We start from the raw sequence: 140522 nt of genomic DNA on the forward strand, positions 1-140522 counted from the left end.
TTGGCCTTATCTCCAGTCATTTTATCACTGAACATGCTGCTTTAAAAAAAAATAATTGTTCTTACTGATGGAAATTAGAGATAATCCTCTATCAGAGAGGTGAAGAAGATGGCCCTGAAGGCATCCAACACACAGGATCAAGTCCTGTTGGGTACCTGGGGAGCACATTCTAGCTTCAGTTATTTCTTTTTATTTAGGAACCTGAAGTTCATGTCAGTTGTGTTGGGACTAAGTCCAGACAGCACTAAGACAGTGCTGTCAGGATGCTCAGGATCAAGAGTGTTATATTTGCAGCAGTAGTCAGCATGGCAAAATGTGTAAAGAGAAATGTGGTCAGATATGTTCAGAAATTCTTTGCTCTCTATTTAGTGGTACTGAGGTAGAATTGTGACACTGCCACTTACTTGAAGAAAAAGGCTTAATGATACTAAAAGAATTGGAATGGTCATATTTTCCAAAAGGACAGCCATCTCTGAGCTAAGCTTCAATTCAGTTGCAACCTACCTTCCTACATGTGCTTTCCTTGAGCGCCAGCTCAAGGAGCAGATTTATTTATTTATTTAGCAAAAAAATTAAAGCATCTATATTTACAGTGTTTACAGTATTCAGTGCATTGTATATTTTTTTCTGTGATTTTACAATTGTCAGCAACAACAGCTGTTACCCTCATTTTGCTCTGTGTGCACACATGTGGACTTAAATGCCAGTGTAGCCGAAATCCAACTGCTAGTTTTGTGTCTGGAGCAAAACCTAACTGTGTAGAAAGTAAAGTCATAAACTGAGTACTAGCGGTCAGTGCATTCCAACCAGTGTGTAACTTCATACTTGTGCACGTATAAGAACTGACAAAAACAAAATCCTGTTTTGGTATGTGTAGAAAATATTCACTGTAAGGGGAAATGAAAATTATTTAGATTAAAGTCAAAACAACAATTTAACATCCCTTTGTGTACACAAACACTCTTCTCAAAGTCACAAATCATAGATGCTTGATGTTCAGAGTCATTTTAAATGCTACTTACCTAAAGCCAGGAGATGAGAAACATGTGGCAGACCTTTTTTGCAAAAGTTCAGGGAGGGGTGGGGGAAGCAAGAGGATGTTTGCATCTGCAGGAGGAGGGCCTAAAAATACTCTAAAAGCCGACAGTTCACTTAAATCATTAATCCTACATTGAAGACATTTCCACATTTTAATGGACTGCAATTAAACCCAATATTTCTTAATACGAGTGTCAGGTGTTTTCAGCAGTGATGCAAATGACTGCTTAGTGCTATAATTCTGAAGGGGAAGGCATTTAGACCAGGCTCATTTGAACAGCCAAATATAAACAAGAGCACATAATTCCATCTGCTTTTTGGCAATTTGTTGTTCCTTTTAGGTTCTCTTTCCCCGTTTGTCTTGTGGACACAGTTTGCAGGAAATGTCAGCCTGTGTGATTGATAGCATGAGATTGGATGTACTGACTTCATGCTTTCATAAAGCAAGACAGCTGTTGGGAGAAACTTTCCTTCAGGAGCTGGAAAGGTTTAAATTTTCCATCTCTTTGACTATTTGGCCTGATGAAGGATTGGGTTTTACCAGACAAGTAAATAAAAAGATGGCTAAGATGTACTAGAAGGTCATTCAAATGATCTTTAAATAGCAATTACTGGAGGGGGGGGGGCGGAGGGAAAGCCCTCTACATTCTGAGTTTGCTTAAGTGAGCCCTAAAAAATTATGCTTGTGTTCTCTCTCTCTCTCTCTGTCTCTCTTTTTAACCACTCTGTAAAACAGACAATTTCTAATAATGTGATTTTACAATGGAAGCTTGTCACAAGGCAGTAGAGAATGAAAGCGGTTCAGGTAATTCAGTGATTGTCAGCTGATTTGCCATGGTGCTGAGATGCTGGCTCTCTTCCAAAGTTTCTATATACTGTAGCACACAAGTCTGCAGTCCTTTTTCTTGCTAAACTTAAATGTGTTGGTTTAATTTTAATTAATTCTGGTTTTGGATATATTAGTTGTAGCAAAATAAGCGTGCTTTCCTTCCAAAGTGGACAGGAAAAAACCAGAGAGTTCATTTCTGCATTTATAAATATGTCTGGGTGATATTATTTGTTTTTGAGGAACATGTATTTTGGGGATGTTATGAACATACTCTTGAGGAAGATCCGGTTATTCAGAGATGTACCATGTGGTGCTCTTTTACTTTAATTTACTTTTTCTTATTATTCATCTGGGGGGTGCATTAGCTGGTAGATGGGACAATACCTAGGTTCCTGGCCACACTCTGAAAATTGTAGTCAGACTTTGGACTACAGGAATTGTAAACTGTGGTTCAAAATTTTGGTGAAGACTACGTTTAGATTTTTTTTTTTTTTTTAATAGTTTGAGTTAGATTCCAAATTTCTCTTTAGTCTAGTTTTTTATATTTAGACAGTCACTGCTCAAGACCTATTAATAAATAATGTTTTCTTTAAAAACAGAAAATGGTGTGTAGGTCTGATTGTTAAAGAAACTTGAGCAGCTAAATAGTTTCCTGCCAAGGAGTATATTGCAAAGATCCTGAGCAGTCCTGTTCATGTACTGGGAAGCTTTAATCCAGACTGTTCAAAAGTAAGGCTTGTCCCACATCTTCAAGATAGGCTCTAGATTTCTGTAAAGGTAAGCAGAGTGCTGGATTAGAAGGGGACAGTATCAACACTTCTGATGTAATAACGAGAGATAGAGACTGGACTGGAGAGTCTACAGCATTTCTGTGCCCAACCACCATTGGCCAGTGCTGTTGTGTGGTGTGGGCTGCTCCAAACCCTCTGCCCCATCCTCATCTGAATTCTAAGTGCAAGGCAAAATACATAAGGAAGAGGACAACGTTTATAGAAGCAGCCATGATTGTAAGGAAATTTGCTATTGCAGCAAATCCTAAGAAGCCTCAAAAAAAACTTTTAAAATGGTTTAGGAACCTGACTGAAATAGAAACAGTTACTTTGGGCAGACAAATGGTGACATTAGCTGCTGTGTGGATATGTTTTGCAATACTCTGAGGTAAAAGGATACCAAGGAGCTATGTGGGTCACTTCATTTAGATCCAGTAAACATTTCCGTAATCAGTAATCATCTGCACTTTTTCTTAACTCTGTATGGATCCCTGTAACAATCTAATCACTTACAAAAATACACAGTTTCAACACCACTAATTAGGACTTTGTAGAACTGGAAAAAAGCCAGTCTATATTCTGCATGTACATGTACAATCAATTTATTGTTGAATGTTCAAAGAGCTAACCATTTGTTTACAACTAAATGAGAATCTTTTATTTTATTTATTTATTTATGTTTGTTTCTTTATATGCTTACAAATTAATCTTGAGTATCTTTCTATACAGGGTGCTGTATTCACTCTTCCAGTAACCCCATTTAAACAGGTAGTGTTTCATCAGGGAGGAATTTAATGCTTTGCATTGCTTTGGCAGATTGTGGCTGAACTATGATAAATAAGGTTCTGGCAGGTCACTACTTATTTTTGAACCATTGCTCCACTAAGTTCTCAAAATTCAGTGCGATCAAAGAACTGCTTTACTGTTGTTAGTAATACTTTTATAGCATTAGTGCCTTAAGGTCCCAGCTGAGATGAGGCCCTACAGCCCTAGACATTGTACAGACATAGAATAAAAGACAATCCATGCCCCAAGAAATTCATAATCTAACTAGCAAGAGCAGACAGCAGTATGAATCTCCAAAAATAAAATAAAATACTAGTGAAAGAGTCTCTAAACCATCTCTTAATATTTTCTACCATAAATGTTGGAATGTGCTACCTTTGGAGAAGTTACTTCCATTCATTCTGGTGCCTCAATGTAAGTTTTTTTTAAGTGTGAATAATTAAATGTATTTTACGTTTGAAACCGAAGTGCTGATAATTTACAAAACATTTGGAAACAATTGCCCATGCTTATAACTGTGGTATGTGTTTCCTAATGATCATTTGATATTGTATTTAATACTCATCTGGGAAATCTGTGAAAGTTAAAATTATCTAAGATAAATAGGCATGTATACAGCCTTGCCACACTACTGAATGCTTGTAGGGTATGAATGTTGTTTGGAACAATAATCAGCAAAACTAATATCCTTACCAATACAACTGTGTGAATGAAAACATTTCTTTATGCAGAGTGACAGTGATGTGCTCAGTTCATACAAGAAGAACCCAGGAAAAGATGCCTAGCATTTATGATGCCTCTTGAGTGTTTTGGGTTCTTTCCTTGTTTCCCCAGCAAAGTAGCTACCTGCCTTATAGGAAATTGGAAGGCTTTGTTGGTAGTCGCAACTCCCTCATCCCCGCAAAACAAGATTTTATATATCCTGTACAACAAACCTTGCTTCTCCCAATAGGTTCTGCATATCAGGACACTGAAACTTATAAATAGGTACCATTAAATTGTTGTTTGAAGTTTCTTGTGTGTAATTGCTTGATATCTTAATTCTGCAAGAATATACCAAATTTTCAATTTTGTTTGTAGGCCTCTAATTAAGAGGTGTCAGTGTAAAATTGCCTAACCACTGTTTTCATATGGTATATACAACAAGCAGCTATGGTTAAAGTTAAGAGTGTGATATGAAACGTGTAAGGCCAGGCTAGATGTATCCCATATTTTGGATTCGTTGATAACTTACTGAAACGGGTATGAATCACAGAACCATCTAGGTCGGAAGAGACCTCCAAGATCATCTAGTCCAACCTCTGACCTAACACTAATGAGTCCTCCACTAAACCATATCACTAAGCTTTACATCTAAACATCTTTTAAAGACCTCCAGGGATGGTGACTCCACCACTTCCCTGGGCAGCCTGTTCCAGTGTCTAACAACCCTTTCGGTAAAGAAGTTCTTCCTAATATCCAACCTAAACCTCCCCTGGTGCAACTTTCAACTATTCCCCCTCGTCCTGTCACCAGGCACGTGGGAGAATAGACCAACCCCCACCTCGCTACAGCCTCTTTAAGGTACCTGTAGAGTGTGATAAGGTCACCCCTGAGCATCCTTTTCTCCAGGCTGAACAATCCGAGCTCCCTCAGCTGCTCCTTGTAGATCTTGATCTCTCGTTACACCAGTGAAAATAAATTTGGACTGAGAAAGAATGGTCAATTGACGAATATTTTGTCAGAGTAGAGAATATGACAAAAGAGAGTAAAGTTTTTTACTGACACATGGTAAGACCTAGTTACTGTTCATAGAGTAAATGTGGGGAAAGGCTGACTATAACAGGTGATGAAATACTGTACGTCTTTCTTCAGAGTAATGAAGCATCTGTAGTCATGTTAGCCTTTACAAAAAGTTCAGAGGGAAAGATCAAACATAAAATTAGTGTAATTTATTTCAGGTACAGAACAACTGTGATTTGTCAATACTGAGCAGTACTTACTGAAATCTACAGTTAAGGAAAATGCTAAGTGTACTTTTTTTTTTTTTTTTTTTTTTTGGTGGTGGTATATTTAACAGTCCGTTTTTCAAATAAGGAAAAAAAAAAGCTTTCTTGGATTGCTTCATCATACTATTAAGTTATATCTTTCCTTTCCCAGCTAATCTGTGCTTTTTTTCTAGCCATGAAGGACTCATAAGATTGTTCAAAAATGCTAGAATTTTCAACAGAAGCAGCATGTCATTTGGAAAAATCTACAAGAATGTTCACTTCATCAGAAGGTTAGCAAATATATTTCAAATTGACAGGATATTTAAGTTGATTGTGAGTTTTATTCTTGCACTGTTCTCTGCATTGAGCTGCGAAAATTGCAGATTTCCAGTATTCATATTTGTTAGTTCTATTGAAATAATGGAAATTGGCTGATTGTGCAGAAGGTTTTGACTCCCATCACTGACAAAACCTTCACAGGCAGTTATGTAACAAAATATATGATTTGATAGAAAACTCTATACAACAGTTGTGTTTGGAGGAGTTCACATGCCTTGGGAAGTGTTTGGTTTATTTGGACTTTCAGAAAGTCCAAATAAAAGTCCCTCCTGCTTAAGCACAGTTTGAGTCACTGGTGTCCTTTGACAAAACATCTTGACTTCAGTCAGAACTTTGCCTAGGCAAGGATTACCTGATTAGGTAAGTTCTATGTTGAATTCAATTTCCTACCAAGAGATAGCTTTTCATATTCAGTTTTATTTAAATATGAGCATTTAAGAAGACCAAGTTTCTAGGGGGATTCCAGAAAAGCTTTGAATGGACAGCTGCTTTGGGACTGGTCGTCTGAAGAAACATTGCATTTTGTACACAAAATTTGCCTTCTGTACCATTGGATTGTATTTAGCTGTGCTTGAATGCTGATGTATATTGCTGAGCTCTTCTAATATTTCATCTGCTTTTCAATTCACTAATGTGTGGATAATGTTGTCCTGTCTGTATCACTGACCAGCTATTAGCCTGTACAGAGCTGCAATGAGGTAGAATGCTACTGTTCTTTTTCACGTAGGTGAGTCATAGAACAAGAGGTTTGGTTAAAATAAATAAATTAGCACTTTCTAATTGCACAAAATTAATGATGGATGATTTTAGTCAGAAAAATAAAGGATTATGTATTTTGAGCGATATGTGATATCTTTATTGAAGGTGTAATCAAAGAGCTCATAAATGCATCTGTTTTAGCAAAATATCCTTATTATTCTTGTTACCATTAAATAAATTGCAGGGGTCATGCACTATGTAACTAGGAAATCTTGTTTATGTCATTAATAGTCTTACTGTTGTAGAAAGTTGTTGCAGGAAGCTTATCCTGGAACATTAATATTGATTATTATTGGAAAATTTTAACTAGGTATTAGTTATTATATTGAGATAGTATGAAATTAATTCAAGATCTCTATAAATGTTGTGACACAAGCTGATTTTTCAGGTGGTAGCTTAATGTATTTGTCTTCCTTTGTGTGCAACATCAAGTAAACATAACAACCAAATATTTGTGCAAACACATTTACAAATGGGTGAAAAAAAAATGAGAAGAATATAGTATAGCAAGCATGGTTAGGAACTTTGCAAGATTCTGTACCCAACAATGAGGTGCAAGTCTATGTTAAAGTGGTATCTGAGAAGAAATTCAGTTGTTCCATAACAGTAGTGCTGCTTTCGCATCAGCATTAATAGAAGTCTTTAGGAATTTCCCCAGGTAGTTACTGGAAGTGAACAAAAGAAGAATTTTAGAAATCCATTGGTTGAAGTGCATACTTAATTTTTATAGAACACACAAGCTTTCCAATCTATACAGGTTTCTACCTGTTGAAGCACTAAAAGGCTAGTACTCTCTCATTCTTATGTGACTTCCCTATGAATCAGTGCTTACGCAAAGGAACAAAACAAGTAGCAGTTTTGTGGTTTTTTTGTCTTGTGTATTTGTAGAGCACTTACTACAGGCTCTGGTCCTGATCAGTATCTTTTGTCTGTTACTGTAAGTAAATAATAACATTGATAGTAATTCTTTGTCATTAGCAGGGGATGGAGGCAAATAGTTTGTAGTACTCTGCGGCCTTTTCATTGGAACCACAATATTTGTATAATAGTTGGAGATTTTGATAACTTACTAGCGCTAATTCCTTATGTTTAGATAGGTGAATGGAATGCAACACATCACTTTTTATTGAAGTTTTTATTAAGGAATTTATATAAAAACATAGCAAATTCTACTAGTGAAGACAGAGTCAACAAATCCCATATTCATACTGGCTTGCTACTACAGAGTGATTAGTTAACTTTGATGCATTCTACATTGTATAAGAATAAATAGGCTGGGTAGGAACTTACCAGGATCATTTATTTCCTTATAAACTCAGTTCCTCCATTTTCTTTGGAGGGCTAATGTCTTGCATTCTTTTTCCTGTGTGCATCCATTACTTTTCATTCATGGGTTGACATGACACTCAAGCAAAGAGAACTGATAGAAAAGCAATGCATTCAGCTATGCTCTACCTTTATTGTGTGATTAAACAAGAATTTGAAAGCTTAGTAGAGGTTTTATTTTTTTTTCTCCCAAACAAGTTAATACCACAAAAATGTTGTTTATTTTCAGTAATGCTAATCTACTCCTTTCTCTGAAAAGTCACCCATACTGTTTTCAGCTGTAAAATTACTTTCCTATGATAACAATAATATATTTTAGGATTTTAAGATGGGCAAGTGATATTTAAAACAAAATGTTTCATATAATGCTGCAGGCTATCAGGGTAGCTCCAGGAAATTTATGTGGATTGGATTCTGCAGCATTTCATAAGGCCACGTGGAAGACTAACAGAGTGCACGTGCTTGCTGGTGCTCTCTTCCTTCCTCCCCTGCTCTCAGCATGGTTCTGCTTCCAGGGGTGAATACCTTATGCTCTTTTGTGCAAATGCGTAGGGAGAAGACTTCATTCCCCTCAGCTGCACCTTGGCTACAAAATAAGCCTGTTGAAATGGCAAATGTGGTAGGGGAATGCTGGTGAAGCAACTGATACTTGTGGGCCCAGGTTGTATTCAGGTCAGCTTTTGTAGCTTTATAACTTCGTTGGTGTGATTTAAGTTGTGATTTTTTTAAAGTTGTGTTGTTGTGATTTTAGAAGAAACTTGCCGTATTCATGTGAACCATCACTGAGGCTGTAATGCATGTGTGCAAATATTTGAATACCTTGTTTTTGATTTTGAATGTTTTATGTGGTAACTCCACTATAGCTGCTCGCTCACACCAGCGTTGAACAAAAATCAGATTGTAAAACTACTTCTATAAAGGTCTTTGGAAAAAAACTTCTCCTAAAATGGTTTGTTGTATTGTATCTTAATCAAAATGTATTATGTCTAAACTTTTGGGCAGACCTTTGTGGTGCCAGGAGTTGGATTTGATGATCCTTACGGGTCCCTTCCAACTTGGGATATTCTATGGTTCTATGTCATCCTCAGACAGCTCCCTAAGGAGGCTTTCTTATAATGTTAAATGGAAAGCAACTAGAAAACTTTTCACTAACATTTTATATATTTTCAGACTGTTATGCAGTTTTTATTGCAGTCTTAAATCAGTATAAACTGATAGCTATCCCCACAAGTAACTCTGACGTATACATTTTATGTATGAATCAAGGCACAGAACATAAAGAACAGGTGATAAAATATTACACCAACATAGGGAACATTAAAATGCTGATATTTTGAACAGCTGGCTTAGCCCGTTTTTCTTAGCTGGAATAAATAGTAATATTAAAGGATTAGCATAACCAACAACAAGTGTTAAGTGACTTGATTTCATTCCAGGCAGTAGGAAGACTTAGGAATCTGCATTTTGAGCATCATAGGGTGGAAGAATTTGTTTCTCCCAAATATATTTTTAAACAATACTGTCTAGATATGTATCTATTGTATTTACTGTATTTTTTGAAACCTTTGGAGTATGAGTCTGTGGGGCATACTTTTTTTAGATGTTTTGATATGTTACCTTTAAGAGAGTATATCCTCCTTTTTTCTGTTGTTGTTTTGTTTTTTAAATAATCACATTTTTCATTGGCTTATTAATTGAAAAAAAAAATATAGAAATGGAAGAGCAACAGTTATCTCATGGAGCACTGAGATCAGTCAAGGAGTAAAAACAGATCAAATCTTTTGTGTATCAACTTGACATCTCAACATAGATTTCAGAGTAGTAAAACATGATAAAGCAGTTGTATAAAATTAAAACTGTTGTGGTGCCATTTCAAAGATCAGAGAGAGACCACAGAGCAGCTGGAAGGTCAGAAAATGAAAGCATAAATATCAAATATATGAAGTGAAGAAGACGAAGAGAATAAAAGGTCTCCTTGGACTTGAAATTGGTGCTATTTGATTTTATGTTTGCTTGAGCTAAAAGCCAAGTGGTAGGAGTGAGAACTAATTGTGCATGGTGGAATATCAGAAGAGATTTTTTATGAGCAGAAGTAGACGTGTGATATCTGAAGGATAGTTTCCTGTCAACGGCAGATTCAAATGTGGAACTACTTGTGCAGCTTCAGGTCACACCGAACAAGATATGATAAGGTTGTACTTTAGGGTTTACGAGATAGGCATGAACAGTGTTTGTATAGTTGCCGTATATACGGGTCCCACACATGCTTTCTGTGACACCAGCTTCCCTGGCTTCTCAGTTTTGTTTTTACAAGTCTATAATCATTTCTCTTCATGTAGACATTTGCTTCAAAGGCTTTCATTCCATTTCCAGTCACTTAAATCAGTATCTGCGTGTTAGAGGGAGCGCTCTTTCTCTTGCAAGAGTGACAATGCAGATTTATGAGTGTTAGGATTTTTCTCACCACACTAGAGAACATTCTAGAGCTTTCTAGTAGTGAAACTGGAGCAGGGGAGCAGCCTTTGGTGGTTTTTTCATTTGTTTATTTGTGTGTGGATGTGCTAAAGTTGACAGAAAGGGAAAAAATCAAAGAGCGTGGCTCTGAGGAAGCATCTGAAGGATGCATATGAAGGGTCAGAAGGAGTAGTGAGACGTTATTCAGCTTTGTCTTGTAGTTCACTAAGATAATTTTGGAAAATAAAATACTGATACTTAGGACTTCAGCACATCTGAGTTTGATTTCTCACTGAAGTGCGGACAATTCATGAAATTCTGTACAGTGTTTGTAATTGCAAAGCAACAGACTGATTTTAATGTTTCTGATGTTTTTGAATAATAAACTTCCAGCATTCAAGTAAGAGAGTGAGGACTGCTGTTTGCCATTTTTGTAGTATTTTGATTTTCTTTCCTAATTGTTAGTGTCTATATGTCAGCTTTTCCTTTATTTATTTATTTATTTATTTATTTATTTATTTATTTATTTTAATGACACTCTGAAGTTAAACATGAGGAGACGTGCCACTCATCAAAACATACATTTGTTTTGTCTTTCTTTGAAGTTTTCAGCAACTTCCTTTGAAGTTTTCAGTTTCTGCAGCCATCCCTGCAGCCACACTCTTGACTATGGATGTCTTCCATTGCAGCCATGAAGAATATATTGAACTATTTTCCTAAAATACAAGAAACTTAATTCCACAGATACACTGCAGGTAACAGACTACAATGTAGCAGTTGTGTCAGGACTGTACATTCAGAAGTTGGTGCCAGCAGAAAGTGGTTCTCATCTTCCAGTTTTATCTCTGGGTAAATGAGTTTTGTTCAGCTAGCCAAGAAGGGTGTCTCTCCCACAGCTTTCGATATTTAGAACATGCTCTCACCAATTTCAGGTCTGTTAAAAATGAATACACTGAAAACAGTTGCTAAACTCAGAAAAGGTCGTTCCCCCTGAGAGAGCTCCAGGTTATCTGTGGACACAAAGACACAAACGAATAAAATCATTTGGCAAATAAATGTTCAAAGTGAGAGGAAAAGTTCTGATGTAATCATTGGCACTACAATTTCTTGGTCGTATTCCTTAATCTCTTTAAAGCAGCATCTCCTAGGTAGTAGCAGTATTGCTGGTACAGAAGTGGTGGTGGAATTGATCAGGAATTCAGTCCAGTAGCTGCATAATGTTTTGCTAGCTTGCAACCAGAGTAAGACTCTAGTTTTATGACATTTTTTTTTTTCAGATTTCCACTCTTTATTATTTCTTGGTTTCAGCTTCTATTACAGACAGAGGAAATGATCCATACAACATGTGAGCCCTTCTTCCCTGGGAAAGAAAGTTGCCTTCCACGGCAACTTTTCTTACACTGCTTTAGGTACATATTTTCTTATTTCTTATATACTTAAAAGGACATTTACAACCCTGATACACCAAATCATCTTCTGTGTCTTTCTTTCAAAATCAAGTTCCTTTCACTTTGGGGATAAAGGGAGGATGTCCATTTTGTCCCATCATACCAATTTCCTTTAGAGTATCTTTAATGTGGTACTTGTTTTGTTCGCCCTCCTTTTATCCAAAAGGATGTCAATAGCCTGCACAATTTGATTGTCTTCCAGCCACTGAAATGAGGCTCAAAAGACATTTGTTTCCTTGCAATGGATCTGTATTCCACAACTCTCAGATGATTATCGTGATGACTGATGTATGACCTAAAAATCCCTGTTGCCAAATTTTGATACCTTGGGTCTTTCGCTCTTGATATGCTCTTTTGATACCTTGGGTCTTTAAGCTCTTTCACTGATGTTCGTACTGAAAAACAGTAAAACTGTTACAGTAATTAGGTTCTTAAATAATTTATTTTTAATTACTTTAATACTTTGATTGACATTACAAAGAAGCTCTGGAGAGGTTAAGATGGTCTTTGCAGATAGCACCATGCCTGTAAAGTCTGTATTAATTCTTGACAATGTTTGTGGTGTGTGAGAATATTGATAGGAGCCTGTCTAGTTTTTACAAATTGCTATTAGAAAATATATTGAATACCAATATTTCATTGAATTTTAGAATTCTATTGTTATGGAGTATGAAAAATATTTTTTTTTTAATGAAACACAAAGCATCTAAGATACAAAAATATTTCTTTCTTGCTTTTTCTTCAAAATTTCAGAAAATAAATGTTGTGGATTATCTTGTTTGCTGCATAAATCTTTCAGGAAAAAATGATTTGTTATGATCTACATTGTTGTATGCTTTCTTATGAGATTTCTATTTCTCTCTCAACATTTAAAAGTTATTAGAAGAAATTAAAGTGAAATTTGAGAAAATATAAAATTACTAATTAAAAATGGGTAACGTTCACTTCATAATGGACAAACCTGTGAAGTTCATTAAATACCACCATTGCCACAGTCACAGTGACCTAAAAGAGATTTTGCAGCATTTTGTGTATGCGTGGGCTGCATTTTATCAAAGGTGTCCTGTCCCCTAGCAGTTACCCTAGTAGGGACACCAATGTTAAAATAACTGTTGACCTATTCAAGTTATTTCTTCTTAAAAAAGAAAGTAGTGATAATGAAAAAAATCTGCCTGCGAATTTTTTATTGGAATCTCAGTGTATCCCATTTTTTGAGCATGTGTGTATTTACCCTTACAGTATGTAATCTGAAAGGGCATAGAGTGTGTAGCTGTTGAGACATATGTCTTGTTTCCGCTAAATGTAATGCCTTTATTGTTTGTGCATCAAGATTATAAAGACTTCTTGTTCACATAATGGATACAGCTGGGTGAATGGGGGGGCAGGGGGTTCTTACAATAAAAAGGCATTTGATTGCTGCTGGGATCCTTGTCAGTAAAATACTCAAAGATGGTTAATTGGACATTAATGTGTCAGGTTTTCAACAAAAAAACAAGAAATTTGCCAAAAATAAAACCCGAAGGAAACACGCCTCCAAATTTTACAACAAAGCTTTGTTTAAAATAGAAGTTAAAGCAGCTAAGATTTATGACATGTTGACATAACTGATGGTAAAGGAGTTGGCTGAAGCTACGGGTGTGAAGGTCCAAATGAGAACATCTGCATTAAGAAGCTAATTCTCTTAAACATACTGATCAAAATATTAATGCTACATGTAAACACAAGTGCTTTATCTGACAGTGATTTACATTTGGAACGACCTAATCCAACTATGCACTGCATCTTTATTCATTACCAGCAGCCTTTACTTAACACTTCATGCCCGCTTGCACAGGTGGACAATCTACTCAGAGTGACTATTGTGTTTATGTTATTTTTTCATAAGCAGGGTTTGAAATTTGTCAAACTGCATCATTGTTTAACTATGTGCCAGTCAAAGGGAAATTGCCAGATGGAGCGGCTTTCCCCTAACCTTGCTCCAGGCAATGAAATTACACATAGGCCACAGTCTTATGTCAAGTCTTTAAAAAAAAAAAAAAAGGAAAAAAAAGTCAGGCAATGAATAGGTATGACTATGTGCATTCACAAAACCTGGCTTTCTTATGCCACTAATTTTATATGAAGGCTCATGCCAATGGTAAATAAAACTTCATGTCCGTCATGTCACTCATTAACTAGGTGCTCATAATTTATGTATTTAAGGCTTGCTTGTCCGCCAAGCAATCAAACAGTAAACCATGTTTTATAGGTGTTAGTGTTTATAGAAACTGTAAATAAATGTCAAACAAAAAAAATCAGCTTTCAGAAAAATGATCAGGGTTAAGTCATTTATCATTGTTCCAACTGGAAAAATCTGAGAACCTGCCAGTGCCAAAGCAAATGTTTCCCTGGCTTTTTCTAACTTGCAGTTTAAACTACCAGATTGTAGAATTCTATTAGCAGGATTTGATGAAATGGAAAATTTGCAGATCATATGTTTAACTGAGCCTCTCGCTCAAAGAACAGGACAAGCTAGTTCTTTAAGATGGCCGCCTTTTATTGTAACGATTTGTTGCTTTTTTATTTTTTTTTATTATTTTTTTATGTTTATACTCAAATCAATGATTAATTGAGATGAATTAGGCAGAAGTTAGGCTGCTTCAGAATGGGGACGGGCAGGTCCTTTGCTAGTGAAGGAAAAGCAAGTGTAAACCTCAGCTTCCACGCTATAGCTGTGGTGGGCACTGTCCGTTCTGGTGTACCTACTGTAGGCCTGGTCCAGCTGAAACATGCACAAGGTAGAAAGGACATACAGGCACCTACTGCTCAGCGTTGTCACGGGGTTGCTTTCCATCCAGACAAGTGCTTCAGGAAATCAGAGTGAAGTGCTGCGTTTCTGGTTTGAATGTGTATACATTAGCTTTGGGCCTACACTTATGCACTGCCGGGTAACAACAGCATCCTATTGCTGACTGTAGCTGTATCTGTATCTCTGAAGTGGCATGCTGTACATGATAGTAACATGTAGGGGATTTGTAAACAAGGAGATCTGTATTTTCAGATGCTATTGCTCACTTACGGCAATACTGTAGGCTGATATATGGTACAGAGGCTGCCTGCTAGGTCCACATCAAAGTATGAGATCCATTTCACAACAAAAGCATGTCTGTGCAGCTCAGTGCTAACTAGGTATCCATTTGGTGTTGTTATTTATTTATTTATTAAGAATATAATTCTAACATTTTTTTAGATTGGTGTGCCTCTAGAATTGCACTTAAACAAAGCTCCTTGACTAAGTAGAAGAGAGCTACCTAATAACATGTAGCAGCCATAATTTCTGTTTTCCAGTGGAGGGCAAGTGAACAGAGATCATAAAGGGAAATTAATTAAAGTGCAAAAACCAGTAAGGTGATCTATCCTACAGAAAAGAAGAAACAAATAAACAAAGTGTAAGTCAAGATAGTGGCATTCCTGTTTCTGGTGTTTTGTTTGTGAGTTTTTTGTTTGTTTGTGGTTTTGTTTGTTTGTTTGTTTTTGTTTGTATATTTGTTTTGTTTTGTTTTTAATCACTAGAGGAATGATAGTGACCACAAACATGGGGGAGGTGATTTGTACATTGAGAGTGATTGTCAAATAGCCTACACGTGCCAATGTTGAGTGTTTAATGGATTTTTTAATTATTTTTTTAAGCTTATTTGTATCCGTATATGCCTCTATTAACATGTTCTTCCATAGTAAAACTAAAAATGTGTCAAATAGCCTAGCGGCTTGTTGAAGAGCTACTGATGTTTGGAAAGTATAGCTCTGTCGGGTTTCTGAAGATGTCCAGGGAAATGATCCTGATGTGCTGTGATCTGAATTGGCAATTGATCCCTGTGTGGGAGTTTCTGTACCTCATAGTGCCACAAAATGATATGCTTCCTTGTGGTAACTTAGAAAGAAAGAACTTTCAAACATATTTATAACATACAGTTTGTATATTTTCAGTAGCCAAGGAAGTATTCAGCAGGTAATAAGTAAAAAAAAAAAAAAAAAGTATTCATAAGGTAATTCAGCATTGCCTTAGCCTTGAGTCAGATTCTCACATGATATATTTTTTTTTAGCTCTGTTCATACTGGCAGGGCGGAACATGTTGATGAAATCTGAGGGTACTGAGGAGCTCTTTGATGTATGATGGGCTAAGAATTTTGCTACAAGATGATGATTATGAAAAGTATAAATAATCTGGAATTGTTAACATGACCAACATCTTGACTTCAGTTTCTATTTGGAAAATAAAACTAGAATTTTTAGCATTGTAATCAATCTGTCTTATACTTGAGCTCAAACTTGCCTGGAGTTTTAGATTAATAATAAATAACAATTGTACTTTTTAATATCCTTTCTATTTTTCTGTCTTCTCGCTGTATAGTAAAAATACATTTATTTTTAAACCCAAATTAATTTTTAAGTTGTCACTTTATTATTGGGTTTGCACAAACTTTGAAAAATGTTCACTGAAGAAATGTGGCACAGGTCCCTCAGATGCATTTATGAGTTCTGTCTCGACAGCTACAGAGAAGGGTATGTGACACCTTCAGCTTCAGTATTGGGTACCTGACAGCTTCAGCATTTCCTGCCTGTTGTTGTGCCTACCATAGCTTACTTTAGTTCTCAGTTATTTGAAAAACTCATCCAAATTAAACAAAAAGGCTCTCAACTTTCTGAGTAAGGTAATGCATGGTATTCAATTTCATGGTATTTCTAGTGACTTTTTTTAAAGTTATATTTCCACTTATTTGGCCAACTCCCTAGGTCTTCATTGAGGGCTCAGTTGAAAGCAATTTCTTAGTGGTACAGTGCACCTGTATCAGACAAACAAGCCCTGAGGTTTTTATTTGATTCTTACTCAGCAAAACTCCCATCAACTGGTCAGGCTCATTGAAACCTGTAGAAAAGTTCCCATCGTTGTTAGGACTTCTGTATGATAAACAGTTTTCAATCACTGTGTAAATGGGGCAATTTAAATACTGTGCTGTTGCATAAATTGATTTACTAATTTATGAATGACATTTAAAAATATATAGTCAAGTATATCTATTCTGTGTTTTCTTGCTTTCTGAAGACAGACTTTGATTCTATAAGTTTTTTAAAAAATATAGGCAATAAATACTTTCAAATAGCTAAGGACATAATTCATGCCTTGTAATGCATGTTTTAAAAATCAGGCCTTTTTCTGGCTCATTACCCAGCCTGAAGACTTGATTTTTTTTTTAATTAATGTAAGAACACCTTCTTTATGGCATGTTCATGTTTACCCAAAAGTCACATCATTTTTCAAATTATACAGGGTGTCAGTACTAAGTGTAATGATCTTTACTGCTAGCATTCCAAAATGAGCACTACTTCCCCTCTACCTCCCTAATCAGGCTAGGAAAAAGAAGAACCAGAAATCTTTTTACCTTGTAGTGTTTTGTGCTAATGAGCGCTATACATAAAAATTGCACAGAGAAGCAATCAGGTTTGCTTTTATATGAGTTGTTTGTAACAGTTGAGCTCTACCACCCAATGCACAGCAGATATCCATGCATTACTGTCTAGAGTCAGACTCCAACCCACGGTGGTGCAATGTTTATATTTCTTACAACAGAGCATGCTGGATAACTAGGATTCTTATTTGGTAGTAGTGGAGCTCACATAATGGACTAAAGACAGTCTAAGCATAAGCAGACACAGTTCCTGTTGACTTTCATGTGTCTGAAAACCTGATTGCTTCCATTACATGTTTCTAATTCTCATTTTATTAGGTGAGATCATACCATGCTGAAGAGTGGTGTACAGAGCTAGTTCAGGATTCAGCTCTTTAATTTCTGCTGCTGATTACGAGAAACTGAGTAGTCCTGATTATCTTGTGGAAGTTAGAAACATTTGGTCTTTCTTCATTTTTTTCTTCCTAAAATAGTCCTTGGGGCTTTGGGTTGTCTTTTAAATAAATGCTATTAGAGAGACCTGTACTTCTGTGTCTGTGAGTTGCGTGATCTAGGACTGGGATTCATCAGTACTGCATTAACAGAAACACAACAGCTTTGTGAGGTGGATAGTGCAAGTAATATGCAGAAAAAAATAGAAGAAAGGAACTCAATTTTTTCCTTGGGAAAAAAAAAAAAAAATCTGATTATATTTTATTTATTGTATTATTTTAACTATTTATTTATTTAAGAGTGATGCCTTTTAGATTAACAATGCTGTTTACTGGTACATCCTGAACACCTAACAGGGTTCATCAGTTCATGATTTTGTCTTAGCCTATATAATATTTGCTGCTGTGATCAAGTCTGAAAGTATCAGAGCTCCTCCTTGCGCTATATTGATAAGATACAGTTACCAAAATCAAACAGGCTGTCATTCTGTACAAGAAAGTAGGGAAGCTGAATGTTTTGGCAATCTTCTATTGGTGCTCGTGTAAGTTTTCCTTTGATGTTGTCAGTATTTCCACAGTGTATCTGAATGGTCATCAGTGTCAGGAACATGCAAGCTTGTTGGTGAATAATTCAATCCATGGTTGTGTTTTGCAGCTGTTTTAGAATAAATTTTCATTTTATTTGGTTCTTCTCAGCAATGTTAAAGCTGCACTGAGATGGAAACATTTGGCTTTACCTCATGTGGTATGATCTTTTGCTGGCACGCAGCTCGAGCAGATCCTCCTGACAACCTTTACATCACCAATTGTCCTGCTTCCTCTCTCAGCCCTGTTCCTCAAGCAGACTCCAGCCAATGCAATAGCCCATGCTGAAAAGGATGTATGGCCAAAGCCTTCTCTGTATGTCAGTAATGCCCATTTGCCTTTGTCCATCATTAAGCCAGGTATCATCAGAACTTACCAGCCCAAAGTATGGAGAAGTGCAAAAGGCTTCCAAACAGTATTTATGTCAGACAGGATTATTGACCCTGTGTTATAGTGGGGAACTTCTTTGTAGATGTGCTGCACTTGTGAAGGCTTAGTGAACTTCTAAGTCTATTACTCATTTTTCTTGATGATTTATTTACTTATTCAGTAATAAGTCAGCTTGGTAAAGCACAGCTCTTTGTGTGGTTACACAAAGATAAGCCTGAGTTTCAGGTATCCATCATGTTCCATTTTCTGTCCCAGATGTCTTTATTTATCTATTTATTTATTTATTTATTTATTTATTTTTATTTTTATTTATTTTTATACTGCTTGCTTACACAACAAAACTTCCCTGATATGCCACATTTTGCCTTCTATGAGCTGGATGTGCTTTTCTTCCATCGTCTCTCATCTTTTTTGGAACTTATGCAGACTTTCACACCTGTGTAACATGTAAAACAATAGGTTGGGAACAACCTTTGTATCCTGAACAACAGTCATAATCTGTTAACTGTTACAGAAAGGTGAAGTCCATTCCACAGCAATGAATTCACATGTAATTAAAATATGAAAAAGTATCTTTTTTTTGGCCAAAGGATATGAGTACCTGTGTTTCTTGTGTTCTAAGAATTAGTGAATAATCATGCTGTTTTGAGGCATACAGAGCAACAGTGATAAATAAGTTGGCATTTGGTTGGGATTCTGTTTAAACTTCTACTTTCCTGCTTATTTCTAGTTGCTGAGTACTTTGCTGTGCTTGTCAACTTGTTCATTTTAATTCTTTTTAATTGCTGTGATTTTGTATTCCCATTAGACATTTTGATTTGGTCTATGGTCTATGACATTGGTTTCAACAACCAGAGAACCTCATAATTATGAGGATGTTTATAATGAGAAGGTACTGATAGTGAAATGAGCAATTCAGGTCTTTAGGGTTGGTTGTGATTTTTTTTTTTCCCCCAGTAAATATTCTCTAAAGTTCTTCTGTCCAGCTAACCTAGCATTATTGTGTCGGGGCTGAAGCCCAAGCATTTTGCTTTATTTTTTTCCCTCAAAAAAGTCATATTTCTGGCTGTCTTGCTAAATTTGTCTCTCTGCTCACTGATGAACTGATTCACAATTAACTGTGAACCATTAACAGCTTCAGAGTTTTCTTTTGGGCATCCTGGGCATATATTTTGTGGGTGTGCACTGTTTGGAAAAAAAAATCTTCATGTCCTCCAAAAGTAATTGCATGTTATAATATTGGCTGAGGAAAAAAAAAAAAAAAAAAAAAAAGGTGTTACAAATGAGCCCTTTCTAAGTAGAGGAGATCATAATGAGGTTTGTTTTGTACGAGGTGCTTTTTGGCCGTAAGTCCAGGTGCTACACTGGGTTTTGCTGTGAGTTATCTAGGGTAATACAGGATACATAATCAGGTGTGGATTTAACTGTGGTTTCTGTGGGGTCCTGCACAGTCATGATTACGTGACAGGATGTATGCATGTGTGTTGTATGTGTTGTAAATTGACTGAGGCACAGGAAGGGCAGAATGGGAAGGGGATAGCATACTCTTTTCTCTTTTTGAGAAAACTCCCTAAGCAAGGAATGAAGAGACCCAGTTACCTGGGAAGAAAAATAAAGTATTTCCTTTTATTAAAAGAGTTCATTTGGGGACTGATTTGCTTTGCTTACAGGTTTTCATCAGGGGAAGAGAGTTGAGAGAATTCTTTCTTACACTCCTGTGATTCACAAAAATGTACTGCTGTAAATGATTGGCAGACTAATAATAGGTACTTTTATTTACCATAGTTAGTATGTGAATGAAAGTGCTATTTCTTATGCAGCCCTACATATGATCAAGCTCTATTTAAATGAATGAAAGGCAAGCTTGGACTTCAGAATTTTGTGTAATCTTGGCCAAAATCCTATAATGAGATACCTTCTGTTTCCTATTGTCTCTTGTTTCCTCTTGAAAGAAAGGCCTGTTCTCAAAGACATACATATTTTTAAATTGAATGTGTAGGTTATGATTATGCTTAAACTTTTAAATAAAAGAATTCATATACAACAAGGACTGCAAGTAAGCATACAATTATGCATCTAATTATTGTGCTGCTGATAATTACAGATTTTTCTCAGTGACTCAGTTTAGCGTAAAAAGAGACTTGATTAATTTAGTTGCAATGCACTGAATCTGATGAAAATCCACAGTGAATGCTCACAATGTTAGAATTCTGAAACTGTATTGCATTTTCAGTAGACAGATTTCTGTAAGCCATCTCTTTGACTCTTGCTTTATAATCACATATAGAAAATTTATGAATTCAGCTGGGTTGCTTAAAACTCTAAGGCAAATGATTGTGAGATCATAAAATAAACTTTTTTTGTTACTGTATTTTAAATATTTTATGGATACAAAACAAAAATAGTATAGGATTGAATCTCCTATCCTGTGTTTCATAAATCAAATCCACAAGTTGTACAATAAGTGTGGATACTATTTTAACTCAGAAAATATTATTAACCCTAATCTTATTACTTGGATTTACATAGTGCTTTCAAGTTATAAATCTTCGTAATTAGAGTTATCAACTTCTTAATTCTACTTTCATTCAAAATATCTCCATTTGCCCTCATGCTGATGTATTTGTTGTCTAAGGTAGTTGTGTTTAAAGAAGTTTCTCTTAAGTTCATTTACTCCAGTTTCCTAAAACACTTTGTACAGTGATGATAATCAGCCTGTGTGGTTTAGGTTTTATAGCATGAGCCTGTGGATGTGTTAGCTCTGAATTCACCTGATCACAAGTTGAGAAAACAATGAAATTCTTTTCCCAAATTATTTAGCTAAGTAGGAAATGAATTGAATAATCATCTTCCCAGAAGGAATTTTACACCATTGTTTTGTCTAAAATTCCTTCTATTTATTTATTTATTTATTTTTAATAATAAAACTTACAGAAATACCAGCACTGGAGTACTTCATGGGTAGACAAAAGCAACACATGACAGGCCTCCGTGTCAAGATGGACAGTGTGTCTCCAAATGTGAGAAGGAGCTACTGGAGAGGGAGCTAGCATCTAGTGTTATTTCATAGGAGACTGTGTGTTTCCAATAAATGCATCTGACAGCATCCAAGTCCAATTGATAGTGCACTGAATATTGATACTGTCATTGGTAACAATGCAACTTTTGAAAAATGGGATGTTTTTTTTTTAAGAAATTAGCCTTATTTTGGCATTCTTCTCTCTCTAGAGAATATTATGAAGAGTAATCAAAGTAAGTACTGTTAAGACATCAGTCTTTTTTTTGTTGTTTTTTGTTTGTTTGTTTGTTTTGTTTTTACTGGAGCTTGTAGTTGCTTGTTGAACATCCCAGATGCCAGGTAAATAGCCAAATACTAACTTATTTTAAATTGTACAGAGAATTGTATCTAAACATCAGCATGAACTTCAGCTGCTCAGAGCTTAAGACAGATTTTTTTATGACAACTTTTTAGAGCTATTGACCTAGAGAGCATTCCACTGTTTCAGTGGATAACATTCCATTTTTCTCTTCACACATAATGAGCAGTGAGCTCCTTGATTATTGTTGTCTGTTCCCTCTACTGAGAGACCACTGTAGCCAACAAATCCAGTGTTTCATGCTGCAATCTAAACAGAGTGATGCATTGCAGGTGCTTTCCTCATCTCCTCACACCTCTCAAAAACATTAGAGGGGATTTTCAACTTCCTATTCAACTTTTAAATGGAGAGTCAGGTCAGTCTTTGGATTAGAAAACTAATAAATCTTCCAACTTCACTTATTGTACAAGTATCCAGCTAATATCTGCTGTTACTCCGGCTTGCAGTACTATGCCACGCTGACCTCTCTTTGAATTGGTAGAATGATAGCCTAATGAATATATCTAAAGACCCACCATAAATTGCAAGCGGAGAAAAGGTCACTTCTCTGATGTTTGTGTATAAAAATTGGACCTTAAATTGCTTTCTCTCTTAATCACTCTTTGTTTGAGTTACCCTGTAGGTGGCCGTTTCCAAAGATGGGAGCTTCAGTGCTGTAAATAAAGTCCAGCAGGATGCAAGGTGCTGAAAAGAGTGACTTCACTAGCTCTGCTGCTCCACTGCTGCAGTGAAATGAATGATTGTTGATTTGTATTTAATGCTCAATTTCCTCTCCATTACTACAAACCATGCAAGACAGACCTTGTTTCAGGCTATTCATACGAGAGCTCAATCTATCCGGTTTCACATCTGCTAAAAGCCCCCATGTCATACTAATTACAGTCTTCTCCTGGAAAGAATTCAGGTTTTAAGACCAAAGAAAGATATACTTATTTATAGCTAATGTTCTGATCTATAAAATTTGCTGTCTGCAAGCTAGAATCATACTTTTGCAGTTGTAGATATATTCAAATGGAAGAGAGATGTAAGTACAGAAAACAAATGCAATGATTGTGCCTTTTCCAAACGTTTTACAACATTTGTTCAAAATAGAAAAATTACATTGCCTCTGCTTTAATTTCTGTGCCACAGCAATTTCTCCTCTTTGGCCCTTGGTCTAGACATCCATGGACCATAAGGTAATATTTTTACTCTCAACAAATCAAAGAGATGAAAGGTTAGCTCTGGACAAATAAGACAAATTCATACTATAAAAGAAGAATGTTTCTAGGACCTTGTTTGCTTTTGTCTCACCTCTGTCTCGTCTGTCTCTTTGTGTCCCATTCCCCCCATTATTTTTTTAATGTTGCCTTTAGTATTTTGATTTGTAGGAGCTGATGCTTTATTTTCCCCTATTTATTCTGTCAGCTGTTATTTTGTTGAACTGCTGATTTTTAGTTCTATGTTTGCTGATAGGTGTCTCAGATCCTCCAGCTTCCTTGGGCAAGAATGAAACAAAGCAAACAGATTGGATTCCTTCTTCTGGAGCTTAATTTGTCAAGGTCCTAGTTGAAATCAAGGGCTTCATTAGCAGTGTAAGACTTGAAAGGGTCTTTTGCCTTGCTGTGTCCAATCTGCTGCTTTTGTGGGAAATTATGGCATGTAATTTCTTTTATGATCAACCTCAATCTTAAAAATAGTCATTTGTTTCACTGTTTCTGCTGAAAGCTTATTCCAGTCATTGAAGGTATTAGAAAATTTTTTTGAAACTTTAAACTAACTGTATTAATCATCAGTTTTTATCCACTTAGTATTCTGCATTTTTATACTGTTCTTCACAGTTTTCTTCCTTGGCATTTGCCTTTTTTTTTTTTTTTTCTTTTTACAGTGGTCAATAGCAGATGTTTAAGAGAAGCACAGGAACTTGTCAGGCCTGAAATTATACTCACAGGCTGCAGCAGTTTGCAGTCTAGGGATTTTATAAGCCAGAGGTGGTTTCTTGTTGCTTAATAGCCCCTGATAGATTTTTGCTCCAAGAATTTGAACAGACACTTTTGAATGCAGGCAAGCTTTCAGCACTCATCTTGACTGGGTCAACTCTTCTGCAACTTAATGCAAATTACATAAAGACCTGCCTTCTTCTGTTTGTGTTGAACCTGCTTCTTATTAATTTTATAGATACCTTGCATTTTTTCCCACTATAGGAGTTAAGGAATAGTACTTTGCAGTTCTGTGTCATGATTTCCTAAGTTTCTATGCCATCGTTGTGTCTTGCAGTGTTCTCAGGGATGATGGGTATCTGTTATACTTTTCTTGTCTTAAAACAAAACAAAACAAAAAACTTTATCAAGATCAACTTTTTTTTATGTTGCATTTTGTTTTCCCCCCATTTACTTCTATAACTTGTTCTGGAATCATGAATAGTGTTGAAGCCAGTAATGCATTGCCATCTGCTGCGTATCTGTTATCACTGTCAATATGACAATAAAATAAAAAGACGACTACTGTTAAATAGTGTTCCTTTAGTCTGGGCTGGGAATGGTTTGGTTTCCCCCAGGCTTCTGGGCTTTGCATCCCTTTGATGGAATTCTGTTTTTTCATAGCCTTACACCAATTAAGCATCCTGCTTCATGTTCAGCATCATTATCCTGACTGATAGGAGAGAGAAAGCTTTCCTGTACTTACTGTGTTAGTAATATTAGATTGCTTGCAGTACTTTTTTTTTTGTCCATTACAAATTGGCTTTGTTTTATCTTTCAATGTAACTGTCACTTGTGATAGAAATTTAAGTCTTTTGTCTTAATATCACTTGCACACTCACACTCCACTTTGGGCAATTCTTATTGCCTTTCTATGATTCTTGATCTCTTAACTCAAAGTATTCTTTGCTGGTCACTCATCTACTGATTACATTTTACCTTTGCTTACTTGTAAGAGCCTTTTGCAGTGACTCTTTGTCTCTATAGTTTTTATTTATCCATGCTGTGCAAGTTCCTACTAGTCAAGCACCTCTGAGCATTAAGAAGTTCCAAGCTTTCTCTGTATTCAGGACAGAGAAGTCTTCAACTGTTTTATGTTGTCCAAATATTATCCATTTTCATTATGTTCATCAGGATTTCAGGTTCCACCATTTCATCAACTGGACTCTGTGTCACATATTGAAACTAGCACTTATTTCCAATATATATATCTTTTGAAACCGAAAAGCCATTTAGAAAAGTAGGTGAAGTCATTTATACTATGTAAAAAAGCAACTTTTCCCCCTCGTTGTGGGGAATTTTGTGCTTCTTCAAAGTGTTGTTCTATACTGTAGTGACAATTTTCCTTTTAAAAATTGGTAAGGAAATCATCCAGCTTTTTGGTTTGTAAATCAGAAGGATGCAGTCAAGAATATGCTCCTTCAGGGTTTGTTCTCACATTGTTTGACAGGTAGTGTTGGTAAAGTGTTTCTGCTAAGTAGCTGTCGAAGTATAAAAAAACATATCTGCTTCAGTTGGTACATATAGATATTATAAATGAAAATTCTTATATTAACTAAAACATGTAGATTGGAGTGGAAGTTTCAGTTTATCTAATTTTGCACTTGACTGTAATGTACAGCCAAGTCTGTATTTCCTCTGTATAGTTAGTCATTTCTCTCTCCCCCCCCCCCCCCCCCCCACACACACACACTTTTTGGCTGGATTTTCTTTTGAAATTGGGGAGAAAAAAAAATATTTTAACACTTGGAAAAAAAATAATCAAGAACTACCAGGAACATATTTATTTATTTATTTATCGAGTTCCTTCTATATTAGAAAAATATTGCAACGTATCCTGAACTGTGTGCAACAAATCTGAGATTTTTCTGTTATAGATAAAGTGTAACCTCTTGGAATTTAGGGGCTTTCAAAAACACTTGTATGGCAGGTGGTTTAGGCCAACTTTTAAGTGCCCAAAAGAATCCAATTTTAAATTTCATATGACGTTATGTGATGCATCATTTCCTTGTGCATGCTTCAACTGCAGCAAATTATTCAATATATAAAAGCCTTTATTTTATTTTTTTTTTTTACTCCCACATGGTCATTTGCCTGTGAAACACACATTACGTTTAGTGCTTGTTTATATTATAGTGAAGTGATCCCTGTAGATGGCCCAAACTAACAGCCTCGTACCACTGGAGGGGAAAAAAAAAAAAAAAAAAAAAAAAAGTTTAACTCCTTCACAGGCTTTGCAGATTAGTTGTGAAGTGCGGAGGGAAATAAGTCAAAATGAGGGAAAACCAGCAAAAGCCAGAGTTGAACTAAACCAGAAAGTACATGATATTTAATCTTCTAGATAAGATAAATGGGATGGTGTGTCTGGTTCTTTTACATTGTTGTTTTGGTTACCTTAAGATGTACTTTGTGTCACATAGACACACAGTTCTACTATAAGTGTCATATAGATTTTATGCTTCTGGGGAGGATATTACTTAGGGTTACCTAACCTATGTCTGTAGGATTATGTGCATTGCAATTCTCTAAAATATTTCTACACATTCTACATGAGGTGTTGAGGTGTCATTAAGTGTTTTGGTTGGTTGGTTTGTTGTTTAACCAGGCAATAACTCTCTAGTCTGTAAAACTGTGGATTTAGGCATATCATACAGTGATGATGGGAAACAATATCTGAAGTGATCCAAGAAACATTGATATAAGCTATTAAAAATGGTTTGCTTTGTTTTGGGGGGAAATGTGGAATACTGTTGACAGAGAATATATGCTTTAGCTTAAAAAGATTCCAATAAGAGAACAATTCTTAAATATAATGTGATCAGACACATGCCACAAACTAGGAATGTTGTGGCTCATGGTAGAAAGGAAGTGTATACTGTTGAAATCAAAGCCTTTGTCCATGAGAAAATTTGAGCAGTTCAGTATCATTCAAATTCAGTATTTAAAAAATCAGTTTGTATGCTAAAGAGAACCTGCCAGTGTCAACTGAAGTTCATAGTCAGGTGTCTTAGTTGCATCCCTGATTTCCTTTCATATATGAACCACATTTTCTGTGTATAGCATATTGAACCTATATGTAAAGAAAGAACATTTTTATATGGAGAGATACAAACACATCATAAATCATCTGTCATTTATAATTTCTTAGTACTAAGTGTTTATGGTTTATGAGTCACAGCTGTTGAAAAGCTTATGATGAAAAAATGATACCTTGGAAATGGTTGCACAACCATGAGCTGCAGTTTATTATTATTATTACTGTTATTTTAAAATATGGCAGAGTTTTGATCCTCAGATTAATTTTGTTCATTCAGTTACAGCAGTTGTATAAACCCAGCAGGAAAGTATATGCATAAATAAATAGATTTCCTCTGAATAGTATTTACAGACATTTTGCATATGTAGTTACATGGATGGGCTTTATGAATGCTATTTCAAAGGCATTTTCCCTTAAATAGAATGAGATTTTTGCCTCTTCTTTACTTGTTCTTTGATGATAAAATCCAGTGAAATTATCAGTCTTAAAATTTAAAATTTGTCAATATTCTGTCATTTGTTGGTTTGAAGAAAGTTGTTTACATTTGTTAGGAACTCTCTGCTTCACCTTTAAGGAACTATGCCTCATTACATTAAGAACACCTGAATTCCATTTGTTGACAAAACCTCTAACAAAAGTCAGTATAAAACAGTTAAAGTGTAATTTACCATAAAGATAAAAAGCATTGCATCCAAGCAATGTGTCACAAGTCAAACGTTGCCAGAACTGCTTTGGATTTCTTTCAGATAAGGAAAAAAGTGATGCTAGCTGATGTGCTGTCTGCCATCTGCTCTCCCTGGTGTCTGGATTGATGGCTCTTACAGCAATGTAAAGAAACACTGAATTGTTGAGGTCTAAAGATTTTCTTCTGAAGAGCATTGGGAGCAGCTGCTTCTTGTATTCTGGAAAATGTTTAAATTTTGAGGTCTGTTTGTCAGTCAAAAGAAGGCCCTTGACTTCTTTTTCTGTTTCATTCCTTTCTGCCTAGCAATCATTGGTATTTTTGTGATTCACAGTTAGGAAATATCCAGGTACTTCACATTCTTCAATGCATCTATCTGACAACAAGCCTGGGAAGTATAGAGGTGTTGCTGTTCTTATTCTTATTTCTGGATGAGAAATGTAAGCAAAGAAATAGTGCAGAGAACTTTCTTATGTCTGCGTAAGATATTTGTGAGAAACTCAACGCTGGGAAACCAGTTCTAGTCCAGTGCTTCTGTAGCGAATTATTCAGGTATCTGGAAGTACAAGTAACTTCATGCTCTGTCGTGAGGATGAACATATTTCCAAGAACTTCACAGGGAGTTATGGAATTAGACTAGCTTTTTGAAACCCCCCTAAAAGGCTTGGGTTGAAAGAAAAGATCACGTATATCATTTCTTAAATTCAATCATGAGCATATAAAATCGGTTTAGTTCTGTAAAAGTACGTGGAAAAACTTGCCAAAGATTTTCTGACCTCTTGCAAAGAGGGGATACATTTCTTCTTGCTGTGTTAAAGAGGTCCTCCTGTGATTCCACCTCCCGAAAATATGGTCTGCCTTAGCTCTGCGGTTTTGTTGTAGAAAGTAATTGTGGAATTGCTGTCTGAAAAAAGTGAAAGGGCCTTTCTTATTCTTTTCTCCTCTCTAGATACAAGTTTCTACATTTTCCCTTGATGGATCCTAATGCTGGTTCTCTTATGTGGCTCCAGCATGGCTATGTGAGCAATAGTTCTCTCAAACAAAGGCACAGAAACTCATAGCTGGGGAGAAAAGCATAAAGAGAACTGGTAGTAGGCCTTAAAAGGATAATGGCAGTACAACTTCATCGTGATCCTGGTGACAGCAAAATGTCTCGAGCCACAGTGAGTTGTGGCCTTGGTGGTCCTCGTAACCAGCAAATGTTTGTGATGACAGGACGACCTTTCAAAGCATGGCAGTTTTTATCTGTGTGCAGTATTTTATGATCTTAGGTTAGAATCAGAGCTGCAAAGAATAAAGCTGTAAATACTGTCTCTGTCATATAAAATCATGAAAATGGCCAGCAGAGTCCTTATGGTAACACAGTGTACTTCATTTTGAGTGAAAGTAATAAGAGAGTTTTGTTCTTTTTTTATCCGATTTCCTTTGGCATGTCTGTTGACATGACTGTCCAGTGCTTTGTCTTGCATCATGTTACTCTAGTCATACATCAACATTTGCATTCGTATTGCATATGAATAGTCTGTATGAACAATAACTGTTTTCTTCTCCTGATCAAAGATTAGTCCCATCCATTCTAGAGCCTCTGTATATAACAGTAGGTACGGAACTGTGCTATACTTTTAAGAATAATAGTACACTGAATTTTACATGCTCCAAACAGTAACCCTTAGGGTTTGGGATTTAAAGTTATGGTTCAAGGCTGCTGCCCTATATTAGGTTTATCACTGCATTCTGAAAATAGAGTTTTTCTCTTTTCTAAAGTTGCACTTTTTTTTTTTTTTTTTGTCACTTCACTGGAAAGCCATCTAGTCTTGTGGAACATGTCTGTTTGTGGAAATGAAATTTAACAAGACTGGATAGTATAGCAGTGGTCAAGATCAATTAGAACATGTGCAAAAAGTTTAAGATAGTCTCATGCAAAGCGACTGTCCCATGCAGCACCATCACAGAGCATTTGTAGGGCATTGGTCTGTTTCCAGGCATCAAAGCTTGCTCCATTTTTTTTTAGCAAAAAACAATAGACAACTGTTACTAATTGATGAAGACATAATTGATTTATAGTACTGACAGAGCAAGAAGGACTACAAGTTCCCTAAGTTCCCTCTCCTGAAAGGTAGTTGCTGACTATGTTCCACATCGAGGAGAGTTTTCATCTTGGTTCGTTAAAGGATTGAAGAAAGGTAAAGGATTTCTTTTAATTGTTGTGCTGGCTTTCCCTACTCCTTTTGTTAATTTACAGGCTGGAGTGTGAAAGAGAGACTTGCACTGAAGAGGCTTTGTTGTCCCTAACCGACAAAAGGAAGTAGACGTTTTCATTTTTAAAATCTTTAAAATGGTTATGAGCCACTAGGTAAAGACATATAGTGTGTAGGAAGAGGAGACCTACATCTTTCCATTAATCCACGTACATCTAAAGCTAGATCTGAGCTTGCTAACAACTGTTATCTTAGGAGTACCATTGTGGAGGGTTTTTTCTTTTTTTTGTCTGTCTTCTGATCATCCCTGTAATAACAGTTGAGCTGACAGAATGTAGTGATCTCACATGTTGTGATGGTACAAGCTGCAGAATAACACAAGAAAGCAGTTTTTAAATTTTATTTCAGTAAAAATTCCATTTGATGTACAACTTACATTTGACCTCCCTTTTCTCCAAGTATTTTAAATACCTCAGGCTTTTTCCTTTTTTAAGCTTAAGAATGGTCACCAAACCCTGTAGATCAGACATGTTTATAGTGTGAGACTTGCTGAGTTTTATGATGGAAGTTGCCTCCAGTAGACCACTAGCCCAGAAGCCATCTGTAGAAAGTTTCTTAAGTTTTCAAAAAAAAAAAAAAAAAATCAAATAGGAAAGCTAATTGGATTACAGGTTTATTTTGACTGGTCCAGACAGTTTAGCTGAGAGTTTTGTTGGTGGCTTATTGATCTAAATGTATTGAAATAAAGGTTTCAAGTAACAATTTCTAGTTTCTTTTTCTTGTAGAATGCCACTTTTTAGTATTCTTTTCAGCAGCCTCTTGACATTTTTCCTTCAGATTTGTTTTGAAATACAGATCTAACCTTGTTTGTAGTAAGCTCTGAAAAAGAATTAAATAAAATGAATGCTTAAATTTTGCTTCACAGCATAAGTAAGTGCTAGAGTTGCACAGCACAGTTGCACTTCATCCAGGGCCAAAAGGAAATGAAATCCTCACAAACATGGTGGTAGCTTGACGAAGCCTCTTGGTTAGATGTTTTCATAAAAGGAAATAATTCTTCTTCTTTCTTTAGTTACCATCCCACATGACACTGTGTTTCAGTGAACTGTCAGCTTGCTGTAGTTTATTTCTTCTCAAGACAGATGGAAGAAAAGAAATGTTGAAATTGAAAACAGTCATGTCACATGCATCTCTGTTTTTTTTTTTTTTTTTTTTTTCTGGAGCCGGTGAATGCCCAGTGGGCATTACAACAGATGAGTGTCACCTTACAAAAAAGTCTTCAGCTGCCTTATACGTTTGAGTGTTTTAGTGTTCCACAGGATTTTGAATCCACCTTGTACTCAGGCAAAACCTGATCTTGGAAATGCTGGCTTTGGGAGGGGGGGAGTGAAGACCAGACCACGCAGAATATTTTTGTGTACATGCATGTGTCTCTGTATGTATACATTGTGAATGAGATGCTGGCCTAGGCACTGATTCTAAAGGGTTGGTGCTACTTAGACTTACCCTGCTGTTATCCTATGTCAGCAAAATAACACATGGCTTTTAGAAGTGACTGTTGGAACTGATTTTTTTCTCCATTACTTTTTATAAATAATTCGATGCCTTCATCTTACTCGGGTTAGTCTGGAGAATTGTAAGAAGTAATTCTCTTGCCTTGCCTGAAAAAAGCAGCACAGAACCACTCATTTTGCAAACTGTTTCTCTGACTGCCCCAAGTAAAGAACGCAAAATAGAGTTCATTTCCTTTGGTAAAAATAAGACAAAACAACCTCTGGCAATTGTGCCTGCACATGAAAAAATTCAGGCAGTCCTGGAAACTGAGCAGGAGTTTGTCCAGGGAGATCAGCTGGAATGGACATAGCCAGCTGGAGAGAAGGAGACATTTGCCACCTGCTTGCCTTCCAGATAGCAAATAAATAAAATGTATGTTTTTTACAGCACCACCATTAATTTGTACTGAACACAGAAAACAGGTGATTTTGGGGAAAGTATACTCATTGTATTTGATGTGGGTAGTAATGGGAATAACTGTGGTCCCTAATGAAATTTACTTATAGCACATGGTTTCAGTCTTGTTCTTGGCAGTAATCAACCTCTTTATCTCCTGGTGACTAACAGGATAGCCAAAGACTGCAGTTCTTCAATGGAGGTAGACTAGGCATCAGGACTCTCACTGACTCTTCAAAAGGCTAAACTGAATCCTAAACTTAACTTAATTTTGGCTCCTACACTGACTGTAAACACCAATCCTTGTGTGCTCACGGAGGTAACTAAGGAAACCCTGTCACCCCTTTTACATCTTATACATAATGTGTAATCACTTTGTTTTATATACTTTGTCTGAATTTTATATTGGGCCATCCCACTGTGGCAATGAGCATGTTCTGAGACCATCTTTGGTCTTGGGGACTGAATAGTTGTGGCTTTAGAAAGTAAAAGGAACAAACTAACACTAAGAAAGATGATTATTGAACTCTCATGTTTGTTCCAATGTCAAAGTCCCTCCTATAGCCTCCTTATGGCCCCAAATACAGATATTGTTGGTGGAGGTTATGAATTCCATTACTTTTTACTGTGTATATCTACTTTTCTATCTGTATATGTTGCAATAAAACAACATGAACAAGGTTATAAAAATAGCCTGGAAGTGATTGACATGCTAATAATGCTCCATCAAGTCAATAATGCTCATGTAACAAGCTCCTGAGAAAATAATATTTTTGGTCAATAATACACATTTTAAAAATGAACTGTTTGTTTTTAATTAACCTCATATTTAGCCATTTAGTCATGCCATGTCCATCAACTTGAGCAGAGAGAAACACGTGCTGTCTTGAAACACTGTGTTGTTGCCTTAAACTTTCATCTCTTCTTTCTTGGCTTTCTCTTCTGCATTCCACCTTAGCATGTTTTAGAGGATTGAGGCAAATCATGGCTTGTCATGTTACTTCGAATTCTGCCCTTGCCCTTTGTGTGAGTGGTGTTAGGTGATTCATCTGTGACAGAACATCCCATTATATTGTGACAGATTGTCAAGGTGAACCTGCTGTAAGTACTTAGCAACAATATAGTGCTTCTAATGTGTCATTTGGCACTTTTTTATTTCTTTTTCTTTTCTTTCCCTTTTTGGCTAAGGCCTGACAGGTTTTAATCCATTAAGTGATCCAAAAAAACAATGTTTGGGGTTGTGTAATGCTTGGTAACATTGAGCAGGACAGACAGTGCCCGCAGATTCCTGACAGGGAGGAAATAGGTCCTGTGGTCTTAAGATGACTCTTGTCACACGATGCTAAGTAGTACATTGTGGGGTTTTGTTTGGTTTTACTGTTGTTTTTATCTTTTAAGAGAAAAATTGCATGCTATTAGAAAAAACAAAACAAAACAAAAAAAAACTTTTAAAAAGTAAATGGATTCGTAGCCCAGTTATGAAGGAGACACGAAATAAATTCTAACGGTTGCAAGATGGCTTTCAGATACATATTTCCTTGGGTTGTATTGTTTCTGCACTTACCTATATACCCATATGGGCTTTTTATTTCATTCATTTAAAAAATAAAAAATATGCCTGTCCATAAATCCTTAAAACCAGATTGTGCTAGGGAGAGAGTTTGTGTCTAATCTTTGGTACTTTTTGTTAGTGCTTTGTGTTGGACTGAATGGCATATCGATATGTGGCAACTGTTCACATCTTTGCGTGTGTTCCACTTCAGCACAGGGTTTGGCAAAGATAAATTTTCATGGAAGTGAAACAGAAGTGGGGTTTGGCTGGAGAACTGGCTCCTCTCTAGACCGCACCTAGCAGCAGTGCTGCCATGCTGGGCACTGGAGTTCATGTTCCACAAGCTCAGGACTTCTCCCATTCCCTTGCCATCGTTTTGCCTCCTGGCTGCTGCTGGGATTTCACAGTAGATCCTTGTCTCTAGCACAAGGCTTGTGATTACAGTATGCTTCCATCCCTCTCATTAAAAATAATTTTGTACCTCTCAGTGCAATCAGATTGTGTTTCACTCATATGAAAAATAGGATTGTGGAGTTGAGCTTCAGAAACAGCTTTTACAACTCCCTTGGAGACTGCTGGCTGGTGAGTGCTTTGGTAAATAAGGTGTCCTAATTAGCTGCCTAAATGTTATGTTGTGAGCCTGTCATTAAGTAACCATTGTTTGGACAGCTTTTATGTGCATGTGTATTTATATATACTCACATAAAAATCATAGTGCATATTGGAACCCTTACTTTTTGTTCATGCAAAATTCACCTATCTTCCTGAAGGCAGTAGTAAATTGATGGCTTACAGTTTTGAACAAAACTACAGTAGATGACATCCATCAATATGTGGTTACTGAGCAACATGTTTAAAATAAGGCAAATACTAAAGGGAAAGGAAGACAGAGATTGGGAATCCAATGCATTTTTAGTGTGGAAATGAATCCTTCTTTGCCCTTCGATACTTCTCAGCATTGCATTCTTTTTCTTTGCCCTAATGATGAGAATTGAAATGTGCATGGGATAAGGGTTGCACTGATTTGAACTCCATGTAATCTTGATTTTGGTTGTGAAATTAAGAAATTCAAACCTTTTGGCTCTCTCCATCTACATGCATTTGCTTACTTTAGTCTGCATGATCTTGATTTTGAATTCTTTACAGGATTTTCAGCATTTTTTAAAATTTGACTCTAATATTGTTGTTGAAAACTATTGAATATTTCTTTTTAAACAGAGGTGAAAATATCTTTCTTTTTAAAATGGTCAATATGTATTAATGAAGAGAATCGAACTTAAAAAACGTTTTTTTTTCACATGCTGTTTCATGCTGATATTTTTGTAAGCACAGAATTAAGTGTGTTTGTCAAGTTTTTAAGGAAGACATCTATGGTTGCTTTATTTGTATTATACTTAGTTTTCAGAGTCAAGAAGAGTATCTTTGCTATCTTTTTTTTTTTTTTTTTTTTCCAGAAACAATGGAATTATTGTGTAATTTTATCCTCTCATCACAAACTATTTGTTGTAGCTTCAATGTCATCTCATTTTTTTCTTTTTTGTTTTGCTTTGTTATGTTTTGTTTTGTTTGAGGAGGAATCTCTGACAGTGTCGTGGTGTGTGTGGTTTGTTTTTTTTTTTTTTTTTACTTGCTTCACTGGTTTGTAAATCTGAATACCTCCATGTAAAGTGTAAGCACAAGTCATACATAATAACTTTTCCAGAACAGACTGTGGGTAGAGCATAGCAATCCTGGAAGAGTACAGTTCTGCTTGGTTTTTGGAAGACTCTCAGCTGAAGACCCAGATGATGCTGTTTGTGAGACTTGACTATAGTCAAGTTCTAGAAAAGAGTTGTTGTGTTGTTGTTGTTTACCTGAAACGTCCTGTGTAGTACGAGCCTGACCTTTTAGAACATGGTGACTACTGAACAGGAGAATAAAAAATAAATTGTATTGCTTAGGTGTATGGTTCTCTTTCAGTCCTTTTTCTAAAAGCAGAGAATATAGCTGTTGGTAAATTGTTCTTACATTTGATGTAAAGTCAGCCTTTTTAAAGCAGAGCTTCAGTTTGCATTCTTAAATCAGAATTTCTATACATACAATTTTGATGCCCTACAGTGTTTCTCCAATCTTTGTTGCAAATTATACCAATCCTTAGCCGTCTGTGCGCTGTCTTCTTTGGAAAACTGCTTCTCATGTGGTGGCTTCACATGAAACACAGCCCTGTTAGTAGTATTAGCTGAGTGTGCTGTCCAGATTGCCAGTGTGGCAGAGTTGCACCCTTCAGTGTGACTGCATTCTCTTGATTCATAGAAGGATGGAGAGCCTCTGTGTGCCTGGGAGCATGTGTATATGTTAAGGATGCGTGCAACATCCTTCATGTATTGTCAAGTGAAATAGAGGGGAACTATGACTAAGCAAAGCTAAGGATTGACAGCTTGATGTTTTTTCTTTTCCGTTCTCTTATTTTTAGCTTTTTTTTTTTTTTTGTAATTATTTTTATTTTGTTTGCAACTGCAATAAGCTCACATCTTTAAAAAATATGAGATGCAGACAGAAGGACTAAAGCTCAGCATCTTGTACTGTGGATTGACTAAAAATAGTAATAACATGAAATCTACAAATTATCCATGACACTTCTGTAAATTTAGAAAAGTACTTGCCATACTCAGACAATTCTTAGAAATGTTGTATTTTAGTAAACCCAGTTTTAGTGCTTTGTTCTTTATCTGAATTTGCTTCCCATCACTGCTAGTTATTCAGAATTTTGGGTCTAAACCAGTGCATTCTAATAGATTTGCTACTTCTACCCAACTACTCATTTTGCTGTATCTCGTACAACAGTCCATAGAATCTTGAGCTGTTCTCACCTGTGCACAACAGATTTTCTGTTGAAGTTGCTGGAATACTAATATTGAATTAAGCAGGTTAATTATAGGGTGGAACCAGCAGACAGAAAAGGAAATACAGTAGAAGCACATGGCAATCATTTGAAGAGACTGCTGAAATGCATCTCTGTGAATGATGGGAGGGAAGTTCTGCCAAGCTATGAATAAATTGTCCTAGCACAGGCTAATGATTGTTTATTTTTGCATATAGTATTTTTGTGTTAGTGCTGAAGTATCATATATTTTTCACATGTCTGTGAAGTTCAAGGAGTAAGGTTTTCTTCCTGGAAATATAATGCCTTACACAAATTATAAAAAATATTTCCTCATGGAGCATTAAAACTTCAGTGTGTTTAGTTCTTGATGATATTTCATTTTAATCTGTGTAAAAAAGGGCCATGGACCATGCTGCAGCAAGAGTCTATAAATGATTCCTGGTCTGAACACAGCAGCATGGTAAGTGTGTTTGAAATCTTGTCCAAAACCTTTGTTTTAAGGAAAGAAAAAGCTTCCTTTGAGTTCAGAGAGTTTCAATCAAACTATAAGGACGACTATATAATGAAATATTTGTGTGTTTATGTAGCATTCAATGTCTTTGATTGTCGTTAATGTTGGCAGGTGTTCTGCAATGATCATGTTTTCAGAGTACAATGGAAATGTCTATGCTAGCAAAGCATCCAATTCTCAACTTGAGATGGGGCAACACTATTTTAAAATAATAGCAAACTTAAAGTAAATGGAAATGCATATGCTTATATGTTATTGGACAGATTAAATGCATGGGCAAGTACTTTGTTTTTAGCATTTCATGATTTTTTTTCACATCACAAATTGCAAAATCTCATAATTCTTTATCCTTATGTAACCCAAGATGTATATTTACTTAAATCTTATTTTAAGGGGTTTTCATCATTTTGAGTTAAGCTGCTTCATTCAGATTTAATGCTACAAATTTCAAAATTTCCAGTATGAACAAGCCATTTGATTCCTGTATAATTCCAAGGATTTTATATATAACCATATGTCTTATTAACAGCAGATCTCAGTGACAACCAAAACAAGGAATTTTTTTAATTTGGTGCTTGTTGTAGGAATTCACATTACATAATGGCTCCATTATTGAATGAAACAACTGGGGTAAACATCATTTAGCTTTCATGCAGAACATGTTTCATATGACACTTCTCAGTCTGCATTCAGGGATCTGCTTTCCATTTTCTAAGTGTATACCAAAACAAATATAAGAGCAAATATACCTTAGTTTCCTCTGTAGAACAAGTTTTAAAGCTGAGGAAATGTTTGGACAAACAACTTAGGTCCCGGTTCAGTAAGGTATTTATGCTGCTCTCTACCTGCTATGCAGGTAACAGTTGGTTTTAGAGCAGTATGTGGGACTGATGGTGTAAAGCTCAGCTACACTTAGGTTCCTGTTACAAAGATACCCCATACTAAATCAAATTATTTCTATGACAGTGACTTTACTTTAAAGATTTAGTTCTGTGGCATCTTATAGTTGTGGAAGCTGAAATAACATCAATGTGCATTTTTAATACACATTAACTACGTTTCAGCCGCATCACTTTTTTAGCAACTATGCTTTACAGCTCTTTCCTCTACCTTGGACTGAGAGTTTTTGCACAGGGAACAAATTCATGGTATAGGAATAAATAAATAAAAGAAAAACTACATTAGTTTTGACTGAATTGTGTTATCTAACCCTGAAATTACTTTCCAGAGTCCTTGGGAACTTGCCAGTAGGGTGGAAATCAGTTTTGTTTAATGGTACAGTATTTGCACTGTTAATTGTTAGTGCACCCAGAGATAAGATCACAGCCTTTCTGGGCTGCAACCTCAGCATTACGGTTACAATAGGCTCACATTTCAGTGAATCAAAATGACATAGCAGAGTGTTTGGTGGGAATAGAAGAGAGTCAGGGTCCTCCTTTCTATGCTCATAGAATTCTGCAAGCAGAAATCTAATTGCTCCATGGTATGCACGTAGACACCTGACATGGTAGTGTTGTCAGCTGACTAATGAAAATGAACTTTGCAGTTCACCATGGTTTACAGTGGCTTGTAATACAAGAACAGCAGGAGTGGAAAAAGCTGTAGAAAGGGTCACAGAAATTTCTTTAGAGCCTGTCTACTCGATTATCTGTGGAGTTTTCTTGTTACAGTGTCTTAATGGTAGTTGAAGCTCAGGGAATTTTACTCTTTTTAACTGCTGCATTTGTGAAATCTGGAGCTGTGGAACTGTTCAAATCATGGGCAGTTTGGTTAATTTTGGCTACTACACTACGTAACTGAGCTTTCCTTATATTGAAATACTAATTTAATGTTGTAAACTGGGTTAACTGAACCTGAAAGTAGCTTTCCAGCTCCTATGACAAGAGGTACCAATTGCAGTGTCAAATGCACAGTATTAAGGTGTCACCCCATCTTGCTTACTAGGTGTTGGGCAATGCAGTCATGTCCTGCCTGTGTGGTCAAAGGTAATGGTGGACTATTACCCCTGATACAGAAAAGGGTGACTAAAAAAGGATGTCTGAATGGCCAACCATGCCAGAAAAGAACAGAAATTCTTCATTTAAAAGAGTAGTTGTCACAGTCTTTTGGCATGGTGAGGTGTCTCATAGAATGGACTGAATCCCACTGCTTTTAGGGTCACAAGACCTAACACTGAACGTTGAATGAGCAGCAACCCAAACTACAGAGGCTGTCCTCCATACTAGGTCCTCCATGTGTGCTACAAACCTCTTTAGTTCTTTTCTTTCATACTAAGAAAGCATTGAGTGTTTCTTAGGAGCCCTCTAGAAGCACTTCTGGACTGAGTCTTAGCCACTACCACCCCAAAGGCCTTCCTGTTTATTCACCCTATTCTTTTCTAGACCCTTTTTGATTAGTTTGCTCCCAAATCTATATTCAGGAGATTAATAAACAAGGCTAAATCTCTGAGGTCTTGTGTATTTTCTATGATCTAGCAAAAGAGCTTGATCACTTCTCATCTCTTTTTCACATCAGGGTATCTGTTTGCATTTTTTCCAATGGTAGTAGTATATTGACCTGTGCCTAAATGCAAGGGAAGTGGTTAGATTTCTTTTCTGTCATCCTTCACTAGACTCTGAATAAATGCAGAAGTTGGTCTGTTTTCAAGTTTTTGAAACTTCCCTTGTATACAGTTTTCCACTGTACGCAAAGCACACAAATTATTCAGTGCTTTGGGGATTTGCATTTTACTACAATTCATTCATATCCCATATAGGGCTATAAAAGGAACAAAGACTTAAGTTTTTATGCTTCTTTTATTGGATAAAATTTCTCAGAAAATATTATTGAAAATGCCCATGTATGTTTCAATACAAGAGTAAATTTATTGGGGACATTGAAGAGGCACTGCTATGAAGCAGGAGTGAAAGGCAAACCAGCTTTCTCAATAGCATCCTGAGAGCTTTCCTTTTTGCCTATGTGCTACAAAAGGCTGATACTATTGTGCTGCCAAATTAGAACATTGGTAGATGTTGTTTTTTTGATACTGTAACACCTTGTGATGGATGAGGAGACATTCCACATGTTATTTGGCTCTGTATGATTATAGAGATTTCTTACAGTGCCTAAATGAATACGCGTGACTTTTGATGGGAACTAAGGAGGCTAATTGAGGCTTGAAATTTCTGAAAATGTTTAACTTTGAATCTGAGGGACCAACAACTTTTCTCAGTGATTTTTCTTTCATGGTTGTCACTGAATGCCAAGAGCTGGATGACAAAATATGTGATTTGCCAACCACAAAATATAGCATCCTTTTACTAATGAACTCTAAAGTAATATATTTCAACAAATACATAAGGAAGCAATATATTTCTCTTTAGCCCTATAATGTTTGTACCATAGCAAAATGTTTCTCCTTTTTCTAAAAGTGGATGCATAGTCCAGTTTTGAGGGATTTTCTCCAAAGAGATACTCAATTTTGGCAAGTTCTAAAATAAAATGTTATTTTAAGAAAATAAGTCTTAAATTTTTACCTATATGTACACATAAGAAGTCTGTATTTAGCAGCTTCTGCAAGTTGAGTATTTAATACCCAGACTTAAACTTTTTATGTCTTCTAGTGGAGAATTTTACTAAAATATTTAAATCTTAGCTAGCATGCTGAGCAAAAAAAGTGAATAAACTAAAAAAATAAAACCACTTTCATCTGTGGGAAGGAAAACCTGAAAATATGGGTTTTCTTCTATATTTCCTATTTGATTGCTAGTGGTGTACTTTTTTGGCTCATCTCTGAATTGCTTATAATCCACTTTTCTAACTGCTTCCTTTTAAGAAAATGGAACTTTCCTCTCTTGGATTTCCTTTAAAAATTCTCTCCTCATTGCAATGCTAACTTACTTTACCTTATACACACTTTGGCAGGAATGTTATTCAGAGAACTGCTAAATTGGTCTCTGTTTTATGCAACAGTTTGATTAGTAAGTTTAGTAAACGATGTGGAAAGGCATAGAGCAGTGTTAATTTCTTACCAAAGGTAAGCATTGTCTGGAAAGGGAGAATCGCGTGATTGTTTTTGCATGACTTTGGGACCTGAGAACAAAACAGAATGCACTAACATGATCTCAGTGATGCAAGTTAGATTTAATATGGCTTAGAATGTTGTAATGCTGTTATCCTCCAATGTGGGATCCTAGGGATAGGCTACAGAGTCATAAAAGTCCCTCAGTCTCTCTTGGTCAGAAGGAAAAATGCAAGCCAAATAAAATGGGAATGATTCAAGAGTTCTGGACCTTGTACTGGAGCTGAGGCTGGTGCCAAACAGAGAGGAGCTGTGGTGGTATCTTTTAGTAAATGAAAATATATTTTGGGGAAAAAAGAATACACTAGCTTTGGGGAACACAAGCTTCCCTTCATATCAGAACTAGACAAAGCAAACCTCAAGCCAAATACAGTTTTGGAGTTTAGCTTCACATCCAACTCAGTTGAGTAGTTTTCAGTCCTTGCCTAGCTGGTGTCTTTATTGCAGAGCTGAAAATTTTAACTGAAAGTTTTTGAACTTATGGTGGATGTCATGAATCCTGACTTTAGGCTTTTCACATTATTTCACATGCTATCTTCACAAGCCATTATATGCAAGTATATTGGAGGACATATTTATAATTGCAAATGACTTTGACAAATAGGATACGGGTTTTGGTTGCTTGTTTTGTCTCTACTGAAGACCATTTTTTGACCATGTCTTTAATGGATACAGTGAACTAGAGCAGTCTTATATTGTCACAGAGAAAAAGGTTTGTGTTCAGTAAATAGTGTTGCTGTTGAAATAAGGATTGTTTCTATGTCTTGGGGTTCTCTGCCATTGGAGGTATTTGACAGCAAGCTAGATAAGCATCTTTTGGGAATGATGCGGGAGAGGTGATCCTATTCTTAAGACCAGTGATAGAGTATGCAATATTTTGCTATATGATTTTGTGTTTTTTAAACTATTGTAACATTTGGAGATCTTTTAAAGACATATTAAAACTTGCTCATGCACCTTCATTGTCTTTGACAGGGTTCCATTTGGTACAATTCATTATGAGAAAATTACCACTGAACAATATCATGCAGCAGACATCACATATACAGCATGCATCGTTACAGTGCTGCTGTTATTACCTAGTTTCACATAAAGCAAAACTTAAGTCTTCATATGCATATGTTCCTTTCCCCTTCAGTAAGTGCTAGAATACAATTGGTTTGCTTAATATTATTTCTCTCTTAAAAAAAGCACTGTAATGTGTTTACTGTCTGGTTAGCCACAGAGAACCCAGACAAGAAAGAGCTGATCTACAGATGTTACTTCCAATGTTTGTGAAACAACTGCTTGTTTCCTTTATAAATCTTTAATGTAGATGAGTCTTTTTCTATAGCAAAATATGAGTGTTATTAGTGAATTTATTCAGTGCTTTTATCTCACTAATAATGAGTTTAATCTTCTGTCCTGATACATGCACAATTTCCAAGAAAGAGAGTAAATTTAACTGAAGTCAGGCCTGAAATTTTTCAATAAATAGAGAATGTGTAGATATCCCTGAAGTGTACTCAGTCTCTTTAACCTTTATTTTGGAAAACTGACTAGCTATCAAATGTGTTTCACTTAGTTAAAATCTCCCTCTTCTGCCATTTGCTCTTACTGTTTCTTGAATATTTAAGTAATAACTCATTAGGAATTTCACGTCTTTGTTACTTAATGTATATGTAGGTAACGATGCGGTTTAAACTGACATGGGAAAGTTTTCCTTTACTCAGATTCCAGTTCAGTGAGGTGAATGCATCTCAGGTGGAATTAAACATCTAATCTATGTCTGCAGCAAGGCAGTCAGTCAGCTGTGTAAGCTATATGTTATTGTAGGCATTCTGTAATGCCCATCACTGTGGGTTCTGAAGGCTCTAATAAACATGAGTGATATGGAATTGGTAATGCTGTTTTATAAGAAGGGAGACTGAGGCCAAGTACGTATAAATGATCTGTCCAAGTGCTTCAGAGTGAGGAACCCAAATGCGTTCTTTAACCCAAAAGAGAGACTGGTGAAGCTGCCTTGCATTTAAAGCATAGAGACTCTTGCATGTGCAAAACGGTGTTCATTAAGTTCATGAAAACATTTAGAAAGCCACTGGCAGCTCTTCTGTTGACAACAAAGAATGCTTATGGGATGAAACGACTTAACTGCTTCATCATGAAGGCAACTGCTTATTTAGGTCATGGTCAGAGTTATCTTCTCCATGAAGTGGATTGGTGTTACAGGGCTATGAGTAGGAAAATCTTGTCAAGTCTGTGACATGACACCTATGCTAATTGCCCCAGTTCTGTGGCATTTGTTCACAATTTAGGCAATGGATTGCAAGACCCAGAAGTCCATCTGTGGTACACTCTACGTGTCAATAGCTTGTCTCTGTGTGTATATCTCTGCTCTCTGAAGTTTGCAATGTTTATTTTGATTTGAATGTACTTTTTTATATTGATATAAGCAGGGAATTAGAAATGCTAAGAACTGTAATTTAGAATGTGGGTGTTTAAAATGCATAAGGAGTTGGAGCATTAAGTCTCCATTTTCATCTCCAAAGCATATATGGTATGTAAGGTGCACACAGGTAATGTTTACCTCTTTACTTCTGATATATGTTAAATACGTACTGTGTATTTCAACTCAGCTATACTTTCAGCATACAGCAGACTCTACAAATGTGTTGGGGTTGTATTTTCCAGTTGAAACGATGTTTTGCAGACCGTTATCAAGAAGGTTCTTGTTTTTATCTGACAACTTCTCTGTTTCTCCAAGGTGCAATTTAAGAGTGAGCTGCTGGAGTCTTCAGAATCAGTTCCAACCTGATGCCCATATGAGCTAGTACTCAATCTCTGACCCGTTCCTTCTGAATAAGGGATGGGAAAGTAGTCACCATGATTGCTGACAGAATTGCCATGTTTCTGAGTGAGCTCACCATCCTTTGTTCCAAAGTAAACACTGTTTTTGAAGAGATGAGGCTTCTCAGAGTGATGTTCCTTTTGGCTCACCAAAGAGGCATGTACTTGAGCTCCAAGTAGGCGGCGGATGCAGATACAGCACTGACTGGTTATTCTCAATGTAGCCCTGCTGCTGTGAGAGCTCCTCCAGAAGCATTGTTTTCTTCTCACCCCTACAGGAAGAGAGGCAGAAGGGCTTTGTTTAGCATTGTATCCATAATGGCTGCAAGTTTAATATCTTTTTAGGTGGGACAAACTGCAAAGCGGAGTTGATTCAGAAAGACAGATTTTGTTATGGGAACCCCTTCGCACTCACATTGCTTTCTGAGAATATTTGATCCAATGAGGGTTATTGCAAGAATGATCATCCAATCAGAAAATTTTAAGCAAATATTTCAGCTTTTTGTTTCTGTGAAAATTTTGATTTTTTTTTAGCGTGGCATGAGAATCCTGCTGCCAAGAAATATACACGTATGACTAACGTAATTTAAATGAGAAAGCTTTCAGGCAACTGTTCCAGAAATTATTTGATGTGTTCATAGACAGTTTTGAAATGGAAAGAGTCCTAAATGGATGGAATAGATTATTCATTAGCCATTACTCACCTACCCTACTTCTATTAGGCAATTGCTGGTCATTCCAATTTAAGCTCTGGTTTACTTAGAAAGACCTGGCAAGCTGCCTTGCTGTATATGGTAAATGAAACTAATTGCATTGCCTGTTCTCTGGTTTGTTTTGCAGAGTACAAATACCTTTGGTTTTAAAGGCAATATTGAGGTAAACATTTGTGCTGCTGTTAAACACAATTGTGGCACCAGAGAAATACTTCACACTTTAGCACTGGCCATCTGTGGACTTGAGGTTTCATCTATTATTATAATTTTATTTTATTTTTTTTAGTTGATTATGCTTTAGAACACAGACTGGCTGCATGGTAACTCTTGAAATATGTACAGCTGCATATTTAAGTTTAATCTACTCTCCATATGCACAACCCTGATGGTCGTGGGGATTTTTTGTTGTTCTGATACTTTTTTTTTTTTTTTTTTTTTCCAAATAAATATGCATTATCTGGGCAGATATATACAGTGGAGCTGGGCTTTGTATATCCAGTGCTTTTTGTTAGTGCAGCTACTGAAAGCCAGAGTGTTTAGGAAGTTATGGAGGTAGGGGTTGGACTCAAGCTGGTATGGTTCATACAAGCCAACATCATTATGCAACAGCTGCAGTCAGTGTTGAGAGAATACTGCTGCCCTGGCAGCCAGTAAGACAAAAAGAGGAGGAAGATGATGAAATCAGGTAACACCTGTGGATGAACTTTTCTTGGAACAGCTTCATTATGACTATTTTTGTCTTGCAAGACTACCACTAGTACAATTAGCAACTTAGTGTAGGCAACTCAGCCTGCAACTCCAACAGCAGCATTTTAGCAAGCAATTGTCTTGGTTCTCAGCAGCTATCAGAAGCCCAACAGTATGGTACTGTCAGGTTAGTATTCAGGTTTTTGTCTCACAAATGTTCAGTGCTACATCCTATAAAGCTTAGCAATTACATCACAAACCATAGGGATCCAGAGCAGGGTACTTTTTTTTGTGATTCTTAAATAGTACTGGTGTTCTTCTTGGAAACATAGATGTGCATCTTCTCATTTTGCTCCAAGACTTGGTTGATCATTGCAGATTCAGTCATATTGGCTTGGAAGAGCCTGAAGTCTTAAGAGACTTTAAAGTTGATCTGCTTTAGGAGCTAGACCTTGAGCTTGTATGGCTGCTCAGCATGTTAGTAATGTGATTCCCATTGACATTTTTGTGATCTTTTCTAACTGAACTTTTTAAAGGACTCTTGGATTTGGAGAATAGAGTTATGAATAGCTGCTCAGTAACAGGGATATGTGCATGTCTAGAGCTTTAAAGTGGAAAATTTTCTAGTGAAGATGCTGAAGAGTGTGGGGCAATCTAATAGGGAGTAGGTTGTTCTTTGAGGCTATAAGCTACAGTGTTAAAGAGTGATTTTTAGAGTGAGTATTGTTATTAATTTCATACATGTTTAGATTTCATGTGGTGGCTTTTTGAAATGAAATCTTACTGTATTTATGAGATGGATGTAATTAAAAAAATCTGTTTTCTTGTGTTAAAATTGTCAGTGAATATCCCTGAATGAAAGCTAAGTGTTTCTGCTGTTACAGGAGTTCATGTACAAACCTTTTTTTTCTTTTCTTTTTTTTTTTTTTTTCTTTCTTCCTTTACAATACCTAATGGTAAGGGGGGAAGAGCTATAAATTGATGGTACATGTTCAATCTCTGTTCTGGATTCTCCTGTCTCTCATCTTCTACATCTGGCTTCTGCAGAGGCTCATTTTGTGTTTACTGAAGTACTGGAGACTCTGATGTTATGGTTTCTTTAGCTCCTTAGGCATAGTCAGCAAATCCAAACAAAAACAAAGCAAAACAAACACACAAACTCTGCATGTTCTGAGTCAAGTAGAGGGCTCATAAGTAAATAGGTGATTTAACCTGATGAGAAACATTTAAGTTTTAGGTAACAACGAGAAGCCTTCAGTGAAAGAGCAATAATTGTGTTGTGGTGACACAACCATGTGAAGCTGTCTCTAATTGAAGGAGCTTAATCCACCTGGAGTCTATGTGCACTTATTTGCTAAACACTTGCCTTCTTTTTCCATTACAAAACTTCAGGAAAAAAAAAAGTTAATCTTTTAGCACCTGAATGTGATCACATTTTACAGGCAAAGCAGCCTAGGTACTTTGTCTTATCGATGGTTACACAGCAAGGTAGTTTTCACAGGCTTTCATAAAACAAGGACTATCATGTGTTTATAGTATGCATATCCATGGGAATTGAATGTGTAATCACCTCTGTTTTGTGTCGTGGTATACCTTGTATTGAATTAATTGCAGTATTACATTTCTTCTCTTGCTGGACATGCTTCTCTTACCTGACCATTTTAGGTAACCTGAGTGAATAGCACAGTAGCTGTGAAATTGAGAATGGTCTAAAATAACTCAATACCTGAAGGTACTGGGAGTCTTCAAGTCCCACTGAAGTAATTCCATGACTTCATCTCATCATACAGGCAGGCATGTTTACTCGTTAGCATTAAAAAAGAAAAACCTCTCTCCATTTCTGGTTAATGTTTTTTTTTTTTTTTCTTTTTTTTTTTTTTTCTGTTGTAGCTTTCGTTGGCTTTGTTTCGTTTTTCCTAGTTAAATCCACACAGACATCACATTAAGGCAGCAAAAAGACCTGTAATAGCTGTACCTTGATTAAAACTCCTGGCATCAATAATGGCATGAGCCTGTGGGATTTATTACTGACTGTGTGGATCCTGTTTGTTTTTTCCTATGGAAATCCAAGTTTATAGAAGGGCCATCAGATGGAACCTGCACGCCATTATTATTACTAATAGTGGTTAGAAGTGCAGCTCCAAATGGTGCATAACATTTTTTAAAAGTAAACCATAAGCCAAGTTAAATGAACTTTAAAAGTGAACATGATTCATAACAGATACAATTTTAAAACTGACCAGACACAGCAAATGTAAATTTTGTCCTTTTAACTGTAAAATGTTTAAGCTTATTTGCAAAGGAGTTTGAAAAATTAAAACCATACCTTCTCTGCATTTCTCCAGCCATGAAGAAACATCAGAGTTTGCATTTGAAAGGATGGCAATACTAACTGTATAGACAGACTAGATGTCTACTTGAATTATCTTGCTTGTTGAGGGGAAGTCTTAAACTGATGATCACATATAATCTGTAATGTATTAAAAGCATATTCTTTATTGGAGTCCCCATATTACATTTCAAATACATTTACATGGAATGTTTCAAAATGTCATTTGAAATTATTACTTTTTTCATTGAAATGGCATGTGTCCCCTCAACACTCATCTAGAACTTTATTATTATGATTCTTTGGACAGTTTAAAGACATGAGATCACTTTTTGTGGTTTTCTGTGCCTCACACTACCTCTGTTCCTTCTTCAGTGCTAATGCCAGCTTCACATTCCCCCTAACAGTTTAGCTTCTTGGCCTGTGTAGGTTTTGTTTCAGTTGATCAGAGGTTTGGCTAACTTAAATATTTAGGCAGTATATAATAACTGTATCTCAAACAAACACTTATTAGAATGATCACTTGCAGTGTTTGCTGTTGTTAAGAAATACAGTTCTGGCTTCCATACTAGCCTCACTTTTTTTTTTTTTTTTTTTTTTCAATTGCTTCCCCCCCTCCTCCCAATGGGATTTGTCTTACCTGGAGGGTGATTTTGCAATACAAGGTGTTTGGTAGAAATTACATCTTGAAAAGCTGGAAGTCAAGCATGGATTAAGTACTTGTGTGAGCACAACTAAATGAGAACTTTAAATATGTGTAGAATTATGCTATGTTTATAGCCTAGTGGGAAAACTGAGCCAGCTGGAGCTCTGTGTGTATATGTGTGTATATATATACACAAATGCACATATCAGTAACAAACAGATACACACATACATACCAGTAACAACCCATGAGAAAAATTGATGGCAGTATCAGTAATGAAGATAGGAGCTGGACCAGTGCTTCCTGAAGTCGTTAGGCTTATAAAACATCATTAAAACACTTAAAATCTGAAGGCTACTGCACTCAAATAGGAGACTTCAAGAGAGTAACACCTCAAATGATTTAAATCACTTTATACTGTTAAGCACTTAATCTAACCTGAGCCTTACTTGTGTTGACTTACATGTATTGTGTCTAGTGAAAGCACCTCAGTTCGGGGCATGCTTCAGCTCGTAACAGAGGTTAGCCACCAAAAAGCACGTGCTCCAAGGCCACAGTGCAATTGTCAATGCATATTTTCTTCTTCCACTACTGTTTCACTTAGGGCAGTGGAATCCAGTGGAAATATTCCAAATATTTAAATCCAAAAAAAAAAAAAAAAAATTGGTTGTGTACTTTAATAGAACTCTAACTACTAATAGATTTTAAACAATTCCATCTTTTGAATGATGACTTCTTCTGGCCTTTCCTGGAGACTGACTTGACACATTCACTTGAATTAATCTCTATCAACTTTTGTTAAGTAATAGAATTGATGCAGTAGCTTGTAGAGATGTGTGTTTAAACATTGTATTTTCTCTACAATTGATGGCTTGAGGAAGACTATTAAGGCTGTGGTCCAATAGTTGGTGGATCCTCAGCTGCTTCTACAGTGTAAGGAGTGGAAAAAGAAATAATACAGAACAGCTCGTTAAAACAATGAATTTTCTGGTCCTTAAAGTGTTAAAAATAACAACAGGTATATGGATCTTGCTGTCTATTGGCTCCTAAAAAAACATCTGTAACTTGAGATACCATCGTGTGTGTGCTGAACTCTAAGCATGTAAGTTGACCTGATTTCAAACTGGGAAATAAGAGTTCCTTTTCATTCTATAACAGTAAACCTTACTGTGTGGCTTTTCCCTAAGCTTCTGGCCTTGTCATCTGGTGCAATTATCTGCTGCATATTCTTCTGCAATTATTCTTCTGCATTTCTTACTCAGACCTTGATACCTATTATTCCTCCATATTCATCTTCCCTGATGATATTCTAAAGTGGACAGCAGTTTGGGATTAGAAAAATATACTTTTTAAATTAGATTACAAGCTAATGAGGGTAGAGATTGTCTTCCATGCTGTTTGTACAGCACTGACTCAGTGTGCTGCTCTCACGTGACTCCTCTAGGCTGTACTGTGGTACACCCAGGCCTTGCTGCCCCAGGATCTAGAATCACAGAATCATTAAAGTTGTAAAAGACCTTCAAGATCATCTGGTCCAACCACCCCCCTACCACCAATGTCACCCACTAAACCGTCCCTAAGCACCAGGGATGGTGACTCCACCACCTCCCTGGGCAACCCGTCCCAATGCCTGACTGCTCTTTCTGAGCAGAAATGGCTCCTCATTTCCAACCTGAACCTCCCCTGGTGCAACTTGAAGCCATTCCTTCTACTCTTATCAGTAGTTACCTGTGAGAAGAGGCCACCCTCCCACAGGTGTGTGAGCTTCCCACACCTTCCTTACAGGCAGTTGTAAAGAGCAATCTGGCTGCGGTCTGTATTCTCATTACTCACTTGTACAGTTTATTAAATTTCTGGTAGAGTATAGACTCTTTCTGTTTGCCTGGCTAATTGTTGGAGCAAAATGCTGATCTTAATATGTACAAATTACCACAAAGGCTTAATTTGGAAATTTCCCAGATGAATAAAAGCATGGTCTTCCTTAATAATATCCAGGTTACCTTTATTTTTGTATATTTATTTATGAAATATAATATTTTAACATTGTTAGTTACATCTAATACATCTAATCTTTCAGTGGTAGAACATCCATCTAAGGTGACAAAGCTGCAAACAGTTCAGACTTACTGAAATTTATGTACATTTAAAATACTCAATACATCTAGGGCTTATGAGACTTTCTACTTTCCGTTAAGCTAGCCTGTACTTCTTGTATTTCAGCATGCCATCTCAGGTGTTTTTTCCCAAGAAACTGTTGTTCCAGATCATCTGACTGTTTCAGGAGCACTTGAACAAGAAGAAAAACACGACAGCCAATTAAAAAACAATTTTTTTCCTCTGGTATCATTAATCAAATGCACAAGCAGTCCAAGCACTGACACCTGGCAGGGTTAATGTTTAAGACCTATGGCAATTATAGCTCCCCTGAAAATCGCTTGGCCAGCAAGTCACATAAAAGCCTGTGATTATGAAGGAAATGGGAATTAGCAGAAAAATTTAGGGAAACCAGTTGAAATACATTGGTAGCAAAGAAGGCAGAGAAAAATCTGACTGATTGGAGCTCCCCTGGGGAGAAGAAACAGGGTCTAGGGTCACTCCTTCACTAAATTAGTAGTGTCTGTCATTTGAAACCAAAATAAAGCAGGAACAGAAATAAAAGATTTTCTGTGGAGAAACTGGATTCTATTCTCTTGCACCTATATCTCAAGGAGGCCAAGTGCAATTAGCATGTTGATTTTTACTGATACTAATTCAGCCATAATTCTTTACCCTTAAATATCTATTTCTTAGTAAGGAACACGCTGCACAGAGAATTTGACACACTATTTTTTGCAATGAGTAGTTCAAAGATTGTATGCAAGCATTGTTTCCATTAGCTGCTTGTCTGTCTCATCCTCTGTTGTGCATCTCTGCACAAGTTGCTCAACTTGAGTAAACACAACTTTCATGAAAACTAAGCCTCTTGCAGTTAGAGCACATGCTAGTGCATATGCTTTCTCTAGCTGAAGAATATAGCTGAATATTCTATGTGCCAGACAATTGTGCCTTATGAAAAAAATCTGGTAAGTAAGCAGTAGTTTAAATAAGGAGTGATGACTGTTTGGAGCCAATTTCTTAATGTCATTTGTTAACAAATCAGTAGCTTGGAGCTACTGAAAAATATATTGATACCAAGCATGGTGGTATAACCTTAGTTTTCTGAGTTCAATTCATGTTAGGAAAATATAGGAGATAGAGAGTGGCCTTGCTGCCTGCTTGGACAAAGATCTCTTCTACTGGAAAGTAGTTCTCTGCTATGGCAGTTTGTTTGCTGCATCTGTGAAACTGGTAATTTGTTGTGTGCTCTATTACAAACACTTTGTTGTCTCATAGAGCTGCAAAGTATATTAGGCCTCTGATTAACTTTATGTTAATTGAAAGAGTGACATAATTTGAAGATCAAGTAATTTCATATTGTTGGGCTAATTCAGTAGTGATGTAGAAAACAATTGAAATTAGTAAGAAATGAGAAATTAAAATACTGGAAAAAGTTCTGTAGCTGTAGCAAATTACTGCGAAAATTCTGGAGTTTGGATCCAAACCACTATCGTGCAGCTTCAATGCTGCACGATAGAAACTCCCTTAATGTAGCACAAACATCAGAAGAGCAGAAATTACCAAAAAAACTCAAAATGCAATCCAGGTATTTGAAGGGTGTGTTGATCATCATCTAAGCATCTATGAGGCAAGAAAGTAAAGTAGATTTAAAGTTGTTTTGGGCTCTTTCTTTTTCACTCGTCAATAGTTGCTTTTCATCACTTGTGTTTCATGAACAATAACTACTTCATAGCTTGAATGGAGAAACAGGAGAATCCTTATAGCATCACTACAAGCTCCCAGTTCTGCAAAACTTGCAGTTCATACTCAACATTGTTTTCTTTGAGGTAAGTGGAATTGCTCACTAAAGATAAGCATGTTCTTTATAGCCACATAAAAATTACTTGATCAGAGGAAGAAAAATTGTATAATTTCATATAGTGAAATGGTAGAGGCAGTAAGAAGAAACATTTCTGTGGTTTTAAACATTTCTATGAAATGAATACTGCTTTCTAAACAAAGAATAGTAACGCTACAGGGAAATGAGGAGCAAGGTATGCACGCATACGTATGATAGGTTTTGTAAGATTTTGAGTGAAGAAGGACACACTGACAGCATTCAAACTTAGAAGGAACGAGTCCCCATGAGGTGGGGAACTGAAGAAGGAATGGACATTTCAGCAACTGAAGCAATCAAGGGAGGAAAAGGTAAAGTTACTGAGAAATGTGTCTGGGAAACTACAGTGATATAAGGGGGTTTTCTGGCTTTTTGAAATAGTTAATAGATTTAAAAGATTGCTATGAGCAAAGCCCTGGTAATGCAATTGGTACTGAAATCCTAATGTCACAACCGGAGAAACACATGGATATTTATATACTAAGAAAATATATAGCATTATGCATTATGTAAAATATGAATCAATATACAAAAGACACTTGAATTAACCCTGAACTGGCTATTTTCTTGCATATTTAAAACATCTGGTATAGAACAATGCCATACTCTGCATTTTGTGTATCTTAAAATGTGGACTGTTTTTCACATTTCGACTTAATATATTTCCAGTAATTCAGTTCCTTCTGGAAAGGAGATGGTTGTGGTTTTTTTTGTTTTGTTTTTCCTGTTTATACAAATGGTAAAATTGCATGTATAGACTTAGATAGTAGGCAAAATGTATAAAAGTAAATTAATTTAGGATCTTTCTTTTTCTTAATCTTTCATGTTTAAATAGATATTTCAGTACTAATGTGTTAACTGATTTCATGCATCACTTTATTTTACTAGACAGGATATATGTAACATAGTAATTATAACCATGAAAGAAAAATAATATCTTTGTTATTAACTAAATTGAGGCCTCCATGATTCAGTATTAACTATTGCTTCCAGTATTGCTTTTATTTCTGTGATATTTCTTCTCATATCTTTGTTTGCTTTTCAAATGCATTGTTGAGCTTATGTTGATATCTATTCCAGATGTTTTCAAGTTCTGCTAATTTGTTTTCCATGTGATACCTACTTACAAAACCATTTTACTTGTAGTTACTGCAATTGTATCTGCAAGCTGCATTCCCTTTTGGATGTAACATTTTTCTTCCATCAGGATAGGTTTTCCCACTGCTTCTGCTATTTATTTCTGTATTTCCATAGTAGTGTCCAGGTGCATTTAGAGTCTGGTTCATGTGCCTAAGAGTTTACAGGTTGAGATTTGGAACTTGGAAGCAGGCTGGTACTTTAGTCCATACAAATAGTTTGTTGATTTTAGCAAACTAATTCAAACTTATATCTCGTTTTTAGAAACAGGATAACAAAGGATTTGGTTCTGGTAATCATGCCTAATCTCACCCATAATGCAACAATGAACTTTGGTATTGGCTTAAATTCTGTATGCTGCTAATAAGATTTATATATGCTCTTAAACACTGTTGCAGTCTACTCTTAGTATTGCATTGTGGTTATACAAAATAAATGACCCTTTTCTGATAGATCATGAAAAGAATAATATTGCACTAAGTGTCAAGATCCATGCACTTCTATATACTTCTGTATAACATCCAAACCTGGATCTGAAATTCAGTTTTTCTCTGGTGGAGCTTCTTCAGTGTCCATTAATACATTTTTATTGCTTTCCAGCAATAAAATGTATATGCAGCAATAAAATGTATATGTAGCTATTTGAAGTTTCTTTGTTTTCTTCTTTTTGACCTATTATTGCTTTGGACTTTGTTTTTCTTGATTAGTATGCTTCTTTTTTATCACAACTTCAGGTTCTAGAAATGCCATTTAAGCATCAGTGTGTTCCAATTGTTCTTTGTTATTCTGGCATCTTGAAAAAAGTGTTTTAAATTAAGAGATCTAAATTAGGCACTTGGCCACGTATTGAGTAGCCTAGCATTCAGAAGTGCAGAGCATGTACAGCTCTGGAAATTGGGCAGCAGAGACTAGAACTTGTAAGCATGTCTAGCTGAACATGGACATTTTCCAAAGAGATAAACAGTAACTTAGCTGAACGTCTTTTCCTGAAAAACTTGGTACAGATTTTAGATGTGATAATATGAGGTCTTACAATCTTAGGGCTCATTGCTCAGTTCTGTGCAATGCTGCCTCTGCTTGCTGAAGCAACCAGTGCACTTAACAAGCTAAGCCAGACCAACTGCAGTAAATGGTTTAACAGAAAGCCTTGTGATGGGAGTGAACAAAAATATGCTAAACTCTGTAAGATTAGGAGTTCCTGGTGTTATTAATCATCTACTGATAAGTGATATTGTTTGCTAATTCCATTAATTCTTAATTTGCATATATATATTTTTAATAGCAAAAATAACGACAAACATTGTGAGCTGATGTAGGTTTGGTTCATTCTTTACATAATTGGGGCCCTTGTAGTTTGAAAGTTATATTATATTCAGTACTAATACATATCTCTTCAGCTTAGTTCAATCTTTTTAGCACTGAGACAACCCATAAGATTATTCTTTCAAGAAAATCTGCACTGCTAGATAAACCTTTTCTTACCAGTTTCTGGTGAAAAGAATTGGAGAACTACACATGGCATACAGGCCATAATAATTTCTCATTTTCCAGGTATGGTAATGATGACTAATGAGATTTTTAATACTCTCTAGTATTGTCTTTTAGAAAAAAAAACATTCTACTTAACAATTTTCTTGATAGGATTGACTTAGTTATTTTTGCCCTAAAAAGCAGAGGACTTGGTCCATATGGGCCTTGTTAATAGGTGACAGTCAAGGTTGGGGAGGATTAGAGTCATAGTTACAGGAAATGATTAAACAGTTGGTTTCTGTAATGTTACATGTGTACATGTTTTCTAGTGAGAGACAGGATTTTAAAAAATTTTGTTTAAAAGTTTTGTCTTTGTAGTCATTTCTATAGAAAGCCAAATGAGCAGTGCCAATTGTTTTTTGAGTTTCTGATGTATGATATGTAGAACATTCTAATATTTCTAAATGTGCCATCTTTAATGTTCCAGCTAAGATTCAGAAATGTTAACAGTAATACACTCTTGATTGTGAAAATTAAGAAAGGAGGCTCTCAAGATCCAGTCCCTTCTTATTTTCTTTCTAGACACACAATAGATAAAATGAATGTTTCTGGTTTTCAGATGGAGTAGTGCAATAAAGAATGTATCAAATTAATAAAGAAAATTTGAGGAAAAATAAAGTAAAAATCTGAGAAGTGGAAACTAGTGAGGAGAAAGAATGGAGAGGAAATAATTTGCTGGACTCATAAGTGTGTATTGTGACACTTTACATCCTTTAGTATGTTAGAATACAGCAAAAATGCCACATGTGCATCATGAAAACAGATATATGTGTATGTAGTTGATGTTGGATTTAGTAATAAAGTGCTTGGTCCAGGTGAGTTCTCAGTCCTTGAGAACCATAAAGAGACAGACCAGTTTGTGTGCCTGGGTTTTGTTAGCTGGTCCAGTCTCATTTTTTTTTCTATCCATTTTAAAGAGGACTGTGCGTGTGTGTAGGTGAAAATTAATGTGATTAGGAGATTTTACAAACCTTTTTCAAACCACTGTGGTTATTACCCTCAGCATTCATGGACAAATGAGAAATATACTTGTAAAGTTCCAGCAGGCATGGCTAGCTTAATGCCAGTGTCATACTCCAAACCTGCAGTAGCTCTGAAAATACCCTGATCAGTCTCCAGTCTATCACACACAGTTGCCTTTATAGGATCTTGTGAAGAAGGACCTAGGAGAGTTAGTAATGTCAGAACTAGGAGAGTTAAGAATGTCAGAAATCATAAAACTTCCTGTTTCACCTCCCTTGTGCATGTCCCAGTCTCTTATGTACTTAGAGCATGCATTAGGATGGTAATGAAGGCAACGTATTAGAAAAAGGCCAAGTTGTTAATGTGAAAATTGGTCTCAAAGATAAAATTCTGTCAGAGAAACACATTCAATAATTAAATGGAAAAGGCATCAGTTTTCTTGGCAAAACTCAGTTTCTGGTTGCTGTGATCTCTGCTAAAGAAAACTTTTATGCAATTACAGGTTAACGCAGTATAGAATGTAAATAACAGAAATAAAGCTACCTCTTTTTTATAGGCTTGAACTCCGTTAGGTCCTGTTGTCTGGTACATAAAGTAATCCTTAATCTATTAAACTTCTTCAGGAAATTAATATAGTTAGGTAATATAAGATTTTATTTTAAGTGAAGGTGTTGGTTTTTTTTAACAGTATGGTATTAATATTCAGTTGTATATATATCTTTGAATGACATTTTATATGTAATTTCTTTCTAAAACAGTAAATGAAACAGCAAATAACTCCAAATAAAACTAACAACTGAAAAACAAATGAAGTTCATGATAGCTATATTAAATTTAATGAACTTCCTCTTGAGTTGGACTCAATGAATGAGTTGGACCCTTGATGAGTGGGTCCCTTCCAACCCCGGATGTTCTGTGATTCTCTGTGGAAACTCCTTTAGGAAGGTTTTCAGAAATAAAATCATTTGTTACTTATTTTTTTAAACATTGCACTTTATGTCACTGTTCAGTATGAATACCATCTGTATTTTAGAAAGGTTTATTTGAAGAAAAAATATTTTTAAAGAGCTCTTCTGTATCTGTTTTGTGTCTTTATATTCTCCTTCAATAGTATTCTTATGAATGAGCTATTGCAATTACTGGGTTATTCTACATAACACATAATCCTTAGAGAACTATCAAATATACAGTATAGCTGGCAGGGATGAACTGCTGCACCTACACAGATCTCCTGTGACAGCAGTGGGGCTCTGCACTGGAGAATCTATTCACCTAGCTATTGTTAGCCCAGGACTCTGTCTGAAAATTCTTTCTCGATATGGTAAATTAATGAAAACCTGTCATGCTGTTTGGAAATGTTATTTATGTACTTTGTGCTTCAGAAAATGCCCTGTGATTATTTGATAGTTATATTAGTGATCTTTCTTGGTAGCACTTTTGTATTTGAATACGTCAGAAATCTTAAAATTACTAAGCTGAACGTGGTTATGCCACAAGGAGATACTTGTGCCTGCCTCTCTTCATATTTAGGATCACGAACTAAAAAATCTATTGAAATAACTCAAGGTTAGCTTGGAAGGCTTTGTGGATTTGCTGCAGTTTAGAATAAAAATTATTGTAATAAAACATTGATAGTATCCATTTTTAGCAAAATTAATTCTGTTATCCAGCACAAATTTATGCAGATGCTTGCTTTTAATATTGCTAACATGCTGAAACTTAAGATCATTGATTATGGCTTTCTTCACACATACATAAAATATCAGGTGCTCTGAACTTTTTTCAAGTAGAAAAAATAACCTTAATACAAGGTCAAACCTGTATTTCATTGCAAAAGTAACCTGTATTAACTTTTTTAGTTGTGTAATGATATTTTTCTTATATGTAAGTAATTGTACAGTATTTATAGAAAAAATACGATATCCAGTACCGATCAGTTTTTGTAACTACTAAAGAAAACATTTCATTTCAAGGATTGCAAAACATTCATAAATGGGCTGGACATAGTCACAAATTGCTTTTCAGTTGTGATCAACCTTTCCTAATGAATTTGGACTTCCTAAAATTTCCCAGATTGAATTTGTATGCATAATGTTTCTATGAACTTCTCAAATGCTCACAAATAATTGCCCTTGACATTGGATCCTTTGAAAAAGGATTGTATTACCTTTTAGAAAAAAATTGGCTTGAACTAGGCAAACTTATTGATGAAATAAGTAATGGTCCTATGGAAGATTATGTTTCTTAAGCATCTTGGCTTTTTCATATTCAAACTTGCGATGTAGGTTTTCACTTTCTGTAGGTCTCTGCAGCTAGCACTTGTGAAACTAATGATATATTTTTAATTTAGAGAAGCTTGTAAATCATAAAGTATGTTCTTATCAGTACATTTCATATTCTTTAGAATATGCTACTATTAGGTGTGTTGTATTTTATGGAACTACACAGAGTAAGTCATTATCAGGCTTTTCTCTTAGAGACTGGGTGACTTGCTTCATGTTTACCTTACTGCTTTCAAAATTATGTCTTTGTATAGAGTGGCATTTCAGATTATTCTGCTCGGGGTTCCTCCTTTTTGTAACTCTTCACGTGAGTAAAACGAAAAGCAGCAAAATGGCAGAATGGGATAAAAATGCCCTCTGTTACTGCGCCAACTTTTATGAGAGTATAGTATGGTAGTGGAAGATTTGAGAAGGCTCTCTTTCTTACTGGACACCAGTTAGGCACTCTGTGTTCTGCACTGGTCTGGAAACTGTCTGTGAGGCATATTCCTCTAATAGATTGGCTTAAAATATACTAGATTAAGTGTTAAATAAGTTGGTACTAAATCCTTGCTGTATATTTGCCATACTGAAGACTGTATCCTCATCTCCGGGGATTAACAAATTTAGTGGCTTAAGCTAAAGACATTTTGTAAATACACCCCATAAATTACATATGGGCTTTTGAGAATAATCCAAACTGCACTGTGGGATACACATCCAGGCTACAAAGTAAGTCAGGGATGGCCAACATGTGGCTTTTCCATTGCCTGTGGGTCTGAAGAATGCTCCCAGGTATGTGTCTGAGGCCAGGGCTCTGTCAACCTGCGGTCATTTGTGCTGCGTAGGCCCGGGGGCTGCTGCCTAAGGAAAACCATAGGTTGTGGGGAGAATTGGAGCAGTATGGGCTGATGCAGCCAGTGTTACTGGTCCTGCTGAAACCTGTTTGGGGCCTGCTGCGGGGTCACTGTTGTTGTCTGACTGCCAGTTGAGAGGAGCCCTGCACTCAGCATGCAGGAACGTGTGGTACAAGCCATATGCGCTTCAGCTACTTCTTGGTGTGAACCTCGTGAGGCCAAGAAGCCATTCTAAATTCTCGTTTTTCTGAATTTAAGTCCTTACAGCTTTCTTTTTACTGCCTTACCATAGCAAAGGTAAAATCTTTCTCCCTTATCATTAATCCTGAGTGTGCATTTCTACATATGGAGGACCCTGATTCTCTACTGCTAACAGCTTGGTATTTCTTTTCTGTGCTTAGTTGCACCATCAACCATTGTACACAGCTAAGTACACTTGGGAATCAAAAAACAATTTTTAATGTTAACTTGGGAAAGCCTGCACTAGTAAAGAAGCATGTTGGTTTTTTTCTCTCTCCTTCCTAATATAACTAAATTCAAATTAATGCTCTCGACTTACTATTATGCTGGCATAACTTACATCATGGATAAATCTCATATTTCATTCAGTGTTGTGATCTGATATACATTGCCACATGCATGTGCTACATATTATGAATAAAGCTTTAAAAAAGCCTCTTTTTATAGCTGTTTATGTTATGTGATTGAGTTCTTGTAGAGAGAAAATTTGCCAGGACTAAAGGTTATTACTGGCTGTTCTGCAACTAATATTGCGTAGAACTAAGGCAATTAGTCTTGACAAAATATGAGCTGCTTAAAAACATGTGCTTTTGAAAGTTGGGCTTGTAATGGAACTTGATTTAATATATGCTACTGACATGAAGATTTTAATTAGAAGAAATAGAAATAAATAGCTGCTCTAATAAAATGGGAAGTGAAGAGAGATTGTTCTGCAGGTAACCAGAGTGCAGTTCGTTTTGTAGAGGAATGGAATATAGAACTCTGAGGGGATGGGATGGATGACTGCAATGAATGTATTCTGAAATGTACAATGAATAACACAATATTGTGACTTAAAAAAAAAAAAAAAAAAAAAAAAAAAAAAGTTTTTTCTTTGTACCTTTCCCTCTGAGGACCCCAGAAATGTTTTTCAGTGGATTACCTTTATTATGCACAGCAAACCCTAGAGGTTTTGGCCATTAATGGATGCCATGAATCAAAAAGCACCAATTTCCATGCTTTATAACATGGTTGTCAAAAAGATGGTGAAAAAGTGCTATGGAATTGTCAAGAAGATCATTGTCCTACAAGTGAGCCTTAACTCAGATCTTTTAGCTTACAGCAGCTGTATCTAAAATACAGGTGTGTGAATACCTTAGTCGTTTAATTTCTCTCACAAGACCCCAAAAATGGGGCTGAATTGGATCATTCTGAGTCACAATAAAATGAAATCATTTTTTCACTGAATTGAAAAACAAAACAAACAAAAACAAACAACACCAGCAACAAAAACTTAAACCAAACCAGAATGCTTAGTTCAAAAAATAACATGTTTAATCATATTGTGTTTACATTTTTATTTTTAATTTTAGATCAAAGATTAGTCCTAGTACAATTCTTGTATCTGGTTCAAGTTTTGGAAGAGGAGTCTCTGCCAACTCCATTGACACAAACAGGGTTTTTTTTCCCTCATTAAGGTGTTCCATAATGGTGTGGTATTTCTTAAATTGCATTTCACCATTGCTATTGTTTCATTTGATTCTCTCAGTCCTGCAAGAATTCCCTTGGATTTAATTTTAAATCATCAGTCACTGATAAACTGGGATAGATTGGCTATTTATAAGTCTCTATTTTTCTATGCTGTGAATAAACTTAATGTCGTCTTAGAAATAAATATTAGGCTTAGTGCCTTGAGTTCTACATTCTCCATTAGCTCGTACATTAGCACTATTTCAAACAGCTAGATTAAATACAATTGTAATATAGTTGTATATTATACACTGTTTTAAATCAAATATTATTTTCTGAGAAAGATTTAGCTTAAAATTAACCATCACTTGGGTAAGCAAAATACATGTACAAAAGGCTACTTAGTTGGAAGAGGCATGCATTTGTGCTCTCAAGCTTAACTCCTCTTGCCGTAACTGGTTTCTGCAGATAGCAAGTTCATTCAGATAGCTTCATTCAAGGCATTATGACAGCTGTATTCTTGTTGCTGGGTTTTGCAGTAGTCTGCATAAATAGGACTTCAGGCAAGCAACTTCACAGGATGCTTGTTCATGGCAAGACATTAGTAGTGATGAGGCAGGGCGTCTTCCCACTGGCTCCAGCTGCAGTCCTGCTCTCAGCCAGATGCTTTGACTGAGCGTTTTGTATGTTACCCCTGGGATGGTTGCCTGGTTCCTCCTCCTAAGAAACTGAGCTATGTCTGTGTGCCTGGTGAAGAAGTGAAATACCCAACAAGGAGTAAGAGCTGTGGTCCTTCTCCTTATCCACTCTGGCTTTTTAACGTTTTCCTTCCAAGCAGGTTGTTTTGGAGAGCACTGCAGGTTGTCTCAGAGGTGTGATGCGGTGCGATGTCCTTTGGTGCATTCAGGACATTACCACAGTTGTTGAGGCAAGTGAATGTTGAGGAGAAGAGTCTGGCTGATATGTCAGCTCTATCACTTCTGGACAAACAAGCCTTTATATTCTCCTTTCAGTCCTTACCAGGCACGTTCAAAGCTACTCTGGACATGGAGGAAATAGGATGCTCCTCCAGTAGCCATTTTAATGTGGTGGAAAAGGAAAGAAAAGAGCTGCATTCAGCTTTGCATCCAGAAACTCTCCTTAAAAAGGTATTTTGACTCCTGATTTGACTAACTTGATCTCTGGAGCATTTACGACCACATTGCTTTAAGTCTGTACAAAGCAATGTTGTTCCCCTTTCATTTCTGTATTTAGGTTTATTGCAAGATACTTACCTATGTAGAATTTTATTAATTTATTTACCAGAATTTTGTATGGAAGTGTTATTTTAACGTATGTAGTGAGAAACAGTACCATAACTGATCACTCTTGTCTCAGAAAAACAACTCTTATTTGTGAGGCCATAAAGAAAAAAATTGTGAAAGGCTGACTTTTTTTCTGTGCTGATTTGAGGCCTTACTAGAAAAATGCTATTCAATTTAATGATACAAGACTAGACTAATAGTGTTAATAAAGCTATATGTGCATATAGTAATACATACCTTAATACATACTGAACTGGGCAGGAAAGCAATGTACTGAGAACAACTAAAAATGCATGTAGCACCAATTAAAACTTAGGAGTGGCATAAGTCCTAAAAGTAACATAGCAAGAGAAACCATATAATATCCAAGTGATTCTTGTAGAAGCTCCTCAAAATTTTCTGTTAATATGCATTCGGGGATTTTTGTATTTTAGTGTTCTCTACCAAGTATAGCAACTGGGGGGGAAGGAGGGGGAGAAGTATGCTGTTAAATTATATTGCTATGAGGTGTTTCTAGGAAGAACTTTATTTACAATGCCTGTCACAATTGCCAGTGGAGATCGCCCATATGATCACACACACACACACACAAACCACAAGTTTACTGAATGCATTTTAAAGTGTTTGACAGTTTGAAGACAGAAAAATAACATGAATTACTTCACATGAGGAAGGCTATAGAAAGGTTTAAGTTTTTTTCTAATTTAGAGTTCTAGTGAAGCATAAAGAGTATAATTATTTTTATTTTGCTGCATTTTCTAAACTGCATAATACCGTCATTCTTCTAGATCTTACAGTTGTCATTTTACAGTACAGTTCAGGACTGCAGTGGTAACATATTTTCCAAAGGTCAGTTTTCCAATTATAATCCAAAATTTGACGTTAATATTTTTTCTTATAGCCATGTTGTAACCGCATTCTGTTAATTTCATAAAGATACCATTTAGCTGAGGTAGGTGGTATTCTGGGCATAGGAACAGTCACCTAATGTCAACAGTAAGCAGTAACTGTAACTACTGACTTCCCATCATTTGCAAAAAAATATTTTCCCAAAAATTATAGCATGTAGAACTAGACAGCATCCAAGTCTCTCACTAGGAAATCACAGAGATTTTCTTATTGCTTTATATATTGCAGATTATTTTTAAGTCTCATTAGAGTTTGCTGGCTACCTTATGTGCTCTTCAGTTAATATCTGATATAAACTTATTTTCCAAGTCGTAAGGATTTCAGCTAGTAACAATTATTAATTATTTTTGTCGCTTTGCTTTAGATATTCCGTAATGAAAACACACTTTCAGATAGACTTAAAGTAGCTAATGTAAATATTAGAATTGGAATAAAGGATAATGTTTTACTTCTTTCTTCGTGATTTTTTTTAATTATTGTATTTTCTTTGCATTGTTTGCAATAAACTCATTATTTAAAAACTAGTATATTTAAATATAAGCTTCCATGCTAAATGCTCAGAAATCCCAAGATGCAATCTCAGCTGCCACAGAGAATTCCATAATTGGCTTTTGATGTGTGAGCTTGAAGATGCTGCTCTTTCACACTGTCCTAAAGTCAGTACACACAAACTGCACACAGGTTGTCAAAGTTTTGCTCTGTGATAAAGCAGGCAAATGTAGTTGAGATTTTTGTAGCCTAGATAACATGGCAACAACTTATTTCATATTTGCCAAATACTACTGATTCTTATTTTAAATACATAGCTAAATTAAGGTTCAAGTTGTTCCAAGATTAATTAATATATTAATCCCACTGTTATTTTCTAATCTGTGTAGACAATCTAAAATTTTATAATAGGCTTTTCAGCATTATTTGACACATCTTCTGCTCAATAAATGTTTGTTGAGTTCTAAATTGAGCTACCAAGTGGCACGTGCACTGTCAAACAGGTAATTATCTGATGTCCAGGGCACTCGTTCAGAGCCAGATCCAGTAGACAACTTAAAAAATCTCAGTTACTGAAACAAGCAAAATTCCCCTCAATAAATGGTGAAAGACTGCTTCTCTTCCCATTCTGAAGCCATGGACACAACAATTTGCTATTTCATTCATGCTTGTGTAGAACATACTTGTGTAGGACATACCGGTTACAGCTTTATATTAACAAATATGTGTCATGTTTCTGTCCCTGTAAACAAGCAGGTAGTTTATGATTGAGTTGCTCAAACATATTTCAGCCAAAAGCTTCATTTTCTTGCAATTTGTTTGTTTGTTTGTCTGTTTTTGTAATTAAATTCAAACACTCAAATACTTGCAGAAACAAATATTTAGGGGGAAAGGAGGCAGAAGAGAGAGAAGCCAGCAACATCTAACAAGTGGAAAGCATCCTGCTATATTTATCCAGTTCTTGGTTACCCTAAGATAGGCAATCCTGCCATCGTTTGCGATAATAACTGACAAAAATCACAGGAGAGCTTTTAATTGTTTGACTTATTTTTCCAGGTTTTCAACCACTCTAAATGATATTGTAGAGAAAGAATGATGAATGGGGAAGGGTGGAGAAAGCCTTAGGAATTTTGCCTTTTTGGTCATTTGCCTTTGTGTTATTGTAAGTGTACCAGTAGAGATCCTGAAGTCTCTTAGCAGAAGGCTGCAGGAGTATTTGTGTGCATTCATTCTGCAGGAAAGACAGATGTCTGTCTGGCTCCTTCATGCTCCTAGTTTAAGAGCAGAATTTTCAAAAATGAAGTATTCTAAAAGAGTTCATTGTCTTACTTTTGCTTCACCTTTACATCATTTCTTTTAATAATTTCATTAAGTTCCTGAGTTAGGAGAGGATGAATTACTTTCTGGAAAATTCATCTGATAATTCAAATGTATTTATTGACTGATAAGGAAAAAAATAAAATATTTTTTTGCCCAGTTATCCATTATTTAAGATAGGCACAGAAATTTATGTAAAATATATATAACATATGTATAGTATATATTATATATCAGAAATATATTTCCAATAGGTATATAAGTTAGTATTTTTATGAAATATTTTAATACATACTCTGACTGTTTCTTGAAATACTTCTTAATTAAAAAATGACTGTTCCCTCTTTCATTGGTATATCTTGTATCAATTAGGAGTTATAAAGACTGCATGGAAAATGTGGCCCAAAAAAAATTTACTCCAGTGAAATCCCAAGCTTATTGAAATAAACGAAAAACCTCCAAGTGAAAATAGTGGAGTCAGAGCTTCATCTTTTGATTATTTATTATTTCTTTTTAATTTATCTTCTTAAATTCTGAAAAAGTTGAGCATTTCAGGTGCTAAAACATTTCCAAAATCTGAAAGCAGGAAGAATATTACAAAAAGCAAAGCTGCTTCTGCATTTCACCAATAAAAGGATAATTTATGATCTTGCTAATTAATAGCACAGAGATTCACGGTGAAATGGATGTTATGCATGAATTTAATGCCCCTCCAAGATCCATTCATAGAGCAAGCAAGCAGTAATGTTTTTCCACATACCGCTATCGGCACACCTCAGTGCTAACCTGTGACATTCCAGCTATTTCAGCTCTGGTCTTCTGGGCAAAAGCATTCAATTGAGCAGATGTGTGCCAAATTATGTGGTGGTTTTGTAGTGTATGGACAAATGTGTTTTGCTTTGAGACCACCAAACACATTTTCACTTGTGACTTGAACTAAATTTGAACCCAGGCCTCCAGAAGGAATGAAGGAACATATTAACCCCCTCAGTCCCTACTATATGTAGTGTCAATAGCCATAAACATGCAAATATCATGTCTGCCAAGAGCAATAATGTATTCCAGATAACTTTTTTATGTTGAATACCTACATAAAATCACTTTGCTGTAATAAATACTAAAGTAGTGAAATGTCAGTTTAACACTTGTTTTGCTTCTGGAATTGTTTCATTTCTCATGAAAACTGCAGTTACATTTTGTTTTCAAGTAATTTTTTGAGAAACCATTACTCATTAAAAGGCTAAATTCATACTTGTGATATGCACTAACTGCTGTCATTTGTTAGCACCTTCTATAATGTATTTAAATAAATAAGTAAATATTTGCTCCAGCAGGCAGGATTTCCATTTTCCACCATTCTCTGCATATACATTTATTCTAGAGCAAGATGAAAGTAGAAAAATATCCCGAAACAGTAATTATTGGAACCAACTATATCCGATACAGGCAAGGAGTGTGGAATTCTTTCATCTTTGCAATGTGTGATAAATCATACATATAAATAAAGAAATCATGGATAAATAAGTAAATTATTTTAAGAATGAGTGCATTTCATAGTGAAGTATTGAATATTACACTTAAAAGTATTTTAGAAAAATAAGTCTGAATCGGTATGTGACAGAGAAATTTTTAAAGGTAGCTTTAAAGTAACTTTCATTTAATTTCTGCTGGATATCCAGCTGTGCCTTCTGAAAACTGTTAAAAAGATTTTTACAAAATAAATTACCAAGTGGTTTCCGCATCATTGATTTTCAGTCTTCCATGACTGTTAAATGCAATTCCAAGTAAACAAAATTGAGGTAAAGGAAAGCTTACTTGAGGACCTATTTTACACTTTCACTCCCAAGATTCTAGAATTTTGTCTGTGAATCAGTCAAAGTATTGGCACCTGTATTTTAATTTCAATTTTTTTTGTCATATGATTATTTCTAAGCAGCTCTGCTGCTTGAAGTAATAGAACTATAGGGGCATTCTAGATTTATCTAAAATGCTTGCTATTGCATGGGTTCATGCAGCTTAGCTTGTAGTTTATGTGATTCGGTACTCATTACATGCAGGAATTACCTTTCTATCCATTGGGGTGAGCACATTGCTTAAAACTATGTGTCACAGAAGATGGTACTGCTGTCTTTACGTGATGAGCTTAATGGCTCAAAGTTGAACTGGGGTCTACACCTTCCTGGATGTGACAAAAAAGAAATGCTGGCAGATATTATTTAGTGTTTTCAGTTTGACAGTGTTATTTTTTTTTCCTTTAGGTTATATCCATATAACTGCATATCTGACACCATTGCAGGTACCTTCTTCCAGAGGGATTAGCAGGACAGTTAGTTAATTGTAGAATGCTGTAAGGGGATGCTGACAAAGCTAACATGTATAGAGTGGTCTGCTGCATATGAAAACTTGAAGTTGTGTGAAAGGTGCATCTGTATACATAGTTTAGCTGAGGGGAGAAAAAGTTGGTCTGAAATTTTTGTTTTGGGTATTTTGGGTTATAAATGGAGCTAAATCCTAAAGGGAATTTTTGGATTAAGCACACTAGAGATACTGTGGTTTTATTATTATTATTATTATTATTATTATTATTATTATTATTATTATTATTTGCTGATACCTCATTATGCCTAATCTGGCAAGGAGAGAGGTGTTGAAAATATTTCCTTCGCTGTTACCCTTTTTGGCATGAAGCCAGCAAGTGGTACTCTTGGTTCACCAGCAGCACCTGGGGCAATTCGCCCTGCCAGGGCTGTGCTCCTCCAAGTCTCTGTGGTAGCAAGGTGCAGCAGAGAAGCTGTGCAAGTGCTGTGCCTCACCTGGCAGCTTCAGAAAACTGCCAGCTGCAGCAGCAGACATGAAGCACATGGAGGAGAGAAATGTACCAATGCCTTTCTCCATCCTCCCATGGTATTTATTCTCTGTGCAGGGGATGTTGGCCATGCTCGTGATGGATATTCTGTGAAAAGATCACATGCAGAAAGCTGTCCAAAGGAACAAATTAGTTTGAAACCAGGAAAACTGGTATGACTGTGTGCCTGTTTGATCTGTATCACACCTGTGATGGTTAAGTGACCTTGGGAACGGAGCAGCAATTGCATTATGAGATGGGGTAGCAGTTGCATTGCCAGGCTGGTGGGATGGACAGCAGCCCTTCCTCACACCAAAGCTGTTCTGTGCACTGAATTTGTGCACTGCTGGGATTAAGCACATAAATCAAGGTGGGAGTTGTTTGGTAGTGAGAGTGGAGTTGGGAATATTTAATCCTGAAGCAGCTGTGCATGAACACGCCTGTGTCAGCACGCTGCCTAAGAGCCCTCCTTTACTATCAAATCAAATCTGACAGAAAATAACAGCTCCCGACAGAAAAGATTCTCACCTCCTTTCAACCCCCATCAATTATGCTCTCAAGTTCTTTCACCTATCAGTCAAGCTTGTGTTTGCTCTCTGCCCTTTCAATTAACCATTCAACCTTGAATATATTTCTGATTCCCCATAGGTCTTCTGTGTAGGCATCATCGAGGCAGGAATGGCACTTGGCACTTCCACCCTGCCAGGCAGTGCTGTCTGCTGCTCAGCACATTTGCCACCCATCTCTCCAGTTTTCAGGAGTGATGAGTAATTCTTTTCAGATCTTCCATTACGTTGATTCTAAAAAGTGTATCATGGTATCACTGAAAAGCTTGTTATAGCACTACATTTTGAAGCCCTGGTGTGATGCAGTGTCAAACTGCAAAGTAGTTTTGATGAAAATTGCCTGAGCATAACTACATAAAGAAAGTTAAATATAAATATATATATTTATAAGATGAAATTTAAAAGATTTGCCATCAGTTCAAAAAAGGCTCACTACTGGGGTCTGCAGTATTCAGTCATGTACTGCCAGTGAGTACACACAGCCCAGAACTGTCCAGAGCAAAATGGTTTTGCTACCTGAACTCCTGAGGGTGAAGCATCAGAGAAATTCCTGAGGACAGTTCAGTGAGTATTAGCAAAGAGAAATGGTGTAGTGGAAGGGTGTATTAATACTGAAGTTTTCAAGAACAGTTTTTAGGTCATTTTTTCTGAACAACAGCAAGTAACAATGCAGGAAAGGCTGGTTTAATTTCTTAAATTTGCTAATCAGAAAGGTCTTTGAATAGGCGTTGTGAAATCAAGAAATCTGTCACCATCTATAATATATATATATTTTTTTTTTACAAAGGTAAAGAAATTCTCTCATCCTATTTTTCATTATTTTTTTTTCAGTATACAAATAAAGCGAAACCCTTCTTTAGATCATATGTGAAAACAACTTGGGATTCCTTCTGACCAAATCAGCATACTGCACTGGTGCAAAGGCTACTTTGGACTAGCTGGTGTTTGGATTGCATTGTCCTGGCATGAACCTTCCTCATGCTTTTCTCCCAGCTTGTCCTGCTCCCCGGTTGTTTAATGTGGGTATGAGAAGTCTCCTTTCACTGTCAAGAGTAAGCAGCTCTGGGGTGGGCTGTGCCAGCCATTGTCCCACTAAATAAAATCCTTTCCAGAGGGATGACAAAAAGCAGTATTGGCACCCAATGTTCTCATTTAAAATATAAAGTATCCGACTAAAGGTGTTGTGCAATGCAGTAATGTAGCCGTAGCTCCTACCTCACTCATTTTCAGAGCAAGTTCGAATACAAGCCTGACCGTCTTGTCAATTGTCACCTACTAGTCCCTTATTAATCAAGCACACGTAGATATTGCCAGTTAGGTTGGCTTGTAGCTTGTCACTGCTAATCAAGTTTGTAAACAAAGCACATATATTTTAAATGATATTAAGGATAATAATTAAAATAGATTTGTAGAGTATAAATCAGTATTGATAATTAGTGGTTGTTGTATTGTTTGTTGTTAATATTACTTTACTGCACATCATATACATTTCTTATGAGTTATGCAGATAGACCTGTATGTGTATATGGGTTTTTGTCTGTATATTGGCCACAGATAAAATATCCTTTAATTACAGATGTTCATAGCATACAATTTTCTGAGAAATGTAACAAGTATAGTTAAATATTCTGTACACACATGGGGAATAATTTGAAAATTGACTGATAATTTGAAAATCAAATAGGTAAAGATATCATTGGTATATTTAATAATGACAAGTAAAACTAATAGAATCAGGGAATCTGAAAATTTGAACAAGCAGGTTTTATACTTGCACATGGGAAACTTAACTGTGGGTTTAACAACTAATCTGATAAAACAAATTAAAGAAATCGGACACTGAAGTTCATTCCCAGTATTTTCATTTGACAGTCTCACTGTGCATTATGCTGTAGAATGCTTCCTGCTATCCTGCAAGGCTAAAGAATAAAACAGAGCTTATGAGAAAAATCCTTGTGAAGGTAAAAGCATGCAGGGGTATTGAGGCAAAGGAAGAAATGACAATACTACGTTGAAAGATGGCTCCAATGTTGATTTCTTGCTAGCAGAGTGATTTTGACAGAGACAATGCAGCAAAAGCATTGAGCTTTGCTTTGCTTTGTTGGTCTGACAGAGGTTATGTTAATTGCTTTTGGACAGACAGTAACACCTATCACAGGATGAATGCATTTGTCACAGGTCTGCTAACAAATAGGAATTCCAGAGCAAACACAGGTGTAAAGTCCTAAATAGATTTTTTTAGGCTTATTTCTTTCATAAGGGTCATTTTTCTTATAAAAGGCAAATTATGTACATTCCTTTTGCATTAGTCACCAATAAAGGATTATTTGGCTATTCCAAAACATGTAATATGTAGTTTTAAGTAAGGGCCAGTGATGTATTCCTAGAAATAGCTGAGGAGGGCAGGTATTTCTGCAAATTTCAATAGATTTAAATTTCAAACCTTGAATAACAGCCTTGTATTTCATGTAAGTTGTATTCAAAATAAGCATTCTAGCATTCTGCTGTGTTTATCCTAGAAGCCTGAAAAGACGTTGAACAGTTTGAAGTGATTTATAATTTGCACTTAAGAATACCCGTAGATAACAAAGGAAAAATCCTGCACGAAAAGTGGAAAGCATAAATAAGGGTGTCTTTAAAAGCATGTTTCTATCCCCTTTTTTTTTTTTTAACGGTAAATGAAGTAGTGCATTAGTTACTTTAGTTATTAATATATGAATGTATTTTGGTAATTATTAATATATCAATGTAATTAGTTACATTAATGAATAAGTTATATTAATGAATCTCTCTCAGAGAGATTCAGTACAGCGCTAAAAACAACAATGCAGATGAAGGCAAGTGAGATTTTATGCCTTTGCAAATTTTGTTAATTAGCATAGGACCATATTGATATGGAGACATACATGAGATGTTTTGATTTCACTGCAAAAACACATAGGAAGTAGATAACTGACATTACCAAATTTACCTGAGAACCACAAACCTAGCCTTTGAGTGGAAAAATGAAAAATATATTGTATTTTCTTGTCTGAAATACCTATACAGAAAGAATATTTCTCTTGCACAGAGTTGTGGGTCAAGATTAGTGCTTTGATTTGAATAAATACCAAAAAAAAAAAAAATTGCAATATAATGTTGTGCAAGTCACACATGCTGCATCAATGTACATTGTCTTATTTTTGTCACTGTCTTGCACGCTCTTTCACGTGAGTTTTACCGTACTGGTCTGGCAGATTTCTAGGTGACCAAAGCTGTGTTTCTGTAGCCTTGCCTTGCAGAGGTTCTGGGAGACATCTGGATCTGTGTGCCAGACAAGTTTCTGTTTAGTTTGTAAAAAAACGGCTAAGCAAATTATTGCCACAGCTTTCTTTGTAGGACAACAACTTGCAGAGAAGCTTTCTGAGTCTTGTTGAAACATTTTCTTTACCTGTTGGTCTGATGATAATAGACAGGAGAATGTCTGTAACTAATAATTCTCTCATTTGGAAATTCATCAGATTCCGCAGACATAAATGTACACCCATTGTAAAAGAGTAATTCATTTGGATTTCCTTCATGACTGAAAATGAGGCCTTGATTACTGTTCTGGAAGTAACCTGGGAAGTGAAGGCTGCTCTAGTCATTTAGTGAAGTAATCAGTTGCAGTAATAGCATAATAGTAGCCTGCTGGTAGTGTTTCAGAAGGCTTTACTCAAGTTATGTCCACCCCAATCTTTTTTTAACCTGCCAGTTGAATTCCAACGAATATTGCTAAGTTACAAAACAAAAGACAAGCCCTGCCACTGTAGATAGTCTTGATTTTATATGAACAGGCTTGTCTAACACATTCTTCATAAAATAATAGATGATAAAATAATAAAGGACCTGAGTAAATGGAATTAATGTGTGTTGGTAAATGTCATCCCATTCATTCAACATGTCCAGATCATTTCACAGCAATTATTTAACTTTTAGGTTTCTTTGATGATTTGCATAGTTGCAGGTGTATATTCTGAAGTGAGCTGTCCATGTAGTGACAGCCTCACCAGGCCATTTCATGGTCTATGAAATTTCTTCTCCATGTTCTCTGGGAAATTATGGACTATTCTGGGGGAATGGAGTCCATTTGGACAAGTGACATCAAGCCTGCCATATTCAAGAAAATGATTTGTCAAGTCAATTTGAAGCAAGCTCATCAAACTTTGCAGAGCAGTAATGATGATAAAATTATTTCACATTGGACTTACAAAAGCATCCTATGAAAATGATTTTCTGTTACTACTGGTTGCTGAAAGCTGAAAAACAGTATCTTACTATGAGTTGCTTGAGTCATTGAAACTCCTAGAGTGCTTTTGATGGTTGTTTGTTTGCTTGCTTGCTGTTGTTGTTTTAATTGGAAGAATTAGAGACATGTCTACTAACATTTGAAGAAAGTTTAAAAAAAAATCAGGAGTAATTGCTCAATTGATTTAGTGGTAGTCATTCTGTTTATCCATATGATTGGTGAATATCAATGAAAACACCATGTGAAACATGGCTACTATTTGTGGGTCACAGTACTGAATAAATCTTGTGTCTAATTCACATTAAAAAATATTTCTAAAATGAGATATAAAAATGAAATTATTTTTTGAAGTTACAAACTTTAGCTGGAATGATAATTGCTCAACTTGAGAACCCAACAATATCTTGGATTTAAAAAAGAAAGAAAAGTCTCCAGAAATCTCCAAAGGAGAGCTAGTGACTGCAGAATATATGCTGGAATTATATTGACAATGGCATAGGATGGGTGGAGAGGTGCACAGTTCATTCTTATTTTCTTAATACAGAATGAGCAATATATTGTAGTGAAGTTCTCTGGAGCCTGGCAGTCTGCTGTCTGAGCACTGCAAGCAGCTGAAAATCATAACTGGAGCCCAGGAAGAGGTCGCGTGATTCTGTGTTAGATTCCGTGACCTAATTCCACCTCTAAAATCATGAAATGTTATTTCCAATTTTAGAGGGCAAAAATCAGTCTATAAGTATAGACGGGTTTTGAGACAGAAGTGGTAGAGGGTAGTTGCACTTCTGCTTGTGTCTTGTAAATATACTTTCAAAATGATGGCCCACTACTACAGATTTTTTAGCATTCTTCTTCAGAGTTAGTTACAGTTCTCTTCTCCCCCTCCCCTTCCCCCCCCCCCCCCAGACAAACAACATATCATCTGGGATGAATCACTGAAATATCATTTAACCAATGAAGTTCACATTTGCTGACAATCTGTTCCACAAAAACAAATATCTACGAATGAATTATGCAGTTGCACTGGGAAATAGGAGGTGAACCCTTTCAATAACATGACAGTATATATTCTGGTTGTGTTTGCTGCTCATTTCACAGGATAACTGCTGATTAAAATTATTTAATTGTGTTAACGTAGTGCATGAGAGTCTTGGCTATGCGCCTTAAGCCTATTACAGAAAACACTACCAAAATAGGAAATTAAAAGAAAACTTCCTTGCTGTTGGCTCGTGTTAAACAGTGAGTAGGTATAGTTGTCAGTGATTTACGTTGTTCAGGCATAAAGCCTGATCTTGACCATCAGTTAGCTGAAAGAATGCATAGTAAGTGGAAAAGTATGTATTAAGTTTTGGAAATCTGAATGACGTGTCTTTCCTTTGTCTACATACAAGTAGGGTTTTCTTGCTTCAACAGCCTAGAGAGGGATTTGATGTTGGGAAGGATTTGCAAGAAGAGCACCGAACTAAGATGGTTTTATGTATAACAGCACCTCTTTCACTTGCTTTTCTGCAGAAGCCACCAAATAGCTTCTCCATTGGAGACAGGAAGGTTGGTGTGGCCAGTAGGTGCTATGTGGCAGTGTTGTTTAAAAACATACTGCAGTGTGCCCTGTAGCTGGGTTGTGTGCTGACAAGTGTCATGGAAATAGAAGACTGATCTGGGGGTTCATTCCCCTCCCTTCTCTCTTCCACTTGTCCTATAAAAAGAAGTTAAATGTCTTAAATGAATAGCACTGCTTATCCTTGAGGTGTAAATAATGTCAGTACAGGATGAGTTGTCCCTGTTTCCAATAGACGAGTTGTAAACTGATGCTTCATACCTTGTTCATTAATTTGGAACAATGTTGTCAGGATTAGAAAGGACTTTATGGAGTACTTCAAATTAAGTTGTTTGGAGCACTTATATTTGATTCAGATGGCTTCACTAAAACTGTGATTTAATTCACGTATATAATATAGCTGAATTTACCAGACCATTAGTATTTGGACTTAATGTTATGTATACCTATATTAACATCAAAAATGCTGTAGCTAAGCCAGCGTTAGTACCTACTTTTCATGGAAAAATAAATAAATTAAAAAAAAAAAAATCTGAGAGCTATAGTCTTTTAGTTTCTTTTTCTAAAAATAAATAAAAAACCCTTCATCACTCATGCAGTACTGAAAAGAAATCAAGGGTTGTTTGATTGGCTTTTAGTCACCGCCATATGCTTTTTTCCTTAGTAAAGGGCGGTAGGAAATTATTGCATTACACAAGTGGAATTTAAAATGTTGCTGATGTACTTAAGGATGCTCTTTCCTGAGAAGAATCATTATGTATGACCATGCTCTTTAAAAATGTGATTACAACAGTTCAGCAGATGGTAGACACTTGGGGTCAGCTCTAAGGAGATCTGTATTTACAGTGTATTAATAATGGTTTAAACTTTCTCATAAATAGATGTTGATTAATTTTAAATCCATTTGTAGAAACCTAGCATTGCCAGACTATTTCCTGAAACCACAATACAAAGTATGATAAACACCATCCGTTAATCCAGACTAATGTACTCCACACGTTAAAAAAATTCACTAAAAGGATTAATGTAATTTTTCAAACATGAAAAAAAACAGATTGTATATTTCATATGTACTTTGTGTGTTGGATTTTTGACAGTCAACTCTTTTCGATGATAGAATTATGTGTTTTTATCCTTTGCTGTAACATACTTTCAAATAATTTATATTTAATTTTATATTCTGTTTGGGATTTCTTTTTCACTTTGTCACACAGCTATTTCATACCATTGAGTGGAAAATAGATTAATCCAATCAGGTGAAACAGCAGGAGGAAAATTTAGGAAAAGCCTATTTTAAAGGCAGTCTGACATAATTTTGCTGGAAATAAATAGCATTAAACAATGATTCTTAACCTTTGGCATATTTTGACCCTGTATTCTGAGTTTGAACCATGTGACAGTATAGGACTTATCTACAAATCCTAACACCTGTTTGGAAGCCCCAGCCTAAAAATCATTGGGCTGAAATCTTGATCAGTTTATGTTAGTAAGGGCTTTAGCGTGCTCTCAAGGGAGTGAAGAGGCACAGTGTTTGTAAATATCTAAAATATCTATGCGTACAGATGTACATAGTTTGGATATAGCATCTAAATATACAAACAAGTATGTATATTTTTATGGCTCTGTATGTGAGCAAGCAAATGCAGGAGCATGTCTTCAGTGACTTCAGGTAACTTTCTGAAATTTAAGAGTGATTAAATTAAAATTTTGGCCAACAGCTGATACTATATCACAATTAACACAAACATGGACTACAAGTTTAGGTTTACAGAGTCATTTTATCTCCTTCCTAAAGGCTTGACTAAGGGAGAAACTCAGCATATTTTAAGCAGTGGAGAGTTTATAGGCCAAAAAAGAAAAAATAAGTTGATCTGCAATTGCTATGAGCCAGTTATTGTGTTCTTGAATTTTTTTCAAATGACATTTTAATATTGGATCTAGAGAGTGAAGAACTGATGTTGAGCTTTCAGCTTAACTTTAATGTTATAATTTTTGTATATAAATATATGTGTGTATATATATATATATTTTTTTTTTTTCATAAAAAGACATAAACAAAAAATGCAGTAACTTTTCCTTTGCAGAGTTCCCTTCCTTTTCATTCTTTGTCTGTTTCAGAAAGGTAAGGGCTAGAAATTGCCCATACAGCAGAAGCTCTAGGAACTCCAACTGTTTCGACAAGAGCCACAGAATTGAGGACTCCTTACCAAGATCTAAGCAGTGAGAAAATTACTCTTTTTCATCTTTGGTTGGCATCTTGTTAATTGTGACCTGGATTGAATTGTAAAGCTTTAGCCTTTGTATGTCTTCCCACTGAAATGGATAAAACCGAAGAAAGCTCAAAATGTGTGTAAGTATCATAATGTAGTCCAAAGCAAGCAGTCATAGGTGCCAAAGAAGTCTAAGACCGACAGAAAGACAGACCCTTTGTCATTGTTAAAGCTATTGCTTTTACACTGTAAAATGGATTAATCCCAATCAGTAAAACACTTAAAGTAAATTTTGAAATCACACTAAACTTAAGAACACGCTTAATTCAAATGGTGTGGGCTTCAGAATATGCTTATGCCCTTTTACTGCACTGGGACAAAGGAACAATTATGATATTCTTGTGAGGTGACTTCATCTTTATGCCCACTTCCAGTCTGCTTTTCAGCTCAGCATGCAATAACTTTGTACTCTGATCTTTGTCTTCAATTCCTACATGCTTATACATAGTCTATTTTGGATGGCTAATGTAGCTCGTCAGAGCTTGAATGCTTTGAATACATTGTCATTCTGGTGTCAGAAGTTCCTAGTCCTTGTCAATTCAATTATAAATTGAATAAAATTCTATCTTTGCACCCTATGCCTCAAAAATTAATGATTGTATACTTTATAATGTAGCTGTACTTTATAAAGCATGATTTTATAAGCTCTACCAAGGACATACGATGGTTCAGTTTTATATCTTAGCAGGATTTTTTCACTAATGTCTCTCAGTGTCAATAATGACACTTCACTGTCTGACTCCTGTGTTGCTAGCATAATGGCTCATTCCCTATCTGTTCTCTATCCAGTTGTCCTTTCTCAAAATGTTTTCCTAGGCTGTTGCTGAAGATTTCCTTCTGGTTTATGGCCATTGCTCTTTGTCTGCTTTATCTTCTGTGTCTATAACTGAGAATCTTCCAGCTGAGCAGCTTCTGAGGCCATGACTCAAGCAAAAGAAAAAAGAGCTCCTTCCTGCATCAGTAAGCTATTTGGGAGGCAACACAGACGGTCAGTGCCTTGAGGGTACTGACTACATTTAAGGTCTTCAAAATTAATTTGACAATTGGGAAAATAGAACTCTGTCTCCTGTCTCATTATCATGAGACTTGTTCTTTGTATTCAGTTTTTAAAAAGAGTTTTTCCAAACTGGGGGCTAGAACTGTGAATCACCTCACACATCTACTAACTGCCTTCTGTAATAAGAGTGTTATGTATTATATATGTGAATTCTTTGTGATATATGCAAGAGAGAGACTGCTTTGGTTTCATTCCCAGTCCTGCCATGTGTAAATATGGAGAGTTCCTATTTACCCAAATATGCTATTTCCTAATACTCCCGACTTCATTTTTTCACCAAGCTTATGCTTACTTAGCAGCGTGATTTTTCATTTACTAAAACTGCTGCTTAATTTGTACATCAAACTCACTCATCTAATCCTTTCAGGTTAAATTTGAGTAGATAAATTTTCTGAGTTCTTAATAAACCTAAATGAATTTTACAGTCTGTAATAACATTCATATTAACTATTTTCTGAAGTATTTAGAGCAGTATTAGCAGTTCATGAAATGTCTTAATTTTGAACGCTTTGTGAATGCTTTGCCACAACTGTTTCTATTCCTTTTTTTTTTTTTTTTTTTAAACCAATTACTAATAACAGTGTTGATCTTTCTGTTTGGTTTATCAAGTGACATGCTAAAGAACATTCCAGTACATTAATTTGCACAGAATGTTTTTCTCTTCTGCACTGTATCGTCATTACTGCTGGATATTCCTAAGTTCATTACTACATAAAACAGCTATGTTAAAACAGTGTGATTGTATTTTTGGAAGCAAGGAAAAGAGCATCAAGTACATTAGTGAAATACTTCATAATGACCTCTGTTATAATTCTTTCAGATCCATTAAAACTGTCTGTGCATAGTAAGTGCCATAATCATAGAATAATAGGGAGCCTGTGGTAGCCCAGAAGATGCTTGATACTGAAGAAATTAATTTGCAGCTGTCCTTGAACCTTGACTGTTTATTGCGATGGTACTAAATAGCCCTTGACTGAAGTGTCCGTTTATTGTTCACGTCTATAGTGTAGGTATTTTAGCAATGCTTAGGAGTACTTGCTTTTACTCTCTTAATGTAAGATGGTAGCAAGAGCGTGAGAAGTTTCAGCAGTTCGCATCTGCTGCAGTAAAAGAAAATGTTTGACTTTCTGCCCAGCATTGCTAAATACAGAAACTTGGAAAACAGGAATTTAAAAATACCCTTTCCCTTGAAAATGCTCTGTGATGCTATTTCCCAGGATATATGTTTTTTGTTGTTGTTGTTGTTTTTAATAGCGTGGTGATGGGATTTTTTTTTGTGCTAAAATGTATGTGTTAGAATTCATTGTTTAATTTAGTCAGATGTAAGTTGTAACTAGGAAGTGCAAAGACTTGGGTTATGTACAGGAAATTCAGCAATTAGGGTGGCATAATTGTACTTTGATCTTGGCTTCTGTTCCCTACATTCCTACCTCACAAAAATTTGCTGAAGTCTCTCCAAACATCCAAAAGCTGAATATTCTAGATATCCTAGGTACTATCTTATGCTGTTTAATACAGCGATCAAACATTACTCAGTCACACAGTGACTGCATGCCATAGCACTGGATATGTGTGGTGGGTCTGGCATTACCTACACTACCCATCACTGAGAACAGCTCCTAAGTTGTCCATGAGTAAGGCAGACATGCTGCAGTCCAGCTTAAGAACAATTGAGAATAACTTGGACAGTCTGTAAGTTTCTGTCCATGCACTATGGGTTTGTACCTGCACCTACCAGTTTCTCGAGCCCTGTAGGTGTCTGCAGCTTTCTAGAATCCTACTAAACTGCTTGGTCTGCTCATGGGGCTCTGCTGTCGAGTCATTTAACCACATGGTAAGGGTGCATGGCTGCATGTTTTGTTTTGAGACCAGGTTAGGGCTGTGGCACAAAGTTGGGTTTATTTTTTTTTTTTTTTAGCTGTGTTTCTCTAAGCCCTGAATCTGTGTGCTAACAGGTTGCCACAGCACAGTCACGCCCCAGCAAGGACAGGGCTGCCAGGGGGTGGGAATCCAGCCAGCTGGACACACGTCCTTCCTAAGACAGCTTTTGGAGTCAGAAGACTTAAAGCATTTGAGGATTTCTCATCTCCAAAGACCTAAACTTGTATTTGTCACAGATTACTTGGTTTGGTTCTTGTTGGTTGTGCATGTGTTTCCAGGTTAGAAAACCCCTGGTTCAGTAGGAAGGCCGATCTTTGTTGGCAGGGTCTGTGGGCAGCAGCAGCAGTAATGCTGCAGAAAGCCTATAGAGCATGAATAGCAACTCTCTCCATCTTACACGTGGCCGTTTGGTCCTACCTTTGTTTTTCATAGCAAATAATCTTTGGCAGAATAAAGTTGGTGGCTACATGGTAGTATGCACACGTCCTATATATAGCTCAGTCCTTTTAGTTGCTCATTAGTAATTTCCTGCATGGTGGATGCAGCATTCAGACTATACTAAGGAACATAAATCTGTGGCACTCTGGTCACTCGCTTTATTAGGATAGGAAAAATCCTTATTATGTTGCAGCAGAAATTCAGCCTAATGCAAGTAGCAGCTGAAACTGTTCCTTAAACTCCATGGAGATTTGGCTTTTAGAATAATTTTGAGGGGATGAGAGCACTAGACAGGCTGAAAGCAAAGGCAAAGTACATGAGTGGCTTCATTGTTGGCCCAGATGGTATGACTTAATTAAATAAAATATCTGTGTTGCTTATGTGTTGATGTCTGACACTAGCCCTGGGCCAGGCTTGCAAATAACTGTGGTTTGCTAACGTGTGGCTTTTCAAACAAAATCTGTATTAGCGCTCATGAACCGTGAGTAGTAATGTGGCCTGGGATTGAGGCACAAGCTGGGTACTGAGAGATGAACAGAGTGGGGCTTGAAGAAGGAATTTCACAACCTTTTAGAGACGGTACGTTTGAGAAATCCTAGAAATCAGGCTGGTGGAAAAAAAATAATAAATCTGAGCATCTTTGCTAATTGTTTTTCATTTCTTTCAGGTGTGCTAAGACCTTGGTTTTCAGCTGTTGTATTTCAGTGGGAAGCACAGGACACAGGACAAGGGTAGGTATAAACTGAAGTTGTCTTTCACCAGTGTCTGTAGGTAGGGTGTAAAGGTGGTATTGAGGCACCCTTCCACCTCCAGGCTTGCTTCTGATTTTCACCATGTTACAGCAGCTACCAGCAGAGCTGTAACTCAGAAAAAGTATTTTAGCCTCCTCACTTTCTATTGCCGATCAGGGCTTTATACCAGTTCCTCACTAGGGCTGCTAAGGAAATTTCTCTGCTCTTACAGCAGTAAGATGTCATCTTCCCTATGGTGGTATTCCTCCATGGTATATTCTGCTGTCTCTGTGGCCCCTTCTCGCCATCAGAATTTGAGTACCTAGGGAAGCCAAGAGCTGGGACTGCCAAAATGGTGCTGCTTTTTCCTCTGTTCCCCCAATGGTAAATATCGAGGTTCCACTTTCAGCTATAATGTGTGAAGTTACTGTGAAAAGATGCTGTCTGAGGAGCAAAAACAGACAGTGTATTCATGTCTAGACTAAAGCATGTGCGAGTTTCCAGCTTGGAAAAAAAGGTCCAAAGAAAAGTGCTGAAAGAGGACTAAGTAAAAGTTACCCTGGCCACCTGTAGCTGACTGAGAATGTGAGTAACATAGCGGGAGCAGGGGGAGGTACTCAGGGCAGGGAAGCAAGGAGCAGGAAGGAGTCTGTGGAGGGCAGGTAGCAGAAGGGTCAGGTGAAGAGAGTCGCTTCAGACAGTAACTGGAAGTCAGATGTAATTGTGAGAGCATTTTGTCCATGGAATGATCATATCAATGTTTTTGTTAGAGCAACTAATTTTAGGCAATAAATGTGGTTGTAATCTTGAGTGAGTAGAGATACATCATCTGTTCCTTGACTAGCTTTTGGCTTTGCAAATGACTGCTGTGTCAGGCATGCATCTTTGCAGTCAAAAGTTGTGGAAACAAGTCCTTCACATTCAGTGTATTTGTTTTTTTCCACGTTTTGGTTTCTTTATTGAATCTCCATGAAATGCTTGTCTTTCAGATCTTAAGATTCAGTCTGCAGAACTGAAATATAGCCTATCAGTGCTTGGAGATGTATCCTTGCAAACCCTAAGCACAAGCATGCTTGTGGTTCAGAATGGATCTTATTATTAATGGATTTGACCTAAATACTTCTAATATTTACTAGGTGGTTTTCCTTATCTCTTGGGAAGTATGTGTAGGCAGACATCAGACCTATTCAAACTGAGTCAAAAGTCTAACCCCCCTCCCCTTTCAATTAAAATAATCTAATATAGAGGGTTGGTGCATATTGTTTTGATGGTAACCTGAAGGGTTGACTCTTAATTTTAATTCCTACTTAGAAGTTGCACATATCTTGCATTAAGCAAAGATGATTGCCATCTGGAAATTGAGATCATATTCTTTGCTACTGTAGAATTTATATAATTTGTTAAAAAATAAATAAATAACATTTCATTCTGCAGTATGTTTATTTTTTAACTACGAACACCCTTTTATTCAGACAGAGAAATTAATATCTGGCAACATTTTGGGTTTGATAAAAGGTTGGAAAGCAAGTTTTGAGCTGGGAGAGAAAATAGCATCTGTGATGGCTTTTTCTGCACTCTTTTCAACATCACCCATTTTCAGTGGGGGTGACCTGGTTTATGATCTCTTGTTTAATAAAGCCTGGAAGCACGATGTACCTAGCTTAACATATTTGCCTAAGTAACATTTACTGAAATATAATTTAACTCTAGACTTAAAGGACTATTAAAGTTTCCTTTAACAATATACTTCTAACCTTAGAATCAGATAAAGAAAAAATGGGTTATGCTTCAGTGCTCAAACTATGTGGATTAAAAAGAAATTCTGACATAGAGGAAAGCATGCAAGTGAAGGCTACCCTGAGGCAGCCTTAATGTAAAAGCTGACAAGCCAGTGCATACTTTCTCGCTTACTAATTTACTTTTTTTTCAACAAAACGGTGAACCGATCATGGCAACTCCCTCATCACAGAGCATGCATGAATAATCCTGTGAATAAAATAAAATGTGCCTTGCCCTCTGCACTTCTTCTCAACTTTGGTTCATGAAAAATTAAGTAATGAAGTATCTAATAGCAGTCCATATCTCATCATCGTCAATTAATGGCACTAAAATGAAATCTAGTTTAGCAATATTGAAGAGGTCATGCAAATATCCTGTAGTAAGGTGCGTTTTATGTAAGAACATACTATACTGAAGATGTAATAGTGGCATACATAGAAGGCACTTTATGAATAACTGCAAAAGGATATGTGCATATACAACTCTTTTTTTTTTTTTTTTTCCATCTGAGTTTGTTTACTTTCGTCTCTGCAAACTCTGTCCTTGCCATTCTTTTCTGACTAGTACAATTACAGCATTTGCTATCTATTTCATGCCAGCCCTGATAGGATTAAGAGCTGGTGAAAGAACAGTGGGGTTTTATGTGCACTGGTAGCCATTCATTCTTCCTTTTAATTATGTGAATAGTATTGCTCTGATCATTTTGAAAGCTAAAGAGAAAGTTAATGTCTGAAATAATAAAAATGTAATAAAAGTAGATTGTTTGCAGAAAAACAAACAAACAAACAAACTGCATTTTACCTTTTATGTTATTGAATTTGGAACATAGTACTACATAATTCAGATGAATTGGAACTTGTTTTTGCTGTGCGTCTTTGACTATAATTATAATGCTAGCACATCACTTGGTGTCTTATCTGTCTACTAAAGAACGAGTAAGCTACTGTGAGCCTGTTCTGGGCATTTTTTGCAGAGAAGGAGCCTGCTAGCATCAGATACAGAGCATCACACTACAAGGAGGCATTTAACTGCCTCAGAAGACTAATTCATTTCTTAATTCTCACAAAAGATTTTGCAGTCTGGGAACCCAGCCTCTGAACACATAAACCGTGGTGTTTTGTTTTTTTTGTTGTTGTTGTTTCTTTTTGTTGTTGTTGTTGTTATTTTTGTTTGTTCATTTGTTTTTTTTTCTTGAGGTATCGATATAGTATGGTACAGTTCTTTTTAAGTATTGGGCAGGTGAAAACTGACTGAAAAAATCACTGAACAGCATTTTCATGCATAGTAACCCCCAGAATATTGGCTGCAAAAAGGTTTCATCACATTTCTGAAGCCTGTTGTCCATGATGCTGGGATACAGAGAACTTCAAATATTCAGTAAGCCAGTTGTTACATTGCATGTAATTAATAGTGAAACAATTCTGCAAGGCTTAGGAAGTGATGTGATTTTTTTGCCAGTTCAGCTTTGATGTTCAGTAAGAAATATTGAAAAGAGACGTTGTATTAAATAAAACATAATTGTAAAAGAACAGAAGCATGAAAACATAAGCTTGCAGCATGGAACGAATATGGAAAAGGAGAAATAGAAGCACTGAAACCAGAAGTAGTTTTCATTTTTTAATTGAAGCAGTAACTAATTAAAATATTTGCTATTTGGATAACAAGGAAATAATTACAATGTGGATCTGCTCTGAGGGTGTAGTTTTAGACCGTGTAGCTTGGTAGCTCATCTCTCCCAACCTGGGTAGTTGTGTTGCTGCAGGAGCACAAGGTTTAGTGTGGACTTTGCAAGTGTGGACAGGCAGGTTTGTGGATGTCTAGGCTGTGTGTGTTGCTGCACTGACTAGAATGAGTAAAATCAAAGCTGATTTGGTACTTGATTAAAGCAAGCTTGGATTTACACAATTTATTTCAGTGTGGATCTACCCCATGGAAACGTTTGCTTTTAGGGCTGGTTTGTTCAGCCAGCACTGAGATGGCTTATCAGTTTGGGAGCAGCTTGTCTTCCATTTTATTAAACTTTATAAACAGCTTTAATGACTTTAAAGGAACTTTTTGCCTGCTTTGGAGTACATAAGGCTATCTCAGTTAGACCTATTTACTGACAGAAATTATTAAAGTCCTTCTAATGCTTTAATAGGCCTGCTGGGCACTCTTCCTGTTTTCCTTCTAGCTTGCCAGCTTAGCCCTGGCAATGACATTTTAATCCTATATACCCACCAACGCCACCACCTTGTTTAGCCAGACCAAGAGGCTACAGCCCTGGTCATTATATTCATTGCTCTTCACAATAAAACATTTGTACTTGGGCTGTCAGTAAATGTTTCTATTTAACTAGTGATTTAGTGTCCTGGATTATGCTGAAAATACTTTGAACTGATGGTTTTCTTAAAAGGCCAAACCACTTTTTATATTGCATCCAATATTACTTTGAATACACTGGGAAGACTTATCCAGCACTGAATGTTTCTGCAGACTTCTAATAATATGTTAGAAACAAATTCAGAGAATGAAAAATTGCTTTGACAGTCCTCAAAGTTCTCACATTTGAGACAAGAAGAGGTGGATTTTATTATCCTTCCTTTGGATTAACCGTGCCCTTAATACCAATGTGTTTCCCTATGCAAAAGCAAAGAGAGTAAATCCCTTAGCAGGTATTTGCTTGCTTCTGAGGTTATGTTTTCCAGGTGATTTGCAGAGTTTTCATATGTGCTTTTCATTATTCTTAGGATGAGTGCCCTACAAATTCCTAGTCAGCACTTGGAATATCTACCCATTATTTTCTAACTGTATGGAATTCTTTGTAACTAGCACTGTACTACCTGGTACAAAATCACTGATTTTTGCTAGTTGTGTAGAAAAGTGTTAATTCTCAGAAAACATCCATATATATATAGATAGATAGATATGATAAGATATATATATATATATGTGATAAGAAAAGATACTACTTTATATACATATGTATATAGTAGTATAGTATAGTAGTATCTTTTTTTTTTCTTTTCAGACAGCTGAAAACAAGGGAAATCAAATAAACGGCTGATTACAGTTTCTTGGTATGTGGGTTTAATAATAATTCACACATATCATGAAGGCTGTTGAAATTGATACATCTTTCCATTTAGCTTCTTGTGCTCTAGATCCACTTCTTAAACCTCTCCATGGCTGTGCGTGTTTGTCATAAAGTGCTGCCAGAGTCCCACAGCTACAGTCCCTACGTTGTTTTCAGAAAGGGTTTGAAATGCCGTTGCTGGTACTGCAGCTTCAGAACTGCTCAGAAGACTGAAGTGAGACACGTGCCCTGAAGGAGTATCTTGCATGGTTAAAGAACTCCTTTAGGAAGAGATTCTTGGCACTATCTGTATAAAATGACAGATAATAAAAGATACTTCAAATAGAAATGTATATTTAAAAAAAAAGTCACCTTTAGGAAATAGATGGTAAATGTGACATGCTTCTTTTTGTTCCCCTGAATGGCTTTAGAAATGTAGTTTTAGTACCACTAAAAATGTAATTTTTCACGTTTGTATGTGTCACTGTAATCCCAAGCTAATTTTCAGCAGTAATAAAAACAAAAATACAAATAACCTGATTACTAATTCTAGCTGTAAAGCAGAACACTTGTAAAAGCTAATTGTATAACGCGGTGCAACCAATTTGTTAGTCTCTCCTTTACAGCTCTCGTTGTAAAACGTTGTATGTGGATTAATTGGTTGTTCACAGCTGAGACTGCAGTGATAAAATCGGAAAGCGTCGGAAAGCTGGTAACTGAAACTGCTGCTGGGACTTCAGTGCCGTTGCTTGCAGATGACAGCAGAGCTTCCCGTAGTAACAGCAGATCCGCACAGAAAACAAAGCACGAATTTTGTTTAAAAAACCGCCTCGAGAGGCCACAAAGCACCGACGAGCCAGCAGTTTCTGCCGCCGGCACCTCACGGCTCCTCCGCGGCGGCCTCCCCGTGAGCAGCCCCCGGCCCGCCGCAGGACGCGGCCCCTCAGCGCCCCCTCAGCCGCCGCCCGCCTCCAGCCCGCGGCCGGCCCGGCCCGGCCCGGCCCGGCGCTGCGAGCCGCCCCGCACCGCCACCTGGCGGGGCACCGCAGGCCGGGCCCCTCGGTACTTGCCGCCCAAGGGTCTGCTCGCTGCCTTGGGAGGCTCCCCCACCGCCCCCCCGTGCCCTGGGGCCGTGGCAGGGGTGGGTGTGGGGGGAGCCATCTCCCCGCGCCTGCACTACGTGACCCGCTCGGCTGCAGCGGTGGAGGGCGAGGTGTAATGGATGCCAGCTTTGGGCGTTGGATTGATGGCCTTCCAAATAAAAGATTATCAAGACCTGGATGATAACGCTTGGCCGAAGTTCTTTCAGATGGCTCCCGATTTAGGCAGTATTAGCGCCGACTGAACGATCCTTAGAAAGGGAACAGCGATAGCCCCTGTTTTTGGCAGATATTTGTGGGACCATGGACCAAATCCTGCTGCCTAGAAGTGCAAAACACCCACACCAACCCCAGTGAAATTCCCCTGTATTTATGTTGGTATTGCCATGAACTGTCTGTTTAATTTCAACCATACCTGCTTTGTACCCAAATTTTCATATCCTCCAGTAAGTGAAGTTAAATCAACAGCAGTCGTAGGCATGCTCTGAGGGGGTGGCATTCATCAGGGATCAGGCAAGTGCAATACTGCCTGCCAATTACGTGGGAATCTGGAAAGATTTTTTTTTCAAACCTCTCCAGCATTCCCTTCAATACAGGTCAGTAATGAAATCCTTCAGTCATTTATAAAGTCATTATACCAAATTATTTCCCACAAAACTGTATTTAGTCTAATGGGTATATGTAACTATTGCATACATATACGTGGGAAAGAAAAAGCCACTGAATTGCAAATTTTCTTAAGCTCAGTAAAAATCATTCCTACAGTGGTTGTTCAAAATATTTCCAAAGCAGGCTTGTTTAGAAAATCAGCTTTGCACAATTATCTTTCTACTGTTCCCAAGCTGTTCTAAAGTAACTGAGCAAATGCTTCAGTGTTTGTTGTCTTGTACTGAAATAAGTGTTGAAATCCTCTTTGTCTCACATCATGTCTTTCTGTCATTATATTGCATGCATCACACCTTGTCAGCTGGTTCTTGAGAAAGAAACACTAACTCTGTTCCTCTCAATACTGTTTTCTGTCTCCAGAAGGATTTTGCTGTAGATTATTGATGTGAGACAAAAATGGGAGGAAATGCAGCCTAACCAGTGTAAACTAGCAAATTGTATAGCTGCACGTTTTAGTGATTCCTGATAGCACAATGTGTGTATATAGAAGAATCTCATGGAAGATCATCATAAAACTTAAAAAAAAAAAAAAAAAAAAAAAAAAACAAGTTTAAATGTAGTAATAACATTGATGGCAGAGACAAATATAAAATATAAAGAGAGGCAAATACAAATTTAGTTTTCAGTTATGTTATTCAACGCTAATTTTTGATGGCCCTTTGATCTTATATTAAGTTTTATTTCATCAAGAAGCAGGAGAGAATCAAGGGGAAAAATACATACAAAATGAGATTTAAAGCATTTATTAATAAAGTTTATATGTCCATAAAGAATAACATACTGGAAGTGAAAATACAAAAGCTGGTTCAAAGAGAAACCATTAGAAACCACAAAAATACTTTATTGACATTATACAATACTCTATAATCTGATGCTTAGCTGTAGTTCAGCATCTATTTTGCACTAGCTGGGGATTTTCCTTTCTGGTTAACTAAAGAAAACCTTTATAATGAATACACTGCAGCTTTTGTGTTGACAGCATGTGTAAATATTGATTGAGCATTTAGGGACTAATAGAAGAAAAATACAACAGTTGGAGTAATGGAGAGAGGTTGTTGTTAATAGATTAATAGAATTAGTTTAATAGAATAGTAATAGATTCTCTAACTTCTGTATGTTAAGTATGTTTCAAGTATAGGTATTATACCGAAGCTGCTGAATTGCTGTTGCTGAGGGTCTAGTTTTAAATTTTTATTTTCATAAATGTTATAAAGAATTAGGATATTGTTCTGCTTAGATTTGGGCTGTGAGTTATCAGAAAAAGCAGAAATCTGAGCATTAAGGGCTGGAGCTAGGTTTTGGAAATATAAGAGCTTTGTTTTCCAAGCTTCAAGAGCTTGGAAATATAAAAGCATATAAGATGCTTTGGAAAGCATCTGTCATGTAAAATGCTTTAAAATAAATTCTGCAACTTCCTTGTATATTTGAACCAGATTTTTTTAAAAAAGCCTCAGTGTAATTCCAGTGAAAGTAATACTTTATAGTAGTAGTACATAGTGAAATTTGTACTTAAAAGCAAATCAGTTGGTAGATGAGTTCTGATTTCTTGTAAGTATAATTAATTGCTTAACGTATCAATCATGCAAACCAGAGCATCACAGCCGCGTCATTTAAATGTATATACATTACGTATTTCTCTGTGTTGTGCTCATGAAGTAACGTGAATATGTGTGTTAACATTGGCTTGTAATAACAGTTGGCATAGTTCAAATAGATGATGAAGTAGATCTGTTTGCACAACAGGATGTAAACTGGGCTAATCTTGTTTAAGGTTTGTAATGTTTTGTTACTTTTGTCTTGGTCTCTGTCGGCACTGCTCACGTAAGTGGAGATTGTGGCTCTTGCAGAACAACCTTGATGGTGCTCTACACCTGCTTGCACTTAGGAAAAGAAACATTTGTTACTCTTATTTATGTAATTGCTTAAATTGCATTTTAATTTTAACAGCTTAAGTATGTTGGTGGAGAAAAATGTTTTCTGAATGAAAGTTTGATCAAATGCCCAGGGAGCCAGAGAAAGTCTTTCCATTGACTCAAGAGATTTTGTTTCAGGCATTTTATTTAAACAATATTCCTCTCAACCATAACTGAGCAAAGTTACGTGCTTTTCATGAAAGAAGAAGAAAAAAAAAAAACAAAAAAAAAAAAAAAAACAAAAAACAACTCGGAACAAAAATATTTCAAACATCCATATTTAATTTAATCTTTTAAGGAAAGGAAAAAAAAAAAAAGAAAGAAAATTAAATCTTTCCATTTTATATTTTTCTTTAAATTTAAATTATACAGAAAGCTGCATTTATATTTTAAAAACGATGTATCTGTTTGAGTATTACAAAACTCTATTTCTTCTTGCTAAAATGGAAATTGGATAGGATTCTGTTGGAGTAAACTCAACAATTGCTTAACTTCTTTTGTGTTATTCTTCATTCCCATTAATAGGAATAACATGATACCTATACATAGCAATTCCCATCACTATGGGCTCTTAAATAAACATTAGAAAATATTAGTCTCAACGTTAAAGACTCCATTTAGCACAGTGCCCAGCTATGTATTTTATATTTGCAAATAGGGCTGGCAGTCCAGATTTTTTTGACCACTCATTATACTAATGCTCACAGGCTTTCCAGGCAAGATTCTTTACAGAGCTGAGCAGGTTCAAAATGTATCAGGGGGCCTTATCACTCAAAGTAAACATTCAAAGCATATTTCCCCTTTGCTGAAAGATTTACATTAGTTCCCTGTTAGACAGCATATCAATTACGGTGCTATGTTTCCTACATCTCATAGGTATGAGCTTCCCCTTCACTGTCACCCCAACTGAGTTTAAACTACAGATGCTATAAAAGCAGGATCTGGCTACATCCATTTGACAGAAGTCTTTGAAACTATTTAGTTGAAATCTTGGAGGTGTTAAATCACACCTATGTTTACATTTTGAGCTCCAGGCTTTGATGCCCTTCGTTGTGCCAAACAGCACAATATGCTACAAAATTTTCTGAAGACTTTTTCAGTGCTACTGTGTAAACAACACTTAGTTGATCTGACAAAGCTTATCTCCTTGTCTGTCCCTGAGATACGTGATCCCAAGCTAATCTGAGCAATAATTCAAGCAAAATGTTTACTGATGAGCAAGTGCATAGGGAAGTTATGTTTTACAGATTTCATTCCCCAGAGAGCAAGATCGGGGACTAATTCCCCTGCCTGGGGTTTCACCAGGAATTGCTGCGCAACTCCACGGTGCCACAGTGGACATGGACATGATCCTGGGCTCCTCTGAGCTAACACGAGCAGCTGAGGTGCTGCCTGCACGGGAATGTGCAGGGAGGTTCCTGCATGGGAATGTGACAAGAGGGATCTCTGCAAACCCAGAATGGATGCTCTGCTTTACGTGTGAAGCTGCTTTGGATGATTGCAACATTAAACTTAACATCTCTTTCTCAAACGCATATCAGATAAATTCACATTGCCCTGCTGAACACACAAACGCTGGTGATGTCTACTGATATTAGATAAAAATCACAGGTTTTGGTGCAGGGGCATTTTTTGGTTAGCTTTGTAGGTGGAAAAAATATAGCAACTAAAATTTTAACAGGTAAAAAAATAATTTACTCTTAACAGAAGTTGCCATCATTCCATACTCATATTCCATACTTCCCAGGAAAGCTTTCCATTTTGCCACATCTATTTATAAACTATGACCTGATATTTTTTATTCAGAGAAGCTGTAACAGGAACCAGATTAACCTAGCCATCATGACAAATAAAACACAATTACGAATGAGAAAACAGAGTAGGCTGAGAAAAAGCTGCTCAGGAAGTTGTACTAGGGAAGGGAAAATTGCACATTTTTTTGCTAAGTGACTACTGGAAAATACTTATTGCCTGTGTATATGTAGTGATAGCTTCATTTGAAATTCTTGCACAAAAACTGTGTTTTTCTTAAAGGTGTTCAACAGATTATTATAAATTTGCTTTAGGCTGTGCAGGTGTTGAAGTTCTTTATGAGAGATAAGTTTTACAGGAAGTCAAGAGAGATCATTGTAAAAGTCCTTTCTTGTTTCAATGTTTGTGGCTCCATAAAAGTTTTGTTTTCTTGCTGCTTCTTGGACTCTAAAATCGATACCTTTATCGGTGTATACATTCAAAGAAGTTGAACTTAACTACTTAATTATATAGAAATATATACATTTAAAAAGTCCTGGTGCTAATTTTTGGATGTTGTATTTTTTTACAGAGATGAAAAGAAAGAAACAAATGAAGTATAAAGCTAGTACAAGCAGATCTTCTGAGCCTCTCTCAGTGGAACCAAAGGAGACATAATATAGGACTGAATTTAAAAATTAGAGGGTGAAAGGTTCAGAGTAATTCATTTATGAAAGATCATCTTTATGAAAGATTATCATTTTTTCTTCCTCAGATCCATCTCCAAGTCTTGAAACAAATCTGAACATTTTTTCTTTGAATGCAAAATACAAAATGTCTGTGAAAGCTCAACTCTTAGTCACCAGGGAAAAACACAGGTTTTTTTGGGTATCAGAACCTCCACTTCAGTGTACAAACTGAAGCGTGCTATTTTAGTTTGTCTTCATTAATGCTAGAATGAGCATTTTTCTTATTAAAGAGGGAAAAAAAATTAAAGGAGTGTTTGTACAATAAGACATTCTCACACAGCTATCTGTGCACCATAAGCTGTTTGTAAAATAGGGACTCATGGCCAGAAGTATGATAAAACTCATCAAAAGCAGTTTCATCCTGTGGCAAAATGTCTTTTGTCACAACTAAATAAATGTTTTGGCAGAACAAGAATGACAAGACAACCAGACCCCAGGGCAAAGCTGTGATGAAGGCAGGAGACCTTGTGGATATAAAGTAGCTGCCAGCCAAAGATGGGGAGTGTCTTGTCCAAAGTCCACTTCCATGTGGAATAACTTATCCTGACCTTAAATGTATCCCAGCTATGAAACGAGTCCTTTACTTATTCGGTGAATTGAGAGTATCTGTATTTCGTGCTTTGCAGGGCTTTGCTTTTACAGTTTTTAAAATTCTTGTTCTCCATACTAAGCAAAAGTCTAAGCGAAAGCCTGTCACATTTTAAGCAGCGGCTGTTTAAAATTCCAGTCAACGGTTGACTTTTGATGTGATATTTTTGCTCTGAAATTCCACTATATAACTACTTACTGCACTATATCAAGTAAATGCTTGCTGGACACTTCAAACCTAATCATTTTGATCCACCTTAATCAAGATTTGTCTAATCTGTCCAACTCCTTGGCAAATGCTACAGCCAGCAATACTAATATGTTAATGTATATAGCTCTGCTCTATGTAATGCTGTCTCAGTTTAGGATCTTCAAGAAAAATACAAGAAATACACTGCATGGTCTGCCTTCTGTTGGTGTTTCAACTCTACTGGCTTCATCGAGACTCTCAGACCAGGGAGGAATAACAGGATTTGTGCAAAGGTGAGGAGCAGTGTAATCTCACTTGTACAGAGAGGAATGACAGAAAGCTTCCCTGGGAAGCATTCATATGGGAAGGAAATATGTCCAATTTTCAGTCACTATTTTTCAGGAAGACCTTAAATAATTTTGTAGGGATTTTGTTGCCTTTGTGAAGTCTAGAGATATCTCAAAACCAGAATATATGTATAAATAAAGGGATAAAAGATAGAAGGGAAATCAGCAGGAAAAGCATTAAATGTTCACTCAGCTTCATAGAAACTTTCATAGAAACTTTCACTTTCATAGAAACCTCATAGGCCTAGGTGCTATGTACTTGCAAAAAGTTTTTCTTTTCATAATGTACTTACTAAATATGGGTGTCTTATTAACTATATACAAAATCGTGGTTTTTTTTGTTTTGTTTTTTTTTTTTTTCTTGTAAGAGAACAGGTGCTTTGATATGAAATTTTGGAGTAAATGTGAAGCTTAGTCCAGTATTTTCCAGTTTGCCAAATGAACATTGTGACAGTGTCTGCAGTAGGCATACATGTATGTCAGGTATCAACTGAACATGCATGGACTCATCCTCAGGTTGGGGCTGAATTCATATTTTAAATTGATAGATTTTTGTCACTTGAAAATATTTGTGTTGTGGTAATTTGGCCTTAGCAAAATGTGATTTAATAGCAGTACAGTGTGCCATTTCTTGGTTACAAGAATGACTGCAAAAATAAATAGCTCCTGTGGCATCAGAACCTTGGGCTAAGCAGTAAAATGTCTAATTGATTTTAAGGGAAGCAGGATTTTATCCTTATGAATATACTTGCTCCTTCGACACACATAGTTTGAAAATACCTTCTTCACATTGCTTTCCTTTATAGTATTCATGACATTTCTGTGGTTGGTGAGCCATTTGGCCTGGTCTCTGAAAAACCATTGCAGAAATTGGAAGTGCTTTTTTCCAGTGAAGGTAGCTTCCAGTAAAATTTCATTAAACTCATGACAGGCAGCATCAGACTGATTTATAGTATTTTTTAAAATTGTTAGTAATGGTAAAATTAAATGATGTGTCAGTGTTTATTATAGCTGTGTTATTTTTACTGGGACTAATATTTGCAATTGTTTTTTGTAATTCGTTGTACTTGCCTTTTGTTTTACTGTTATTTTTCTTGTACAGCAGCAGTGACCTTTAGGTCACAGCTTACAGGGCAGATTTTTTTACAAGAATAACATAATTACTGTTCAAACTATATATGAGTGCTTCTGTCAGGTGGCGCACAGTTAAAATTCCATTTGCAAAAGCCCTATTATGGAGTATTGGCAGTCCCTATACTGTAAACATGCTTCTTGCAGGCAATGGGACTTGGAGTATATTGCCTGTTCGTACTTGATGTAATTGCAAATTAAGTCAAAGCAGTAGCTTTGCCAGTGATACTTAGAAAGAGATGCCTGTATATAAAAAGAATATTTTGGTTTTCAGCTTCCTGGTTTTATAGCAAAAATGTACGCTCGTAAAGCAGAAGCCAGCCTTTAAAAGCATGACATGAGAGGTGCTCCATGGGCACGAGACAGAGTTCCTTCTAAATCTAGTTTGTCCATTTCACAAAAACAGTAGAGAATGGGGTTTTGGTTAGAAATTGCTCTGCAAGTGTCTGTTCTTTCCTTAGTCAAAAAACTGGTGGATTTGCTCATGCAGTACCAGAGGCTGAAAACTTTTCCCATTAGCAGCAAAAAAGAACAATACTGATACTTTCTTCACTACAAATGCTGGGACAAACTTCAAAATGTAAATTTAGATTAAACAACCAGAAACTTGTATAACTTGCTTATGTTGTCTGTCATAGCTTAAAGGCCAAACATATCTGTGCTTTAATGGCTTTGACTGTGAATGCTTGGAACCAGAGATATATTTGGTCCAATGACTGCATAAATGAAAAATCATGGATATGCAAGCTTTTCCTTTAATTCTTCATGTGAACCTTTCCTAAAACTTTTTATAGTACATGTCAGCCAATAAAGAAGTAACATAATACATTAGAGTAAAAGAATCTCGTCAGTACTTTGGGCTGGAAATGTCTTGTGTTAGGTTTCACAGGCTTTAGGGAAGTTTGCATTCCTATTACTGAAGATTTTGCATGCAATAAGCCAAATTTTGCTCGTCTTAATCATGTAATCATCCAACTGACTTCAGTTAGTCAGTTCCGCTGATGAAGTCTAGCTAGTTTTTGGCATGTTGAGGATTTTTCTGATTATCGAAAGCAGCAGCCTTCATATGACACAGCATTGGATTCCAGCTCACAAAGGACAGGAAGAAATGGACACTTGGGTGTCTCAGCAGTGCTATTAATAAGTGTTTTAAGATGTGAAAGTGGGAACTTGGAAACCAGGCCACCACATAGTCAAATATAGACATGGATTTAATACAGCTCATTTATAACTGGTGATTGCTTAGAGGCATCATGGACAAAATCCTTAATGTAAGAGGAAAAAGTGTAGGCTGTCACTTTCAGTTCCAGACTTTAATTTCAATTGTATGAGCAGGAGCAGCTGCACGTTGCTATCAGGCATATGCAGTTTTTAGTGCTAAAAAGGCAGCTGGACTGGAAATACCCCAGAAGTACATATCCATTTGTCTGGTTAACTTCAGCACTTAGACTATCAATCAGGTCAGCCTAAAGAAAAATGAATGACATCAGTCAAAACAATAGGATATCTCTGTGCAGTGATTAGCTCCGTGTAGTACAAAAACTTAAATAATTTGTTCTTTGAAAATGTGATGATTGATTGGCTTCCATTAGGCTTGGATTTTAAAACATTCCATGAACTCTCAGATAAAATGGCACTAAAATGTTATTGCAATAACCAAATAAATCATATTAGACTATAGTGTATATAAGTACTTTAAAACATTATAGATACTAGAATTCTGTGTATAATAAAAAGGTGAAGAATGTAATCCATGATTTTTTTTTTTTTTTTTATGCTCTCATCTCCCACTAGCATTGTCCTGGGCTATTTCCAGTAATAATGTTCATATGGATATGATTTTTAGTTTTTATATTACATTATATATGCACATAAAAGTTTCACAGTTCTGGATATGTTTGGTCAAATGGGGAGGTATTTTAAAGATATCACAGAGCAGAATATCTGTGCTTTTGTTACCAATGTTGCCCATTTTGATTTGCGTAACAGCCATGAAATCAGCAGCTGAAAAATACACAGTTAACATTTAAATATGGTGCATTTTTCAGTATCATGTATTTGTGGTTTTCATAGAATCATAGAATATCCCGAGTTGGAAGGGACCCATAAGGATCATCAAGTCCAACTCCTGGCACCGCACAGGTCTACCCAAAAATTCAGACCATTTAGACCCTCAATTTTTTTTTGTTCATAGTCTCATAGTTCTGAACAAAGAATCTCTGATCTGTAGTGGTGTTTAGGCCTGAATCTCATGTACAGGAATAAAACAAAACTTTGCCTTGATATTTAGGGTGGCAGTGTAGCTAACATTTGTGATTTATGATGCTTTTCCTAATATTTCACATTTGTCTAATAACCAAGACTCTGCAGGCAAATAATTCTGTGAATCATCTCCTCAAAACAAGCTCTAGGCCCAATGCACAGAAGAATTGCCTAGATATTGTAAATACTAAGGATCATAAATCAGAAGGCAAGGAAAATAGTTCCATCAAACAATGTTTTATTCCATTATTTTAGTATTTCACTCATACAGTTTTAAGTACGGGTGTTGAGCTTAATTAATTGGTGCCATTGTAAATCTTCGGGGAACCAAAGACAAACAGCACGCATGCAGCACGCACTTGCCTTTGAAGTCAGTTATAAGTGCATGGCTTTTATACTGTTTGCCAGTGTATTTTGTAACTTGTTTTCTAGTGAGAGAAAAAGGATTGCATTGAGAAGGTCCAGATACCTCCAGAATAGTCTTGGAGTTTACATTTGACTGTTCTCCTCTAAACAGTAATACCTGTGATCTAGGGTATTGCCTCACACTGGAAGTACCAATCACGAGTTATCACGTTGCTGCAGTGAATGGCAGACTCTAGTGAAAGCATCGTGTTTGAGACTGCCTCACACTCTAGAGCTGATGAAAGCTTTTAGGGAGCTAGTGAGGTTGCCATGGGTAGGATCTCAGATCCACCTGTATGCATTTATGAAGTCATGGTTATTAAATAAGCAGGGGAGTTCATTCTCCAGCTTCTGAATTTCGCAAAGGTAAGGCTCAGGGGGTTCTTAGTGTGTGTAAAGACCTGATGGGAGATGGTGACAAAGATGGAGTCAGGCTCTTCTCAGTGGTGTCCAGTGATAGGATGAAAGGCAATGGGCATAAGCTGGAGGGCAGGGCATTCTACTTAAACATAAGAGAAATACTTGTACAGTCCCAGTCATTGGAACATGCTGCCCAGAGAGGTCTTGGGGTCTGATCCTTGGAGGCAATCAGAACCTGACTTGACACATCCCTAAGAAACTTGATGTACTTGAGCCTGGTTCAAACAGAGGGTTTGGTCGGGGTGATCTCCATAGGTATCATCCAGTCTCAAATTATTACTAGTGATTAATGGCCATATACATTTTCTGATTTAGACATTAATGATATGTCCAAAAATTTACTTTTTTTCTTTAAATCATAAAGCCTTAGTCAGTATTCATAATTAACTGTTATCTACAAACTGTAAATCTGATTTAGGCTGTCTGAGATGGGCTTGGATTGTCACTTGGGCATCAGGTAATTTAAAAAGCAAGCACAGAGGCAGAACTGTCTATGTTGAAGTGGGATGTAATTGAGGCATAGCCTCAACATCACACAGTAAAGTATCCTACCCCAAATTAATAATATTTAACAAAAAGAGTAGATAGAATTTTAGCTCCCATTTTAGAGCAGCAATTACTTGCATTTAGAAACAAATCTACATGTTAAAAAAGCTAAAGAGTTGTGTGGGTGGTTTTTTTAGTCTTTGTTGAGAAAGCATGTGTGTGTAAAAAAAATCTTTCAAATTCCTAAAAATTGGTAAGATCAAAGCTGGAGCTAGGCTGTATTGAATTTCATGATGATATCTGCTGATAATATCTATTGCTGCTGGCTTACTTTTTAGATTTTTCCCTGGTAGATTATTTTGGAATTGGATGCTTTGAAGGGAAACAAAGAATTTGCTTGTGTATTTATCCAGTTCCCCTCTCAATGGGGCTGTTGTGCCACAGACAGGTTTCCAGCACACTGGCTGACTGCCCCTGCCCATGGATCTCACTGCCTACAGCTTAGGCAAAATGAAGAGTTTGGCTCCTGCCTGGAATGAGGTATGAGAATTATTTCAAATTACTTGGTGACTGGGCTGTCTCCTACCTTTCACAACAAATTCTCAACTCCTCCTTCACAGCAAACTTCCCCCCTGCATACATTACTTATGGCACTGTCAGGGGTGCATTTATAAAGCAGTTCTCACTCTTAAAAGCACCAAGCAATACTCAGTGGATAGTTATACTTCAAGCATATTTGGAAGTGAAATTTTTTGTAGATGAATTTGCATGGCGAAAATTTCGTACCCATCCTGCCATCCAGTAAGTGCAAGTTCTGGCTTTCTGGTAAGGGGTTTTGTTTTGCTGACACATTTACAGAGCTGAGAGGCAGCTGAAGACCCCACTCTGTTGGCTGATGGCTTTCTCCTTTCTTCTGTAGCACACTTTTCTCTCTAGTGTAAAACAATTCAAACTGTTGCTGAAGCTAATTTTAACTAACATGGCTTACGTGCATTGAAATGGAGGAGAGTTAGTTGCCCATCTTGGCATTACTGAGAATCTGCAGAGGGACCTGCTAACAGCTGAAAGCCAAAAATAGCCCAAGCTTGAGTTCTTTTATATAGCTGGACTTGCCAAGAAATAACCCTGAAAAACACTTTGCAGTAGTATTGCTGCCACTGGACGTACCTAGTGGGCATGAGAGTCCCCGCTGCAATGCCAGCCCAAGCATGGCATGGCCAGCTGCCAAGTGTTGGTGAAGGCCTCTGCTCTTGGACATGTGACGGCTTTGGTGGATGGAAGGGGATAATGCAATAAGGGGAAACTGATTTTCAGGCAGGAGAGGATGAAAGAAAGAAACAGTTGTTGCCCCTGTTGTTAGAGGTCTCGTGGCTGGAAAGGTGATATGGCTATTGTTAGTTCCCTGGCTGAGCTCCATCCGGATCAGGTCCACAGCAGGGCAGGGCAGAACTGCAAGGGAAAGGTGGAACCTTTCCAGTCTTGCCAAGGCTTCAGGAGTGCCTTCAGAGGGCTCTGTGCAGCATTTCTTCTGAGGGCAGCCAGGTGGGCTGCTGGCCAGGGGGAAGAGGATTCCAGCTGTACCTGTTTGGAACAAATGCAGGGCTACAGGTGACAAGGCTTGGTTCTCCAAGTAGAAAAGTGAAGATTTTTGTTCTCTGCATGGAAAGGATTTTTAACTATGAAATTTGTCCTTTAAAATCGAGAACCTGGTGTTCAGCTTCTATTCATTTTTGTTATGTCAAGATTTGTAGTTTGGCAAATGACTGATGTCTGGGGAAGGTTATATTTGGATTTGCACTATTATCTTCCCTTTTCTCATGCTTCATCTTTATTCAGACATGTAACTCCTTTGGGATGAAAACTTCCGTATTTGCTCTCAATGCAGAATGTTTGTGGGAGAGGTTGAAGGAGTTGGGCTGCTTGTTATAGCAGCTCCCAAGTGTGAAGGCTTTTTTTATCATAGCATTATCTTCTTTATCATAGCATTTTACTTTTCCCAAAAGCTATTTCTCTATTAAATTGATTTATATAATTCATGCCTTTACCTAATGGCCTTTAAAAATTATTTTAATGTTCTCTTTTAATGATTAGGTAGATATGCTGCCTATTAAAATCTCCAAAGTAGCAAATTTTATTGTGTTTATTTTTATCTTTTTTTTTTTTATTCCACTCATATGCATATTTGTATTCCACCATTTATTTCTATCCTGAGTTTGTGACTGAAAATACGTATTTTCCTCTGGCCCCCTTCTGGTCATTCTTATAGCTTTCATTTTCTTTTACATGCTAGTGAAAGTTAGCTGTACCAAGTAAAGAATATTGGGCTAGACATAAATATGACTCTAAATCTTTCTTATTAATCAACCTTTATATTTCTAAAGCTACACCAGTGCAGAAAAATTGGCCAAAAGGTTTGTAGCAAGTTACCAGAACAATAATAAATAAATAACAACATTTCTCTTTTTGTCTTTCTGCTCAATGCATTGTCTGCTTGCCTTTTCCAGTGTTTATTTCAGCAGCATACTTTAACAGAAAGCATTTTGGCGACATTGTCTTCCTGAACTAAATCTGGTATTACTTAACAAAGTGATTTCTTCTTTCATCCCTCATATATCCCCACATAGATGTCACAAGCAATGTTCCTATTTGGAGTGCTGCTTTGTAGAATAATACCACTTTTGTTCTGGCCCTTGCTTTTCAGCACGTTGAAGTTGACAGTCCTCCCATCTCCAAGCTGGAATTAAATACCAAATATAATGTATTTCCATTGCAGGCCTGTGAGTTAGTCACAGCTGCTCATGTTTGGGCTTCCAGATGTGTTTGCAGTTATCTCATTGATTTCAACAGCTCTGGCAATCAGCCTTGCAGTGTCATACCCTTTGAGGTAAAAGTCCAGATTTTAGAAAGTTACGCTGGGACCACCTTGCACAATACTATTTCCAACATGCAACATGGATTCAAGAGGAGGATTTCAGTACATGGCATCTGCATAGCAGAGCAAAGCCCCGAGAGGTACTTAGATATGTATATTCATAGCCTTTTGGGGTTTCACTTTACCTCCTAATGCTTTTTTTCTGATGTTGCATCCTTCATTGGATGATCCAGATCCACTTATCCTGGCTTTGGCTTATTCAAACCAATGAATAACACCCAGTATGTCACTGCAACACACAGAGAAAAGGGCACTGAAATAACATGCAAGCAAGATATGCACTAGCATGAGTGCCTAACATGGCAAGTTTATTTCATCAAAGCCTTGTTTCACATATTTACAGTGCATCATTTATTGGTGTGTGCTGCCTGACTTCCCATTGACTACAGAGAAGCTGTTAAAGGCTTACGCAAGTTTTTGCTGGCTTTAATATAAGGTGTTTAAATAATGATGGATGTCTAAAGAACTCTAGTTTACCTCAAAGTGCTACCTCAACCTTTTGCTTGGTTAGCAAAACAATTTGGGGTTTATCATGTGGCTTTTTTCACTTACCAGGTTAATGTCTTTCAGATATTGTAAAAAGAAGGCTGGTTCTGTGACTTGTATACCTGAGTCTCCTGGACTAGATGCCAAAATCACCTAGGTCATATAGCTGTTTCTGAAAGTTTTACCTGGGGAAGTTATGTCAGAGCCTCAATTTAGCTGCCTGTCCTACTGCTTCTGCTTCCACTAAAATTGTTGAAGTTGCAGCCAGGAAGAATATGCCCCTGCTATTCACAGGTGACCCATTTCTACATGAGAAGCCCCATTAAAATCAATCATAGGTGAGAAACCCTATTAAAATAAATAAAAGTTCAGTTGCTAGCTTACTCAGTGGCCTGCAGAATGCCTTTGAGCAAGTCACTTTCTCTTCCTTTATTTTTTTGTTACAGTGGTAACTTATACTCACCTTTTAGAGGGGCTTTGCACCTGCCAGGAACAAGTTACGTGGAAAACCTGGGTATTGTTGCGCTATGAAGGCATGGGAACAAGAACAGTCTTTTGCATGAAACCTCCAAATCTTTATTGTCCTCCAAGTGATAAAATAGCAAGGAATCAAAGCTGAAACAAATTTCAGAGTCATCTAGGAATATAATTCTTCAAGCAAGGAATATAGTAACTTCAAGCAGATAAGGGGTAAGAAACAAAAAAGTTTTTGCATTTTGGATTGATTGTGCTGCGATTTCATAGCTAACTTATAGAAGTACTCAGAATATCAGAATAAAACTGTATGGAATTTGTCAATAGTATTTTTCACAACAGTTGGAAATTGTTTTTAACATTAAAGAACCCTGTTACATTTCAAGGGCAAGCATTTTATCTTTCACACCAAGACTTTCATGCATACTCTCCTTTCTGCAAGACAGTAATGCAATCCAGTGAGTTTGTTGGTCTTCACCCGGTTAATCTGGGCTTCCAGGCAATGTTTCCATAAAAGGGATTTTAAATGCGTGTCCTTCCTAAAGGATGCCTGCAGTCTCTGCTAAGGTCTCCTACGCAGGCTGAATTTGGTAGCATATACCTGTTCTACAGTTAGCACACGGAGATAAACGAGCAGAGCAAACTCCGAGCCCAAAGCAGAAAACAACACCAAAGGCAGATGATGTACCCCAGCAAGCTGCCAAAGCATGCCAGATGCTGCAAGTCTTGGCAGCAAAACGGAAACAGAGAACATGGAGAACCATGCACAAGTGTAGTAATAGTTTTTCACCTGTTTTCTTTATTTTACCTAGGAAGGGATTCTAACTAATCCCAAGGTAAAACTGGAACCTGTTAGAGTACTGCATAGGCTACTTTGCCCAGGTGAATAGGAACTCCTTTACAGAACAGATCAGGAAAAATGATACCAATGATTACACGTTTCCTCCAAATATCACATTCTCCTATGGCTCTGCTTAGGAAAATGTTCAAAGGATCCTATTAATATTTTGATTGGGAAGGAGCAAGGCTGTCTATACAAATTACATGTTATGAATCATGCTGAATTAATTTTTAAGAATAAAAAATAACAATGCTGGCCAAGCTGTTGGGAAGACAGAAATCAAAGAAACAAGACAGACTTGGGTAAGCCCTTCTGCATGCTTTCACATAAGAAAATTCACCTGGGATATCCACTGATACTGATCTGTTCAATATCAGTCCTACAATTATCCCTTCTAGTGCTTTTCTTCCACAAAAGGCAACTTCACCAAATGGCAACTTAGCTTTGCTGTGGGTTCTTTCCTGCTTGAGGGGACAGATCCGGTTTTTGTACTGCACAGCACATCTTATCAGCACACTTCATCACAATGTCTTGAAGCATGATAGACCATTGTGTTACTAGTCTGTGTTACTGAAGCACAAATAGCACATGGAATACATTACATGTGGTAATCAATATAAGGCAGATAATGATGTGTAGTGCATTATTACTTGAAAGTAAGCAGCCTCTATAAAAACAATAGTGATAGAAACAACATTGCTTCTTAGTACTTGGTTTTCTTTACAGGATCTATGTTTCTGTTTTATATGGTATGCGAATACTCACTCCATTACTGTCTATCTACTGGAAGCTGTGTCTTAAAGCTAAGTAATAAAACCACTTCTGCTCAGAATTAGCCAAATCTGTTCATAACAGATTACCATCAATAGCTTTTATAGAGGTGATTATCAGTTCCAATTGTCTGCCAAGTGGCATTAGGTTTAGTGTTTCCATCCGCCTAGTCATTAAGCACATGTCAAGCTCAAAGTAACTGGTAATTTCTGCAATTAAGGCCACCATTATTGTTTCCTTTACTTAAACAGGGAGTCCAAATTACATGGTTAAATATAACCACCAGTTGTTCCCCCACACACTTAGGGTCTGTGTTGCAGAATGGTGTTAATCCTATGAGAATAAGAGTATGATAACTGAAGATTGCGTTTGCTACTGTGAGTGCAAGTCTTAAAAGATTGCATTTTCTTGAAGGCATCTAATTTGAGGAAAGTCACAGACATCATTCAAAGGGATCTCCTAGAATCTTAAGAACAAATAAGTTTAAAACTTCTGTTTAAATGTATGTGTATGCTCAAGAAATTGGTCGAGCAGTTGTGTGCAGTGAGGTCAAAACCTTTTTTCTAGGTGTTGATATGAGGAACTTAGTTTCTTACTTGAAAAAAAAAAAAAAGGGAGAAAAATGAAAAAGATTCATGAATATGGTCACTGGGGAACAAGCAAAACTGAGGAAAAGCATTACAGGACATTGATGAACAGGAATAAGAGACAAATGCTGTCTGAGAATTCCCTGATCAGTTCATACAGGACCTGGTCCAAAATCCATTCCCAGCCTGTAGAAGGATTTCCTGCTGACTCTTTCAGTAACCTGGATTTTATTTCCACTCCTTAATTCTTACGTTTCTGAGTGTTGATGGTAAATGAAACCTATCACTAGAAAGGCATTAATTTGACATAGGCCAGTTCCCTTGACACATTGTACTGTGAGTGAGGATGAGTGATGAGAACAGGATAACTGATATTCCATTTACCACTGGCTACTATTAATTAAGATGAATATTAATAATTGCAGATGACAATTTACTTCAGGGACCAATAACTGTTTAATAATTTCTCTTTCGCTTCTTTAAGTATGTGAGTCTAATACAAGAAACAATCGCATGGCACTAAGAGCCAAGTGTTAGCAGTGCAAAGCCACAGAGACTCCCAAAGGAAAGCTGGTAAATTGTTTCTATTTAACAGTGGTGCCCTTCTCTTCATAAAGCAGGACTAGGGAGGAAGGTCGTATCACTCCCTCGCTGCAACCTTTTTTGCTTGTTGGTTTAAGACCAGCTGTAATGTTATTTAAATGTTGGTTTCTGGATTTGATTGAATGTGCCTTTATTGAGAGAAGCAGTGCTCTCATATGAATGTGACAGTTTTTGCTGTGGTTTTTGTTTTTTTCTTCTTCTTTTCTCCAAAGGAAAACAAACCTATTCAAATCACTTAAAGAAATGTGTAAAAGCTACAGTGAATTTAATTTAATCTGAGTGTGTGTTTAATCACCTTTAAGGCACTTAAGGGATTTTGTTGATTCATGTATTTAGTAACAGGGGTTCTTTTAGATCCTGCTTCATGAATGTATGGCCCCTTCAAATTAAGAGTAATGTTTTGTGTCTATTCTCTCTTTTGGCCAAATCTAGTAATTCCTGTAATTGGCAGTGCAGCATATGTAAACTGCTGAGGGCCCCATGGCCTGCAGAGCAAAGAAACCACCAGGTAGATAAAAATGGGACCTAGTGAAAAGACGAGGTGATGTGTTTTCACTTGGCTGGAGCAGAGCCTTTAAGGATGAGTGGTTTATTCTCATTAGCCCCTGCCAATTTAGCCTGTGCACCCTGCTTTCCTTCCCTCCTGAAGCACCACTTTCCCTAAGAAGTACTTTTCTCTCCTTTCTTGCGGTGTTACAGAGCTATAAATACAGGTAATGCTGTGTTTGATTGCATAGAGTTTTCACTGTGGACACATTTTTGAAGGACAGAGACAATATTTTTATCCAAACATAGACGATGTTATTTACTTCTCCCAGACATAAATGTATACGCTTCAGCTTCCGATTTAAAAGGGGGAGAAATCCACCAGCATTATCAAGACATATAGGAGGGTATCACGCTCCACCTGAAGTGTACAGAAAAAAGGAGAAAAATGGAAAACTAGATTTATTCCCCAACATAACAATGATGTCTTGATTAATAGTTATAGCTCAGCTCTGAAAAATCCTACATGTAAAAGCATTTGAGAATGTGGAGAACTGAAGCACACATTTGAATAGTCCCAGTGACCCTGTTTGGGGTAAACATGAGGACCTCATTAAAGTGCTTGTGCTCCACCTGAGGTTCATGGTGTGAAGCTGCTCCCACTTGTATTAAGATGAGGTATCAGTCACAGTAAGAAGAAACTCTATGACCAAGAGTACCTCCATGGCAAACCTTTACTGAGAGACTGTAGAGGAAATACTTCCCTCCTTCTCGCCACATGATGTAATTTCTTCCTTAAAGCAGTGTCATATCTCTTTATCCCGGGGCTAAATATTGATAAGGCCGCTCTGTCAAGCAGAGTCATGTTAGTGAAGTGAAGTGGGAGGGGGTGCGGGAGCTTGGCCCAGTCCCCTGACGAACTGCAGACATAGCAGGCCACTCAGGCACTTGTTACAAGCACATAAACACTTGCTGTTTCAAGATATGGGAGAAGGGCAGCAGCTAAAAACAAGCTAAATCAGAGGGTCTGTGAGACTCTGCTATTTATCAACTCCTAATTAACTGTTAATTTGCTGGTCTTTAGGTTCAAGCACAGCCCTAATTCATCACAGGCAGCAATGACAATGTCAGAGCTGGGGGGAGGTACTCTGCACAGCACTTTAGCTCTCTTTTCATTAACAAAAAAACATTATGTGAAGCAATTCATATTGCTGTCCGCGGCAGAGATAAGACTGCGTGTAAAACAGAGGAATATTTCAGCAGTCCCAGCAGCCTGGGACTGAAATGTGTGTGAGCTGGCTGCCGGCCTCCTGCTGCCACCCGCGGGACTGCTGCTGCTCCCCGGGTGGTGGCTTCTGCTCCCCGGGGCCTGCTCAGGGACAGCCTCCATAGCCCGGGCTGTGAGGTCTCCCAGAGATTTTAAACTGCAGTTTCTGGTTGTACCCGGAATTAGTAACTGAAGTAGTCTGTAAGAACTGCTATAAAATATTTGGCCCTAGCAATGTAATGTGATTTTTGTAATTTTTTTTTTTTTTTTATTATTATTCTTTGCACATGCATTGAAAGGTCAATGTTTTAGGGCTTTATTTTAAGTGTGTTTTGACTGCAGCTTTTGGGTACGTGCCTACGATCTCATCATATCATCTTTAACAAATTCTCTCTCCAACAATTTAAGACCGCCCTTTTCTTTCCAGAAATATTCCTTCTGTGATGCAATATAATCTGGTATGTCTCTGTTGCTACCTGCCCCTTGCAGTGCTCAGTGTGGTGAACATCTCTGTTCGGCCGATGGTTCAGGACATGCCCAATGGCAATCATGGCCCCAGTGCTGCAGCAGAACCCATAGGATCTGTCCCATGGATTGACTGAGTGCTGGGCATTCAGCACGTGCGCAAGCACAAGTCTGCAAGTGCTGGTGGCAGGAAGCAGAGTTTATGTGGTATCTGTAACATTTGTGGCACTCTGTAAGCAGTTCTTTATAGAAATGCATGTTTGCTTTTTGTTATCAGGCTGTATGTGTATTCCCCGTGTATTCCCCGTTTCTCCCCAGTGATGTGATCTACACTACTGTGCCCGCAAACCTGCCACCATACACGTTGCTGAAATGATTATTTTCACTCTTGTTAGCAAAATAGCTTACAAGTAGCAACAGCAGAAGGAAAAGATTTTACCCAGAGAGGCTAAGACGAGGAAGACTTATTAACACAGAGGCCTCATAGAGAGCTTGTGACATTTACGCACTTTGTGCCACTTCATATCCCCTCGTTATAACACCTAGTTAACGTTTTCCCTTTATGGTCTTCCAGGCATAGAGCACCTTATTAACATCAAGCCTGCAGCTCTCCCAGCCAGGGCTGGCTGCTGTCTGCTGAAATGAGCCCTCCCTTCCAGGGGAAAATGGTTTGGGGGGTGCCTTGAACGAAGTTAAGGGGCAAGTTGCACTAGTTAGAGTGCTTTTTGTGCTCTGATAACAGAAAATGCTTCATTGTTTACACTGTAGTTTGGCAGGATGCTCAAGTATTTACTGCGATCTTGGGAGCAGGGGTGCTGCTTGGCAAAGCTGGCTGCTTTATTAACACTTGAAAATTACCTACTGCACAACAGTAGCTTTTCACTGTGATTTCAATAAACTCATCTGCATCGAGGTGACCTGCAAATCCAACACCTCCCTTTTTTTCCTCTAGAGGCTCTTGGATTTGGGAAGAGTGGTTCTGAGTCCAAATTGGGTAGCTCGTGCTCATGTTTGCAGTTGGACTGGTTTAGCTCAGGCACAAATGACCCCATCTAAAAGGATGCTGCTTCTGGACCTAGCAAGTCAAAGGCAAAATGGTTTGTTTCATTGTAGGGTTGATGGGCCTAATTCGGAAGGAAGGAGAGTCAGAGGTGTTGATTCACAAATGCAGATTAGGATGATTTTGTGATTTATTGAATCACCTGGAGTTGTCCACCTCATCTCTTGCATGGATGGATTGCATGGCAAGGAGCCCAGAGGTGCTGAGATGTTTTAGCATTCTGTGTACAGGTTGTTATTGGTAATGTGCTGCACCAATTAGCATGATAAAATATAATTATTACATTTAGACTTCTGTTCAATTACTGTTTTTCATGTCGTGTTGTTTTCCTAGATAGGGTAACTTCTTAGGCCTACTGGACTGCATTTGCTTTGTGGCCAGAAGTGCAAATTGCATTTCATAAAAGCAGTTGCATTCAGGAACCACAGATGGGTCTGAAGTCTGCACAGCACTGCTGCAAGGCCTCAGCAATTCTCTGCGGTGCTCCAGCACTCAGTGTGCTGCTGACCAGTCCCGAGCTCCATGAAAGATGAGGTGGCACTGGCAAAGCACAGAGATCTTGTTGTTTCATTGCACACAAAATTAGGGGTAATAGATGGGCACGGGCTGTCGCGCTGCGACTGAGAGAAAAAAGAATCTGTCCTCTTGGGTATTGTTTCCATATGGTGGTGTCAGTGAGCCCAGTCACGTTACTAACAAACTACACTGTGCTAAGGGATGGACCGAGTTACTAAGAAAAAATAGGAGGGCAGTGTTGGCCTATTTTTGTGATAGCATTAGACATACTCAGTCTGAGCCCCATTGCAGCTCTGTCTCTACACCTTGGCATGGGCAGTCAGAATGATTGGGATGAACTGCCCCGCTTCCCAGAGAGGGAGTTTGCATTTTCAGCACACAGCTTGTTGTATTCAGAGAAGTATGCAGGTGTTTTGTGCTCTCCTGAAAGACGAAGGGCTTTGCACCTTCACAGGAAGGAAAAACATTGCCCATGGGAAACCTATGTCCTGCAGCAAGTTGTCAATGGGCTGTGAAGGTGAATACTCGTCCCCGGAGCCTGCAGGCTGCTCTCTGCCACTGCTGGGTGCTGTGGTGTTTCACGCTAACAGAGTCAATGAGGCTTAGCATTTGGGGACCAAAGTGAAAAAAGATGTGTATTCACTTCCCCCACTCACCACTACCACTATTGCTTTCCCCCCCCCCCCAGTAAAATACATGTGCAGGCTGTTTTTGGACTCCAGAATACTGGATACACCTGTGTAAAATGACTTCTTGGTGGTCCCTGAGTGAGCAGCACATGCAGGTGCTGTTGTGTGCCACCCTTGCTGGTGGCCTGGAAGAGCAGCAATGTTTTTCTGTACTTGTGGGCACTGTAGGAGGTCCCTTGACAGTGTTTTACCAAGGAACTGTGCAGTATGGGTGTTTCTCCAGACCTCACTGTAAGCCAGCTCATGGCTATGGTAATAGAAGGGTTGGGGGCAAATGGAGAGATGATTTATTTCTTGTCTTTTCCTCGCCCAAACCCGGAGTGAGAAGAATCAGGTAAGTTCACATTTGCACTTTATTATTGCCATGCATTGGCATTCTGGGTGAATTATGGTTTGTATCTTTGTTTTTAATTAAAGTTTAAAGTGGAGACACATTTGTTTGCACTCACAATTACATCATTTATTACTCATTAATTACCTAAGTTTGGGGATATGGAATTATCTCATAGTCATTAATTGTGCTTTCCAAATAATCTTTAGTTAAAATGTAGGATGACAACTGCTCTTTAGTAGTGGAAGTTATTAAAAAAAAAAAAAAAAAAAGTAAAGAAAAAAAGTATCTTTAAATGACTGCAAAATCCCACAGTATTCCATTATGAAAAGGAAAAATAACCTACATTCTTTGTGTTCTTATGCACTTGTGCCTTCTTTTCCGAGCCTACATTTCATTAGGGTGCCAAGCAGACAGTGAATTGCCAGAGGAATATAAAATGCAGCTATGTCCAAATAAGCCTCTAATTCATTTTGATGACAGCTTCTGTCCTTGCAATGGGTGCAGCCCACTTAACGCAGCTGTTGACAGCCAACTATTATGAGAAGTGTGGAGACAACATAACTTCTGTATCTTCTCAAGTTCAATGAGATAAATCCTCCATTCTCCCTCTTCCCTCCCAGACTTGATGTACATACAAATACCCTTCCCTGAAATAAATATTTGCATGGTGGCAAAAAGTTAATGAATTCCTAGCTAATGAGCTCTAACCAAAATGGTTTTTCTGTACAGTAGTGCCTCAACTATGTGCATGTAACCTGAGGAGTACTCACTTCTGAAGTATGTACAAATGGGAATTTTTCTTCCCCTGTGCTCTCCCGAGTCTTGTATCTCTGTGATTTATGTCAGAGGATGTGAAAGCCAAGCCTCAAATAGATGAGATTGATGTGATTGATACATTCTTTGTTGTCTTGATTTCAATAATCAGAGATGGAGGCTGGCCCACCACGCCTCCGCTGGGACTTTGGGTGCCACCACAGTGCTGAGTGCAGTGTTACTGCCGTAACTGGAGCATGTTCTGGTGCTGAGTGCCCATGTAAAGTGCTGGCCTGTGGCAGGGACTGGCGAAAGATGTTGCTTCCCATGGCAGGGTCCCCTGAGTCCCCCAGCTGTCTGCAGCTCCCTGGGTGATCAGCGCAGGACTCTGTCCTGCCTGCCCCCTGCTCTGTCTGTGGCAAGCAAAATGCTGTTTGTGAGGCTCTTCTATAAGAGAGATGAAATAATAAAATTAGATAAATAATTTGATTTTTAAAGAAGCTATGTCACTTAAATGTAAATTTAAATTTAAATATAAATTAAAATATAAATTTAAATTTAAATATAAAAAAAGACCCTTTAAAAGCAATTAAACTTTTGTGCTGAAAAATTACACATCCTCAAATTTGCCTGATTACGTTGACTGATACTTTGTTTTCTCTGTACATCTCTAGATCTTCTTTACAGTGACACTTAAATACATCAGAATGATTTAAGACCTACTTCATCACCACATTATCCCTTCCCTTTGACCAGAGCTGGAGCCTTCGCTGCTAATTCATTCGTCTGCTGCAGGAGAGGAAGGGTCCCCTTAAGCTTCCTTATCTTTCCTTTCAAGTTGTCCTGAGACTAATCTGGACTTCCCAAAGGCCCTCTCTGTAAATATGTACTCTATCTGGCTCTGTGATGTACATGGGTTGTGAGTTCCTGAATGCTGTAATTAGCAGACTCAATTAAGGGTGACTTGGAGGTGCTCAGCATCTTACAGGATTGATCACTGAGGTTGGGAACAGAAAGGTGGCTTCTCCTAAAACACAAAATGTCTGTTTCCTTTAGCAGTGGGTAAATTCAGGCATTTTCATCTGTATTTGGAGCACGGTGTTCTTTCATCTCTGAGACACGAGGTATGCTTACTCCATGACCTAAGCTGGATTGCTGCTTTTTCCCTCTTCCTTTTCATGCCTGATTTCTTTCTCTGTCAAGGTCAGAAGTCTTTGCTTTCTCTCTCAGGCTATATTCTGTATTGCAGGCAGGTAAGAAGGTCACTGTGATTTGATCCCTTTTGATTACGCTGGAATTTGAGCCAGTGCATGAGCACCTGGGAAGCAGCATGTGCTAAACCCAGGCAAGGTCTGTGCCCTCAGCTTGCAACAACTGTGAGGTAAATGTGCGTACATTTGGAGCAGGGGCAGGCACTGTGTTTATTTGCTGGCTTTATTTTCTAGGAGGAGGATACACTTCAGTAGCTCTGGTTAGTCCTTGTCACGCTTTTCCCAGTGTGTAGGGCACAGGGTCCCTGGCCTGGGTGTCCCCACGGCAGCTCTGTGGCTGTGTCAGGGTTGATCTGGGCTAGAGGAGATGAAGATCTGCACTCACGGGTGGCCAACAGCTGTCCCAAGGGGATGGCAGCTGCAGAACACCCAAGTCCAATGAGCAGAGCATCACCCAACACCATTTTTTCTTCCTCCTATTTCTGTAGCCTTTTGAAAAGAAGATAGGGCATGTTGTATTGAAGAACTGCCTCGAACTAAGATACTACAGACAAATCTTGCTTGCTTTGGAGGAAGGCGTTTTGACCAATACTAGATCTGAGGCTGGTGAACTGCCTCCGTGGACTACACAAAGTCCCAATCAGAGAGGGAGAGAGCTTTTATTTTAATTGTCTACTTACAACCTCCCCCCAGCTCAAGAAAGTCCTTTTAAATCTATACCTCTTGTTGATCTGGAATAACTGGAGGAGAAAACAAATTTTTCATCTGCTCTCTCCCCAGATCTTCAAACCTCTGTGTGAAGGTACCGTACTGCACACCACGCATCTGCAAAGCCCTTCTTCCACCTGTGCACTGTGACCGCTGTGAGCCTGGGACTCTGCTGCACTGCTCCAAACGGGAATGCAGGCATCGTGTCTGCATATGTGAAGGGTACTTAAAAACTATTGTTAGTAGGATCAGATTAGCAGTAATTTAATTTTAATGGGAGTGTTTACGCTGAAACATCTACAAGTACAAAGAGCTACAAATCATATCTGCCTTTAATTAATTCTCTTGATAAATCAGCTTCTCAGACTGCACCAAATTACCTTAATGAGGAAAAATTCTTGTTTATATCAACAACGTTTAGCCAAATGTGGGATGTTTATAGCAATAATTCAACAGTGTCCTTCAAGGAGCACAAACAACCATGATGGATGTTCAGGTTGTGCCGCTTTTTCTGTTCTCTTCCCTCCCATCAAATTAATAATATGTTTGGTTTAAAAATAAATGGAGATGTTTTGGGTAAGCAGTAGTATTGCTGAAGGGGAAATGGGCTAAATTATAGCACTAAATTATTTGCTTAGGTAGGCGAAGGTCCCACCCAGTTTGGAAAAGACCTTTTATAAATCAGACTCACCCTGAAGATTGGCTTTATTTTAGGGACACTTTGGTTAATTTTTTACTTTAGCAACAGACTAAACTTTAGGTAAAGCTTGGTCAGTCTGAGAAATTTCCTCTCTTCCAGCCCCACATGAGCAACCCATTCCCCGCAGCGTACACCTGCTGGCACCATGCAGCCAGGCTCCATCGCGCGACACGGCATCCCACAGCTGATTTTCAGTTTAGCTTTAACTTGATTTTCAGTACGTGCCACTGCCCTTCCCTCCATGCTGCCACTGCCCTTGCCAGCAGGGCTCAAAGCGTGTGCTGCAGGCACCGATACCTGCGAGGGCAGCAGTGGGCAGGGCAGCACCGCCAGGTGAGATGTGTACCGCTGCCCGAGGCGTGTACCGTGCGATGGCAGCTTTGCTGGGGAAGTGCTGGTGTTTCTGGCTTATCTGTGTGCTGCATATATCAGGGCTGTTGACTCAAGATGTAATATTTCTGATGTCCAGCGCAAAGTTTTGCCTGTTCATGGGCACAGATATTGCTGAGCTCAATGACAGTTCAGGGTAGGCATGGTGGCAAAGGAGGAGAATGCTTATAAAAGAACATATGAATAAGGTGGTGTGGAAAATAGACTTATTCAGTGCCTGTTTTTTTGCAAGGAGAATGCCATCCTTCCTGACAGCGTAAGGCTGGGGCACCTCCACCTTTGTGGAGGTTTTTACTGCCTTGCTCAGTCTCTCATTTCTTTAACTGCAGCAAGGAAGCTATACATGGGTCTGCTTGTGATTAGGGTTAAGAAAGACGTTTTCAGCAGACACTATTTTCTAATGGTTTTTGTGTTTTGTTCTCTGACTTTTTGAAATCAATCTTTCCAACATATTCACTGTTTGAAATCTCTCTCCTTTAACTTTTTTCAGCTCATAATTTGTCAGCATGGTTTAGAAAGCATTCCCCGTATTTTTCTTTAATTGGAATTCATACATTTGGGGTTTATACAGAAGTCATGTACTATTTTTACATGGCTTGTTTAAGTTAGCATCCTGCTGAAAAGGCCTCATGAGTATTTGCCTATACTTATGAATTCAATATTTCCTTTCTGAAAATATTTTCCCATCATTCACTTTTAGAAGAGTTCTTGCCCATCATGGGGTATACCCCAACAGTTTCTGGAGAACGTCAGTATAAGGACGGAAATATGTATTTGATGAATTGGTTTTAAAAAACTGAATGGACACACCAAATAATATCTTTCATCCAGTCTTGTTCATCATATTGAATAACACCAATTGTCGTACTCACAATGAAAATGGAACTTTTTCAGGTCCCTTTTCCATATCAGTTTTACAGCGCCATTGATTTGGTTTGTCTTTGCAGGTATTTTTGCAGAGATTTGTAAAAAAAAAGTTATATTCATCCTAACGAACAATAAACATTTCATAGCAAAGAGGTCACACGAAATAAACCTCAGAATCTTCTATAGTCTTGTTGCAATATTATAAATTGTAGCAGGAAAAAGTGTCCTTGTAAGAACAGCGCTCACCACCCATCTTTTTCCTTTCTATTAGCTGTCCCTTTCACTTTCCAAAATAACTTAAGTCATTCCTGGGGAAAGAGGGGGGAGTTTTTTATTTAATAAATCAAAATTGAATATAAATAACACTTTGCAATTATGAGTGTTTAAATTCCAAATTTTTTAGGCTAATCACTTTCAGAGACAAACAAGAGATTGAATTTATATCGCCTGCAGTTGTTATTGGAAAGGTATGCCTAGAGATTGCTAAATGAAGTCAGTCCCAGTGCAATTATGATCACTCAAGCATGCTTTCAACGTATCGTGCCAAATTAGGTAGATTTGAGCAATTTGACTTCCTGTAACAAATCTCCAGGGCACTTTTGAGAAAGTACAGACTGTTTACAAACACTCTCAGGTTTCATGAGTAACTCAGCGCAACAGCAGTCCTAGCAGCACACAAGCACACACCTGTCAAACTGTGACAGCATGGACTTCTCATGCTACATGTGCTGGAGAAAGACCTCACTCTCTTGGTTTTGTTATCCTTTATTTGCAATTTAAAAACTGAAAGGCCACCAAAGTTTTAATTACCTTGGACTCAGCCTTTTGAAAACCAAAATGCTACAATCTGTTAAATGTAAATATTGTCAGCTTTCTGTATTACATATTTTCTTTGAATTATTTTGTATTGCCAGAGTTGAACCTTTTTTCTCTCTCTAACACAAAAAAACAGAGATCATGTATCTGGACTATATACAATGGAGGTGAAACAGTTTAGCTAATGCTTCTGAAGCACTGCTATTGCCCTGTTCCTGATCCAATATAGATGGTCGCTACTTCTGCAAGCACGATCCAGCAGATCATTTAGCTGACAGCAGAGGTCTCAAAACCAGCACAGACGATTTAAGTCATATATTTTCCACTGAAAAGAGACCAAACTTCCTTAAGAAGTTAAAAGTGAATCTTGCAGAAAGTACTAAAGTTGCTCTTATGTCATGAGTACCAGATTTGCAGAGTACAGTTCTTCCTGAGGCAGGGATCAAGTTGCCGTAATGCAGTTAGTGAGCGGCACATTTTTTCCTGTTCAATGTACCATAATGACATTTGTTTCCAGCTGGGGGCTTTGGGCCCAGCTCCGTACCTGTGCCCAAGCCGCACTCACTCCAGCAGTAAGTGTTTGCGTGGTCAGGGCCTGCAGCCGTGGGCGCATAGGGTTACACTCTGTTCAATCGCTTTCCTGGGTCATGGCCAACGTGCTCAGCACCTTGAAGGACTGAGCTCTAAAGAGATGTTAAAGTGCTTGCTCTTTCCCCAAGCATTGCCACTGAAAGAAAAAAAAAAAAAAAAAAAGTCTCTAATTAATGGAGCTGTACAGCCCAGCACTTCTGCAGCTCCTCCAGCACAGCCATGCCAAGCTCCTGCTGGTGCCTTGCTCATCCCTGGGTTGTGGTAAAAGCCCATAGGGGTTTGGTTTGTGTAAACAGAGTTAAAATGCACTGCTTTAAAAGCACTTCTTTTGGAGCAGGAGGGTGGGTGGGTGGGTAAGAGGGAAAAGAAGGAAAAGTTTTTAAGCCCTTCCAAAGTGCTGCAAACACACTCGTTCACATGGGTCCATGGCGGGAGCAGAATGCAGTTAGACCTCAGTGATTTGCAATAGCTGCTTTTCTGCTGCTCGCTGAAAAATCAACTCAGTCCTGTGTGTAACATCACAGGCTGGAAGCAGCAGCACCATGCAATGTGATGGTATTTTGCTGCAGCGCCAGCCCCAGCCATGCTGGGACCTTCTGCCCATGCACTGCACTTTTCATGATGTACGTGGAGAGAAAAAGGAGTTCCCACAATTACTCCACCGCAGAACTAGTTGTTCAGCAGCTTATAATACTCTCCCTTTTATAAAGAAGAATTAAAAGCTCACTGAAATGCTCTGGCAGCTGGGGTTTTTTCTTGGTTCTGTTTAACAGCTGGGATGGCTTGACCTGTTGCAGTAAGTGGAGTCTCCTTGCTGGCATTTCAGCATCTTGCTGCCTTGGTCTTACCGGATCAGTCCCTGCCTGCCTACAGCATTTGTTCATGTCACTGCACGCTGCCTTTGCTCTTCCTACTTCAGGGCAGACAGTCAGCTGCTTCTCAGGAAGATGTAAACTAAAGAGAGTAACTTTGGCCTTTGGTCTGGAGTCCTGCGTTACAGACGTGCAATATACTGAGGTGTTGATGTGGACACAAGATTGAGCACTTGGAGCTTCAGAAATGCTCATGTCAAGTGTTTGCAGAGCAGAAATGTCTCGGGGAAGGTCTGCCCTTCCTTCGGGAGACCCTGAGCAAACCCCCGTCCTCAGGACTTGAAACTTTGCAGGACCACACAAACTGCCCCGGCCTTTTCCACAGGCACTGAGGAGAAGAACGTGCAGGCGTGCTCCAAAGCCTTCAGCCCCTCTTCCCCTCCAGGCTCAGGGGATGCCTGGATGCCTGGGGTCTTGTGGTCTCTGAGCAGAACACATTAAACAGTGAAGGGTCTGAGCAGAGCTCCTAGCCCAGGACCTGCCAAAGGAGCCACAGCCTGCTTTCCAGTCTGGTGCAGTGCTAATAGGATTAGAAAGATACACATTTTTTGAATTGTCTAGTTTAAAGTTTACTGTTGTGTTGGGTTGTTTTGGCCTGTGAAGCTGTAACATAACCTCCCTCGCTCCCGTAGCTCATCCAAACAGCACACAGCATCTTCATCTCTGCCATGGGCATCTGGGTTTTTGTCAAGCTGCTGCATTAATTAAAGTTGGTCCTGCCTAACAAGCATGTGGGCCTGAGCAAGCTGTGCTAAAGGCCTGGCACATCCGAATTTATTGACCAATTAAAAATCCCCTGCAGCTAATTAAGCTCCCTCAGCTTTTGGGTATTGGTGTGTTTGCCATACAACAGAGCATGTGCTGGCTGGGGCCAGGAAGGGCTGGTTTTCCACCACCACCACCGTGGGCTGCCCTGGTGGGTGCTGGTGGGACCATGCGAGGCACGCCCTGTGCCACCAGCTGAGCTGCGTGCCAGAGGGTGGGCAGCACGCTGCTCATTGTGGTTTGAGCCCTGCAGCAAATGGGCAACAAGGAGCAAACTTTATAGGCTGTCTGAAACATAAGCAGTTGCTGCACTGTGAAAAACAGGGGGAAGTAAACATGAGAGAAAGTGACCACATAGCACAAGGGCTGCATCCATGGGATTTTTCATGTCTGCAATTATTCATTCCCCAGCAAACAATGCCAGAGCAGGCTGGCAAGACTGTCTGGTTCCTGTTTAAAGTGCAAAAAACACTTTATTGTTTATATTTCTACTTGTTTGTGTTCATGATTGTCTTCATTACAATGAAGAAGATCTAAGAGTGTGTTATGAAAAGGTACTAATTGTGTAGAGCATAAACTAGATACCTGAATATTTTGCAAGGAAATTTTTGCGTAGTAGGTTGGAGTTTTTGCATCTACTGTATAAACATTTAATTTGCAGTGTCATTGCTCACTTGCACTGTTTGTTCCTGTGATATGAAACATTGCATTTCAGCAACAATGTAGTAAGTTTTCTGCAGGAGCTGGTAATGCATCATCCAAAAGCACTTCTACCCCCCAGCCTTTGCCAGCTATACCTTGTTTATCTTTTACTTGTAATAACAGTGATAAAGCAGAGAAACTATTAGTTGTATATTAGTTGAAATAAGTGATCCCTAACTTTTCTGGTTTGGTTTTGTTTTAGTAGTTGTCATTGCAAATTTTATTTTATCTTTTTATGCTTATGCTATCATGTCTACCTAATTTTAAGAACACTAGGTTAGAAGTATTTGGAAATAAATGTGTAGTATTTTTTTGAAAGTCAGCTGGATGTACGTCTTCATGTTTAACTCTCAGCAGACCCAGCTGTGGGAGTTTTAAACACAATTGCAACTGAGGATTAGTCTTGCCACTCAGTATTTTAAATGTAGTTTCCTTCATTGGAGGCTCTTATTTAAGCCGGTGCTGGCCCAGATGCGTGCTGAAATGCCAGGTACTGCTCCTTGTGCCCTGGTTCTGTTTCTTCCAGATGCCCAAACTGAGGGAGATGCTTCTTTCAGGATAGGCATCCTGGCAGGCTCTGCACCAGGTTAGATTTTAAAGTGCAGTCAGATATTAAAACGTGAACATGTGCTCAGGCTGTTTTACCGTCCCAAATTGTGTGGAAGTTCATGTTTACAGCTGGAGCACGAAACATGCCTGCAGTGTGCACCGGGCTGGGTGATGACCCCAGCACAACTGAGGGGCTGCTTCCAGCCTTGCCCCTCACTACTGCAGCATCTTGTCTCTCTCTGGGGCTCCTAAACTCCGGCTCAAGTTTAGCACGCTCTCTATGGTAAATAAGCACTAACAGATAACATCTAGAGTTTTTTCCAACTTTGAACTTTTTTCCAAGAAATGCAAAGGTCAAGTGGAGTGAAATTGTTTTTAAAAGCAAACAGGCCAACAAAGAAAAGAATTAATTGCAGGTTTGAAAGAACGGCATTGGAAAGGAGTAAAATGAGTTTGTAGCTTGAAATCTTTTTTCAAGTGATTTATGTTCATCATATTTCTGCTTGTAAACAGAGATTAGAGAATAAACTTAATAAATCTCCCACTAAGGCACAGAGAGGCACATGTGCATTGCTAATGTTTTAAAGGTTCCAGTAAAAGCTCTAGATTTCACTAACAAGCAGACACATTTTTTGCAATGAAAGCTGAGGAGAAAATACTTTCCTGTGAATTAATGAGCTAATTTTTGGATTACACTCACAGCTGTTACTACACGGGCTGGCTTTGGTCATTGTAATACATTCTGATAGTCCCCCTAGTAACAAGTAAAGCAGCCTCCCAAGCTATGAGCAGTTCAAAGCTTTTGATTACACACAGGTCCTTGAAGCTTCCAGTCGACCACTTGCTGTTATGCATGCTCTCCGTCTGAGAGAGCATCCACATGACAGAAGCTTGCAAGAAGGCCTGCTTGAGCAATGCTTTCAAGATGTCAGTAATCAGCTAACAGCAGACATTAAGAGCAACTATTACAGCCCTTGCCATCCAGGTTGGGGGATTTCTGTGTTCCTTCAGGAATGATCAAACTTAATCTCAGTAATACAGAGCACAGGCTCTCCAAAAGAGATCCAGGCTTGTCATGTGTCACACTGTTTTCTCAAGCCAAAAATAAATATATATATGTTTTTTCCTTCAACTTCTACGTTTCATCTGCTGAAGGATTTGAAATATAACATGTGCATGGGCCAGCTCCATCGGTGAGCCTAACCTGGCTGCCTTATGCAGGCAAGGCTTTAAATGGGAATGGTCTCCAAGAGAGGCCTGAAACAGTGACCCACAGCTACACTCACTTCGTGAATGGTTAGGATTTGTCTTTCTGCTCCAAACTTTACTTCTACGAGCCCTCGGGTCCCCTTCATACCTTGTGCATTATACACTTTCCATTAACAGATGCCACATGTTAACAGCTTTAATAGAACTTATTAGGTTTAATGGGATGGCGGTAGGGAAGTAGCAAGCAGGATGATGGATAGTTGCAATTCATCCATTAAGAAAGCTTACTTTAAAAGTCTTTGTCGGTGTTTTACCTGTGTTTAAAGCATCTCTAAAGTGATCAATTAGCCAAGAACTTTTAAACAAAATTTAAAGCTCAGCGCTGACTTGCAGCCTAACAGAAAGTACAAAAGATAAATGACTTGTGTAGCGCCTCAGCATTTACACTAATGTATGTGGGGAGGGTAATTGCATCATTTCATAGGCTTTCATTTACATAAAAAGGAAATCAGTGCTTGACATGTAACAAAGTTATGTGAGAAATAACCACAGTTTGCCGTACTGTGCACTAATAAAATCTGTTTGTTTAAAAAGGTTTGCTCATGAGACAGCTGTTTGCACAAACTGATAGCATAAGCAAAGACAAATACTTTATGATGTGCTTTTTTTTCCTCATTCACTCCAAACACTGTGTATGCTGCAGTGCTTTTACAGTAAAATAGTCTTGGCTTATACTTTTCATAAACAGAATAAAAATGAAGTGGCTAGTAATCTACCTTGCAACCACACTTGTCCACGGTGAAATTATCAGAAAAAAAGATCTGACTGTGTTTGAATGTAAAGCACTGAGAATACTTTTGGAGCTGTACAACTGGTTATTAAATTGAACCCTTTCCTTGCATTTCAGATTTTAAAATGACTCTTTTCAAACATTTACCTGAGTTCTCTTGGGTGTTTTGCTGAGGCATTGTCAGAGATGTCTAAACGTGCATTAGCTCAGCTGTGTGTTGCCTAGTGAGCTTGGATGTCACAAGCTGCTCTGCTTGTGGGCTGTAATGCAAGAGGAAAGAAACATTCCCACTACTGCCCTCCCTACGTTAGCACTGCTGTGCCCTGCTGCCACCAGACATGCTCTGTAAGGAAAATGAAGACAAATGTTTCAATGGTCCATGTTCATTTTTCCTAATTTTAGCTAAGTTGCCTTGGGGTAATGTTTGTATCTGTGCTTCCATGCCCTGTGTGCTGCTTGCACTTGGCAAGAGGAAAATCAGGCGTTAGTGAGAGGCAATGCCCGTGCCAACCTGAGCAAGGGGATTTGGCCACGTGGAGGAAATGGGACCTTTCGGCAGAGTATCACAAGTACAAATGGCCTTAGCTTGCATTTCACTCATCCAGCTCAGCATTCTCCTAAGGTTTTGGGGATGTTCAGGGTCAGGGTTTTGAACCGAGTCAATTCCAGTTCTGTGTTTTTAGTAAACCAACAGCAAAAGCATTGATGAGTCCAAGTTTAAGACTCCTCTAAGCTTCCTCCTGGAAAATAATTTTTATCTATTATATTTCTGAAAGGTGCAATTGTTACTCAGGCTAAGAATGACTGTTATTTAAATCACAGAACATGAGTAAGAGTTTATTTATATCCAGTCTGTTCCTTAAATGGGAAACAATGCACTTGTGTTTGTTCTAATGCATTATTAATTTCAGTCTGCTGGATTTCTTTTCTTCTGGAGTATGAACCTATTGTCGAGAAACAGCCAAATTTTGTATATATTTAAATATATACACATTCCCAACGTTTGAAGTGATATGATTTGTGCTCTTTGCAATATATTTACCCAGAAAGTTTTGGATCCGGTAGAGCATCTGGTTCCCAGTGCATTCCTCATTTTTAAACTTGGTTTTGGTTTTGACATTGAAAGACCAAGTGACAGAAGGTCACATACTGAGTCCTGACTCAGCAGGAGGCTTGAACCATGCTCTTGCTGCCTGCATGCCTTTTGCTCAATGTGCTGTCCAGGCTGGGACAGGTCACCAGCAGCAGTGAGTCGCACCAAAGCAGGGAAGCATGCCAGCCAAAGGTGCCTTTTACAGTAGGAAGCAGGAATGACTGCTCTGTTCTGAGGTCTTCTGCATAACCCAGATCCTTGCCGGACCAAGGTGGGATGTGGGCACAATGTTCATTTCCCCTTGTTCTATGAGAAGTGCAAAGATGCTGGTGGCTCCTGGCAGATGGGCAGCACAGGAACCCTGAATTGAACAGTGTAAGTGTGGTGGGTTTGTGACTTTCCTATGCAAAAAAAAAAAAAAAAAAGGCCATATATTAGTGGTTATAAAAAGCATTAAGTTCCTCAAGGGCTGTTACAGAGCAAATGTCGGTATGTGTTTCCCAGTGGGCATGGTGCAGGAGAGGGAAGGCTTGGTGCTGCCCACTGGCCTGGGCTGGAGCTGAAGTGCTGCCCATGTGGTTGTAAGAAAAAGTCCAAATGACTTAATCAAGTTAGTAATTGCCTTTCTATTTTCAGATTTAAAGGGGAGACAAGTGTGCTGGGACAGCTCTTCAGCTCTGTAAGTGCAGCTTCCATTCGTGTCAATGCCAAAGTACAAATTCAAGCAAGTTTCAGCTCTGAGCATTTACTTTCTAGCTATGTTTAAGCTAGATATCTGTGACATAAAATCATACTACTTTCCCAAAGCAAGCCATCGCTTTTATGCCATATCTGCAAACAATTAGTCAAAAATGGTACTTATTTGAACTGTAATCGTCTTAATCTTCCTGTGCAAGAAAATTCCTAAACCTTGAGCCAATATTGTGACAGTTGGTTTATTATTTGATAACACAGGCATTCTGTATAACAACACTGCTCTGGATGTGGAGTGTCCTTTAATCAAGTGCAGGGCTGGAGACAGAAATCGTAGATGTGTTGGTCTCATAGGTGATAGGAAGCCATCAACACTGACTGGCTCTGCAGGAAGCATGTAGTCAATATGGAGTGGCTGTTCTCTTCTCTTCTCTGGAAACCCCTTAGGATGCCAATTGCATGTCTACATGTTCTCACGGAGGTCTGAGAACCAGACTTGCTCCATTTCTGCAAATCCTGAGCTTAGTGAACATGGAGAAGGTGGGACCTGCACCTGGCTGTTTCAGATGGCATGGTTCTGTGCTGACATGGAAATTATTCATTTGCTCTTTACAAATCTGGAAATTCCCATTGACAAATTAAATTTTGGGGATCCATGGAGGTTCTGGGACATGCCTCCACAGACACATTCTCTTGTAATTGGCAGCTGGCACACAGTATTTTATACTGATTCAGAAGCTGATATTCCGTACCACTCACAGCAAAGTCTAAGAAAGTTCTCTGCTGAGATCCCTCATAAATTTCTATAACACATTTATGTTCCCAATCTGCATCTAATTTAGGTTTAATAAGCCATTTATACTATAGCGTATTCACTAACACTCCATGATTATTAAAATCTGTGGGCGATTAACAAGTTCATGACTCGCAGTGCCCAGGCTGCTGGCCCACTGCTGGAAGGACTGCTGCTGAAGGCCCTAACCCAGGCCTGCCTGGTGGGGCCTGCTCGCACGGCCCCAGGCAGGGGGTTCCCCGTCTGACTTGGCCCAGAGCAGCCAATGCAACAGCCGAGCTCCAGTGAAACCACAGCAGGACTACCTCTTGGTTGTGGAGACTTGAGATTTCATCCCTCAAATTTCCTAATTTTTCAAGGCACGCCAGGCGCTGTCATGTAACCGAGGGGCAGCTTGGGGTGCCTGGTTCCCTCAGGAGGTGCAGAAGGGGCATTTTCCTCACCTGCACCCCAAACCCTAAAACTCCCTAATCCACTTGGAGGTGGCTGTGCAGAGGGGCTCCCGCCCAGCTCGCACCACATCACATTGCCTGTGCTCTTATTTTAACCAATCTACAACACAATAGACAAAACATGAGAAATATTAGACAAAATAACGGAGGGAAAAGTTAAATTTCTTGTCAAAATATCTGTTTTCGTTGTTTGTGCAGGCCTGACAACGTCTCCTAGCTTGCGGCATGAAAAATGGGGATTATTTCTCCCGGTGCTGGAGAGGGGACAGGGCCCATAAGTCGCTCAGAGCCGTCCGGACATGCCGAACTCTGCCCCGTGGCCCGATAACATCAGGGCAAAATACCTGCCAACAAGTCGGCAACAGGAAGCCGTCAGAGTGGGGAAGAAAGCACGATAGCGTCATCTCTCTCTGCTCGTAAAATAACAGCGCTTTTTTTTACGTGACCCAGGTACTAAGTAGCAATGCACCAGCCAAGCTGTAAGAGAAGCCTTTGTTTAACAACTGGAAAAAGTGCTTAAATCACTCATAAAATATTACCCGCGTTTGACAAGTTTATCTAGCAGTACCGTTGAGATCCTCAGCAATGGTGTTTCTGCAGTCAAAAAGGAGCATTTTATACGAGGGTGGATGTGTAATTATTTAAAGCATTAATAGCAGTTCAGCAGGATACTCTTGTGCTGTCCGCACTGAAATTTAACTACTTCTGCACACTGAGCTGCTAGTACCTGGGAGGGCAGGTCGGAGCCAGGCACGATTTTAGGACGGTGTGGTGTAAAGGACCACGTCTGAAGCTGAAAACAACCAGGAGAGGCAGGATGCTGGCAGTGCCGTTCTGGAGCAGGCTCCACATGTCCTGTGGGACCCGCAGCATTGGGTCCCAGCACGGCCCCACTGCCCTGCAGGGCTCGGTCAGGCAGCAGGGCTCAGGTCCCCAGCTGTGCTCTATTTGGGGTGACACACAAAATACAGGTCATGCTCTGCTGTGAATTACAGGTCAGAGCTGCACCCATAAAGGAGTGCAGCTTTATAAGCATGGTTTCATGTCAAGCCATAGGAACTGCTCTGATCAGCTGGAACTAAAGCCTGATGTCCCCTCCTGGGGCAGCAAGTGCCAATAATTCAGTGGGTCCATTGCAAGGAGCATGGATGAAGAACTGATACAAAAGAAATTCTTTTCATTATCAAATCTTTCTATTCCATTAGGATTTATTCAGGCATTCAACTTCCATTATTATCTATGGTTGCTGAAATTTCATTCTTGGATTTTTCGGTCAACTGTCCTGGTCACTGGCAGGAAGGCTATGATGAAGCACCTTTTATCCCATTGAGATTTTTTTTTTTTTTACCTCCTCGCAAGCAGGAGGCTGCCCCAGGAAGTCCTGGGGCCAGGGACCAGGCAGGCAGGCAGTTAACAACAGGCGGCTTTCATTGCCGGGGCACGTCGTGGCGGCGCTGCCGGCTGCGGCCTGGCCCCAATTCATTACCCGCCATGAGCGCAGAGGTCAAACGCCCGAGCCCCCATGATGGGGCACCTTACGCAAAGTGCACGTCCTGGGAGGAGCCCCTGACAGCTTTGATTTTTCCCACACACAAACTGTTGGTACAAGATGTAATCTGGGAATGAAAGGGCTGTGGATGGGATGATTGGGGACAGCTGCTCCCCAGAGGCCTCCAGCAGCAGGGCCTGCACTAAATACCCTCCGCTTTCCATGGCCCCAGGACAGGAGAGGTGTCAGGCTACAACGAGGCACAGATGGAAGTGAACAGGATTAAGTAGTGCTGATTAAGTATAAGTATTTTTCAGTAGTGTAATGGCAGGGAAGGGAAGGGAAGGGAAGGGAAGGGAAGGGAAGGGAAGGGAAGGGAAGGGAAGGGAAGGGAAGGGAAGGGAAGGGAAGGGAAGGGAAGGGAAGGGAAGGGAAGGGAAGGGAAGGGAAGGGAAGGGAAGGGAAGGGAAGGGAAGGGAAGGGAAGGGAAGGGAAGGGAAGGGAAGGGAAGGGAAGGGAAGGGAAGGGAGAGGTGGAGCTAAAAGAAGGTGGATGGGCCCTCACCAGTCCCTGGATGACCAGGCTGTGCCCGAGATGGTTGTCCTGTGTCTGTGGGTGCCTCCATGCTCAACAGCACTTGGCTTCAAAGAACATGAGTTCTGCAGCAAGGCTGCCCTGCCTCGATTGCTGCAATGAGGAGGAGAAGAAGACACAGCCCTTTGTACCCACTCAAGTTAGCGGCTGTGACTGCAGTGGGGTTTGGATCAGGATCATGCAGTGTAAGAGCTGCTCCAGTCTTTTACTAAAGCACAGTGGCCTTTTATTCCTTTCTTCTGCATATAGAGGTGACCGCAGCAAGTGTTCACTGTTTCCCTTCTAGCTCTTCTCTGGGGGTAAAAGCACAGATACTTGCTGATAGAAGCACCTATGGCGCGTGGATTCATCCTGCTGCCCTCTAGGTGGGAAGAGGTTTCACAGAGTTCTCCCAGTTTCATTTATTTTGTCAAATCTTATGTGTACTAGAGCTGGATGAAGAATAAACACACCTTTTGCTCAATTCCCTCCTGATATAAATGAAGGACTTTTTTTTTTTTTTAATCAGTTACCTTGACACTATAATAACAGCTCTTAAATCTGAAGAGGTGGAAATGTGCAACTGCAAAAAAAGGCATGAAGAATCCATGATGTGATCAGAGATATATGGAAGAAATTCCCAATGCGCAGGATAACAGAGCTGATTTATGATGTTTTGATTAATCGGTGTCACACAGTTGATTTTGGCTCAGACTGACAGTTCATTTTAATGAACCTCAAATACATCTTTTCTATTGGCACATCTATGTTATTCTTCCCTCCTCTCAACAGCTTGCTGTGCGCTCCTGAGGTTCTGCAATGCTCTGGCTGTCAGGAAAATCTGATACTGAGGCGGTGATGCTGTAACTGGGGAAAGTTCTGTTGTTTTTGTCAGTTCTCCCCCACCCTTGAAGTGTCAGTTAAATCACAATCAGCCTACAAGTGTTTTAATTTTCCTCTCCATTCACAAAGGCGCCGGTACAGGGAGGTCTTGTGCTTTCACACCCGTAACAACTGAAAACAGTTAGCAGCTCCTGGACCAGGCCCTTGTCAGAGACCTCCCATTACAAATCAGTTGTGCGCTTCCAAATTGCTTTTGCTGCTATCAAAACCTCCCTCGTGCTCCACGATATACCTAAAGGTTACATAAAGAAGGCTAGCTAATCCAAAAGAGGAGGAATTTCCAACTCCATTAACTTTACTGTAATCTGAGAAAACTCTTTCCAGATTGTTTGTGCGCAAATTGCTTTCACTAATGGCCACAGCGGAGGTGGCAGTGCTGCCTTGGCTGCTGCCGCATGTGCGCGTGGAGCCCACACTGTGCAGCCTGTATTTCTTCTAACTGCTTGATGAGCAGGACTACATTTATCCTGCTTTCTCTGGGAAGTGGACATCAACCACCACGGGAGCCCACCTGCCTTCCCCATGCAGGACGGGGGGAAAAGCATGGCACCAAGGCCTCAGGGTGCTTGCGGTGCTGCTGCTGCTGTTCCTCTCACCTGCCACCTGGCACGAAAGGTGTGTTTGTTTTTTTTCCAGCTTGCCTGCCAAATCTGTTTCTCAAATTATTATTTTGCTGACAGAAGTATAATTTTGTAATCAGTTAAACAGCTGATCAAGTAAAATTGCAGTACTTTAACTGAGCAACTACATGTTAATTTGTATCCTACATCCCGACACTTGTGCTGGCTTTGTGAAGGATGACAGTAGTGTGTCTCCTACCTGTCTTTCCCACAACAGGTGACATTTCATTATGCTCATTGCACAGTAATATTATGGTTTTGGAATAAAATGCTTACACAGAAAATAAGTTGATCCGTAGGGGCTGTCAGTCTGTGGTGAGAGAAACTTTCAAGAGGAGGAGGAGTGCTTTTCTCTTGAACTCAAGTGCTCCACTTGCAAGCATGCAGCAGTGGCTAGTGTGATCCTGCATTCACATATGAGGCTGAAAATGTGCCTGGAGCACTGCTTTGGCCTGTTACAGAGCACAACTTTCCTCTGAAACTGCCCAGCCGCCACAGAACCTTATTTCTGCCAGTAGTTCTGCTTTCTGAGGAGTTAAGGAGCAGCATCCTGCTCCGGTGGTACTGGAAAACTGGAATGCTTCAAGCAGAAAATCTCAGCTAGCATCATTACCATCCCAATCCTTGGTACCTGGCCCTGCTGCCTGCCAAGTAAGCGCATATGGGGTGTTTTGTTTAGGATGCGCACATTGTTTTACCATGGAGGGAGCACAGTGGAACAGAAACTCAGAGAAAACAGCTCACACACATCTCTGCTGGGCAGGTGGGGTGGCACCTGAGGTGGGAAGTCAGCACCTTTGGTCCTCCCCAAAACCATGGTCATGACATGTGCAGGGGCAGATCTAGTTCAGGCAGGGTAGATCTGGGGAGGACTCTGTTGTCCACAGCAACTGCTCATCACCTCAGGATTTACAGGTGGTTCTGGTATCAAAGCCACAGGCAAAATACAAGAGCTGCATTGAAAACCGGGACTACAGGACATTGCCCAGTGCGTACTGGAGCAATTTCCAATAAGGGTGAATTCCTATTTTGACTCTGTGCATTCATAAATGCAGTGCATGCAGAATTCCCAAATTACTGTGCTATTGCCCAGGAATTAGCAGCAACCCCACCTGTAAAAATAAATAAATAAAATAAAAAACATTTCATTTGGATTATGTGATGAGCTTTCCATCTGGAATAGTGATTATCTTGTCTTCATTATAATAGGCCCAGTGATCATTTTTAACTTACTTTAGAAGAGAAAAAGACCAGCAATTTCCTTAGCTCTGGCTCTCAAAGTGTTTTTCATTTTGCCTCCTCATTGAAAATGCCACTGCCCTGACCAAGCAGATGATTTCAATGTAGGCTGGATTTTGAGAGGCAACAATCACTGAATCCATGCAACTGCTGGGTAGGAGCCAGCAGAGAGTAATTTAATAGGATTAATGGCATGATTATTTTCATATAAAATTTTATAATGCTTATTTATTTATAGACAATTTAAGATTATGAAGTCATGTTTAATACAAAATCTGCTACTTCAGCTCTATAAAAATACATCTTTATTTCTGTAGTTGTGTGTGGCAGACACATGCATTTCGTAACTGCAGGAGAAGGAAAGCCCACACTGTATCTAGTTTGTGGTAAAGCATTTGACTTTTGATTAATGTGTTGAATTTTGCAGTTTAGAAAACAAAATGTCCCTAATTAGAGAGGTCAGGGATGGTTCAGAGCACACTGTGTAACAAGTGGTTGGTTATTTCTGCTGTGGATACTGTAATACCAATGGTTAAGGACACTTGGAACATACCGGTTAGCAGTGGTTTTCAGTGAAATTTTGGTCTCTCTACACAAGCCCTCCAAATTCTGGCTTCTCTTGCAGGCAAGGGACTGTACACGCAGATGGCATGGTGGTCAGGCCACAAGCCAGGCCTACAGATAGAAGAGAAAACTCGTTGCTTGTATATAATTCAGCATGTTACATACAGCAGATGATAGACAAACGGAGAACAAAAATAGGATCAGCTCTTTAATCGTCATTGCCTTCAGACACCACAGCAAAGAAACACGAGTTGACCAAGTTTCCTAAAGGTGAATTGAGCTCACCATCAGCCAGGAATCTGGCATTATTTCTCAAAAAAGGGCTTTTACTTTGCAGGTGGGTCCCAGGCATTTCTCCACAGGTCATGGTGGAGATTACGTTTCAGGTCAGCAGCCTAATGAGGAGCTGCCTGCCCTGCCAGGCGAAGGAATGCCATATGGCTTTTCTTCCCTACTTAACACATTATGAAAACTAAAAGAAACATCATTTGGAGCTGTCTTGGATTGCTGAGAGTTCAGGGGGGAAACGGGACTAAATGTGTGATGCGGTTTGTGAGCAAATGCTAGCAAAATCAGTTTTGTACTGAGCAATATTGCTTTTCTGCTATTTTAACAGATTCTGACAGTTTTTGTTTAGCATAGTTTGGCAGCATATTAAAAAGATTTGTTCTCTAAACAAGACCCCACTTAACTGTTTACTGGTATCTCCTTTTCTATTTAATATAAGTAGAGGCAGCTTCCACATTTGTTCTGCCAAAGCAAGAAGGCATTGAAATAAGTCTGAAGGGTAGCTTGGCTTCCCAGCTATTTCCAGGGAGCTCAGTCACTCATGTGCATACTGGAAGTCAGTTGCCCTGTGAATGTACTGTGATCAAAGGGCTAAAAATGTGGCGTGCAGGTGCTGCGTGGTGCGACTGCACAAAGACCTACCTAAAGCCTCAAAGTGCGAAGAAGCCGATTCAGAGAACCAGGGTTGTAGTTTTGAGGCTGTCCAGCTGGTAAATGCACGGCAAAATTATTTTCTAAAAGACTCTAGGCTTAAAAATGTAGGAGTTTTCATGTTAAGCTTTGTCAAAACTATATTCACTCCGTCCGTGAATCTGTCCATTCCTCTCACTTTCTCTTTTTGAGTGAGGGGTTGAGAGGTTGGCGAAGGGATAGACTCCAGATGTCGAGGGGGGAAAAAGAAGGGAAAAAAAATCTGAACTGATCCCAACAGAGTGCTCTAAATCAATGGCCTCCATAGTCTAACAGCCCGTGAACCTCAGCTCCAGTTAACAAAGGCATTATCTGTGCCAGGAGCGATGCCGCTGCTCTCCGACTGTATTTGTACTACAAGCTTTTCATATTCAGAGGAAGTGCCCTGGGTCGGTGAGTGTTCAGCTAGGTAACCCCGGGGTCAGGTTTAATTGCTCTAAAAGGTGGCACATGGCAATGAATGAGCTCTAATGATTTAGATAGTATCTATTTCACATCAAGAAGTTTCTACTCTGAACAGACCTAATCGAAAGTAATCTGAAAATTAGGGAAAATAAAAACCATGCCCGCAATGACCTAAATACCTATTTCCTTGAATTTTATGCCCTAAATAACCTCATTCCTGGGAAGTTTAATTTTTCCCTTCTGCTAAATATACAATTGCCTGGGAGAAACGATTGGTCATAATCAAGCTTTTTAGAGCTGCAACTGTTAAAATATTATTGTTCTACTAAGAGTTTTGGAGGGGGAGAGCAGCCAGTATAGAGGGAGGGAGGGAGAGAAGGAAGAAATATCCCCAGGCTGTCAGAGCAAACATCGTGTGCACTGCTGTCCGTGGGAATGCTGCTCATGCAGCACTGCTTTTACTTTTTTATATACACATGCATATATGTATGTGTGTGTATATATGTGTGTACACACTACATGTATAAATGTTTGGGGATGAGATGTTTAATATCCTTTGTTTCACCACCTGCTTCCACCAGTAAGTACGGACTCACATTTTCAGAGGAGACAGTCAGTCTTTGTCAGCCTCACTTCAGCAGGAGGAGAACATGCCAAGGAGCTGGCACAGACAGTGCTGATGCCCGGCCTGCAGCCCCCTTGGGGACGGAGCAATGTGTCCACAAGGAGCAGCGTGCTCCTGTCTGCCTGCACTGAGACAGCATCATCTTTCCACATGAGTCTTAGGCTTTGTGATGCCTCCACATCCTTATATTTTTGGGCAAAGCACAGATCGCATGAGCTATGCTGTCAAGACAGGGCTATGGCATGCCCACGGCCAGCCAGGTGGGACACGTTTGCTGCTCAAGGCTTCACAGATGTGCTCAGGTGATCCCAACAGGTTAGGCATCACTGCCCCAGACACCTGGCAGCGGGGTCAGAACCGCTGCGTTTTTTGCCCATTGCTCTGTTGCACATGAAATGCAGGCCATAGGAAGCACAGCTTTTGCTGTGTCTTTGTGCCCTGCAGCTGTCCTGCTCCATGCATTCGGTCAGGGGTTCCCAGGTAAATGTGTGGAGCACCCACGGCTTGACCGGGTTATAAGCAGGCACGTAGGCTGAGCCTTTTGGAATTTCTGTGCCCCGAGTAATTGCTGGCTGCCTGCATTTGTGCTGGAAAATCCCAGGCAGAAACATGTTAACCCTCTAGTCAGGCATGCAAACCTACACCCATAGCTGAAGAGGCTGTGGTATTTGGTTTGCTAGCAATTAACATATTGAAGTATTTGTTTTGAAAAGCTAGTGATTTCTTTATGACCTTGAGCCATCAAAGACTAAGTATGCAATTAGTTTTAGCTGCAGTGAGGCATTTAAAGTCAAGCATGTGTTTTAGTGCTTTGATAAATCAGGGCATAGCAGAAACAAATTTGAAAACAAAAAATATACATAGAGTCGAGAGGAAAACCATTTCAGCTTTGCAATCATGCCATTTTTACAGAATACTCATGTTACGCAGCTCTTTTGCTTGACGACAGCATCGTGCAGCCCAGCAGTGGGACTGCCTGTGTGTGGACAGAGCCAGGGACGTGACTGCTCAGCCACAGGGCTGTGCTGGCAGAGCCAAAGCTGCCCTCACCCCGTGTCATGCTCAGCCCCGAGCTATGCAACATGGTGCAGGGGCTGTGAAGAAGCAGAGACCAGCTCTGTGCTGCCTTCAGGTACAAACGGACCTGTACCTGCTTAAAAATTTAATACATACTTTCACAGAGAAAAACTACAGGATGCCATGAATAGGCAGCTTTTCCAAGCTAAGCAAGAGCCCCCAGTGACAGCAGCCCTGGGTGCATGGGCTCTGCTCACGTTTGTGCTCCCAGCAGGGAGGAGTGGTGCCTGCCCTGGGCATGCTGCTGGCAAGCATGGGCTGCTTTCAGGGTCTCTGTGCTCCTGCGGAGATAAATACAAGTAAATATAGCTTTGAAGCAAGTAAACACAGCTTTTGGGCAATGGGATTTTATTGACTGTCACTGTACAGCAAGGAGGATGCTGAGAAAGCCACTATGTGTGACCCGTAGGCTTTTCCTTAACCAAAATCAGAGACAAAATGGCATCCAACTTCCCTCCAGTGTAAACCAACGTGGTCGGGCCTTGGAGGTGCACACAGTGCCTTAGACTTTCCTAAGAGGATTGTGTGGGTTCTTGTCAACGAGTAAATTGGATTGAGTCTTCCTGCAGGTGGTGCAAAAGGCTCGGAGGAGGGGATGTGTGGAGGGCTGTGCAGGGGACAAGCTGAGGGTCTCCATGGGGACACTGGGTTAGAGATGGGGAACACACGGGGCACTTGGGATGGCTTCTGTGGGGAAGCAAAAAATATGCAGTGGTGGATGACATGCATGGAAATGCCCAACTGCAAACCAAGACACTCATCTTAGTGGTAATTAACCATTCTCTTTCTTACAGTCTTGTGTCATGGTGAATTTTACTTGTTATTTCTTCTCATCTATGTAAGCATTACGGTGAGAGGGAAAAATGTCTTGGTGCTGTTGTTGCTTGTTTCCTGATGTTGTTCCCAGTCTCAAGGCTGGTGGTGATCCCATTCCCTGAGCACATCCTGGGCTTTGCTGGCGGTGCCATGGGGCAGGATCCGGCCTGGCACAGCCGCAGACCCTGGGCAGCAGCAACCACTGAGGGCCAAGCCACTTCCAGCCTCCTGCTGCTTTAGTAAAAAGGAAAAATGGGAACAATGGACACGGCCCAATGGGTGGCATGATGATAGTCTTTTCCTGAAAAAAAAAAAAAAAGAAACTGGGGGGAAAGAGAGGCAAATGCCCTCATCTGACTGAAGTTCCACTCCTGTGCCTGGACATTTGTCCCATGGGCCAGCAGTGCCAGGATGGGAAGGATTCTGCTGATGTGCGTGGTGCAAACCTGACACAAACAAGCAGGGGACAGGGCTATCCAACCACCCATCTATTTTAAAACATTTCTTGCAGTCATCCTCTGTTACCGTCTAGGCATCTTGTTGCAAAACATGGACATCCTAAACTATAATTTGCCTTTGTTGAGCTATTGATCCTGATTGTGCCTGAGATTTGGGAGGTTCCCAAATACAATAAGTGTGTTTACATGCAGTAGTCAGAGAGGAAATTACATGTGAAAGCACTCAATAAGGAGATGGTATTTTGTTGCAATTATACATAAGCCTTGTGTTTACATGGGGTTTTTAAGGAGAATTCAAAGCATATCTCCTTTTTGTGATGCATCAACAAGCATATCAAATGATTGTTCAAAAAGCCTGTGCTTTTTGCAAAAATAGAAACCAAATGGCTGAGCAATTTCCAACAGAAAAAAAATTGCCATAGCAATTCCATGGTCTATTTAAAACTCCTTTATAAAACCTTTTAAATAATAAAACTCTACACTCTCAATTAAAAAAAAAAAAAAAAAAAAAAAAAAAAAAAAAAAAAGGAAACTGGCTCTCTTGGTTTCAAGTTTCTAAACATTATGCATTGTAGGGCCATTATATGAAATGCATATTTTTTTTCTCCACGGGCCGTATGTTCCTCTCCTTTTCCCCAGCAGTTGCCAGGCTGCTGGGGTCACCCCGCTCAAGCCGCTAGGCTCCCATGGGGCATCCACAGAGTTGCTGTGGGTGTGTGTCCCCAAGAATGCTCTGAAATGGACTGGCTGGCTCTGGAGCATGTTCCCCAGGCACAGGACATGCGGCTGAGCTAGTGCTGCTCGTGCTGAGCCCACGGAACAATTGCTGGGAACCTTTACTCTCACCTCTCGTACAGCCTGCTGCAGGGGTGTTGTCTGAGTGCAACGGGACCGCTCGCAGGAACAACTGTACAGTATACAGCTGGTGGAAAAAAACAAAAGGAAATAAAAGGATTGAAGGCTGTAAACCTTTAGATATGCAGAAGAGGATGCAGAAGAGGTCTGCTTTGGGAATGGGTGATTGCAGAACAGAGGCTGATGCCAAAGCCATTCAGAGGAATTTTTTTTATTATTATTTTTTCCGTTATATGCTTCTTTCATGGAGAAACACGAGCTTCAGCATGCCCACGGCCGTGTGGCACTGCTGCATCCTGCCCTGATTGTATCCCTGGGCTGTGTCATCTGGCCAGCATGAAACCCAAGCCTGCGCGCACGCCCATGCCAAGGGCTGAGCGTGTGGCTGGGTCCTGCTCTACATGTGCAGGGTGCATGGCACGCCGAGCTCGTGCATGCGAGCAATGTAATGAGCGAACAGCTTTGAATTACAAGCTCCTTTGTCATGCTAACTCTCTTTTTGGTGGCCACTACCAGTTCTCTTTCAAGTGCCACGCATGTACCTTGGCCAGTCGCAGGATCTGTTTAAAGGCCACGTCTAACTTTTAGGTTCATGTTACAGAGGCCCCTTAAAAACAATTCTCCTTTTCCCTAACAGAAAGGTCTGGTAATTTAGCCTCAAAACAAACACGTTAAACACATTACAAACTAAAACCATGATCTTTGCACTCCCATTACAGCAGTAGGCCAGCTAACATCATGCATAAACACGCAGATTGGCTAATTCTCTCGTTCTGTAAACAGGATGCGCTGCGCTGAGCAGCGGCATGGCACCTCTGCTCCAGCGTACGTCGAGCTCGGCAGGCCAGTCTTTAGGGCGGGGGGAAGGCGTGTACACGCACTGAAAGCAAACAGATGGGATTAGACACAGTTTAATCACTTACGTGGGGTTAAGTTGATTGCCAGAATCGTAGTGGTGCATGCACGAGCTGGGGTTTGGAAACAGCTGCCTGCGCAGCATCTGACTTGCCCGTGCTCCCTGCGGTGTTTGCACGTCTCTGCTGACCTCAGGAAGGTCATCCGTCTCCGTCCATCCGTCTGTCTGTCCATCCATTGGTGATGTCCGGCTACTGCTGTGCCATGGCATGTTCTGCTCTCACAGCTGCTGTTCCCACATCTCGTTTGGGAGGCAGGGAAGGGGAGTCCCATGTTCTGATGCACTGGCAAAGGGCTCTGCCATGAGACTATGAACCCAAGCTTCTCCTTAATGAAGGCCTGCTAGGAAAGGAACAGGATAGAAAAGGAAAGAAAGAGGGACACATTCAGGTGTTGTGCTCCCCTTACCCCGGCCTGCGGCGTTACTTACCCCCCTGGCTCTTCCCTGGTGACAGAACCTGGGAGCTGAGCCACTTGGCCTCTGGGTCTGGTGCTGCTGGAGACAAGATGCTCCCGATTCCTACTCCAACAGTGAAGGTCCATGAGGCTCAGTTGTCACTCCCCAAGCCTCCAACCTCTTCTCTAACTTCGCCTCCTTGCTTGGAGGTGCCTGTGCTACATGAGGCCAGGCCCTGTGAGGTAGCACTCTGCACACCTAGGGCTCGGTCACCATTGCAAATCAGAGGAAATTTTTGTGATTTAAATCTCCTGGCATATGTTTCCCTGTTTAATACTGTTTAATGAAAGCTGTTCTTCTTGTGTGCATGTATACACACACATATTTAGCCATATTTTTCCAATTACTTTCATATAGCAGATCACATTTGAATGGGACTCTGAGTCTGGACTGGTGGTAGCTAAAAGCACATGGCCTTTCTGCACGCACTTGCGATATGCTGAAATCTTTTAGTTATTAGCAAAGCCGTGTTGTTGATAATATTCTTTTGCAGGGGAAGATTTAGAGGCATGCCTGTTTAGATAAAGAGGGACTTCCATGTAGTCCCAGGCTCAAAACCATAATATTTCCTTTTTGATGTATATCGGGTGATTTCTGGATGGCACAGAGGCCTCTACATTAATGGAAGCTAATGCCTCCAGCTTGTGGTACAGCTGACTGCACGCTGAGACCCGACATCCACTTCCCAGAGGAGACAGATCAGACACAAAGCCATGTCCTGCCTCAGCTGAAACTCAGGGCAAAGTGCAAGTAACCAGTGAAGTCTTGGTGTGCCAGGCCTTTGCTAGGACGGAGCGAGCATTGCTCTCATTTGCGTGGTCACTTCACCAACCATGAGCTCTGGTCAAAGTACATGTATAGTACATGCCGGTCATGTCCGTCCACACCTAAGCACTTGCAGAGATGGCAAAGCAGTGTTTTAAGCAGCATCTTTAAGCAGCTGATGGTGGTAGTGGTTATCCCTGGGTGAGGCCAACATGTTCTTTTCCAGCTGCATTGCCTTTTCTTTCCTCCCCTCCCGCCTTCCTTTTCTCTAGCAGACCTTGGCTTGCCATCCAGGCTGTGACAACTGGTTGGGAATTTCCTCTCTAGCTGCGAACCTGGGGTCTGTCCCTTCTGTGAATGTGCTGCACGCTGCTTTTGCCAGCACATGTATGTTTTGTCAGTATAAATTACCCACTAAGTGTTTGATTCTCCTTTTCTTCAGCCTTCTGCAGCCCCACTGTCAGTGGCTCGGTGCAGAGCTGCAGCACACCGAGGAGGTGCGGAGCTGACAGGCGTCACCCCATCCAGCCCAGCCCAACCTGTTGGGCAGGCAGCACTTGAGTGCCTGCTTTCCTTTGAAACCAAGATGAACAGAAAAGTGTATGTGTTCAAAACAGCCATGCATTTCAAAGGGAGAAACATTTTTCTGATTAGTTTCAGGTTTATAAGTTTCAAGTTCAATCAGAGAAAGCATTTCTGGTTCTTAAAGCCAGGCTTTCCTGATCATCCTCTTCCTCCAGCCACGGGCATTTCGAAGCCACCAGAGCACACTGAGTGCTGCCGCAAGGGAGGCCAGGGCTCAGCAGTCTGAAGAACAGCTTAGTGCTCATAACTTCCAATTTTAGTTTGTGTTACCTAAAAGGGCACCCTCCCTGCTGGTGTGCAGGAGGGACACCCCGGTGCTGTATCTCCCTGCTCCCAGAGCCTGGCTGAGCAGCACCTGGTGCCTGGGATCAGCTGGGGCCAGGCCGGGCACCCCATGCCTCATGGGGTTTCTCCTATAGAAAACGCAAGGAGTACTCATTCCTGCTGGGCTCGTGCTCTGATTGCAGCTGAGACATGGTTTTGTGTAACTGGGAGCTGGTAAGTGAGTGGGAAGCCAGCACTATTGCTGGGAAATACAGCTACCTGCAGCGGCATCTGCAGCCTGCGGCTCTGCCAGCCCTCTGCCTGCTGGGCTCAGCCCCTGCCTCTCACACACTGGCCTTTCCCAACCTCTGGCCCAGAGGCTGCTGCTAAACAAAATGCAGACACAGACAGGGACGTGTGTACATGAAGCAATGGGACACCCAACCCCCTTCCAGCCTGTCACATTCCCTAGGCTCCCCAAAAAGCCCATCAGCTGTGCCACATGCCCGGTGCAGGTGGTACCCCGCTTTTCCTTGCTGTTAAGGCTCGGGGAGCGATGGCCAGAGCAAGCTGCTCAGGCTATACCATGTTTGTCTGCAAGGAAATGGGATGTTTATGTTTATACAAATCAATACTGATGGATTATACTTTTGTTCCATTTAGCAGCTGTTTGGACCATTTTATACCACAAAAGGAGATTAAGATCCAAAGTACTGTAGGGCTGTGTTATGAATAACAGCCGTTTAATAGCAATAACAACGAATAACAATGTGAAGTATGGCTTTTAGCTATTGTTATGTCTAAGGTTAGTTTGTTTTTCATATCTATAAATACATACATGTATATATATAAAAAAGGAATACACCCATCTGCTCATCTCTTGTTCCTTGGGAGTAACAGGGTACAGAATAGCACACTGCCTTTCCCTCCTGGCTAATAAATAAGAAGGAAAGAGGCTGGGAGCCCATCTCCTGCCTCTGATTCCAGCCCAGGATACCCATGAGCAGCAGCCATAGAGCCAGCTGCCCTGTGTCTGCTTTGGAAAAGGGACCTGGCCCAAGGTTTGTCTTGCCTGGCATGGGTTGTAAATGGGGAGCGATGCAAGCGCTTGAGGACTCAGAGCCATAAAGGACACATGCAGTGCAATTAGCATGACTTCCCAGAGGCAGGTGTGTGCCTAGGAAAGGCCTCACCTGGCCAAGTGGTTGCTGAGCATTTATGGCCAGCACAGAGACAATACTGAGAAAGAAATTTCCCTTGATTTCCACATATAAATAAATTGGTGCTGACAAGAGATAAGTGTAATAGAGCCTGGTTCCTTGTCATTATTGGCTAGAGCCATGAGGAAGATAATAGCTGAAAATATGGCTTTAAATGGGAGGCACACATTTATTTTGTACAAATACTTTAAAATTACACCATATAGAGAACATTAAAACATATGACTATTACATTTTAAATGACTGCTTAAATCCAAAAGAAAAAAATCCTGGGTTCTTATGCTGTCTGACAGGTGGCTTAGTTCTGATCCTACCTCTTAATCTTCGAAGTCATGTTTTCTTTCAAACTCTGTTATTCCATTTTAAAAGGAGATCAGGTTATTTAGAACAATGTATTATGGAGCATAGCACTCACTGCTGGCAAATAAAAAATATTATTAAAAAAAAAAAAAGAAATTCAAGATTCAGGATCAATTTGTTGATCTGGTGACATTGCAAGACAGAACCATTCTCAGAGGTCTGTGAGGTTGTGGTTGGACAGTTTTTATTTGCAGTATTTGTCACAGATGGCATTGTGAATTCCCTTGAAAGCATCGCGTCGATCACTTGCAGCAAGGCCCTGGGGGTCAGGCTGGAGCTCTGCTGCTCCTGCAGTCCCTTACCTGTGCATGCAGTGTCGTGTCTGTCATGCTCCTCCTCGCACACACAGGACCTGCAGGCATCCAGAAGGGCTCCATGTGAAGTCAGGTGGAAACCTTGTGCTGGCCTTGTGCCAGTTCAAGGTAGGAACATATGGCCTCCACTTTTCACAGGCCAAACAGCAATCAACAATAAATGATTCTGATGAGAGGTTCTTCTTCCCCGAACCCCTTTTTCCCCTCTCTTTCCAGACAGTGTTGCTGCAAAGGAGCGCATACTGTTGAGGTACACCCAACATGCCTAACCTTTAGAGACAAAACCAGATGCTCTTTGGCTTATAGTCAGTCCTCCAAAGCCCAAAGATATCCACTTGCAAGAACAGAACAAGTCATGCTAACATTGCCCTTGCTAGAAGTTCACAAGACTTTTTGTCTACTGCAAGGCAAGCATGAATCAAAAAACTACTTGCTGCACAAGTTTTACAGATTTATTTCTCCCCCTGCTCCTCATTTAGCAAACCAAGATTGTTAAAACTCAGGAAAAATATTTCATGAGGCTCTTGTTGAGCAATGATTGAGTTGGTGTTGCTCTTTAATGAAAATGGTAGAGGAGGGAGGTCAGGAATGGCCTAGGAAGGGTACAGCCATTTTGCCACCTAGTTCGGTGAGTTACAGGTTATCTAGCCCTGCCAAAGCAGAGTGGGGGGGATTAGCTGTGGTCTTCATCAACAGTCTGGTTATTAATGCCCCTGAATGTATTGCTGAGAGTCTGGAGGAAGGTTTAGCAGCAAGCACTGTACAGACCTCCAGCGTCAATAACACTGCAAACAGTAAGTGTCTTTTGACAGCAAGTGCAAAATCTGCAGAAACAAAGAGTCTTCGCCCTTTAACTGTGGGCACTGCAATAAGAAGGGCTTTTGATTTCCTTCCTCATTTGCTTTTGTTATAGGTGGTTTGATATTCTTTATAACGAAGCGTGTATTCAGAGGAGCTCACCATATTTTCAGCTATGCAAGGATTATGTGGACAAATGTCATCCTTCCCACAGTCCATTTGGTCTCTTGACTCATCACTCAACAGCTCTGGCCTGCCAGAAGAGCTGATGAAGGCACCAAACTCTTTACCAAACCATCTAGTGTGCCAACATCCCCAGTAATTTCCACAGGCAAAGCAAGCAGTTGGGTTGTAGTGCCGAGGGGAAAGGAAGCTCTGTAGAACATAAGGCACGTTTGCAAAATTCTCCTCAGAAAACTCATCTGCTTCCTCAGAACTACGACTCTGGCAATGCAGTGTTTGACCAGAGTTTGGAGAGTACTTTGGGGAATATCCATTAGTGTGAAAGTAAGCGTTGGTCCAGCATGGCACAAACAGGACATCTGCTTTGGCCAGTAGCAGCACATGATCCTACTTCCTCATGTCTTTAGTATGTAAACAGTTGAAATCTGTAGGAATCCAGCTGAAAGATACTGAGTAGGGCTCTGGAAGGGATAAAAAAGCAAGCTGATAATCAAGAATTCAATGGAAATAAGGTTGCAAGGAGGGGGAGTAAGCCATAGTGTTTTGAGATGCACCAGACACAAGGACTGAGTCATTTTCATGAGACAAACCACCGTATAAACAGGCCCCATCTGATGTTGTTTCCTCTTCATATGCTACTATACCCAGCTAAAGCAGACTGACAACAAACAGCAGTTTCTTAATTGAAGTTAATTGCTTTGCTTGGATAAATTTTATTTCCTGATCAATTTTAAGCACTGGGCAAATAAACTCTAGCATTAATCATCTTTTCCTTTTTCTTTTTCTCTTGATAGCAAATGTTCCTTTCTGTTCTTCCCTTCATATTTGTGACATTGTGCAGATAATGGACAATCACAATGTTCTTGGTGATTTACATTTTTTCTTTCCATTGGACATAGCTCAGAAGCTTAAGAAAAGCTGTGACTTATAAAGTCACACATAACAAATCAGTGAGCAGGGTCACTTTCTTGGTAAATTTGTGGCTAACTAACTCATTTTGCCAGTGCTGGAAGCTGGTGGCCTAGGAAGCAACCAGAACCTTCCTGAAACAGCCCCAGGATCCAGCAGAAAGTTGCAGTCATGGATTAGGAAAAGAATTAATGAGCATCCAGATTTGTGTGGATGTTACAGGGGGAAAAAAACAATTTTTGCAGGTTTTCAAATAACTGTGATAGACAAGCTATGATCAAAGTGTCTGGCAATGAAATGGTGTCTTGGAGAAACTGAGGTGTTTAGGTAGAGGAAAAGAAAAGTTTCCTTTGTCTCAAGAGCAGAAAAGTCACCTCATGTGATGAAGGTTTAATCCCTGCAGATGGTTTGAAGCCACAGCATCTTTATTCTCTTCTCACTAGCATCTGTTGAAAAGTTGTCATCGCTGCTTATGCCAAATGCTGGACAGGGAACAATTTGCGTAAGACCTGCTCAAGATAACAAGCTCGTTAATAGCTTATATTCGCCATAAGCAGCCAAGGTATACTTAGCCATGACAGTTTTCTTTCAGTGGACTTGGGAGCTCTTATCAACTGTGACAGCGCAGAGCGGGTGGAATGTGGGAAACAAAAGCCCCACACAAAGGAGGCACTTTAGGTCTGAGCGTGTCTGGGTTCCTCTCGCTTCCTAGAGGCCACACAGTGACGAGCGTATGGTGAGATTCTTTGCTCTAATTAATATTTCACTCTCTGAACGAGTTTCAAGTTATCCCTTGAGAGAAGTTAAAGGTTTGCACATTTTGAGGAAAAATAACAAGGCTGGTGAGCTTGAATTAAGAAAG

General features: G+C 38.7%; 2 long non-coding RNA genes across 8 annotated transcripts; both read left to right on the plus strand.

The window, feature by feature from the left end:
- The first annotated feature begins 5057 nt into the window (after positions 1 to 5057).
- Positions 5058 to 87156, plus strand: LOC137862458 (uncharacterized). Of its 7 annotated transcripts, none has more exons than XR_011100293.1 (8): positions 5058 to 5193; positions 5585 to 5683; positions 75743 to 75844; positions 79938 to 80001; positions 80991 to 81043; positions 81761 to 83157; positions 84791 to 84839; positions 85448 to 87156. It is a non-coding gene; the product is annotated as an uncharacterized lncRNA (long non-coding RNA). The 7 variants fall into 7 exon arrangements; XR_011100291.1 differs by having other exon boundaries at positions 85507 to 87156; XR_011100294.1 differs by lacking the exon at positions 75743 to 75844 and having other exon boundaries at positions 85507 to 87156.
- Positions 87157 to 120983: 33827 nt separating this feature from the next.
- LOC137862459 (uncharacterized) lies at positions 120984 to 123478 on the plus strand. Its single transcript, XR_011100298.1, has 2 exons — positions 120984 to 121029; positions 122487 to 123478. It is a non-coding gene; the product is annotated as an uncharacterized lncRNA (long non-coding RNA).
- The last annotated feature ends 17044 nt before the right edge of the window (positions 123479 to 140522 follow it).

Source organism: Anas acuta, chromosome 11, assembly GCF_963932015.1.
Source record: "Anas acuta chromosome 11, bAnaAcu1.1, whole genome shotgun sequence".
NCBI classification, from domain to species: domain Eukaryota; kingdom Metazoa; phylum Chordata; class Aves; order Anseriformes; family Anatidae; genus Anas; species Anas acuta.